A 120,255-nucleotide genomic window follows, 5' to 3' on the forward strand; every position below is an offset into this window, starting at 1 on the left:
ATACTTAGTGTTCCGATTATGACTGCTTGTGCTAACTCATAACTGAGTCATAAACTGTGATTACTTTTATTTTCCTCCACAACTTACTTTTCCCCTTAAAGTCAATGTTTTGATTTTTCATTTGTTGCCTGTGGCTTCTGACCTGGTCCGGGCTGGACTGGCTGCCCTTTCTGCCTGGCACACAGCTGCCTGCCTTGGATCTCCCTTCACCGGTATTGTGGAGATCCTCTTTCCCACTCACTGTCTGTGTTACAGCTGGCCTGGGTCCTATGTCTTCCTCTTTCTTGATTTATTTCCATATCTTAGTAGAGCATATCCTCCAATACATCCTGCAAAAGTGTGGGGTGGTAAATTTTTTGAGACCAGTGTCTTTATTTAACCTTCACACTTAACTGATGGCTGAGTACAGAATTCTGCTTTGGGAATCATTTCCCTTCAGTATTTTGAAGGCAGTGCCTCACTGGTTCTAGATTCCAGTGTGGATGCAGAGAACTCTGAGCCATTTTTCATTGGGAGTCTTCGTTTTCCTAATTCTTCATATGCAATCTTTTTCTCTCTGGAGGCTCATAGAATATTCTCTGTCCTCAGTGCGCTGTAATTTTACAATATGTCTTGGTGTGTGCCTATTTTCAATCACCATGTTAGGCATTCAAACTGAATTCATGCCCTACAGATTTGGGTCAGCAAAAAAGTAGAGGGTCAGTAAAAAAGAGAAAGACCCTTGACAAGATGGATTGACACAGTGGCTGTAAAACGGGCTCAAACGTAGCAACGATTGTGAGGATGGTACAGGACCGGACAGTGTTTCATTCTGTTGTACCTAGGGTAGCTATGAGCCGGGACCAACTCGACAGCACATAACTAAAAAACAGTTTTGGGAAATTGTCTTACTTCATTATTTTCTCAACTCCACTTTTTCTGTTCTTTTTGGTGCACCTGTTACTTAGTGCACCTACTGGTTTGAGCCTATAGTTGTCTAGTTATAACTTGTCTTTGTGCTTTACTCTGGGCTGTCTTTATTTTCCAGTTCTTCTGTTGTTTCATGTCTGCTACAATGTTTTTAATTTTCAAGAGCTCTCTTTTGTTCTCTAAATATTTTTTATGTAACAACCTGTTCTATTTACTAGATAAAGTAACCTTTTTTCTATTTTAATTTTTGTCTTTCACATTAGAAGTTTCCTCAAATGTCTAATAATTCTTAGTTGTCTGTTCATATTTGAGAGGGAGGCACTTGGACTTCTGGTTTTCAAAGAATATTGGCAGCTAACCTAAATCTGAATCTCTTTCAAATCTGAAAACCATACAGAAAGTACATGAAATTGATGGTGGCTGTTTGGGGAAGGTATCATTTCTGGGAGAGAGGGAGATGTCTCAGGCTTGATAGTGAAGTGAAAGAAGGATTCTGGGTGGCGGGGGGGTGGGGTGGGAGGTATGAGACTCCAACCCCTGCCACATCACAAAAGAAAAAGTCATCTCTGAGAAGTGCTGTGCTTCACTGTGCCAGCAAAAGAGAGCATCCTGGATTCAAGAAACTGAGCTAGTAGCCACACAAGGCTCTCACCCCTGCCTATGTAGAAGCAACTGTTCTTGCAAGTCAAGAAAAAGAAGACACTTCAAAAGGAGCACCAAAAGGCAGGCAACATACATAAAAGCTACTTTACGAAGAAAACAAAGTAACAGTCTATTATAGCGGATCAAAATTCGCCCCTCAACTGTAAGGCAAAAGAAAACATCTGAGCCTGAATTTATCCTTAAATAGGCCTTTGCAGATAAGAAAAAATGAACACCCGAAGTTAGAACCTCAATCTCTGAACAGAAATGGACCAAAACAAGAGTTTATGCAAGTCAGCAAAGAGTTGAAAAAGACAAAATTATCTCAAGATTAAACTACAAGGTGGTCAAGGAAGAAGAGATTCAGCTGAAAATACAATGAAGGGCATTGAAAAAAGTAGGAAAGTAGCCAAGAGAAGAAAACAAAAAATTAAAAAGGATTAGTGAGTAGAATGGCCACACACGTACCTGTATGAATTGGGGTACAACTTACACAATGAAATTCTGTACAGCATTGAGAATGAGCGATCTACAAATGCACAAGCAGCACGGGGGACTTGGGCATGATGGGCAGGGGCTGGGCTCTGTCTTCCCCTCGTGGATCCTGTAGAGGTAGCTGTTTGAATAGCTGGTGTTACGAATGCAACTGAACAGGAAGTGTGAGTTCATCTTAGAGTTACTGGAGATCATTTATGTGTGTGTGCATATATATGTGTCTATATATATACACAATCCATAATTTATGGATAATTTATATTTACTGAATTTTTTTCAATGTATACAAATACATAAAAGATCCCTTGAGGAATCTTTGAAAAGTAAATGCCCTCCTGTTTCTTCCATGTAAATCGAATTTTTCATACATTTAGTTTCCAAGGAATGCCTATAACCTGGAAATGACTTGGGTCAAAGGGTATTCTAGCTTGAAAATACACTGAAACTTTGATTCTTCAGAGAAGTCAGCGTTCAACAGTGTTTTTTTGCAAAGGCAAAAAAGAATGGAATTTGAGAAATGCCTAGCCATTTCACTCAACACCAACAATCTAAAAGGTGTACGATCACTGATGTAGGACAAAGGATGTAATTATTATTCATGTCCTAGGAAGCTTTCAGACTAGACAAGGTAGAGCAAAAGGAAGAGTACTGTAATTTAAAAATACTGTAGTAGGAAAGTACAGGTCTTGCTTTGTCTGGAAGACTTCCTGTTGGGCATTATCATTGCTTTGACAGATCTGGGTACTGGTTTCTTACAGTAGAAAACCAACTATCATTTTAGTGTTCATAGTGAAAGGTGAAATGAAAACAATTTCAGGGAGATTAAGTGACTTGTGTATCAGTCCCTTGTTTGAACAAGCACACATTCTTGGCCTGCTCTGTCCCCTCACAGGGCTTGGAGCATAACCTTTCCTATGAATCAGAACTGCCAATTATTGTTCCAGGAGTTGGCAAGTTTCTCTTGTTCATTTGACTTTGCTTTGTCTTCAGTGTTTCAGAAAAATTTAACTATGCAGAGCACCACCTAGTGTTGAGTAGACAAGAGGGTAAATCTTTTGGCAGGTTTCACACCAGTGCTCAGGAAAGCAAATGGCAGCTTTCTGTACAAAACACAACATTGGAAATTTTACTAATGATGTGATTCCAGAGTCACTAAAGATCTTCAAATATTTTACTTATTTTAAAAGATATATGAGGATGAAGTGTTCATCATATAACTTCTTCCAGCATTCTAACGGAATGTAAGAAAAAAAAAAAGGCCAGAGGCAATCTCTACATCTCATCCTTTTCTGCTAATTTCAACTCCCTAGTCAACTTAAATTTTAATGATTATCATATGGGTGTTTTATCATATTAAAGTTTCACTTTATTTGGTGGATATGCTGCTAACCACCACCACATTGGTAAAAAGCAAGAAGAGCCTGAGCGACAAAAACTGAGACAAAGAATAAAAGGAAACCATTAGCCCCCTTGAGTAACAGGATTAACAAATGACAACAAATGCTTAGCGTTTTTTTCTGGAACAGCTCAATGAAACAATGTATTGCCACCGGCAAAGGATCCCAGCTAGGAACCAGTTTTGCTTTAAGATACCTCAGCTGTTTTACACTGACATTCTGTGTAAAAACCCTATCAGCTTTGAAAGAACAAATCTCAGAGCTTTGGGACAACGAGACGGTATGGTAAGTTTTTCTGGTCCTAGTATTTTCTCACCCACCTTAGAATGTCCAGTTAATACATGCATTTGTAGTCTACAAAAGCAAACCAAAAAATTCTAAACTTAGTTTTGCTGGTAACAGTGCTTTATAAAACACCAAGTTTTTACAAAAATAAAGTCTAGTTTCCTTCTCCCTCATTCCCTTCTCCCCCAAATGGGGGAGGAGGGCGACAGTATTGAAAGGTTTTAAAGGCTGAACTGGAATTACCAGCTCTGCTATTAAGGTAGGGATCTGCTTTACTTTAAAGGAGAAAAGAAAAGCCTAAAACAAAGAGAAAAAAAAAAAAATCTTTCATATGAATAACTCAGACTGGGTGAGTAACAATTCTTAGCATGCAAGTTTTCTCCAACGCTTTTACACAAATGAAGTAACCTGAAAAAAACCTGTTGCCATGGAGCTGATTCCAACTCATAGCAACCCTATAGGACACAGAGGAACTGTCCCACTGGGTTTCCAAGGAGCAGCTGGTGGAAGTCAAGTCTTACTTAATTCCGTATTTAAAATTAATTTCAATTTTGCCAGCCAGCATACTTCCCAGCACTTGACAATTCCTGCCTTTACTGCCTGAGTATTTCTCACCCTTCTCTCCATCCCTGCCACTGCCCTTCTCCCTCCCATCTATACTGCCCCAAGAGAATCCATCAGAACACAGCTGAACGTGTTCACGGGCTTAAACATTTTCCCAAGGCCCGCTGCACCACCCTCACCTCAATTCTGCTTAGCTAGATCTGTCCTCTCTGCAGTCTTTCTCCTTCTGCCATTTTATTTCTCACATTTTACACTGTATTCATTTGCAACAGCTTATAGTTCCTCCAGAAACCCTGGTGGCATCGTTTGTTAAGAGCTACGGCTGCTAACCAAAAGGTCAGCAGTTCAAATCCACCAGGGGCTCCTTGGAAACCGTATGGGGCAGTTCTACTCTGTCCTATAGAATTGTTACGAGTCAGAATCAACTCACCAGCAACAGGTTCTGGTATATAGTTCCTCCAGTAGAACGTTTTATCTACCTGTGCCATTTCTGGTGTTACTCCTTGCAATGCCCTTTCTATCCATCTTTACCAGGCTAATAACCCTACTCACCCTTGAAGACTCTACTTAGATGCTGTCTCTTTCAAGAAACATCCCCCCAAATCCTTGGGCTCTGCTAATTGTCCTTCCTGCCCTGGTGGCACAGTGGTAAGAGCTCTGCTGCTAACCAAAAGGTCAGCAGTTCAAATCCATCAGCCACTCCCTGGAAACCCTATGGGGCAGTTCTACTTTGTCCTATAGGGTTGCTATGAGTTGGAATGGACCGGACGGCAATGGTTTTTTTAGTCCCTACAGCATCTAGTATGATAAGGATATCATAGCACTTACCAAACTATAGTGAAATTAATCTGTTTTTGTCTCACTCCCCAAATAGGTTATAAAGCTCCTTTAGGACATGGACTGTCTTATTTCCTTCAAAACCCCTGAACATTGTATGGTTTTGGCCAGTTATGTGCTTAAAAAAAAGTTTAAATGCACTTAATTTGTTAAATTGTAATGAGAGAAAACGATTCCTCCATGAAAGTATAACTGCATACATTCAACATAACACACAAATTGTAATAGCCATTTCTATTTATTAAATACTACTTTAAATACCAAGACTTGTAAATGCCTAACCAGACTAAAATGAACTGACAACAGTGTTAAGAATGTGGAACCACTGGAACTCGCAGACATTGCCAGCAAGAGTGAACTGACAGTATTTCCTGAAGCTAAACATAAATCCACCCTGCGGCCCGGGAGCTCCACTCCTGGGTAGATTCCCAACAGAAATAAGGACCTATGGCCACCAAGCAACATTACAAGCGTTCTTAGCAGCGTTACACATAGAAAGCCCCAAATGGGAACAATTCTAAAATATCAGAATGAATTCTTGTACATTCATACAAATACTACAGAGTAATGAAAAAATAAACTTTTGCTGATGAAGATACTGCTTTATGAAGTTCAAAAACAGGCAAACTACCCTGTGGTGACAGAGGTCCAAGTAAGTAGTTACCTTTGTGGTAGAGGGTACTGTGAGGAAGCCTCTATGGTAACAGAAACATCCTATAACGAGACCTGCGTGGTAGTCACATTGGTGAACACTATGTAAAAGTTTACCTACCAAACTGTATACTTAAGATTAGTGCATTTTACAGTACATAGAAGTTACTTTACTAAAATAAAGATAAGAAAAACTTGTGAACTAAGGTCTTGGAAATATGCCAACATGCTGGAAGTAAACCCATGAAACAAAAGGTAAACTGCTATTTTTTTTCCCTTTGCTATAACATGGAAAAGAACATTTTTTAAAAGAAACATTTTAAAATGCCAAAACAGTATTTCATTTATTATAATGTTTTCAAATTTGGTTTAAAATTCGTAATACTATTTTCAGATAATTTTCTACTGCTACACGAACCAGGCAACTTCATTATTTTATCAATTTATTCTGAATTTTAACCATCAAATGTGCTAGATTTTGAGAAAACAGCTGAATTCAATATAAGATCTGGGCTACAGAATTATTTGTTAGTAGAAATATTCCAAAAGAAATTTGCTTATTTTACTATACTCCTTATCTACTTAAAATCTGCCACCTTTCCAGTAAAGGTGAAATAAAATTCTTTAAAATATAAGAAATATATTTCCTGTTAAGATTTTGCAAAAAATATACTTCAGTACCCTAAAACAACTAGTATACTTTGTAGTCTAGATTGTGCTTTTGGTAAACATGTCTGATACTGTGAAGATTAACACCAGTCTGGGAATGAATTTTAATAACGCAAAAAGAAATACTCAATTTAACCCAAATACCTGACAGGATCCCTTACGTTAATATTTTGAGGAGAGGATACAAATGAAAAGATTAATAGATTTAAATACCTTTAAGTGCAAGAAATAATGGCTAAAAATTATCCATGTATACACACAGAACAAACCCTGGGCTATAGTATATGTAAGGCAGAGTGAATGCAGCACCTCGAGACATATTTTTAATTACAGTGATACACACACACTTAGGGGTGTGTGTGTGTACATGTATGTATAGAAATCACAACGTTCTGTACTGGCTGCATAAACTAAATTCTAACCCACAAATCTCAGTATTAACCAGAACTTCCTGACTGGCTGACACAGCACATTAGTGAGGTAATACAGGTGGCACAGGTGGTACGTGCGATCCCTGAGTTTTTCAAAGATGTTTTAGCTTTTGATTTTAATGCTATCACCTTCAAGGCACCAGTCCAAGTGCTCATTAATTTGAGACTCCAAAACTTCCTTCTGACAAACAGGACAATTAACCATCTGGTTCTGACCAGATAAACTACTAGAATTCTGAGCTGAAGTTGTAGGATGTGAATTACACTTTGGATCACTACCACCACTTTGTAGTTGCTCTTTCTTAATAAAAAAACTGTCAAAAAGAGTCTTGTCTTCTAGCCTGGGTCGTTTATTTGGGAATTCATCATCGGAACCACTAACATCCTGGAATGCAGTCAGAGATGTTGATTCCAGTGTTTTTAAAGAATTTCTTAGGAATGTCTTGGAAGATGTAACCCTTCTCTGAGAACCAGAAGAGACTGAGTTTTTATGGATGTCACCAACTGCTGAGCTTTTTGGAGAAGATCCATTCACACTTCTGAAAGCCTTCTGGTTGGCAACTGACACTCTAGGAAAATAGTTGCTTAAAACATTTTGGTGACTGTTATTAAGAACAGTGGAGACTAGAGGAGTTCTTTTACTTGAGCCATTTTGTTCAAATTTCACCTCAATTTTAGAATTAGGTCTTAAAGCATTTGCCGAATGGTCTTGACTTAAAAGATCTTGCGTTTTATTAACGGCATGTGTGGTGATTAATTTCTCAGATGACAACGAATTGCTTGTTTCTCCTAGAACATATCCTTTTCCAGTAAAGGGAATTAACAGCTGTGTCTCACCTCTCGTTGGTTTATCTGCAAAATAAACAAGATTTTCCCGACTCAAAATTAATACAGGAAAAAAAAACAACTTTTGAAAAGATCACAGTGAATTGTGAAAAAAATTTTTTTTCTTTATAAGCATGAAACATGGTAACGTATAAATATAAGGATGAAATGTCACAGTTAATTCCAAAATATACACATTACCACAAAAAACCTGTCATAAACTAAGACACACATGTAGAGAACCAGCAAAACTAACGAATAACCTAGAATTATCATAATATGAATACCCTAAAAGCCTCAGAAGCTAAAATGATAAAAAATTAGGATAAAGGCAAGATTCTGTATAACACCATCAGTTGTAACCATCAATCAGGTGAAGAAACAGAACTTTGGCAGTCATTCCAGAAGATTCTTCCATGTACTTCATTGCATTCATACATACAAATAAGTAAACACTACCTTGTGGTGGTCGTGGTTTTATAATTACCAACTATAAAGCCACAATACTTTCTTGTGTTTATTATTCCAAGTGTGCATGCCTACACGCTATAGGTTAGTTTTGCCCATCAAAAAAATATTCAGATGAAAAAAAAATATGGTAATAAATACTAAGCTAATGGATAGTCCCCCCGCCATGAATATTATGTTATTCTAACTTAGATCCATACAATGATTACCTATTAATGGAAGAAGAACAATCTTCAGAAGTCAGAGTTTTGGTATTGAGAGAACATAAAGGATATAAAAAATTCTCTCATATTGACCTAAGGACTCCCACGATGCCAAAGACCAGTTAGCAGAGTTAACTTTTACTGCTTAGTTTTCTTTAAGTTTAGTTCCAAAAGGGAAAAATCTACTATCATATTCTAATCTTTCCTCCTACTCACAAAATAAATTCTCTCCTCACATAAATTCTTCTATAGCTCCTTGACTTATTTCCAATTTGGGAAATACAGCATACGTTCCTGGGTCCTATCACATCAAAGCCACAGCTTCCCAAGGGAAAAAGCATCAACCTCACTAACCTGGTTACCTCAAAAAGGCAGTAGCTCTGAACTTCACAGGAAAGGGTGAAATCTTGAAGATGAAGTACTGGCAAAGCCTTTTCCCAATGAAAATACATACATCAATAGCAGACAGAAGTCACTGGGATAGAATCCAACTGATAGGAAGGGGTGTAGTTAAGACTTACATTCCAGGCATTGTTATTTAATTACTGTTTTTATTTTGGCAATCTTTTTGCTTTCTGTTTCCTCATAACTCAGTGAAAGTCAAGGAAAGAGACTTTACCTCAAATATTATCAATGGAAACTATTTCTACTTTTATTCATTTCTGTGTGGAGCAAAGTCTATTTTCCTGCCATCATTTGGTGGACAATGGGGTTTTCTTCTAAGTACACTTGAAAACTTCTACACTAAAAACAATCCATAAGCATATCTTAATACCAGTTCTCTGAAGGCCTGTACTGTCTTTACATTGTAGCTATGGCTGTGGAAAAGTTGGAAGAATACACAACAAGGTACCTTTATTCTCTGCTGCTGATACTGGGTGCTCTCCTAGTTTTGTCTTTCCTTTCCCTTTTTTTGAGTAGTTCTCTGGCTCCTTGATTTTTATGTAAGTGCCTCCGCAAGTTCTCTGGTGCTCGGCCCACCAATAGTCATGAGCAGAGGGGGCCCGGTTAGTAGCACGTTTTACATAGCCGTAATACGGTTTTTTATTTTGACAGGGGCCATTGCAGCGCCACCAATGTCGACGATACTCATCCACCTCATCATGAAAAGTATGGTACACCTGGGTTGAGAGAGAATTTTTGGCATTCAGTAAGACAGTTAACAACTTAAGAAAAGACTTCATATAAACAGCCTTTTTTTTTTTTTTTTTCAAACTATGTAGTTTCCCAGAACTTCCTGAAAGTTGTATTTTGGGAAAGACAGCAAATAAATTTACTTCTGTTCAAAGGTTCACTTTAACAGGAAACAGCAGCAGTCAATTCAATATTCCCTAAACTGTAAAAATAGAAAATGTGAGATTTGAAGACAAAAAAACAAAAACTCTCTATGCATACTAAAAGCTTCAGAAGCTAAAATGATAAAAAATCAGGATAAAGGCAAGATTTTGTATAACACCGTAATACAATACACAGCTAAACTGAAATTTTCCCTGTAACAATTCCAAAGGGTTCTGACGAACTAAACTATTTCCTATAAGTGTTTGACCCTAACAGCACAAATGTCTTATCTTGAAGCCTTTGCTAAACTCCTAGACAGAAAGCTTTTCTGGTCCTCTGCATTCTCGCAGCTCTTTGTTCATGTCTCTATAACAAGCCTTATGGGGTAACACTTTATCTCTTTATGGGTGTTTCTATTACCAGATTAAAAAATTCTCCAGGATTCCAATATTTTCATCTTTGTATCCTTAGTGGCTAATAAGTGCTTGGCACAGTGAAGCTGTTCAATAAGTATTTGTTAATTAAGTGAATGAAAAGTTTCATTTGTTGAGTCAAAATTCTTTTTAATCTTTAAGTAGGATCCCTTTTTCCACCCTCTTAAGAGCCCTGGTGGCGCAGCAGTTAAAGCAATTGACTGCTAACCAAAAGGTCAGTGCTTTGAAACCACCAGTGGCTCCACGGGAGAAAGATGTGGCAGTCTGCTTCCATAGAGGTTTACAGCCTTGGAAACCCTATGGGGTTGCTGAGTCAAATCCACTCGGCGGCAGTGGGTTTTTTTTTTTTGTACCCAGAAACTAAGCAGAAGATAAAGAAACAGTTCTTCTGACTACAAAGCAGTGTGGCCCTGCCACCATGGTGGGACTAAGGACTGCAGAGCTCCTCCTAGATAACTAGGCACAACTTTTTCTTCTGTCCTCAGTGGAACATTACTGTTTGGGTAAGATAAAGAACACCTTTTATATATATATATATATATACATATATACATATATACATATATACATATATACATATATATATACACACACACGTATTTTGTTTTTAGCAAAGACATGTAATTGTTTAATAAATCTCCCTTGCTGTGAGGAAGAAAGTTTTTCCTAACTCTACAGACAGACAGTTCTATGCTAACCACCATCATAAGCAAAAAAACTTCCATTACTTGGCAAGCATGTAAATAACGCACATTGTATTAGATGCAGAAGAGACTGAATAACAAAGCTTTTGGGGTAAAGAGGTACGTGACATCCTGCGCTGTTATGTTCAGATTGTTCACTTAAAAATTCGCTGACAAAAAAGACAGGGAACTGGAGCTGTTCTCCTTCCAATTCCTGTAAGACTTAAAGCCTGGGAGCGGGCCCTTTACCCATGCAGTCAGTAAAATGAAATTGCCCTGCAGTGTGAAATGAGATACCCTCTGGAGTTGATTATAACAGGATGTAACCTGTAAAAGCAAAAGGTGCGCACCCTATAAAACGTCTCCTAAAGAAAACACGCAGGTATCCACGATAAGAACACATCTTCTTCCAAATGCACAATAGGACATACACCAGCATTTTAAGTGTAAATTCCAATGAAGAAACCAGAAGGTTTTTGTACCAGCAACTCCATAATTCTCTTGTGAATCCATTTTAAGTCGGATTGCTTTCAAAACAAGCCATTTTCCTGACATTAAACTAACTGCATCCAGTAATTAAATGAGCTCTCTAGAAAATTAAGACTGATCGCTGGGAAAGAATACTACACAGAGGGTGATGTAAGCATTTTTCATTTTCCATCACACTAGTCCTTACTGCCTTTTAAAGAAGCAAACACTCAGACTACCGAATTTAATTTATGGAGGAATTAATATTCTATTCCGTTCAGTCCAATTCAGTATTACTTGTTAAGATGCTGTAAGGGTACTATATTATTCATCTTGGCACAAAATAGGATGGTTAAGGGCCAACCTGTCTTCAGAGATATGAAAGTAGAACAAAACATTATAAAAGGCTACCTCCTGAGGAGATTCAAAGAGGGGAGAAGTCATATCCCACTGGAAAGATGAAGAACATGTTTTAGGGAGGGGAAATATGAGGAAATAGCATGGAGGTGAAAAGTTCTGTTAGAGAGAGACAGAGGACACGAGCAGGAGAGCTGTGGGAGGAGGTAAGAAAAAAGGAACAATAAGATTTTACAAAACGAATAATGACAAAAGCTAGTATTTAATTAGCGCTCCCACTTGCTAAAATGCTTTGCACGTGTCTTCTCTTTTGGTCCTCACAGGGATCCAGCAGGTAGGTATTGCTAATATCTGCATTTTACACGTGAGTAAAATGAGGCATAGAAGAGTTAAGAAGGTCACACAGTCAACAATGGGTAGAGCCAGGATTTGAACCCAAGCAATCTGACTCTTCATGCTTTGACAACCCTAGACAATGCCACCTCCTAAAATAGTGTGCTGAATGTTTTATTCTTAATTCCATGATCAGTGTAAATCAAACACGACTTCCAAGGAAGGTACTGACAAAGAAAATGGTAGCAAAATACAGGACAGGTTGAAGGACACACAGTTAGGAGGTCATTGTAATAATCCAGAAGACAGGCATCACAGGACTCAATTAACTAAGCAAAAATGCTAACCTAGACGATGCCAGAGACCTTAGATGTATTTCTGGCTCTGCTACCATTCTAGTATGTGGTCTCAGACAAGCCAATGAGCTTCTCTCGGCCTGGAGTTCCCTGGTGAAAATCCTCAAAGTTAGTATTTGTTTCCACTCACGTCTCTATTTTTAATGAATTCCCAGGAGTTACTGAGTAAAAATCATAACTATCATGGCTTTACATACTGTTATGTTGGCTCCAGTCAGACGGTTGATGCGATGCATATGCTTACAAAACTCTGGACCATGCCCTTCCCGGTCTTTATCATTATTAGTGACAAATAAATAAGCATGGATCATTTCATGCAAGAGAGTCTGAAACAGAAAACAATTAATGTGTTATGGCACGTCTGAAAATAAATGTAGCCAGGAACACTTTCTTGCTCTACCTAGGGCTCTTAATGTTCTTTGGATCACAGGCTCCTTTCAGAAACTAATAAAAGTCATGAACCCTCTTTTTAGAAAAATTATATATCCACACATTCACAAAACTTTGCATATAATATTCAAAACTCTGTAGATCCCAGGTTAGGAACTCTCTGCTCCAAAAAGGCCTTTTAACTATGAATCGAAATCCAGGAGAAAGGATTGGTGAATTCAACTACAGAAACACTCAAACATTCCGTATGGGGAAAAAAACAGACATCACAAGTAAAATAAAAAGACAAGCTCAGAAAAATACACGGCAACTCACATCACAGACTATTAATCTCCTAATATATAAAGAGCTCCTAAAGTCAACAGAAAAATTACCAACCACTCAACTTTTAAATGGGCAAAGATTGTCTACAGTTCACAGAAGTATAAATGACCCATAAAATATGAAAAGATGCTCAACCTCATTTATAAACAGAAATGCATATTAATACTATATTAAGATGTCATTTCTTACTTACCAAGATTGTTCAAACTAAATTTTGACAGAGTTAGTAAAGCTATGGGAAAATAAATAAGAGTGGATATAAATATTTTAAAAAAATAACAATGGAAAAATAACCAAGAAACTAATAAAAACAGTTTCCTGTAGTGGGCGGAGAGTTCAGAATAAAGAGGGGTAGGGGCAGAAAGAAGACTTCTCCGTGTATAACTTTCTATAGTTTTGGGTTTCAAATAAGGTAAGTTTTAAAACAAACAAAAATAAACCTACTCCTCATTCCACACTAAGGATGTGGGAAGTTTACAAACAAAATTAACAAAAACATATAGAGCTGCTGTTTCATAATTTGCTTTAAAAAATATGAGCACTTTTTTAGCCAAAAAAAAAAAAAAAAACCTTCGAAAACATACTTTTTAAAATAATCACCCACAATTTTCTTAGTAATATTTTACTGTATGTTCAGAAAAGTTTACACAGCAGTTTAGGTTCCCATTGAATAGTTTCTACACAAATTTTTCAGGGACATTGGTTACGTTCTTCACAATGTGTGAACATTCTCGTTATTTCTGTTCTGGTTGATCCATTCCCATTAATCTAGTTTCTCTGCCCCCTTACTCTCTTATCTTTAAGGTAACTGTTGACCATGTAGTATCTTATAGGTGATTCCTTAAAGGAGCACAGTACTTTCAGGTGGTATTTTTTATTTTTTGAGCCAATTTGTTATTTAGCTACAAGATGACCTCAGGACTTAGTTTTGGTTTAAGGTCTGAAGGGTTTCTCAGGGCAACAGTCTCACGGGGTCCTCCAGTCTCAACCAGTCGGGTAGGTACGGTTTTTTATTTTTTATTTAGGAATTTGAGGTTCTGGTCCACATTATTCTCCCATTCTATCAGGATCTATCTATCGTGGCCCTGATTAGAACAGTCGGTAGTGGAGCTGGTCACCATCGAGTTCTGGCCTCAGGGTAGATGATCTGTCCTACAGACTAGTTCCTTCTTGGAGTCTTTGGCTTCCTTCTTTCTCCTTTGCTCTGGACAAGTAGAGACCAAGAGTTGTATCTTAGATGGCCACTCACAAGCTTTAAGTCCCCAGACACTACTCACCAAACTAGGATGTAGAACATAACTTTAGAACTGTATTATGCCAAGGGACCATGCTATCCCAAGAGACTGTGGTCCCAATTCCTTAAACCGACAACCCGACCCCTCGAGGTGTTTGGCTATGTCTCAGAAGCATCCATAACTATGCCACCTATGTGCTTTATTATATAAATGAATACATGTGCACAGTCACACAGATGCGTATGCACAGACATAAGCGTATGTGTGTACACACACATACGTATCTAGATACATTATATGCCTACATACACACTCACACATATACTTTGGTTGCTTCTGTTATCGTTTCAAAACTATACAGCCATGATAATTACCAACAGGTCCTTTTTTCTTGTGGATATTTTAGTGACATCGTTTACCTTCATCATGCTGTGTGTATTTCACCCTCATTCAGTGTTTCCATAATTTTTTAAAGTAATTTCCATCAAAGAACTAGGCTGACAATCATGAATTTTAGTTTTATAAAATTATGCTGAACAGAAAAACAGGAGAATCAAACATTTTAACTTGGTCATTAGGAAAATATCCCTTTTAAAATTATCAACTATCTCTCTCAAAAGGAACTTTGTTTTTCAAATAAACGCCACTCAATTAAGACTCACATTCAAATGCCAATCTACCTTTTCAAAGTTTTCTCAACACTCCAAAATAATGATAAATAACTACTCTGATAAAGGAGAAAAAAGTTTAGGTCCTTTATTTTTGGTTCCCCCCACGTGTCTGTCAGTTTGTTGTACTGTGGGGGCTTGTTTGTTGCTGTGATGCTGGAAGCTATGCCATCGGTATTAAAAAACCAGCAGGGTCACTCATGGCGGACAGGTTTCAGCTGAGCTTCCAGACTAAGACGGCATAGGAAGAAGGACCCAGCAGTCTACTTCTGAAAAGAATTAGGCAGTGAAAACCTTATGAATAGCAGCGGAACACTGTCTGATACAGTGCTAGAATATGCACCCCCCAAGTTGGAAGGCACTCAAAAGGTGACTGGGGAGGAGGTGCCTCCTCAAAGCAGAGTTGGCCTTAATGATGTCGATGGAGTCAGGCATTCAGGACCTTCACTTCCTGATGTGGCACCACTCAAAATGAGAAGAAACAGCTGCAAACATCCATTAATAATCGGAATGTGAAAAGTAAGAAGTATGGATCTAGGAAAATTGGAAATCCGCAAAAATGAAATGGAACAGATAAACATCGATATTCTAGGCATCAGTGAGCTGAAATGGACTGGTATCAGTCATTCTGAATCAACAATCATATGGCCCACTATGCCGGGAATGACATCCTGAAGAGGAATGGCACTGCATTCATCCTCAAAAAGAATGTTTCGATACCTATCCTGAAGTACAAGGCTGTCAACAATAGGATAATATCCATACGCCTACAAGAAAGACCAGTTAATATGACTATTATTCAAATTTACGCACCAACCACTAAGGCCAAAGGTGAAGAAACTGCAGATTTTTACCAGCTTCTGCAGTATGAAATTGATTGAACACGCAATCAAGATGCACTGATAATTACTGGTGACTGGAATGCGAAAGTTGGAAACAAAGAAGGATCGGTAGTTGGAAAATGTGGCCTTAGTGACAGAAACGATGCTGGAGATCACATAGTAGAATTTTGCAAGACCAACGACTTCTTCATTGCAAATATCTTTTTTCACCTACGTAAACGGTGACTATACACATGGACCTCACCTGGATATGCGGGAAATCAGATCGACTACATCTGTGGAGAGAGACGATGGGAAAGCTCAGTATCATCAGTAAGAAGGAGGCCAGGGCCCGACTACAGAACAGATCATCAATTGCTCATATGCAAGTTCAGGTTGAAAATGATGAAAATTAGAACTCATACGACCTTGAGTATAACCCCCCGAACTTGGAGAACACCTCACAAATAGATTTGACGTGTTGAACCAGTAACCACTGAAGACCAGACAAGTTGTGGAATGACATCAAGGACATCACACATGAAGAAAGCGAGATGGTTAAAAAGACAGGAAATAAAGACAAGACCAAAATGGATGCCAGAAGACTCTGAAACTTGCTCTTGAGCATCAAGCAGCTAAAGCAAAAGGAAGAATTGATGAAGTAAAAGAAAGGAAGATTTCAAAGGGCAGCTTGAGAAGACAAAGTATAGTATTATATCAACACGTGCAAAGAGCTGGTGATAGAAAACCAAAAGGGGAGAACACGCTCAGCATTTCTCAAGCTGAAAAAACGGAAGAAAAAATTCAAGCCTCGAGTTGCAACAGTGAAGGATTCTATAGGGAAAATATTAAACAACGCAAGAAGCATCAAAAGAAGATGGAAAGAATATACAGAGTCATTATACTAAAAAAAACAAAAAACTGGTTGACATTCAACCATTTCAAGAGGTAGCATATGATCAGGAACCGATGGGACTGAAGAAAGAAGTCCAAGCTGCTCTGAAGGAAGGTACTGGCAAAAAACAAGGCTCCAGAAATTGACAGAAAGTCAGCTGAGATGTTTCAACAAATGAATGCAGCGCTGGAAGTGCTCACTTGTTTATGCCAAGAAATTTGGAAGACAGCTACCTTGCCAACTGACTGGAAGAGATCCATACTTATGCCTAGTCCCAAGAAAGGTGATCCAAATGAATGCAGAAATTATCAAACAATATCATTAATATCACATGCAAACAAAATTTTGCTGAAGATCATTCAGAAGTGGCTGCAGCAGAATATCAACAGGAAGTGCCAGAAATTCAGGCCGGATTCAGAAGAGGATGTGGAACCAGGCATATCATTGCTGATGTCAGATGGATCCTGGCTGAAAGCAGAGAATACCAGAAGGATGTTTACCTGTGTTTTATTGACTATGCAAAGGCACTTGACTGTGTGGATCATAACAAATTACGGATAACACTGCGAAGAATGGGAATTCCAGGACACTTAATTGTGCTCACGAGGAACCTGTGCACAGATCAAGAGGCATTTGTTCAAAAAGAACAAGCAGACGCTACATGGTTTAAAGTCAGGAAAGGCGTACGTCAGGGTTGTATCCTTTCACCATACCTATCAATCTATATGCTAGGCAAATCATCCGAGATGCTGGACTATATGAAGAATGCGGCATCAGAACTGGAGGAAGACCCATTAACAACCTGCATTACACAGATGACACAACCTTGCCTGCTGAAAGTGAGAAGCACTTACTAATGAAGATCAAAGACCACAGCCTTCAGTATGGATTATACCTCAACCTAAAGAAAACAAAAATCCTCACAACTGGACCAATAAGCCATATCATGGTAAATGGAAAAAAAGACTGAAGTTGTTAAGAATTTCATTTCACGTGTTTCCACAAGCAACAACCACGGAAGCAGCTGTCAAGAAATCAAGACACGCTGCAGTGGGCAAATCTGCTGCAAAGGACCTCTTTAAAGTGTTGAAAAGCAAAGACGTCACCTTGAAGACTAAGGCGCGCCTGACCAAAGCCATGGTATTTTCAATTGCATCATATGCATGGGAAACTTGGACAATGAATAAGGAAGACCAAAGAAGAACTGCCTTTGAATTGTGGTGCTGGCGAAGAATATTGAATATACCATGGACTGCCAGTAGAATGAATAAATCTGTCTTGGAAGAAGTACAACCCAAATGCTCCTTAGAAACAAGGATGGCAGGATTACGTCTTACATACTTTGGAAGTGTTAGCAAGAGGGATTGGTCCCTGGAGAAGGACATCATGCTTGGTAAAGTGTAGGGTCAGCAAAAAACAGGAAGACCCTCAACGAGATGGACTGACGTGGTGGCTATAACAATAGGCTCAAACTTAACAATGATTATGGGCGCAGTGCAGGACCAGGCAGTCTTTCATTCTATAGTACATAGGATCGCTATGAGTCGGAACTGACTCAATAGCACCTAACCACAACATTTTTGTTTCAATTTAACCCATCTTGAAAATGGTACATGGCACTATATTGGACGTCTGTTTTTTATATATGTACCATTTTCCACATTTAAGCCAGATGCAAGACTCTACACAACACATTGCCAATACACCTCTTTTTTTCACTACTACTCTGTATCTGGCCAAAAGCAACTACTCAGCACATAAAATAAGACTAAATGAGCATACCAACCCAGGGGTAAGGATGAGAAAGCAGGAGGGGACAGGAAAACTAGTAATGGGGAACTCAAGGTCAAGAACGGAAGAGTGTTGATATGTCATGAGGTTGGCAACCAATGTCACACACTGATATTGTGCATTGTTTAATGAGAAACTAATTTGCTCTGCAAACCTTCATCTAAAGTGCTATAACAAAAAAGCAACTACTCCTGGTAGGGAAGAAGTCACAAGTTCTGCGCATGAAGTGTGCCCTCAAGCTGGTTTTTGCTGCCAGCTCAGCTAGGTGCCCTGGAAGGGAAGCAGTGTGGAAGTAGGATAGAGGAGAAACAAAATTTGCATGGGAAAACTTGGATCCTAAGTTCTTCTCTGCTTCTAAATTATATATCTTAAACCACTTACTGATCCTCTATGAACCATAATTTTCTCGTTTATAGAAATGAGGATCACAGCACACACTGAACATCAACAGGGTCGTGGTAAAAATCAAATGCAATAATATACCTTAAAGTCATTCATCTATGATGCACTATAAAAATAAAAGGTAATCATTAATTGTCCCACACTCAAAATTTGTACAGAGGAAAAACAATTTTAAAAAAAATGTACAGATTAATTCACAGAAGTCTAAACCAATGGTAAGCGTTTCTAAATTACTGAGCTAAAAATCAGGTTTGTGCAAAAAATACCTCTACGAGATCCTTTCTTGGTCTTAACTTTAAAAGGGGTTCACTGAGTCGGATGGAACACATTCCACCCCTCCCTTCATAGCTGCATATCCCAGCACACCTGCAAAACAAAAACCACAAAAATGTGTGACCATTACCAGTTATACATTAAGAGAGAAATACAGATAACTCAGCAAATCCTGATACACTCTTGGGCGGTTCACACTAAGAGAACTCTCTTGATAGATGGTTTTCTTGAAAGTTATCTCCTCTGAGTTATATTTGCCTTTCACCCCAGTTAGGGAGATAAGCGAGCAGTAGCGGCTTCCCTTACCCATCAGGCTGCAACAGCTCAAAGCTAACCCTGTTCTCCTACTCCTAGTCTCTGCACAAGCTATAATCAGTTTGTGGCACTAACAGGCAGGTACGTGTTCTAGCAGCACATCTCCAAAATTATAACAGAAGCTTATATGAGGGAGATTTGCACTTTAAAAACACTTTTAATGTATCTTAACTTGTCTGACACTAGGTTGTTTCGTAATTCAGAAACAAGCATGATGGTATACAACTGCACCCTAAACTTGATAAGCCCTCTCATGTCTGAGAGTAGGTTATTATTTCAAATCCGAATTTCTTAAACTTAAAGAGTGTAGAAAAGAAATCTTTAATAAGTATCATTAAAGATCCCTTGGGTCCAGAAATATGGAAAAGTCCTCCTTCCACAGTCCAACACACTAAGTGGTGCCATGTCAATGAGTATAGAGGAAGACAACACATTCTTTGGCGATTTCTTCCCGGCATTTTTCTTAGGGGCAGACGCTGGTGCTCCTCCTTCTTGGGTCCTAAAGCACTAAACTGAAAAACCATCAAATCCGTTGCCGTCGAGGGGATTCTGACTCACAGAGACCCTATAGAACAGGACAGAACTGTCCCCACTGGGTTTCCAAGACCTTAATCTTTATGGGAGCAGACTGCCACATCTTTCTCCCGCGGAGCACCCGGTGGGTTTGAACCAAAGACCTATCGGTTAGCGGTGGTGTCCTTTTACCACTTCGCCACCAGGGCTCTTTTAGCATAAGATTAGTTAAGCTTTATCTATCCATTCTCTAACGACCTAATGTGTAGCAAAAAAAAAAAAAAGGCACCACCACAGGACAAATCGGAAATGTGTCCATTTCTTCTCAACTGAGTTGAGAGTCAAGGTCCTGTGCTCTCACTGTGTCCCTATCCCTCAAGCGTGTGGGCCCCGCAGCTTTCCTAAAGCTGTCAGGGCAGGTGGAAGAGGAGGCCCACCCGGCCGGGACTCACAGGGTCATTCGCACGCTCCATTTCACCTCCACAGCCTCCAGCTGGCCCCAAAAGAACCGGTCGTTGAACTGCACGAAGAGGGCCTGCAGGTCCGGGGTGGGGTCCACCAGCTCCCAGGACGCGTCCACCAGCGACAGGGGTTCCTGGGCGCGGTCGAATCGCGCGGCCTCCAAGTCCCACTCCTCCTGCAGCTGCAAGGCCAAAACCAGGTCTTCGTCCATGGCGCCGGGTTGTGTGGCCCCCCAGCTGCTCCCCGGCGGCTCCTAGGAGATACCGGCTTCCAGCAGCTATCGCGAGAAGGCGGAATACCGGCTTCAGAACGAGCACGAAAGCTGACCTTCCCCAAGACGCCGAAGCCAAGATTCGAGGGCTAACGAAAATCCGCACCTCTTAGTTGGCGCAGAATTCAGTTCCCCAGGTTTGGCCGAGAAGTCGCCGGGAGCTGATACCGCCCCTACAGTTTCAAACACCAGACACCAGCCTCCATCCATGCGCAGAGCCTGCACGACTGCCTCCACCCTCACTCACTTCCGCGAAAGCGCTTAGGGGCGCATGCGCCCTAAGCAGCTGACGCTTCGGCGCAGGCGTACTCGCTAGCGCGGCTCCTTGCGCAAGCGCAGTGCCCGACTCTCAGACCCGAGCGCAGGCGCGTTCACCTCGCTTCGTCCTGCTTCTTCAGCCTGGAACTCATTCCGGCTGGGTGGGTCTCGGCAGCGGCAGCTGTACTGACAGTGACTGCCCGCGAGCCGGACGGAAATGGCGATGTCGATGTCGGACAGCGGGGCGAGCCGTCTGAGGCGGCAGCTGGAGTCGGGCGGCTTCGAGGCTCGGCTGTACGTGAAACAGCTCTCTCAGCAGTCGGACGGGGATCGGGACCTCCAGGAGCACCGGCAGCGCATCCAGGCGCTGGCGGAGGAGACGGCGCAGAACCTGAAGCGCAACGTGTACCAGAACTACCGGCAGTTCATAGAGACGGCCCGCGAGATCTCCTATTTGGAGAGCGAGATGTATCAGCTCAGCCATCTGCTTACCGAACAGAAGAGCAGCCTGGAGAGCATCCCACTCACCCTGCTTCCTGCCGCCGCCGCCGCCGGAGCCGCCGCGGCCTCTGGTGGGGAGGAGGGGGGAGGTGGGGCGGGGGGCCGAGACCACCTCAGAGGCCAGGTCGGCTTTTTCCCCACCCCTGGGGGCGCCTCCCGCGACAGTTCAGGTCCGGGTGAGGAGGGAAAGCAGCGCACCCTCACCACCCTTCTTGAGAAGGTGGAAGGCTGCCGGCACCTGCTAGAGACGCCGGGACAGTACCTGGTGTACAACGGGGACCTGGTGGAGTACGAGGCGGACCACATGGCCCAGCTACAGCGGGTGCATGGTTTTCTTATGAACGACTGTTTGCTGGTGGCCACCTGGCTGCCACAGCGGCGGGGAATGTATCGCTACAACGCTCTCTACCCCCTAGATGGCTTGGCCGTGGTCAATGTCAAGGACAACCCACCCATGAAGGACATGTTCAAGCTGCTCATGTTCCCGGAGAGCCGCATTTTTCAGGCGGAAAATGCAAAAATCAAACGGGAGTGGCTGGAAGTGCTGGAAGAAACCAAGAGGGCCCTTAGTGAGAAAAGACGAAGGGAGCAGGAGGAGGCAGCAGCCCCCCGAGGGCCGCCCCAAGTGCCTTCCAAGGCCAGTAACCCATTCGAGGATGAAGAAGAAGAAGAAGAGGTTGTTCCTGAGGTGGAGGAAGAGAAAGTGGACCTCTCAATGGAATGGATCCAGGAGTTACCAGAAGACCTGGATGTCTGTATTGCTCAGAGGGATTTTGAAGGGGCCGTGGACCTGCTGGATAAGTTGAACCATTATCTAGAAAATAAGCCCAGTCCACCTCCTGTGAAAGAATTAAGGGCCAAAGTGGATGAGCGTGTTCGCCAGCTCACTGAGGTATTAGTTTTTGAACTCTCTCCAGATCGTTCCCTGAGAGGCGGTCCCAAGGCTACTCGCAGAGCAGTTTCTCAGCTCATCCGATTGGGCCAGTGCACTAAGGCTTGTGAGCTGTTTTTGAGAAACAGGGCAGCCGCTGTGCATACTGCAATAAGACAGCTTCGCATTGAGGGTGCCACCTTACTGTATATTCATAAGCTGTGTCATGTCTTCTTTACCAGTCTTCTAGAGACTGCAAGGGAATTTGAGACAGATTTCGCAGGCACTGACAGTGGCTGCTATTCTGCCTTTGTGGTCTGGGCGCGATCAGCCATGGGCATGTTTGTGAATGCTTTTAGCAAGCAGGTGTTTGATAGTAAAGAGAGCCTCTCTACAGCAGCAGAGTGTGTAAAGGTGGCCAAGGAGCATTGTCAGCAGCTGGGAGATATTGGATTGGATCTCACCTTCATCATCCATGCCCTTCTGGTGAAAGACATCCAGGGGGCCTTGCACAGTTACAAGGAAATCATAATTGAAGCCACTAAGCATCGCAATTCTGAGGAGATGTGGAGGAGGATGAACTTGATGACTCCAGAGGCTCTGGGTAAACTCAAAGAAGAGATGAAGAGTTGCGGGGTGAGTAATTTTGAGCAGTACACAGGGGATGACTGCTGGGTGAACCTCAGCTACACTGTGGTTGCTTTCACCAAACAGACCATGGGCTTCTTGGAAGAGGCCCTGAAGCTGTATTTCCCAGAGCTGCACATGGTGCTTTTGGAGAGCCTGATGGAGATCATTTTGGTTGCTGTCCAGCATGTGGATTATAGTCTGAGGTGTGAGCAGGACCCAGAGAAGAAGGCCTTTATTAGACAGAATGCATCCTTTCTCTATGAAACAGTCCTCCCTGTGGTGGAGAACAGGTTTGAAGAAGGTGTGGGGAAACCTGCCAAGCAACTCCAAGACCTGAGGAACGCATCCAGGCTCATTCGTGTGAATCCCGAGAGTACAACATCAGTGGTCTGATGCATGGATCAATTTATATATAGATACATATATATTGCTTATATATTATTTATATTAAGTTACATTAGCGTGTTTTTTATAGTCTCAAACACAGCTTAAAATTAAATGATGCCCTCACAGGTGGAAATGCAAAATCAAAAGGAGAAAGAAAAAATACTAAATTAAGCCAAAATAACAAAAATGATGGAATTATTAAAATACACTTTCCTTTTAAATGATGTTAATTCTCTAATGAATATGTGGTCACATTATAGTATTTCAGCTTATCCTTTGAGTCAAAGCACACTTTCTCGCAGTATATATTATACAGCACAGAGAAATAATGTCTATAAATGCAGAGAGTATAAATATGTGGTGAAAAATGTCCCAGTTCACTAAAATGTTAGTTTTCTTCAAGTACTTAAAGGGTATGATACTGTATAAAACGCCCTGTCTCATATATTTCACCACCTTAAAATGTGGTGGGACAATTTGGGGAAAAGAAAGGTGTTGGAAAATTGGTTTTAGGGTATATTATAGTCAAAAGAATTCTTTCTTTAAACTAGTGTGTGGACTCAGATACTCTGGTCTTTATAGAATACAAGAGAAAGCTTTCATAAACATATTTTTAAAACATAATTTGATTATTTTCAGCTGCTGATTAAAGAGCAGCTCTATAATCTCAAGGACTGTGATAAAGCAATTTTTTCAGTGTATTCCTGAATTGTGTAAATTTTCAGCTGGAGTTTTTGTCGTATTAAAAAATAATAAAAAACAAGACACATTGAGGAACCTGGCAGGAGTGATTGTAGCCGCCCCTGTTTCAGTGTAGGTTGTGTAGTGGCTCAGACTTCATGCAAATGGGACGAAAAGTTCCTTGAAATGTTAATTGAGGTTTCAGAGTTTGTGTGCATGGGAAATTAGAAAAAATATATGCAAATGCCATAGTGTTCTCAAGTGTGACTACTTGGAGCAGAGATTTGTTTCTGTTTTTGGTAACAAAGTAGAGAACAGAGGTGAGACAGTGTTCCCAAAGCAAAGGGATGCTCCCTGCTGCGTTTTCGTTGTTTTTTATTTTCCTTGCTTTGTTTTTTAAAAATATAATGCTTCAGGTTGTTTAGTAAAACAAAAATAAAAACAAAAGTAACTAAAGAAATGTGAGCTTCCAAACTGTTGGTTATATAACATTCGTCTTACTTAGAAGAAACTGCTTGCTGAGATCCATTTCCTCTTGTTGTTTTTGTCCATAAGTGTCATTTTCGATGCTAATGATTTTGAAAGGTCATTTCTTTTATCTGAATAAAAACGGTGGTATTAAGACTGTGGGAATTATGTAAAACCTGACACAGATTCAAATAGTGGGTTAGGGTTGTAAAACTTGAAATTACTCATATCCCAGACAAGCCCTTTTATTTTTAGCTATGCATATTTAAAAGGTTGAAAATTATCAAAGTTACAAATTTTTTTTGACTACTTTTCTCACATAACTTTAGAATTTTCTAAATAGTCAGACTAACTGGATATCTCAGTTGAACAAACAGTTATAATTTGTGTGTTTTAAGATCACTGGAAACTTGAATTTGATAAAATTTTGTGATGATTAGGATTATTTTGTGCCATTTAAGGTTTCTAAAATTATATTGTATGAAACACATATTGTGTAAATATTTGATGGTGAGTTCATGAAATTATACTTCTAAATCAAACTTCTCTTAAGGCGGCATGAAGTTGTAAAAACTTAAATGTATATACTCAGATATTTAAATGGTTGCTTCTTCATAGAACTGGCTGCTTTTTAAAACTGGAAGTGCAGAATTTTCTTCTGTTAAATGTATGTGTTCCTTAATCAGAGTTGTTGCTGAAGGAAGTATGTTTTTGGTGAATCAATTAGTGTGGGAAGTTGATTAAAGACCACCAATGTCATGATATACCTTTGTGCCAAGACAGAACAAGTATGTTGCATTCCTTTTCTGATTATTTCATTTGATTCCAAAACAAATTCTAAAAATTGAATGCAAAATTATAGTACGTAGTGAAATATACCACTTAAGAATTGATTGCCTTTTCTCGCTTACTTCAAGTGTAACACTGTCACTTGAACTTGGAATCACAGACTAGATTGAATTAATTGCTGTTGAAAAAAAATCCTGTGGAATTAAGTCTCTCTTTGATTAAAGCGTCATTTCACTTATGTGCTGAAAACGCACTTTTGTTTGTTTAAGTTACTACCTACAGTTTAATTATAAGCACTTGTATTTTACAACTTGATTTTATACCTAGGACTGGGAATTTGGGACTTAATATGTAGTATAAAATCAGTATATGTAAATTTTGCTTACTGATATGATACTGTGGTATGAGGGAATCTGAAATGTGTTATAAAATAAAGCTTAATTTTTTTCTTACACTGGATAAAATTGATATTGCAATGTTATATCTATTTCTCCTCTTTAATTAGGATTTATTATTCTTCAGTTCCCATTAAGAAAATATTCTTTGAAGAGCCAAGGTGGTTTTTCTGTTGTTTGTTTGGTGTGGGGAGGATAAGTAGGAAGCTGTTAGCTAAGTTAAGTAACTTCTGCATACTGTCAGAATTGCGAGTAAATCAGAGATTTAAGATTCCCTTGAACGGGAAATTTCAGATGTACACAATGTGAATTTACACTAAACTGGATTTGGAGCCCTGGTGGCATAGTGGTTAACTACTAACCACATTGTCGGATGCCTTTCGAATCCACCAGCTGTTCCTTGGAAACCCTGTGGGACTGTTCTACTCTCTCCTATAGGGTCGCTATGAGTCAGAAATGACTTGAAGGCTACGGGTTTGGTTTTTTGGTTTGGTGCAAATGAATAAATGAAGAAAATACAATGTAAACCACAAGACCTAGGAACTAAATGACAAGGTTCTATTTGTTTTGTTTTAATAAAAAAAGTAATAGATACTGAGGGAACTGTCACATAGAATTGATTTAAATATATTTATTGAATTCTTAGGTCTGATGTGGGGTAGGGTGCAAAATAGATTTAGGCTTGCTTTCTCCTACGATGCTTAAAATTTTGAAAAACCAACAAATATAAATTAGAAATATAAAAATCAACAAATATAAATGCTAAATGTATGTTGCAGTTTAAGTTCACTGGGAAAACAGATGAAAGAGCCGTTAATTTTGAGGAGCTGGGAAAGTGCTTGTGGGATTGGTGGCATTGGAGCTGATCCCTGAAGAATGGGCAAGATTTAGATCTGCAAAGAAAAAGGAAGAACATGGCACGAGCAGAGACACACAAGTGCAGGCGTGTGTGGCACACATGAAGAGACCAGCTTGAATGGATCGCAGTGTTAGTTGGACAGCTTTGTGAAATAATGTTGGGTAGAGGGGCGAACCCTGTTTTGAAGAGCTTTGAAAGTCAATCATCAGGGTTTAGACTTGATGTATTGACTATTGCAGAACCATTGCAGGTTTTTAGCTTTTCAATTACAAGAAAGGAAAATTACGAAAATAATATATATTTATCAAGAAAGCTTCAATCCATACAGAAAGGCGGAAAGTGCAAAGTACAAAGTCTTTATCCCCACACAACCTCCTAAGCTATCCCACTCTTGCCGAGGTAACCACTGGTAAGAGTTGTTTGTATATTTTTTTGCCCTAGAAATTGGATCATACTATGCATACTTTTTGCCTCTTAGTTCTTTTCACTTAACAATTCATTATATTTAAGATACCTTTTCACGTCAATACCTATAGCTGTACCTGACTGGGTTTTTTTCTGAGTGAATAATAGTCAATCACGTTGAATGGACACATCATACTTTGGGGTTTCTCAATTGCTTCGCAGTTTCCAGGTTTTCTTGATTACAAAAAATCCTGCAAAAAAGTTCCCTGAACATATATATGTATATACTTATTTGTATGGCTTTATAAGTCACATTTCTAGAAACTGCTCTGCCAAACTGTATGTTTTAAATTTAGGTAACATTGCTCCCAAGGAAAGTTGTACCATTTTGCGTTCTCCCCCAACAGTGTAGGAAAAGGCCTACTTCCCTAAATGGCTCATAAGCATTTATTGATTCATTCATTTTTTACTAATAAGATTTTTCTGTTTAGTAATATTTATTCATTCTTACTAATCTTATCTGTTAAAAAATAGTATCTAGTTTTATTTGTAGTTTTATGGGGTTGAGCAACTTCATATTTCTTTTTCTATTAAACTACCTGTTTATGTCCTTTGCCTGCTTTTCTCATATAGTATCTTTGTATTATGATTTTTAGGAGTTTATTGTGTATTTAGGAAATTAACCCATAATATGGAATCTATGTTTTAGATTTTTTTGTCATTTCTTATTTATTTTTGTAGGAGAGCTGGTGGCATAGTGGTTAAGAGCTACAGCTGCTAACCAAAAGGTGGACAGTTTGAATCTACTAGCTGCTCCCTGGAAACCTGTGGGATGGTTCTACTCTGTCCTATAGGGTCTCTATGAGTCAGAATTGACTCGACAGCATTGGGTTTGGGTTTGGTTTGGTTTGTTGGCAAAGAATACTGAATATACCATGGAGTGCCAGAAAACAAATCAGTCTTCAAAGAAATACAGCCGGAATGCTCCGTAGAAGGGAGAATGGTGAGACTTTGGCTCACTTACTTTGGACACGTCATCAGAAAAGACCAATTGCTAGAAAAGGACATCATAGTTGATAAAACAGAGGGTCAGCAAAAAAGAGGGAAACCCTCACCAAGATGGATTGACAAAATAGCCAAAGCAGTAGACTCAAACGTAGCAGTAATCGTGAAGATGGCACAGGACTGGGCAGCGGTTCATTCTGTTATCCTTAAGATCACCGAAGCTGGAACCGACTCAATGACATCTAACAATGAGAAGGTTTACAATCACAGGTAGGACTGGTCTCATTTTTCTACTGTTGCAGGATTTTTCTAAATATTGTCATGTTTTTCATTCAAGTTATATTTTGAATTACTTCATGACATTCTCTACCATCTTTCATTTTTATTGAAATCATGTTTGGTTTATAGATTAATTTAGGGAGAATGAACATTTTTATAATTTTGAATCTTCCTACTCATTTATCATGTGTTCTTTTGTATTTCAATGGCATTTTAAAATTTCCCTCACTTAGGTCTTGCACATTTTTTTTTAATAATTTTTATTGTGCTTTACCTGAAAGTTTACAGATCATGTCAGTCTATCACATATAAGCTTATATACACCTTACTACATACTCCCACTTACTCTCCCCCTAATGAGTCAGTCGGCTCCCTCCTTCCAGTCTCACCTTTCGTGACCGTTTTGCCAGTTTCTAACCCTCTCTACCCTCCCATCTCACCTCCAGACAGGAGATGCCAACACAGTCTCAAGTGTCCACCTGATACAAGTAGCTCACTCTTCATCAGCATCTCCCTCCAACCCATTGTCCAGTCCCTTCCATGTTTGATGAGTTGTCTTCGGGAATGGTTCCTGTCCTGGGCCAACAGAAGGTTTGGGGACCACGACTGCCGGGATTCTTCTAGTCTCAGTCAGACCATTAAGTCTGGTCTTTTTATGAGAATTTGGGGTCTGCATCCCACTGTTCTGCTCCCTCAGGAGTTCTCTGTTATGCTCCCTGACAGGGCAGTCATTGGTTGTGGCTGGGCACTGTCTAGTTCTTCTGGTCTCAAGATGATGTAAGTCTCTAGTTCAGGTGTCTTGCACATTTCTTGATGAATTTATTCCTAGGTATTTTATTGGTTAATGCTATTATGAATGAAATCTTCACCTTTATTATGTTTTTTGATTGTTCATTTGCAGGAAATATACAGATATTAATTACAAATATGGTAACAAGTACCTTATTTAATTTTTTAAATGGATTTTAATAGTTTTCTGGTTGTTTCTTGAGAATTTTCACATACATGATCATATCACCTACCAATAAAGATATACATCTTATGTAGTTCTCTTATCTATATATATATATCAAGTTAAACATCTAAAACTATGTTATTTATTTATTTTTTTGACTTGATGTAATGGGAATATATTTCCTATTTCTCCTTGAAGCATTAATACTGGCTTTTGATCATTATGTTAAGAGAGAATTTATCTATTCCAGTTACTAACAGTTGTGGTTAAGTCAGTAATACATATTGAATTTTCGTCAAATGACTCAGCATCTTCTGAGCTAACCATGATTTCTCTCCTTTGTCATATTAATTTGGTAAGTTTTCAAAATAGATTTCCTAACACGATACCATGTTTATACTCTTTGACTTAATTCTATTTGGTTGTAATATATTCTCGATATACTACTTGATTCTAATAAATATCCATTAGGATTTTTGCACTGGAATTTATTAGCAATAAATCCCTTGCTATCAAGTTGATTCCGACTTATAGTGACCCTATAGGTCAGAGTAGAACTGCCCCATAGCGTTTCCAAGGAGTGCCTGGTGGATTTGAACTGCCAACCTTTTGGTTAGCAGCTGTAGCTCTTAACCACTATACCACCGGGGTTTCTAAAAGCCAAACCCGTTGCGATCAAGTCCGTTCTGATTCACAGCGACCTATTGGTCTGTATTTTGTGTGTTATTTTTGTCATGCTTTTGTATCAGTTTTGGCTAACTTTATGAGAAGAATTTAGAAGGTTTTTAGTTTATATTTTTTAAAAACTTGTCCAAATCAATTTATTATGTATACTCCTTAAAATTTGTAAGCAAACTTGTTTAATGGTGGGTGTCTTGAGCATAATAATGGTGATGAAATGACATGGCACATCCCCATTTCTTTTAATTCTTTAACAATCAGAATGGAAAAGATCATACAATGTGATACAGATGACATATCACTTCAAATCATATTTGCCCACTCTAAGCTTATGGGTCACGTTAAGCCCTGCCAAAAAAGAGGTAAGGGGGCATTCTGTTGATCTCATCCCATTTCAAACCTCATGAGAGTTATTCCATTAAATATACATATATACACATACATACATATATATAATGGAATACACATATAATCTTACACATTCCATTTTGTATATATATATATATATATATATACATACGTACACATATAAAATATACGGAATGTATATATTATGTCATATATATATAAAACGATATATACATTCTGCATATATTGAGTAAAACATATATGTTTTATACACACACACATAGCTGCATTTCAATTTTTTCCCATCAGCCAGCTTCCTTAGAGCAGTATTGGGAATAACAGACAATTGATAAATGCTTCTTAAATGAATACTATGAAATGTATCACTCTAAATAATTAATGACAATTCTCTTTTATTAAGTGTACTTTACAGAGATTACCTCATTTAATCCTCACAATAACCCTGGAAGTAGGCATTTTTTATGCTCATTTTAAAGATAAGGAAAGAGAATCAGAGAGATTGTTTGTTGTCCAAGGTGTCTTACAGCTAAAAGGCAGAGCCAGTACTCAAGACCAGGTCTGTGAAACTCCAAAAGCCCATGCTTTTTCTACCATCTTTAACCATACTGCTATTTATATCCAGAGTCATTCCAAGTTAGTGTTTCTAAGTGTAAATTTACAGAAGATAAAAAATTTCTTGACACACATCTCAGTAAGTAGATTTGTCATGAAAAACACCCAAGTGTGACAATGTGTGCACTTTCATTTGCAAGACTACTTATCAATGATCACTATGTTCCAAGTACTGTGATAAAGGTGCTTATCACAGTACTTGAAACATAGTAATCATTGTTATTTAATCCTCACATCAATCCTATGAAGGAAATGAGGTTTTTTTGAAGTTAAATAAATTGCAAGTTATCCAGCTTGCAAAGGGTGCCACAAGCAAGTGACCTGGGTTGGCTTTCAACTCAGAGAGCCTTTTCCTAGAGCTCTTAGCCACTGAGTTATATTATTGATGTTGACGATTAGTATAGACTGCTCTTTATTTCAAAGGCTTATCCACCCATAATTTTAGATTGTTGTTAGGCACCGTCCTGACTCACAGTGACCCTATGGACAATAAAATGAAACACTGCCCAGTCCGGTGCCATACTCACAATCGTAATGCTTGAGCCCACTGTTGCAGCCACTGTGTCAATCCATCTCACTGAGGGTCTGCCTCTTTTTTGCTGGCTCTCTGCCAAGCATGACGTCCTCCAGGGATTGGTCCCTCCTGATAACGTGCCCAAAGTACGTGAGACGCAGCCTTGTCATTCTTGCTTCCGAGGGGCATCCCGGCTGTACTTCTCCCAAGACAGGTTTGTTCATTCTTCTGGTATATTCAATATTCTTCGCCAACGCCATAACTTAAAGGCGTCAATTTTTCATCGGTTGTCCTTATTCAGTGTCCAGCGTTCGCATGCATATGAGGTGATTGAAAATACCGTGGGTTGGGTCAGGTGCACCTTGGTCCTCAAAGTGACATCTTTCCTTTTGAACACTTTAAAGAGGTCTTTTGCCCCAGATTTCCCCGATGCAATGTGTTGTTTGATTTCTTGACTGCTTCTCCGTGGACATTGTGGATACAAGTAAAATGAAGTTCCTGACAACCTCAATATTTTCTCCATTTATCATGATATTGCTTATTGGTCCAATCGTGAGCATTTTTATTGTATTTATGTTGAGGTGCAATCCATACTGAAGGCTGTAATCTTTGATTTTCATCAGTAAGTGCTTCAAGTCCTCTTCACTTTCAGCAAGCAAGGTTGTGTCATCTGTGTATGGTAAGTTTGTCATAGATTGAATTATATCCCCCCCAAAACGTGTGTATCAACTTGGTTAGGCCATGCTTCCCAGTATTGAGAGGTGGTCCTCCATTTTGTGATTCTAATTTTATCTTAAAAGGGTTAGGGGGAAAAAGATAGTCTTTTTGACAAATGGTGCTCCCATAACTGGATATCCATCTGCAAAAAGATGAAACGGGACCCATACCTCACACCATGAACAAAAACTAACTCCAAATGGATCAAAGACTTCAACATAAAGGCTAAAACAATAAAGATCATGGAAGAAAAAATAGGGACAACATTAGGAGCCCTAACACAAGGCAAAAACAGAATACAAAACACTAAAAATGACAAAGAGAAACCAGATAACTGGGAGCTCCTAAAAATCAAACACCTATGCTCATCTAAGGACTTCACCAAAAGAGTAAAAAGACCACCTACAGACTGGGAAAAAATTTTCAGCTATGACATCTCCGACCAGCACCTGCTCTCTAAAATCTATATGATTCTGTTAAAACTCAACCACAAAAAACAAACAACCCAATTAAAAATTGGACAAAGGATATGAACAGGCTCTTCACTAAAGAAGATATTCAGGCAGCTAACAGATACATGAGGAAATGCTCTCAGTCGTTAACCATTAGAGAAATGCAAATTAAAACTACAATGAGATTCCATCTCACTCCAACAAGGCTGGCACTAATCCAAAAAACACAAAATAATAAATGTTGGAGAGGCTGTGGAGAGATTGGAACACTTCTACACTACAACCACTTTGGGAATCTATATGGCATTTCCTTAAAAAGCTAGAAATAGAACTACCATACGACCCAGAAATCCCACTCCTTGGAATATATCCTAGAGAAATAAGAGCCTTTACATGAACAGATATATGCACGCCCATGTTTATTGCAGCACTGTTTACAATAGCAAAGAGCTGGAAGCAACCAAGGTGTCCATCAATGGGTGAATGGATAAATAAATTATGGTATATTCACGCAATGGAATACTACGCATCGATAAAGAACAGTGATGAATCTGTGAAACATTTCATAACATGGAGGAACCTGGAAGGCATTATGCTGAGTGAAATTAGTCAGATGCAAAAGGACAAATATTGTATAAGACCACTATTATAAGATCTTCAGAAATAGTTTAAACTGAGAAGAACACATTCTTTTATGGTTACGAGAGGGGGGAGGGAGGGAGAGTGGGAGAGGGGTATTTACTGATTAGATAGTAGATAAGAACTACTTTAGGTGAAGGGAAGGACAACACTCAATACAGGGGAGGTCAGCACAACTGGACTGGACCAAAAGCAAAGAAGTTTCCTGAATAAACTGAAAGCTTCGAAGGTCAGCAGAGAAAGGGCAGGGGTTTGGGGACTATGGCTTCAGGGGACATCTAAGTCAACTGGAAAAATAAATTCTATTAAGAAAACATTCTGCATCCCACTTTGAAGAGTGGCATCTGGGGTCTTAAACGCTAACAAGTGGCCATCTAAGATGCATCAATTGGTCTCAACCCACCTGGATCAAAGGAGAATGAAGAACACCAAGGTCACACAATAACTATGAGCCCAAGAGACAGAAAGGGCTACATGAACTAGAGACTACATCATCCTGAGACCACAAGAAATAGATGGTGTCCAGCTACAACCAATGACTGCTATGACAGGGAGCACAACAGAAAATCCATAAAGGACCAGGACAGCAGTGGGATGCAGACCCCAAATTCTCATAAAAAGACCAGACTTAATGCTCTGACTGAGACTAGAAGAATCCCGGCGGTCATGGTCCCCAAACCGTCTGTTGGCCCAGGACAGGAACCATTCCCGAAGCCAACTCGTCAGACATGGATTGGACTGGACAATGGGTTGGAGAGAGATGCTGATGAGGAGTGAGCTACTTGTATCAGGTGGACACTTGAGACTGTGTTGGCATCTCCTGTCTGGAGGTGAGATGGGAGGGTAGAGAGGGTTAGAAACTGGCAAAAAGGTCATGAAAGGAGAGACTGGAAGAAGGGAGCGGGCTGACTTATTAGGGGGAGAGTAAGTGGGAGTATGTAGTAAGGTGTATATAAGTTTATATGTGAGAGACTGACTTGTAAACTTTCACTTAAAGCACAATAAAAATTATTTTTAAAAAAAAAGGGTTAGGGTGGGATTGTAACATAACCCTTACTCAGGTCACCTCCCTGATCCAAGGTAAAGGGAGTTTCCCTGGGGTGTGGCCTGCACCACCTTTTATCTCTCAAGAGATAAAAGGAAAAGGAAGCAAGCAGAGAGTTGGGGGCCTCATACTACCAAGAAACCAGCACCAGGAGTAGAGCTTGTCCTTTGGACCTGGGGTCCCTGTGCCTGAGAAACTCCTCGACCATGGGAAGATTGAGGACAAGGACCTTCTTCCAGAGCCAGCTGAAAGAGAAAGCCTATCCCTGGAGCTGACGCCTTGAATTTGGACTTTTAGCCTACTTTACTGTTAAAAAAAAAAAAAAAAAAAAAACCAAACCAAACCCACTGCCGTCGAGTTGATTCCGACCCACAGCGATCCTATAGGACAGAGTAGAACTGCCCCATAGAGTTTCCAAGGAGGGCCTGGCGGATTTGAACTGCCAACCCCTTGGTTAGCAGCAGTAGCACTTAACCACTACTCCACCAGGTTTTCCAACTTTACTGTTAGGAAATAAATTTCTCTTTGTTAAAGCCATCTGCTTGTGGTATTTCTGTTATGGCAGCACTAGATGACTAAGACAAAGTTGTTAATGAGTCCTCCTCCAATCCTGATGCCACATTCTTCTTCGTGTAGTCCAGCCTCTCAGATTATTTACTCAGCATACAGGTTGAATAAGTATGGTGAAAGGATACAACCTTGATGCACACCTTTCCTGACTTTAAACCACACAGTATCCCCTTGTTCTGTTGAAACAACTGCCTTTTGGTCTATGTGCAGGTTCCTCATGAGCACAATTAAGTGTCTTGGAATTCCCATTCTTCGCCATGTTATCCATAATTTGTTATGATCCACACAGTTGAATGCCTTTGCATAGTCAATAAAACACAGGTAAACATCTTTCTGATATTTTCTGTTTCAGCCAGGATCCATCTGACATCAACAATGATATTCCTTGTTCCACGTCCTCTTCTTAATCTGGCTTGAATTTTTGGCAGTTCCATGTCGATATGCGGCTGCAACTGCTTTTGAATGATATTCAGCATTATATTGCTTGTGAGTGATGTTAATGATATTGTTCAATAATACCTGAATTCTGTTGGATCACCTCTGTTTGAAATGGGCACAAATATGGATCTCTTCCAGTTGGTTGGCCTGGTAGTTGTCCTCCAAATTTCTTGGCATAGAAGTCCAGCACTGCATCCGTTTGTTGAAACTTCTCACTTAGTATTTCATCAATTCCTGGAGCCTTGTTTTTTTGCCAATGCCTTCACTGCAGCTTGGATTTCTTCCTTCTGTACCATTGGTTCTTGATCATATGCTACCTATCTCCTGAAATGGTTGAAATGGTACAGTGGCTGTGTATTTCTTCCATCTTCTTTTAAGGCTACCTGCGTCATTCAATTGATACGCCTCCATCTAGCAAGGTCCACATGTATAGTCGCCGTTTACATTGGTGAAGAAAGGTATTTGCGATGAAGAAGTCATTGGTCTTGCAAGAATCTACTATGCAATCTCTGGTGTTGTTTCTGTCACCAAAGCCATATTTTCCAAATACTGATCCTTCTTTGCTTCCAATTTTCGAATTCCAATCACCAGTAATTATCAATGAATCTTGATTGAATGTTTGATCAATTTCAGACTGCAGAAGTTGGTAAAGACCTTCAATTTCTTCATCTTTGGCTTTAGTGGTTAGTGAGTAAATTCGAATAATAGTATTAACTGGTCTTCCTTGTAGTTGTGTGGATATTATCCTATCACTGACAGCATTGTACTTCAAGATAGATCTTGAAATTTTAGGTGCTCTGTTAGAATTAAAGGTGCTATATTCTCATATGTCAGAACAGCTTTCTATGATTTCCTTTTTTAAAAAAGTACTAGATTTGAGCTTATGAGCTACAACCATACTATTTCCATTAACACCAATATTTACACCATTGAATTCAGAGCAATTGACAATATTAGACTCTCAACCTTGCAGAAACTTCCTTGAGCATGAGATAGGTATAATAGGTGGATGAGGGCTCTAAACAGTAGGGTGGGTGTCATTTCAATAGGAAAAGGGCATGTTTTTCTCATGTCACATTTGATTACTTTCGTGTAATAAATTGACTTACTTTCAAATTTATTAGTTTACTTAAATTCATAAGCACATTAAACAAAGTTGTATAAGCTACCCAGAATTGATAAGTCTCTTTAAAATATTTGTATATGTACTCTCATACATTGCTGGTGGGAATTACTGAAAACTAGTATGCCTCTGCGAATGGCAAGTTGGCAACATTTATTAAACTTAAAAAATGTAAAAACTTGTACAGTTGCTTTGACCCAGCCATCCATTTCTATTACTTTATCCTACAAATATATTTGTATACTTCCTAAATGAAATTTATCCGTTGAATAAACTTGTATCTGATTTATTAACAAAATGTTTTATTACAGCACTTTTTGTAACAGCAAAAGATTGGAAACTACTCGGAGCCACATGGGATTGATTTAATAAACTTTGGTGCATGCGTACAACGTAATGCCATTCTACTGAAAGATGAATGCCCTCCTTTATGTGCTGATGTGGAAAGATCTCCAAAATATAATGTTAAATATAAAGCAAGGTGCAGAACAGTGGCATAATGTGCTATTTTAAAAGTGAAAAAGGAGAAAATAAGTTTATAAATTCATATTTGCTTATATCTGCCTAGACATTCGGAAAGCATGTTGGTATGTGAAATTGAGTTGCTGGTGACAGGAATAGAAACACAGTATAGATTTTCATATATTCTTTAATATTCGAACATACTGCCTTTTCAAAACATTAAATAAGAAAAAAATTAAAAATGCATGATCTTAAAAAAAAGAGCCACTATTTTTGGGGGTTATTTCCACTTTGTGGTATATCTTCCCAGTACTTTTTTTTCCCTATATGTATATGTAAAGATATATGTGTAAGACTTAAATTTTTTTTTTTAACCTGTTGCCTTTGAGTAGATTCTGACTTCAGTAACCCCATGTGTTACAGAGTAGAGGTGATCTCCATAGGGTTATTTTGGCTGGAATCTTTACGGAAGCCAATCATTACATGGTGCCACAGGGTGGGTCGAAACCATCAACCTTTTCATCAGTAGTTGAGTGAAAACTGCTTGCACCACCCACCCAGCAACTTCTTTTTAAGAAATAGACTATTTTTTTTTAGAGCAGCTTTAATTTTACAGAAAAATTGTGCAGAAAGTACAGTGTGCTTATATCCATTCCCCCCCTTCCCCTACACACTGTTTCTCTTACTGTTAAATCTTGCATTCCTGTGATACATTTGTTACAACTGATGAATAAATATTGATACATTGTATTTGTCTGGGCATAAGTTTTCAATTCATTTGAGTAAGTACCTAGGAGCGTGGTTGCTGGGTCCTATGGTGAGCCTATGTTGAGCTTTGTAAGAAACAGCCGGCTGTCTTCCAACGTGGCTGTACCATTTTGTATTCCTACCAGTAATGGATGAGTGCTCCTGCTGCTTCATATCTTTACCAGCATCTGGTGTTGTCAGTGTTTCAGGTTTTAGTCATTCTAATAGGTGTGTAATGGTATTTTATTGTTTAAATTTGTAATTCTCTAATGTCATATGATGTCGAGCATCTTTTCATATGCTTATTTGCTATCTGAATATCTTTTTCAATGGGATGTCTGTTGAGATCATTTGCCCATTTCTTATTGTTGAGTTTTAAGAGTTCTTGTATATCTTGGCTACAAGTCCTTTATCAGATATATGTTTTAAATATTTTCTCCAAGTCTGTGGCTTATCTTTTCATTCTCTTAACAGCATCTTATGTAAAGTAAAAATTTTTTGATATTTTTTCTTATATGGATTGTGCTTTTGGGGTTGTATTTAAAAACTCATTGCCATACCCAAGGACACCTAGATTTCCTTCTGTGTTACCTTCTAGATGTTGCATAGTTTTGCATTTAACGTTTAAGTCTGTGATCTGTTTTGAGTTCATTCTTGTGAAAGGTATAAGGTCTGGGTCTAAGTTCAATTTTTGCATGTGGATGTCCAGTTGTTCTAGCACCATTTGTTAAAAAGACTAGTCTTTATTGGATTGCCTTTGCTCCTTTGTCAAAGATCACTTGATAATATTTGTGTGAACCTATTTCCGTTGATCTGATTGTCTATTCTTTCACCAATATCTCACTGACTTTATCACTGTAGCTTTATAGTAAGTCTTGAAGTTGGGTAGCACCAATCTTTTGACTTTGTTCTTCTTCAGTATTGTGTTAGATATTCTGGGTCTTTTTACTTTTCCATATAAACTTTAGGATCAGTTTGTTGTTATCCACAAATAGCATGTTGAGATTTTTATTGGGACTAAATTGAATCTACAGATCAAGTTGAGAAGAATCGACATCTTGATAATATTGAGTCTTCCTATTACTAATGTAAATAGTGTTGTGTTTTTAATTTTGAATCCCACTTGTTTATTGCTGGTATATAGGAAAGAATTGACTTTTGTAGATTAACCTAGCATCCTGTAACTTTGCTATAATTGCTTATTAGTCCCAAGAGTTTTTTGTTGATTCTTTGGAATTTTCTACAGACAATTATCATCTGTGAACAAAGTCAGTTTTATTTCTTCTTTCCCAATCTGTATACCTTTTATTTCCTTTTCTTGTCTTATTGCATTAGTTAGAGCTTCTAGCATTATGTTGAATAGTAGTAGTGAAAGGAGATCAGGAGCCCTGGTGGTGCAATGGCTAAGCGCTTGGCTACTAACAGAAATACTGGCAATGTGAATTCTGCAGTTGCTCCATGGATGAAAAAACACGGCGATCTGCTTTTGTAAAGATTACAGCCTAGGAAACCCTATGGGACAGTTTTACTCTGTCCTAATAGTATTGCCATGAGTTGGAATCAACTGACAACACAAAACAACAAGTGAAAGGGGACATCCTTGTCTTGTTCCCAATCACAGGCAGAAAGCATCTGGTTTCCCACTATTAAGTATGATGCTAACTGTAGTATTTTGTAGGTGTTCTTTATCAAGTTGAGGAAATTCTTGTCTATCCCTAGTTTGCTGAGAGTTTTTATGATGAATCGGTGTTGGATTTTGTCAAATGCTTTTTCTGCATCGAATGACATGATCGTATGATTTTTCTTCCACAACCTGTTGATGTGATGAGTTACATTAACTTTTGAATGTTGAACCAGTTTTGCACACTTGGAATAAATACCACTTGATCCTGGCGTATGATTTTTTTAATGCATTGTTGGATTTGATTTGCTAATACCTGCTGAGGGTTTTTGCATCCATGTTCTTGAGAGATATTGGTCTGTAATATTCCTTCTTAGTAATATCGTTTTCTGGTTTTGCTGTTGGGGTAATACTGGCCTCATAGATTGGGTTAGGAAGTGTTCCTCTGCTTCTATTTTCTGGAAGAGATTGTTGAGAATTGGTGTCACTTCTTTTTTAAATATTTGGTAGAGTTCACCAGTGAAACCATCTGAGCCTGGTGCTTTCTGTTTTGGAAGGTTATTAATTGTTGATTAAATAATAGATTTGTAGACATAGACCTATTGAGATTATTTATTTCTCATTGTGTGAGTTTTGGTACATTGTATCTTTCAAGGAACTGGTCCCTTTCATCTAAGTCATCAGATTTGTAGGCATAGAGTCGTTCATAATATTCCTTTATTACCCTTTTAATATCTGTGGGTTTAGTAGTGAGGGCCCTTCTTTCACATCTCATACTAGTAAACTGGGTTTTTTTTTTTTTTTTTTTTTTGGTTAGCCTAGCTGGAAGTTTATCAATTTTATTGATATTTTTCAAAGAACTAGCTTTTGGTTTCACTGATTTTTCTTATTAATTTCCTGTTTTCAATTTCATTGGTTTATGTTCTAGTTTTTATTATTTCTTTTCTTCCTACAAATCCTATTTCCTGCCTTGGGTTTAAATCGTTGAAAACAAAGGCCTGAGAGGGAAACATTTTGCTGGCAATTTTTGCTGCTGCCAGCTTCCTCCAAGATAACGAAAACAAAAATCATTTGCTTGAACTGTAAAAAAGGAATACAAGGATAAAAATAATAAAAACATCAAAAATATTATGCATGCACATATATAATGGGTATACATACTGGGTCTCATCAGGATGATGATTTTAAAGAAAGTCAAAGAGAGAAAGAGAGATTGGGACAAATATAGGTATCCCAAATACTTATATTAAGGAATCATTTACCTGAAATTCAAACTCAACTGGTTGTCCTATATTTTTATTTGCTATATCTGGCAAGACAGAAAGAAGAGAGAGAGGGAGGGTGGGAGGGAGGAAGAATGGAGGAAAGATGGTGGGTCATGATAATGATAGAACTATAGTCACAGCTTGCACCCCTTGCAGCCTCACCACGGGAATCTCAGTCCCCCGCTCCGCAGCTGCCCTCTCCCTAGATGGTCCCAGGTCAGCTCCAGTGACCCCTGTTACAGCTCTCAGTGGTATCCTCTACTGCTTGGGCCAGCAGCTTCCCTTCTTTCTTCCCCTCCCTCTCTGCAGACTTGGTTGCCCCAGGTACAGCCCTCAGCAGCTCCGGTTGTTTGTCTGGGCTCCTGCATCTCCAGGCACTAGCCCTGCAGGCAGGAGCCTCTAAACTTATATTTTTTGTGTTCTTGTTTATAAGGGAACAAGAATTGGGCTGTATAGCCTTGTTAGCCTGTGATATTTTCACAAAAAGCATTTGTGAAATGGAAACAGAAAATTCTTAAATTCCGTGCCCCTCAATTTCCTCTTGATAAAAGGAGGAGAATAATAGTATTTACCTCATTGATGTTATGAGGATTAAATGAGTTAATATTTGTAAAGCACTTAGAAAAGTCCCAGCACAGAATGAGTGCCCCTTGAGTGTTAGTTAAATAAAACCAGTCAGTCACAAGTTTTACTTCTGAGGGAAGCACAACGAAACCAGTGAGTGGCCCTAGATCCCCCACCTACTTCCCTTCTTACTTCCTTCCTTCAGTTCAGACACTATTGCTCATGACAAATATCACACTGGGTTAAAGTACTTTTCAATTTTTTGAGCAAAACATTACCTTCCGCTTTAATTCACTTATTGTATGCTTATAGGGTATAATTTCCATCACATAAATACATTTAATTTCTCTGAAGCTAAGGGCATCAGTAGTCAGTAGGGATTCCATAGCGATTTCCTAAAACCAGAAAACATGTTTAACTGCTTCATTGTGAAATGCATAGCTAGGCCAGAAGGGTGCAGTAGACAAGCCAGGGTAACAAGAGAGCTTGTATGGGTGCTGAGATGTGTGAGCACAGACCACCGGAAACCCTGAACTCTGTGTCATTATTTGCTGGTGTAATATGTCTACCCTTTATTGAATGCTTACTCTAGGTTAATATATTTAAACTTTTAACAGGTAGGAAACTGAGACACTGGGCAGGTAAGCAGCCTGTCCAAGGTTGCACAGCTTCAGCGTGGCAGACTTAAGCCTAGGTTTTCTGAAACCAGAGGCCGTGCTCTACTGCCTCCATTCTCATAATCACTCTGCAGACAAGGAAACTAAGGCACAGTGTAGCACTCAGCCACGCCCCACATGCTAGAGCAGCGATGCCAGGACACAGAGCTGGCAGTTAGGCCTGGCACACTCGCTTATACCTACCCCCTCAGGGTTGTCAGACAGGTGGCTCTGCTCAAGCCCCGTCCCCTAACGTCTTGTTCTTTTCCCACTTTTCTGCCTTGGTCCCAGCTTCCGCCCTGCTTTTTGCTTAGAAGTGGAGCCTGTCTCCCCTAGGCCCTTGGGTCATTACTGCTCTGTCCACAGTCAGCTCCCTCGGGGACAGCTTCATGGCAAAATGCCTGTTTGACATCTAGCTCCTTGACTTTCTAGCTGTGTGACTTTGGGTAAGTTATTTAGCCTTCCTCAGTTTGTTTGCTCAGCCATAAAATAGAATGATAGTAAAGTATCCTGACAACACAAGTATCTTGAAGCTTAAATGAGATAACGCATGTAAAGCATTGAGAATAGTCCCAGGCGCACAATAGGCACTTAATATATGTTAGCTGTTATAGTCGCCATTTGTCTTTAGCAGAGGGGCAGATCAGCTGCAGCCTGTGTGGGTGTCCAGCACACCTGGGCATAAACAGGTCAAATGTAAATTGGTTTTAAAAAAAAAGTTGCTCATAAGCATGAATCAGTATTTTTTACATGTAGCACCGGTAGTTGGCTGAAGACCTGAAACCAGAAAAATACACAAACACAATGACTAGGATTTATTTTCTAATTTTAAACTACAGGGTCAGCAAAGAAGAGGAAGAGGAAGACACTCAACATGATGGGTTGACACAGGGGCCGCAACAACAGGCTCAAGCATAACAACGATGGTGAGCATGGCGCACAACCAGGCAGTGTTTCGTTCAGCAGTACGTAGGGTCACTGTGACTTGACGGCACCTAACAACAACAATTTTAAACTAATATACTTCTGGAAGAGTCTAATCCCAACCCACAAAAGAAACATCAAAAAGGAAAAGAGATAAGGGATTGCGGGGGAGAAGACTAGGAGCAATGCTATTGAAACATTGGTTCTGCTTTGGTCAGTGAAAGTGAATTAAAAAATGCACCTGTTTCACAGTATAATCTTTATTAATTAAAAAATCCACTTCTGTTCCTACTACTCAATGCATGTTGGAAAAACAGCGATAACGTATCTGTTTGAAGGGATGCTAAATTACCAGCTTGGCTGAAGCATCTATGTATCTGTTCCCAGTTCTGAGTCAGACCCTCTGGGAACACTCATAACATCTTGAGAGCAAACAACTGTCTGGGTAAACTGTAGCCGGCTACTTTAGGCTCAGTGCTCCTCAGAAGGATAGTGAGCAAGCTGTCCAGGTGGTTCTCAGGCAGCAACTGTAAACCACTTACACAGACATAGACTGACAGCTTCCGTGGAGTCAAGTCTGACTCACGGGGACCTTATTGTGCACAAGAGTAAAGTGCTGCCTAGTCCTGCATCATTTTCACGATCACCAGCGTGTTCAAGTCCTTCATTGCAGTTATTGTGCCAGTCCACCTCACTGAGGGTCTCCTTTGCCCTTGCTGGCTTTCTACCACACTAAGCATGTGTTCCTCCAGTGACTGATCTCTGCCGATGACATGTCCAAAGCAAGCGAGTCGGACAATGTTCTGTTGTGAGGCACCGGGGTTTTGATTAATTTTTGGAAGTAGCTCACTGGCCTTTCTTCCCAGTCTTAGTCTGGAAGCTCCGCTGAAACCTGTCCACCATGGGTGACCCTGCTGGTGTTTGAAATACCAGTGGCATAGCTTCCAGTATCACAGGAACATGGAAACCACCACAGGATGACAAACTGACAGATGGGTGGTGGGTGCAAAGAAGATATCGCTAATTACAACTATACAGATGTGGTCTGGTTGAACCTAGAAGCTCTTGAGAAACTGGTAATTATTCTAATTATTCTACTGAAAGCTGAGCAAACTGCTTTCCTTCACTGAAGCAGTCAGAAAACCTTCTAACTGACATAGCCAAGGCAAGATCATACTTTCTAGGAAGAGTTTATTTTTGTGTTAACTATTTGCAGAATTGTTTCTTTTTTTGTTATCAGTATTTAATGAATCAGCCTCCAGAGAAAGCAGGGGTTCTGAACCCAAAGATTTGAGTGGAAACAGCGAAGACTTTACTGGGTCCCAAATCCATTTTTTTTTTTTCCTCCCTGAGAAAATTATAATCTTTCCACTCAGCTCCCTGCCTATTTTATGGTCGATGGCTTTTAACACATTTCTCATTTCTAGATTCCCAGGAGCTGTTCTTTATTTGGTTTTGTTCTAGACAATGCAAAAGCTATTAGTTCAAGCTTCCTGAACCTCCTGTGCAAGCGAGGCTTGGTCTCAGGCAGACGGCTGTTCAACAGCTGCTTTGTGGAACAATAGGAACGGGCAGATGGGGCGCCAGTGGCCTTCCAGGCTAATTCCAACCATTCTGGTGCAGTCTGTGAGGTACATTCTGATGAAACCCTTCCCTCCACAGGGAAGATGGGTTTTAAAGAAGACTACCTATTAAAAATCATAATTTAAGTAAAAAAAAAAAAAAAAACCCACAAAATTTGGAAGGGCCATTCTTTCACAAAGGGGTAACATGAATGCTTTAAATTACTGAACTTGTGGGTTTTTTTTTTTCCAAGTAGGCATTGTGAGAAGTCTGGCTAAACATTGCAGGCTGAGTGCTTGTAAACTGAAAGCCAAGAGGCGAATGGTAGCTGACTTAGTAGATCAATAGGGGATGAAGCTGAACAATTCACGCATTAGAACCTTAGAAAGGATCCAGACTTGGAGGCACCAGGAAGGCAGAAGTCTATGTAAGTAGTAGACCCCTAGGGAACCTGTCCACCTCACCTAACCAGGCAGCCACTGCTCCACCCCCAGGAGACTGGAGGCCTACTTTCTGGAGAGGTTAAATTAGAGCCACTTTGGTCTCAGAATCACTAAGCACACCTGGGTGCAGGGCACTGTGAAAGTCTCTATACTGGCTGAAACCTCAGCCCCCAAAATGCTGGCAGCGACTTATTTATCTCAGGCAGGAGACTGGAAGAACCCTCTCTGGAGAAACTCATTGGCCAAAGAGAAAACGACCAAAACATACTGAAGTTGGGGATCTCCCAGCAAAACTGCCAGGTTCAAGTGCCCACCTGTGCAGCCCACTAGGTGGGAAGCCCACCCATGCAGAGGGCTGCCAGAGAGCTTTTGAGTGTCCCACTTCTAAATATGAGTGGATAGACATCTGAGAAATCTCAAACAGGAAAGACAAAGCCAAAAAACTTGGAAAAAATAGAGCAACTGCGAGACAGGAAAATTCCCACAAAGCCATGTCTTATCAGAGAGAGAGGATATTGCACCCATGAAATGACAACAGGATGCCAGAAAATCAGAGGCCAAGGCAGGAGGTCCCAGCCTCCCACCTCCCCTTGGCCCCTACCCTGCCTCCCCGGAGGGCAGCAATTGTGCCCCAACTTTGCCAGCATGCTCGAAAGATCTCAGCCAGGAACACCGTTCAACCAACTCCTCAACCCTTGGTCAATCTCAAGACACGTGAGTTTTTCCTGGCTTCCCAGAGTACCAGCCTCAAGTGGAGCCACACAGAGGCTCCCTCTGTCGCCAAGGCATGGGCGAGACAATGGCTCTCTGATCTGAACGTGCAGCAGAAGCCGCGTGGCCTCTGGGGAATGAATGGACCTTCTGGGGCATTTGATACAGGGAGTCTGAGAGCCACATGCTGGGAAACCAAGATTTCGCACAGTACCTAGATTCCAATTCAAATTTTTAACATGTGCATTTACGTCCTTGTGCATCTTGATTCTGCCTTCCTCTTCAATCTTGATGATAGTCAATATTATAACCATCCATAATTCTTGTTTCAGTCACGCTGGTCTTCATTCAGGTGCTCCAGAACCATGACATTCTCTACCACTGGACATTCTGATCACTATTCTCTCTTTGCACCAACCCCACCCCAATGTCCCCTTCTTTGTCACCAATTGAGTGACTGGTTCCTGCTCTTCTTAATTCCCAGCTTAAATGTCACTTCCAGAGGTAGCCAGCTGTCAGTGCTTTCTGTGTTCACCTGTTTTGCTTCAACCTTCACCTAACATCTCTTTATTGCACATACTTTCTCTAATTCGGTTTGATTAATTCAGGCCCTTGACTAGCAACATAATAATAATAAGCTAGCTAATTTATTATATATACTAAAAAAACCAAACCTTTTGCCATTGAGTTGATTCCAAATAATAGTGACCCTACAGGACAGAGCAGAGCTGCCCCATAGGGTTTCCAAAGAGTGGCTGGTAGATTCGAACTGCCGGCCTTTTGTTTAGCAGCCGTAGCTCGCTGTAGCTTTTAATCACTTTGCCACCAGGGCTCCAATACCTCTTGTCAAACTTGTGCTTGTTTGAGGCAACTTAAATTATAGAAAGCCAGGAGAAATGTAAAGATATGCTATTTTCAGTGGTTTTCTTTTAATACCACAGCCTTTAGTGTTGATGTTGTACTTTCATTTGCAAATCTACATAAAAGTTTAATACATGTAATAAGTTGAAAAGTATTAGTGATATAGGAGTTGGGCTTTGATTTTCCAAACATGTTTCCAAAAGATTGTTTTATTTTAAAACACACAGGAGTTGGATACAAATGCCCATTTAACCGTTGTGCTGGGGAAGACTACACCGATTGCTTAACTTGATCATCTCTTCCTCTCTACTGAGTCCACTCTTCTCAAAGTCTTATGAAGAAGGAGAAGGTGTGGATTTTCCTTCACTTCTCTGTTTGTGATAACAGAGTCCTTTGATGATGGTAATTATGGGACCAAATTTTCCATAACTGGATATTATTAAAGTTTTGCAGTTACCAGTCTTCCTACTGGTATCTTACAACCTAAGATAAAAAAAAAAGTCAACTTAGAAATTATATTTATTTTATCATTCCTTATACAATTGTTTCTTAAGCCACTGGTGCCTGTCTTTTCTCCAGTGCTTTACAGGTTGACAAAATACCAATGTAGATATTATTCCCACTTCGCAGAAGAAGAAAACAGTTTCAAACAGGTGAATGGACTTGCCCAACACCAAACAGCCAGTAAAAGAGTCAGGATCTGAAGCCAGACATGTGTTCTCAACTTCAAGTCTAGTGTATTTATAGCTATATTACATTTGTTTCCTGTGATTAAGAAATCAATGCTCACAGAATGAGGGATTTTTTTTTTTTTTTTTTCTGCTTTGGTTATGCACCTCTTACCAAATCAGAAACTGGAAGTTTCAAGGTTACATGTTTTGAGATTTAGACATAATATAAACAGAAGACTGGGATTTCGACCTACATATTTTCTTCAACAAAGTACAGTACTCTCACTTTTCCTACCTATGTCAACTACTCTTTTCTTCAACAATTCCCCCTTGACCATATGCCCATCCTTGTTTGCCCTGATCCCAATATACATCAGTTTAAAGCTCTTCCCTGCCTAATACACAGGGGTGACAAATGTACTGAATTAAGGTTAGGTACAAAAATACTACTTATGATAATACATACTCAACGATACTGGGCTTACTCAATGTAATAAGTAGATTATTAATAATGTTAACTTCAACCCCATCTAAAAATTACTCCATCATTCCCACAAACCCAAACCAAACCCGTTGCCATCGAGTCGATCTCAACTCATTGTAACCCTATAGGACAGAGTAGAACTACCCCCACAGGGTTTCCAAGGAGCAGCTGGTGGATTCAAATTGCCAACCTTTTGGTTAGCATCCAAATGCTTAACCACTGTGACACCAGGGCCCCACCATTCCCATGAAACCATTTACATCTCTCTGTCAGTATCATCACTCTTGACCCTCACTGTGTACCATAAGGAAATGACCCTGCCTTTTTGGCTTGGGCTATTTCTTCTATAACCTGGTAGGACCTGAAGAAGAGTAAGGGTTAGATTCTTCTCCCTGATTTTGAGTTCAGAATGTCTGTGTGATGAGGACACTGACCCCAATCCCTCATCTGGGGAAGAAGGGATCCACAGGCGCAGCAGAGGAGAATGAGTCAGAGGACGACGACTGAGGCATTCTCTAGATGCTGCACCAAGACTACATGTGAAGGGTCTGGGTCTCTGGCCCAGATTAGTTACGTAACAGAACCTTCAGGCTTGGTAAGACTGGCTACTTTATGCTCTCTGTGCTTTTAGTTTCCTTGAGAAAGTTCTCGACTATATACTTTTCCGTATATATTAAAAGTCTCTACTGGCATTCATCTTCATAAAGTATTTGGAGCTGTAATGTACTCTCTCGTTCCAGGTTATTAATATATACTAATAAATACAATGTGAAAACTCATATTTTATTAAACTGCACTTACCAAGCATTTCTTCCAATTTAGTCGTGGCAGGTTCATTCACATTAAGTATACAGTCATTATTTCTAAGAGGAAAAAAATAACAAGCTTTGTTATTGCATAAACAGGAGGAAAAGACAACTTTTATTTATTTTTGTTCCTAGTTATATATGTCGCTATGAGTCGGAACTGACTCGATGGCACCGGGTTTTTTGTTGTTTTAGTTATATATATAGTAAGACTAACTTTAAATAGTCTTCCTCAAGGCCAGTCTTAAGTAGTTGAAAGGCCCCTTGCTCCCACCCTACTTCCTGATTTAGTCGTTCATTCTTTGGTCAAATAAGAGACACTACTTGGAGAGTCTACCCAGTAAGCTATATCAGTCTTAAGTTCATTCGCTCAAAAAAGTAAATTATCACATACTTTGAGAGCAGGTTCTCCTACTACAGGGGTGTGTATATGTAGGTATTATACACGTGTGGGTGTATGAAAGTGTGTATATGTATGTGTACACACACGTTATGCTCTCAAAAAAACTTTCTTATAATTGATCTACAGAATTTCAATATTAGATCAAAACCAAAATACTGTCCTAAAGTTTGTATTTCCTTTACTTCAATTTCATTTTATTTATTACCATATAAAATTTGCAATGTAACTTATATTGACTTAATTAATTAGGGGACAGATAAATAAAGTACAATATAATGTCTACTACATCAACACATTTCTGCGCCTTTCTCTGGATTTTATGCTTAATTGTTATTAGCTACTATGTTCCCTTCCACAGCTATGGGAATCTTGTACAGTACTTACACCTTCTTCTTTTCTACCACACCTAGTCTCACAAAAGCTGCTAAGGCATTTTTCTGCACATCAGAAGATAATACATCATAGCACTCAGAGGTACCTAAAGACAGGGGGAGGAGGAGTTAATGTTCTACTTTTTGTTCTCAGCTAAACGAAGTCACCTTTCTGTTAGCTGACTAACCTTGATCGAGAAGCTCACTTGTAAATTTTCTAACTCCAGCCAAGTACTGCTTCTCAGTGAAGTAGTCTTCTTCTTCTTTCAAGAGGTATTTGCAAATTATCTGGTTTTAAGAGGGAGGATAAGAGGAACAAAAAGGGAAAATGGGTAGCCAAATATAATGAACAGTAAATAAATTTATACTGTCCCTCTTAAGAGAATGAGACATCACATTAGAACAGAATAAAGACTCTCTGAGGTTTGAGCAAAGCTGAAGAATTTTTAGGAATACTCTCTTGAGCTTATATTACCTTTAGTTAGGAAAAAAATTTTGAAATAGCATTGACATTTATTAAAATATAATTTTTCACTTTAGTGGGTTGCAAGTTAAAGAAGTTATTATCAGCTTAACATATCTTATGCTGCTTGGAAAGAGAGGGGTCAGATTTTTTCGAACTTCGCTTTTTTCTTTAAAAAGCTAACACAGTGTTAGGCCCTAAAATACTTGATGATCTAGATTATAAAAAAGGTGTTAAAAGTTAAGAAGGAACATTTGTCCAGTACCTACTAAATGTTAGACTTTGTGCATGGATCTGACATTGGTCATTGCACATGACCGTAAGCGCTACTTCACAAGGCAACCAATCCCTGTTGCCTCTAACCTGTGCACGTATAACAGAGCTGAGAGCCAGGGAATCCCGTCTCTCTCTCTCCCTCTCTGGAGTGTGCGCTGGGCCACTCCTACAGCTCGCCTTCAATCTCCCTCTTTCCCTCTGAATCCTGGCACAATTCCTGCTGGGCATATATACCATCTGCTCTCTCCAATCACTTCTACGAGTGCTGTAACCTTTCAGATGCTTGCATTTTATCTTTTTCTTCTCATTAGTACTTAGTAATATAAATAAGTGACTTAAAGTATCACCCAAGTCTTGCCTTTGAGTGTCTACTCTGTATCAAACACTTTGCTACAAGCTATAAACAAAAGATGTAAGCTAGTAGGACAAACAACACACGCAAGGGCAAGGTGACTATATGAACACCAGGCTCGGGGTGTCATTTAGCTGTCATACTCATGGGCCTGGAATGGAACAAGCCTCCTCCTACATGGGGGGAGCAAGGTCTCACCTGAAAGATGAAATCGCTCACTGTATTAATCAATGAATATACAGTTCTATGTAAACAGTGAATATATAGTTCTATATATACAATGGGTATACAGTTCTATAGTTCTACCATTCACTTGAGGAAGATACTGGCCTTTTATAGCAGAAGTAAGTACAGGGTGGGAAGGTCCTTTTTATATTTGATACGGGGGGGATGAAGGAGAACTTGCTAAATATTTACATACCTGATAACATGCCACGAAAGGTTTGAAGAGTCCTATCAAAAATTCTAGCACAGTATTTCCTTTTTCTGTAACCAGGATGTCCTTTGTAGTCACTTGTATGGTCTCACTCTTACAAAGTAGATAACAGCCTTCTTCGAAGTCCTGGAAGGAGGGGAAGGAAAGTCTTAACATATCCACTAACTTAGGTGAATGGGTACAGTGACAATCTCAATACATGCAGCCACTTGCCCTTAGAGCCACCCAACACCAGCTATTATACAGCCCTTCCAAGAACTCTCTAGGTTGTTAGAGAAGAGCCAGGAAAGCAGTTGTTCTAGTACTTAAAATGGTGAACCTGAAACACAGCACACGTAAAAATTTTATGAGCCTTAAGAATCACATACTGTGTGATGCATTTTCTTTCACTTTGCACTGTCATATCCCTTACATTTAAATGGGAAATGCATACACCAATTCTTAAAAATAACTCATAAAAAGTCATAATTTACATTTTCCAAGACTTTCAATTATTTTATCAACTCTTCTAAGGAGAGTACAAAGCAACTCTGCTATAAGCATTAGGGCTGCAGAGTCAGATTTTAGAGATGAACTCCTGAAAAGAGTTTTCAAACCAGGAGAGTTTAAAATACAGCTTTGGCCAAAAATGTGGTTTTGAGAAATGCTAGGCAGAAATTATATGTAAATACTTAATTCAAAAATATTACCGTGACTTGTTGAGTTGACATTGTTACTGACTGAGGGACGAGATGGGAAGGATCTTTCAGAAAGGAAGAATGAGCAAGGGTTCATATTCTCGGTTATATAGTTAGTTACAAAACAGTGAAAAGTTAACTTTTGTTCCTCCATTCAAGAAGCCTTTTAGCATAGATTTAAACAAGAATATTAAATACTAGTAAACTTTTTTTTAACTTTTCCTTCTTTAGATCACTTAGCAACCCAAATACACACATGCACACACACAAAGGTTTATACACATATACACATGTACACTCCTCTCAATAAAGCAAGGGCATGGCCTCGGAACAATAGTGACCTCTTCTCTAACTCAGAACGATGACCTTTCAAAAGCTTGTTGTCTTTTCTGTATGCAGTTCTTTTCTACTATCCCACTCTGCTTCCTCATGTTAAGGGACCTGAGATTTCCAGGTAATTGTATATCTGGTTTATAATTACACTCTGACATCCTGACAAGAAGTACATGGAACTGCTGGAGTTAAATCAACAGTGTGATTAGCTATCTGTGGCCTAGATGAAGAACTTGTCTGAACATGCACGAATGAAGAGCTGTAGAACAAACCCAAATCCAATCAAGGCAATAGGTTTAATCTTAAGGAGCATAATTTGAATGCAATTGACATCCAGTAAGCAAAAGCCTAAATGAATTGTATCTTGTTTGGAAATGGCTATGTGAGCCTAGAGCACCAGAAGGGGGCGATGACCTTCTAAGTAACACACTCAGACTGCGGCTTGGCAGTGGGCATATTCACACTGTGGCTCGTCCAACAGATACCCTCGGCCTCCTGATGTTTTCTTATATGTTCATCCAAGTTTAGGTTCCACAAAAAGCTTGCCTAAAGAAGAGGATTAAGTTACCTGTCAACATGATCTCTTTTGTGTATTAGACAAGTTCTTTCTTTTTAAACTAATAAACTGGCACTCGGGGAGCTTGATTTACATACAGCAGGCCCTTGAGATGAACACAGTGTGCTGAGGAAACCCACACTCTGAGCCTGCAGAACTCAGTGAGGATCACACTGTGGCCAGGCAGGAGAGTATGACCCAACGTAGACTTTTGAGATGCAATGATAACCCTCTGTATCACTAATGCCACTGAGCAATTTAAACTCCAAGAGGAATTTACTAATTTTTAAAAGCCGTTTGACACCTATAGCTCACTTGAGTCTCATGACCTTGATTTAGACAAGGCAATTATGATGAAGAAACAGAGGCTCAGAAGAGTAAAATGATTAACAAATGTCACATGGCCAGTATGTGTGGCAAAACTGGAATTCGAGGCTAGGTTTTGTCTTACAGCTTACTACCCTTTTCATTAAACCTTTTAGCTCATCAGTGATACAAGACCACACATGAGATAAGAGGATGAGCAGTTACCCAGTCCCTGGACTCTAGGGAAAAAGTTCATTACAAAATGTCAAATTAGTTTTGCAAATCAGCCAACAAGGTAAGTAAATACCATCTAAGTAAGGTGGGAAATCTCCAAGAGCAGCATTTCCAAGCTATGCTGTTACTAACATACCAGGAATTACAGGTAAGAGCCAGACACAACAAACTCCCAAGTCCTGGTTGATTCAACAGGTTTGTCAAGTAATTCACTAGGGGAGAGCCTGGGGTAAGAGTCAGGACACCTGGGGTTGAATTCTGCCTACGATCTTATATAAGACATAATCCTGCCACCCAGTTTTTCTTTTCTTTTGGGACTGCCAAATTCTGCTTGAGAACACTATTTCCATGGTAAGGTCAGGGTTTCTCGCTTTCTCTCTACACTCAGTGTTTCTTGTCTCATCTTTTTCCTCCCTTCTTGTTCCATCCTTCTCCAGCTCCACGCCCTCTCTCCCTTCACCATCACGGCAGGCTGCCTTCTCTTCTATTCCACTGAGAAGGGCCTGAAGAAGTGAAGTTCTCCAACTTCCTTCTTTTCCTCAAAGCCTCATCATTTTATCTGTGCTTCCAGTTTCCTTCCAGAATCTGCTACATCACATGAATATTCATTCCCTTTCTCTTTTGTCTTTAGTCTCTTCCTTTTACTCATTCCTACAGACTACTGCTCAAGACTTCCTTTCCTCTAACAAGACACCTCTCAATAATTTCCTCTTGAGAAGCTGCCTCCCATCACTTTTCCTCCCCTGACTTTTTAAAGCTGTACAGTATACACTCATTTTTTAATATTCCAGTGGTCTCACTGCCATTTGACTGCCATGTCTTTCTCCCGCAGAGCAGCTGGTGGGTTCAAACCACTGACCTTTTGTTTAGCAGCCAAGCACTTAACCATGGTGCCATTGGGGCTCCCATTTGACTTCTACTATCCCCAATGCCCTGAAGCAACGTTCTTTTAAAAAGGTCAGTAACCTCATTAGCAAATACAGTATTTTCTCATTCTTATCCTCCTTAGCCTTCCTGTAACATCTGATGCTGTTCAGCACCTTCCTCGTTGCAACTCTCTTCCCTTAGCTTCAGCCACATGACTTTCTCTGCTGCTTGCTCACCTCTCTGTAGTTCTTCTGGTGGTGGCTTTTCTGCCGTCAATCCTCTCCTCCGCTCTCAGTACACACTCCTTCCCCGGTCAAGCAAATCAGTTCTCACGGAGTCATCTTCAATTCCTTCCTCTTCCTCACACTTTCCCTATCTTCTATTATTGTCAAATCCTGGGAATTCTACCTTTACAAAGTCTCTCAAATTCTCTCCTCTTGGGCCCCCAGGCTCAACCCTCATCATTTCATACCTGGACGATTATATAAGCCTCTGAATTGGCTTTCCTGCATTTAGGCACTCACCCTGGCCCCCTGACTACTGCTCTCTTAAAAAATACAGACCTGACAATGTCACCTTTATGCCACCCAAAAACCTCTGGCATGCTCCACCCCCGTTCCCTATGGAATAAGACCTGTTCTCCCGACCAGAGCACACAAGCTCATCCCACCCCCACAGACCAGCAGCCTCGTTCCAGAAGCCTGACTACTCATCAGTGGACACGCTCCCGGGCAAGACCACCACACTGTGCTTTCGCAGGAAAGGCACCTGCCTGGCTGGTTCACTGACAAGTTGTTAACAGAAAAAACTGTGTGCTGATTTTAATTTTTTTCCTGAAATAGAGGTGGTTTATTTACTGCCTTATCGTTCAAAGGCTGACCTTCCTCTCACCACATAATCCCTACATTACTAACCTAAATTTGACCAAGAATCAAGCCAGGCATCTGCTGAAGTGTGAGTGCCCATTTCTCTTCAGGTCGGCCCCACTTACCCTTGAAGAAAGGGAAGAGGCACTGCCTGAGACTGGCCTGTCAGTCTGTGCCCAACCCTTCTGGAACTCACGCTGCAAGCACACGCACCCTGTGGCTGGGGGACTTTACCTTCAGTACATTTCCCGGAAGGAAGGTGAACTCATCTGAAAAAACATCACGCAGGAAGCAAAAGCAACTGTAGACATCCTCTGGAAATAAATTCATTACATAAAATTACAACACTGCTTTCTAAACATTCAGGGGCCACCCAAAGTCCATGATACCCCCAAATCCAGTATTTCAAAGGTGTATTTTTATTCATATCATAGGGACAAGAATTAAGCCCCTAAAGGAAACTATAATCAATCCAAATTTTACCTACACAGCAAACTATGGCCTAGCATAGTTTTAATGGCTGAGTCTGAATGACACCCAGTCCTCGAATCATCTAATCAGTCAGTCTGGTAATGAGCAAGGCACCAGATTCCTTAGAAAGCAGGTACCTCCCTTCCCTCTATCCCAATGGCTCCCTAGTAGACAAAGAAAGGAAATGGCTTCTTAACTTCCCTTTATATTCCTATTTCCTGATATTTTTACTCTATCTTCAGCAGTAGAACATGCCAGTATACAATGATACACAATACGGTCCTACTGTCCAGAGACGTTGGTTGGCCTTGCCCATCTGACTAGAGGCAGCACTGCAGGACTCTTCATCTCTCTGACATACACCATGAGCTTTCTCACCAGAAAAGTGTGCATGCATACGGATGCAAAACGCTGCCTCCAACTCCAGGCAGTTCACAAGAACCTAAAAGTCCATTCATGGGCCTCTTAGGTACTCATGAATTCTAGTTTAAGAAACCTTAGAGAGAACGAAATTTGAGATCTGAGTTTTCTAAGCCCTGAACCAAATCACCCTAACCTCTCTGGGTATCAGTGTCATCATCTAAAGAATGAGAACAATGGACCACAGGACTTCTAGGGTTCCTTCCAAGGCTAAAGTCTATGGTTGAGACTAGCGCCTCTCAGCTCTGGCTTAGTCTTAGAACCACCAGAGAAGCTCTTGGAAAAAAACAAAACACCAATGTCTGGCTCATACTTCAGGCCAATTAAATGAGACTCTTTGGGAGGTAGGGCTCACTCCTTCAGGAATTCTAATGTGTAGCCTGGGTGGAGAACGCTGACCTTGACTATAGGCTCCTTATGATCAAGAACTGTGCTTTACTCATGTACATACTACTCACTGCAACCAGGGGGCCACTGTGCATACAGTAAACATGCATACACTTTCTGTTTACCCACCCTGCCTGCCTTTGTCAGGTGAGGGCACTGTTACTGTAAAAAGAGCATCAGACCAGGAAATGAGAGCTGTGTTCCAATCCCAGATCCCTCCTTAAGAAATTACACAGCTTGATAAGCCTAATTTTTCTTACATATAAAAAGGAGAGGCTTAGATTAGATGATTTCTTAGGTCCCTTCTAATTTCAAAATTGTAAGGAGATGGTCATGGATTTAGGGAAAAAATGTTAGGTCTTCTAGGTACTAAGGGCCCCATTTCACAATGTTGTGCATGTTGTGTGTATGCAGCTAAGCATTAAAAAAAAGGCTTCATGTGTTGCTGCCTACATTAAGCTGAACAGCCAATTCTCTTCCAAAATTCAAGATCACATTCCTCAAGGTTACCTTTCCTGAACCCAGGTGTCATCTGCAGGGCTAGAGCTACTAAGGATGGACGGACAAAAATGTTGAGCAACTGGTTCCGATAAGCTGAGCACGTGAGGAGAGTGATATGCTGGAAAATAAGTCCATCGACCACTTCTGATTCTCCCGAGTCCACTTTCAGAACCACCCGATCTTTGACAAGGCTGGCAATGTTGGAATGCAGAAGAATGTTGGACTGGACAACTTCTTCAGCAGGCTCATTGTCTATACACAAAGACAATTCATTCAGGCAAATGGCAAAGACATGAGATGAATCACTGCTGGGACTCTTAGGCCTTGTCTGGATTCACCCTAGTAGCTTGACAGATGTTTATTTTCTAGTGCCAGGTACTGGTACTAGGCTATACCAACTAAGCTAATGATACCATATGTGAAGGATATTTTAAAGTACTATTTTATAAATCAAATCTCTCTCGAAAGACATGTAACATAATCTCTTATCCACTCCCAAATTTATCAGCCATTCTGAAATGCACACCAATTCCCACTTTAAAAATCAACACTTTGTCTACCTCAGGAACTAAGAGCATCCAAAGTTTTATAATAGTAAGTTAAAACCAAAAAAACCCAAACCCGTTGCTGTCGAGTTGATTCCGACTCATAGCAACCCTACAAGACAGGGTAGAACTGTCCCTTACGGTTTCCAAAGAGAGCCTGGTGGATTCAAACTGCCAGCCTTTTGGTTAGCAGCCATAGTTCTCAACCACTATGCCACCAGGGTTTCCAAATAGCAAGTTAAAGGACTAGAAAAACCACACGTATGTGAATTTAACATAGACAAGAAGGTCCATGATTAGTGTATGAATGTATTTAAACTATATCTCACACACACACACAGCCTACTCAGACCAATACTACTTTGTAGGTGGCTCAAAGGGTAATCCAAAGAGGCACCGTCCTAGCATTAGGCCTCCGTGGGCGCAGAGGGAGGCTGAGGAGGTCTGTTCTTCCACACTAAAGAGAACACAAGCAGCACAGCAGACCGCTAATGGTGTCTAGTAACTTGTTACCTGACACTACACTGACCTGGAGACAGGGAGTTAGAATTAAAAAAAAAAGCTTAATGAAGAGTTGGTAATAGATTACAATTTACAAACATTCTCTGCAAGGGAAATAATTCTACCGTTAACCCAAGCCAAAGAGAGGGCTGACAGACGTATGTAAGTAGGCCAACTATTCACGCAGGGCAACAAGTTCCGTGAGTGCTTTACGGAAGGGACAAATGAGAGGTACGGTTTTCCCTCTGGACTTGATCACATTTGTTTTTGAACTTAGCTTGCTCAAGTTAATGATATATGAAATGATCATAAAAAGCTCTATACATGAGAATGCTTAGGAATGTGGGATAATCTGAGTAAAAAAAGAAACAATGTTACAAATTAGGAATTTTACTTAATCACCTTAAATATTACTGTAACTTAAACACCAACCAACTTTCACTTTTTGGTATCTGGAGTTACTGCAACAGCTGAACAGATACTCTTAGCTTTGGACTGGCCACATACTTATCCCATCTTGAAAAAGCAAACACTTCAGAAAAAGGGTGCTGTGTTTTCCTATGTTCCTGGGCCAATCAGTTTTGAGTTTAGCATCTCACCTATTCTCTCATGACATTCAACATTTTCTACCCTGTATTATAGTTAATGGAGCCCTGATGGCAAAGCGGTTAACAGCTCAAGCTGCTAACCAAAAGGTCGGCAGTTTGAATCCACCAGCCGCTCCTTGGAAGCCCTATGGGGCAGTTCTACTCCGTTGTATAGGGTCACTATGAGTCGCAATCAACTCAATGGCATACAACAACAACAACAACAACAACAACAATTATAGTTAACATACCCTTTACCGTCCACCTGACCCCCGAACACTGAGAACGGATGTCTGATTTGTCTTTATTTCCCTGTCGGTGACTGACATTCAACTGACTGCCAATTCTGTTAGCAGTTGCTCCTACTCATCTCTTAGCTCTGCCGCTGTCAAGGGTCAGTCTTCTCATCCAAGCAGAGCAGCCTTCTCACTTGTCTCCCTGCCTCCCTTCTCTCTCAACCCAGGTCATCTCTGAAAATGATACCAGTTTGTTCTCTAAATCTCTACCTGGCACACATCCCTGCTTAAACTCCTGCATTCCTTCCTATCACCTATAGATTTCAGGCCAGATCCTTGAGTATGTAGCCTATATGATCTAGCCACTATCCACATCCTTATCTTCTGTTACTCCCTAACTCATGACCAACATTCTAACATCACCAAACTGCTTGTAAGTCCACGCATACCCAGTGCTAGCTCGTATTTCCTAATCCCTATGCTAGCAACGCTTCTCTCTCTCTTGTCTTCCTGAAGAGCTCCTATTTTTCTATCAAGATTGGTTCAAAGCCCCTCTTACCTGGCTGTGGGTCCTTTCCTACACACTATTCTCAGTAACCCTCTGCAGTTTGTCTACAGCTCTTTGTCTTTATTTCACTGAGACCTCATTACCAGTTCACACAAGACCCACCCACTCCTACCCTCTATAAACCAGGAAGGCTTAAGGACAGTGACTGCATCTTAGTCATCTTTGTATCCCTGGTAGTGCCTAGCATCACACAGGTACTCAACACAGACTTGATGAATGAACACTAGGTGCCTAAATAAATAATTATATGATTTTAAAAGGATTACATTTCCAACTGTGGTCTCTACAGTTTCAAATCAAAGTGAATGAAAACAATTTAAGCTAACTATCGCCATATATATATATATCCCAAACTCTCAGCATAGTATTCAAGGAGATTTTTACAAAGCAGTTATTATCAGAGAATTGTATAAAGTTCTATAAGAGCAGCCCTTTATTCCTTACAACCCAGTGATGCAAATAATTCCATAGTTGCAAATTAATAAATATATAAAGAGAGGTGGGTATGGAGGGAAGAATATGCAGAACACAAAGCATTCATGTATTTATTCTCAACTCCACTAGGCGCAAGGAGATGATAACTGAACACTTAAGCTATTTGAGATCTAGTAAGAGCAAATGACATATAATCAATTATTCTCAAATAATCAACATGTTCTAAATGTCCTATAGTCACAAAAAAAAAACAGATTAGGTTTTCTTTCTCCTGAGCAATGCTTTGCTCAAAGTCTAATATCAGTTTTTCATGTCTAGGTTACAACTTTTCCAAATAAAGAAAAAAAAAAAGCAAGCATCCATCATGTATATCACACGTATGTACCAGGCCAGGTGAGAAATCCTCCAAACACCTGTGTTAAACCTTTCAGCCACAAAGTCTTTGCAACCAGAGCATCAAAGTTCATGGATGGCAGATTTTGGAGCAAAACGGTAACTGTTAGGGCCCATGGGCTTACAACCATGTTTTCAATTTGCAGAAGCTGTATTTTGTAGGCAACTTCAGTGACAAAGGCATGCATGTCCTCTGACTGTTTCTGGGGAATATATCTAAAAGAAATAGTACAAAACAACAAATTACAGTTCTGCTACCTAGAAAAATGTGAATGAAGAGGGGGAACAGGAGAAGACAGATCCTTTAAGGTTTCTCATACTTTCTGCCAACCAGATTCTCCCAGGTCCCACGCTTTACTACGGTGTAAACTGTCCATACTTCTCCAGCCTATGCTCTTGAGAGGTGATAAAAATTACTTAAGATGGCCCTACTATTCCTGGTTCCAGGCAAAAAAAATCTGTTGTTTTATAAACAGGTTCCATCACTTCTGTGAAAAATGATGCCTCCCCCAGTAGAATAACTACTTGGTCTTCTCAGAATCCACAGTACATTGAACATACCTCTGCAGAAAAACATACTTATCATACTTATCAATAACTGTTTATGCCTGCACTGGACAGGCTGCAGGGGTTGCCTGACTGTTACACAGCCCTCTTCTGAGAAGTTGCAGAGCACTTGCCAAGTGTTCCCACACTCCTCATCCACGAGCTTCTTCGTGCATGGATCCCCAAACCTTGAACTGTTTGATACTGGCAGCTTATAGAGGGCTGGCTGGAGCAGGGATACGCACTTGACCTAAAAGTAGCCAGATGATAAGCTGGCTTATTATGAAAGCGGTAGCCAGGTATGGTGCCTTGTACTTGATAATAACTGGGCAACTCAATTTGAGATCTACAGAGAAAAAGCCTATGGCCCTAAAACCGAATACTACTTATGAGATGACTAATGAAACTGCTGTTGAGGCGCCATAGCTGCTTTGGGATGGTGAGAGCTACAGACAACTCCTGAATGCTGCTGCAGTCCTGGGAGGCCTGGCTGGGTCAATGGTTTCTGTTTTCCTTTCTTCCCGTGTGTATTTCTCTAAATTCAGAAAACCCACGTGTGCATCTGTACCCTGCATCCTGAAGAGAACCTAATACATTTACTTGCCCATAAAACCTTCTTAAGAATAGGGACTCACTCCCACTCATTGTTATTCTTTATTCTTATTCAATCCTTTCTAGGATCAAAAATAATACTTAGTACATACTTTGCTGGTCTACCAATAGTACTCAACAATTCCTATACAAACACTGTTTGAGAATGAATCTTACCACTTTTAAGTTAGTAGGGAACCAGTTCCCTGAGAAGAATGACCTTTGTTTGACTCTGCATATTTGACACTGCATATATATACTGCAGCTAAACATTTCTTGGGCAAACATACAATAATTCTTCTTTAACTGAAGCTTTCCACTGGAGAAAATGTAAATGATAGAGCTTCCCCAATAATTTGCTGTGCGACCTCAGGTAAACCAAGTTTCAATCCTAGGAGTGGTCAACTCAAGAATCACAACTCATACTTCTAGATTTTAATCCTTATTCCTATATAAGTTCATAAAACCACAGCGCCTTATTGGCAAATGTTTCGCTATATATCCCTTTACAACAATAAAAACAAACAAAACACAGACCCTTGTACCTTGGAACCAAGTTATATGGGCTCCGATCCATCCTCCCAGCTGCCAGAGAACGAAGTGATACAGGGTCTCCAAAGTACACATGGATGTTTCCAAAATTTTCAGAGAGAATCTTCCTGGCTTTCAGCAATCCCTAACAGTGGCACAACAGAGGAAAAGAACACAAAAAGGAATACATTTAGGAATTAGAGAACGTGTAAATTAGAATATTCTCGAAAGGCAAATCAGATCAAATCTGGCTGTTCTTTACATACAGTGGTAGATTCTTTAGGCTTAGGAACCCCTAGAAGTTCATATACATAAAGAGTTTCTTCCAATATCTTATCATAACTGATGCTAATTGGAACAAGGTATGTATCGAAAACTTCTCTTTTAAAAAATGGTTCCATCACAATATTCAGAAGACCTGTAAACACAGGGAAAAACGTTTTATTACACCCACCGAAGAGCACACAAGGGGCACAAAAACAGGAATACACTGAAGGTGTACATTATACACCAAGCCCATAAATATAAACACTTGAAGAAATAGTTGTAAAGTAATATCTTGTCAAAAAGTATCAAGTTCTATTCTGCAGTTACGATGAGGCCCTGTTTAAAGCTTTTGTTTTTGTTTTTCCTGAAAGCGACAGTCTTCTCATCTGTAAGTGACCTACCAAATTTAGGAGTCAATGTCTTGGCAGAGCGGCTTCTTGTCCCTTCGAGGAAAAATTCAACAGGAGCATAACCATTCTTTAAAGAGAAAACACAAACAAACAAAACAAAACACAAAGCCCATTGCCTACTCTCAAAGTGATGAACGCTTCTGTTGATTCCTCTTCCCGAGCTCCCTCCCCAGCCCTCTGAGCAAACACTGCTTACAGTGTGACTGAAACAAAAGAGCCGCCAGTTAACTCGCTTATGAGCATTCCTTGAAGGGGGAAAAAATAACTCAGCAGCTCCTCCCAGAAGTTAAATATTTAAATAAGATCTCGTAGCAAATGTCAGTGAAAATAAAACATAGCTTGAAAGTAGCTGGTAATTATTTGCATTTACCCGTAACATGGTTTTTACATATTCAGAGAACACGGCCCAGTAGAGTTTATTGCCGCCAAAGGTGCGCCGCATAAAAAAGGCACCTGACATCCGTAGCAGCTCACCAACCATTTTCATTCCCAGGAAGTCTAAAAATTAAAGGAGGGATAAGATTTCTTTACAGATCTTGACACGTTCCATAAAGATCTAAACTCAAACACTTGTAAAGCAAGATTTCATGTATGTGAGATACACCTAAGATATTACTGTATTTTTACACAATAATAGTACCCTCCTCCCACGAGGCATTTTCGTAAGCACCGCTATGCCCATTTTTTTTTTACATGTTGCTTAAAAAAAAAAAAATTAGCACAGTGTACTTGCAAATACCTCCTGGGGGGGGGGGAGACATGGTTGTAGAAGGTATATATTACTTGTGTAAAAATACTGTAATAATTACGCTTTCTGAGATTAAGATCCATGAGGAATGATAATGGAAAAGTAGGGACTCTGTGGGCCAGGCAGTCGCTGAGAGGTTACCTCATGCCAACCCAAGCACCACCGCACAGACAGCCAGACCGGCTAGAGACAAGGGGCAACACCAGCAAATGTGACAACCTCGACGATGTCATGATGCTAATTTCATTAGACAGTGGCTGAACTTGATGACAGGCCAACATATGTCCTTCATGCTCTGATCACCCAGGCCAAACCAGTTCTCTCTCACCTTTCTTTTACCACGTAAATATACCAACCTCCTTTTAGTGGAACAGATTTAACAAAGTAGAAGTCCAGAATGAGAAGAATGGTTCTACCAACAGTTTTAAAACAAGCATTCTTCTCATTATCTCTTAATTTTCAAATAACTTCCTCACATGTCTACAAAGATGAAAATGCCTTTAAAGTGCTTAAGTCCACGGCGGTTTTCGCCTTACTGTTTACTGCATTTATCAACAAAGGTATATACATTACAACTTTCCCGGCTACTTTGAAAGTGAGCTGGTGAAGAATTTATTTGCCTCAGCAAGCCTACTTGTAGAAATCAATCCTTCAGTAAGAAAAGCACAAATATAAAAATGTACTGCAGAATTGCTGAGGCTGCATATATACCAAACACCTCATAGGATTTAGTTCCTTGGTTTGGATATTTAGGGTCATGGTTTCATGGGATATCCCAGTTAATTGGCCTAAAAACGTGTTTAGTGCTTCTGTTCTACCTCCTAGTTCATTGCGTAGTGCCAGGAGTCTTAAAAGTTTGCAAGTGGCCATCCAAGGCATAACAATTGGTCTCTACTTGCCTGGAGCAAAAGAGGAAGAAGGAGAGTCAGGAATAGGAGGAGGAAATGGAATGTGTGGCTAATTGCCTCCATGAACAACTACCTCCTTTGCCAAGATATCAGAAGAACTGGATGGTGCCTGGCTACTATTACTGAACATTTTGATCAAAGATTCTATAGGAGAATCTTTGATCAAAAGGGGGAAAAAGCAGAACAGAATTTCAAATTCTCATGGGCTCCAGACTTTCTGGAGCCAAGGAGGCTGGATGAGCCCCTGAAACTATTACCCTATGATAATCTTTAAACTTCACACCAAAAATATCCCTTGAACTAAGGGAACCCTCTGGGACTTATTGCCTACATATAAAATTACTTTACAGACAGAAATAGAGACTGTATTATAAAGTGGGAGGAATTCAAAGTTCGTTTTCACTAGAATACACATTGATATGTGAAGGTGCTTTTAATTAGATAATTAAAATAATAGTCTATGTTTAAAATAATTACATACTAAAAGATATCTCCAAATTGATGGAAACTTAGATATAAAATTTTAACATACGCAATATCAAAGTACAATAATACTTTATCTAAATTTTTACTAATCTCTCTTCTCACCTCCCACCCTTCTGCCTAGAAAAAAACAAAACAAAAACCTCATACACACATACAAATATCCCCTGAAGTCTTCTTAAAACCAAACAATAGTTCGGCTTAACTAGTAAAGAACGTTTGCCTGGAGCACCATGCTCTTTTAAGACCTATCTATATGGGATCAAACTGACAACAGCAACTCAAAAGACTAGGAAACTTAGGGGCAATAAGTTGATATTAACGGGGGAGAATAACTCAGGAAAGGAGGGTAAGAATAGTTGTACAACTTGAAGAATGTAATCAATGTCACTGAATTGTACACGTAGCAACTTGAACTGGTATATGTTTTTGGTGTGTATATTTTCAACAACAAAATATAAAATTATATATATATATTTTTAGATTTTGCACTCAGATTTATTTACAAGTACATGGCTTTGTCTTTGAGTTTTGAAAAAATGATATTGCACCAAATGTAATTTTCTGAGACTTTTTTTTTTTTTAATTATTGTACTTTAGATGAAGGTTTGTAGAACAAATTAGCTTCTCATCAAATAGTTAGTACACATATTTTGTGACACTGGTTACCAACCCCACGACATGTCAACACTCTCCTTTCCCAACCGTGGGTTCCCTATTACCAGCTTTCCTGTCCCCTCCTGCCTTCTAGTCCTTGCCCCAGGGCTGGTGTGTCCCTTTAGTCACGTTTTCTTTTATGGGCCTGTCTCATCTCTGGCTGAAGGGTGAACCTCAGAAGTGGCTTCATTACTGAGATAAATTATTAAAAAAATATATTGCAGCATTGTTTTAGTAGCAAAACTACTAAATTATGCTCCACACACACTGCTGAATATTATACAGCTGTTAAAAATAATGTTAGAACTATTTATTGACCTAGAAATCTAGCCATTGATATTATATTAAATTAAAAAAAAAAAAAAGGCAAGTAATATATATAGGTAATACGGTCTCATTTTTGCGCACCAAAACCAAAAACCCTGTGTGCATACATGCTTGTAGATGTATATTTAAGCATAGTAAAACACACTATGAAAGGACATAATCCAAACTGTTAGGCACTAAGAGGGAACAGTAGTTCTTCCAATACCCCGGCATTGTTAAAATCATTACAGTGAACATTTTGATTTTTATAATAAACAAAAAGTAGGAAAAAAAAAAAAAACAAACACTTACCCATTCCTGCTGCTATGACTGGCACAGGTAAATCATAGTTGTATAAAAGAAAAGACAACATCAGAAAGTCAATGTAACTGCGATGACTAGGCAGCAGAACAACTGGATGCTCCTGGATGGCTCGTTGTAGCTTTAAAATAAATTTTAAGTTTTGAATAATTTTAGTCATCATATTATTAAAATCAGATCTCAAGCCAGAGAATGGAAGAGGGTACATATATAATATCTACATACATTTATGTATATATAATTACTACATACACACTTGTATGCATGCATATCTGTATATGTATCTATGTGTATAATATAAAAAAAATCATGTATATATTCTGCCTTCCCACCATACACATAAAGCAATTTAGTCTAAGGTAAAAATATTATTTCAGAGTTCTAGTTAAACAATGTCACATAACGCAAGAATATTAAAAATGTAAATTTTGGGGAGCAGTGGTAGTTCAGTGGTAGAATTCTTCCCTTCCATACGAGAAACCCTGGGTTCAATTCCCTGAGCTGACAACAACAATTCACTGGGGCAGTAAGTAATGCTACAGGCCTTCACACTCCTCCTCTAAGGAGTCTTCTCTGACCACCCTACCTGAAAAATGCAAGCTTTTATGGATCAGAATAATAATAATGATGATCACTAACATATATCAGTTGGGCACCATATTAAAACATTTTACACAGTAAGGATTTTATATATAGTTTTTTTTCTTTTAAATTGTGCTGTAGGTGCAAGTTCACAGCTTTACATGCATTGTTTAATATCACATATTTATAACTAAGGTCTGAGCCTCAGCTACCTTGTTTGCAAAATAGTCATGCATCTAATACAATCTAAATATAAGCAACCTAGCCAAGGTAATATGTAATCAGTCAAGACATGGCCAGCCTAAACACTGCACCATATGTTGTTTGACAGAGATCCAGAGAGTAAGTCAGCAGTCTAGAAAATAGTCAGAGGAGGAAAAAGAAGAAATATCTTGGAAGGAAAGTAAATGACTGAATAAAAACAAAATGTTAAAAGGCATGAGGAGGAAAGCAAATGAAGGTTCATGCAAGAACCATCAGTGGCTGGTAAAACTAGTAGGGGCAACTATGAGCAAACAGAGGACACTTACACAGTCTCAAAATATCTCCCTAGAAGAGACTTACTAATTACAAAAGGTCAAACAGTAGCTTTACAGTAAAGAATCTAGCAGACAGCTCCTTCTGCCACGTGATGGAAGTTAATATCCCCAGAATCTAATATGGAGAAACCACTGATCAAACTCAAATCAAGGGACACTATAAAACAATTGGCCTGTTCTTTTTAAAAACAATACTACGAAACACAAATAAAGATTGTCCTAAATTAGAGTCTAAAGAGAAAGGGAAACTGAATGCAACATATGACTGGGGATTTTCTTTTTCAATACGGGACAGAACTGGTACAACTGGTGAAATATGAATAAGGTCTATATTATGAGTATTGAATTAAGGCTCATTTCCTTAGTTTGATAGCTGTGCTATAGGAGAATGTCCTTGTTTCGAGGAAATAAACCCCAGAGTATTGAGAAAAGGATAAAGCCAAATGTTGGAACATCTAATTCATTGTATAATTTTTGTAACTTTTATGTACATCAGACAATAAGTGAATTTGTAAGTCTCTAAGTCTTACTTGACTAAGTAAGTTAGCCTGAAGTCTGTAGGTCTGAAATTAAACAGAAAAAAACCCTTAAGAGACATAGATCCTCTTCTACCCAGACTGGATGTCTGATGACTAACTAAACCAAACCCAGTGCCATCGAGTTGATTATGACTCATAGCGACCCTATAGGACAGAGTACAGTTTCCAGGGAGCACCTGGAGGATTTGAACTGCCAACCCTTTGGCTAGCAGCTGTAGCACTTAACCACTACGCCACCAGGGTTTCCAATGACTAATTAGACCTTAGTTATTCTGTGACAAAATGAGGTTTCCTTAAGTTGACTAAATTGCAAGGGGCTATAAAAGAGACTTTTTTTAAAACAAATCAACACTCACTTTCTGAATACCTTCTTCATTTACACACACTTTCGAGAAAATCTGTTTAAATACTTTGCTCAGGGTGAAGGCAAAAAAACGGATAGCTCCCAGACGCAGTTTGTGACTCATTTCATCCAAGATTTCACAAGCTTCTTCTCGGAGGACATCAATGGATTGAAGAGACTCCTTGGAAAGCTAAAAGGAAATGGAACACAGGAATAAATTTCTGGGAAAAAAAAAAAGCCAGAACTTTTTTAGTCAAACCAGTATGACTGGTTACAAATGGACTGATATTGTAACTCAAAGATTGTATGTTTTCTTAATTTAAAATGACATAATTTATTTTTCAACATAGTAAAAGTAGATAAATGATCCTATTTAGAAAAGTTTAAAGACTAGAAATTCAAAGAGACTGGTTTTCTAGGATGGCATTTTAGACTAAGAAAACATCTCACCTTTCCACTTGATTTGTTAATAAGCTTACAGCCAAGCTCTCTAAAATAAGTTGCTGCCCATGATCAAGTATCCTGAATATACATTTCGCAGTCTCTCCTAGTAAATTGTTACAGTACTTCATCTGCTTGTTCAATGCTATTACAAGATAACATACAAGGTAAAAATATAAGATTATTTTGAAATAACCAATTCAGATTATATCAGATATATGGGTCACTGGTACAAAAATTGCCAAACTATCAAAGGATAATTAGTGAAATCAATGATCTCAAAATGAAACTTTCTTTAGCCACATGGCATACTTTATTCTTTTGTAAAGAAAACAGAAATGTTTACTGTGTGCTAGGATTGTCAAGGGCCTAGAGATGAGCAAGTCACATCTCTGTCCTCAAGGAAATCTGATTTGACCCTTTTACCTTTCCCCTAAATAAGCACTTTGGAAAGTATTTAAGTCTATAAGTGATACATAATATTTATCCTCCCCAAAAGAGAACGCTCTGCTTTAGGACGAGGCACATAAGAGTTAGGATGGCATATAGGAGCCCCCAACTTCCTCGATTACATGCAGTGAATATAATTTTTTTTTTCATTGAGGTGTGTCTTAGTCATCTAGTGCTGCTATAACAGAAATACTACAAGTGGATAGCTTTAACAAAGTTTATTCCCTCACAGTCCAGCAGGCTACAAGTCTGAATTCAGGGCATCAGCTCCAGGGGAAGGCTTTCTCTCTCGCATCTGGAGGAGGGTCCTGGCGCTGCATCAGTCTTCCCTTGGTCTGAGAGCATCTGAGCACCGGAACCTCAGGTCCAAAGGATGCGCTCTGCTCTTGGCACTACTTTCTTGGTGGTAGGAGGTTCCCAACTCTCTGAGAGTTCCCTTTCATCTCTTGAGAGATAAAAGGTGGTGCAGGCTGCACCCCAGGGAAACTCCTTTTATACTGGATCAGGGATGTGACCTGGTAAGGGTGTTAACAATCCCACCCTAATCCTCTTTAACATAAAATTACAATCACAAAATGGAGGTCAACCACAGAATACTGGGAATCATGGCCTAACCAAGTTAATACACACATTTTTGGGGGGACATAATTCAATCCATGACAAGGTGAGATTCATAAGACATAATTTTAACTATTTAAAGTGAGCAATTCAGTGTAGTTAGTACACTCACACTGTTCTACAACCACCATTCTGTCTAGTTCCATGTCTTATCTTTATTTTAACTAAGAATTTATTTGAAACAGTGACCTTAGCTAGAAAATATTTAGTGATATGGTCAGGACAGAACCCATACTGAATAGAAACGGACTAAAGACTGAATGAACAGGAAGTGGGAAGTAAAGACAGTAGGCATAGAATAACTGAAAAATTTGAACGAGAAAAGGAGAAAAGAGTATCCAGTTAAAGCAAAAATGTTTCTCCAAGATGGAAAAGCCTTGGACTTGTTTATAGGCTAGTAGGAAGAAGCCAGCTGAGAGAGAAAGGCTGACGATAGAGAAAAGAGAAGAGTACCTGTTAGAAGGTCTTAAAAGAGGCTGGAAGGGAGGGCATCAAGACCAGACATGGGAGGTTAGACTTGACAGGGAGAACAGATGCCTTGTCTCTGAGATTAGACTAAAAAGCTGATGTGGGGATGGGTGTTGTTACAGACACATTTGAAGATAAGAACCAGGAATTTGAGGAAGATAACCTCTCATGTTTTCCTTTATCTGAAAGAATAAGAGCTGAAGGCAGCATCAAGGTTTGGTCAAGTCGAGGAAAAGGGAATGAAGTGGAACGAGAAAAGGGACTGATGTCACAAGGGATCATGTGTTTGTAAAGAACTGATCTGTGCAATTCTGCCAACACTCTCAGCAGCAGCAGTAGTCGTCTGGTTACGTGAACAGAGCAGGTGGATGGGCAGAGGTCCTAGGCTGCTTTCTTTTCTTGGCAGTCTGCAAGGAAGATCAGGGTACAGAAGAGTTAAGAGTTAAGAATGTTGGTGAAATATGAGATCATCCAAACAAAGGCTGGACAGGAAGTGCAGACAGAAGGGCAGAATAAGACAAAGGAGAAATGGAAGAATCAAGGGACTGGTAGGAAGGGTGATTTCAGGAAATAAGCCTAGGAAGGAGAATTCAGTTAGAAAACTACTGCAATAGTTCAAGCCAGAGATAGTAAAGGCCCAAACAAGGGTAGTAATAGGTGCTGAGGAGAAGGGAAAGGGCAGGGTGATAATTAGTCTTCTGTTTTAGGCAACTGAATAGATAGTGGGATCGTCCTTTGAAATAGCGTATTCAGACCAGGAACAGAAGGCAATATAGTGTAAGGGTTAAGAAGGCAGGTATCCCAACAAAGGGAAATTCAGGGAGAAGAACAAGGGCTAGTAATAAGGTCTTCATGCCCGATAATCCTGTTTTGTCCTTCACGCTTTTTAATGAAAAATGTATAAAGAGCAAGGATAAAATTATGTTACAGGGCACATGAAAGACTAATTAGTGATAACAACAACAAAATGGGGATGGGTGGGGAGCAACGGTACAAGTAAAGAATTTCTTATATATTACTGAAGTTGGTACAAACTCACCTTTGTTGTTGTCAGGTGCTGTCAAGTTGGCTCCAACTCTCAGCGACCCTATGCACAACAGAACGAAACACTGCCCAGTCCTGCGCCATCCTTACAATCGTTGTTATGCTTGAGCTCATTGTTGCAGCCACTGTGTCAATCCACCTCGTTGAAGGTCTTCCTCTTTTCCGCTGACCCTGTACTCTGCCAAGCATGATGCCCTTCTCCAGAGACTGATCCCTCCTGACAACATGTCCAAAGTATGTAAGATGCGGTCTCATCATCCTTGCTTCTAAGGAGCATTCGGGTTGTACTTCTTCCAAGACAGATTTATTCGTTCTTCTGGCAGACCATGGTATATTCAATATTCTTCACCAATACCACAATTCAAAGGCATCAATTCTTCTTTGGTCTTCCTTATTCATTGTCCAGCTTTCACATGCATATGACGCCATTGAAAATACCATGGCTTGGGTCAGGCACACCTTATTGTTCAAGGTGACGTCTTTGCTCTTCAACACTTTAAAGAGTTTCTTTGCAGCAGATTTACCCAATGCAACGCGTCTTGATTTCTTGACTGCTGCTTCCATGGCTGTTGATTGTGGATCCAAGTAAAATGAAATCCTTGACAACTTCAGTCTTTTCTCCGTTTATCATGATGTTGCTCATTGGTCCAGTTGTGAAGACGTTTTTTTATTTATGTTGAGGTGCAATCCATACCGAAGGCTGTGGTCTTTGATCTTCATTAGTAAGTGCTTCAAGTCCTCTTCACTTTCAGCAAGCGAGGTTGTGTCATCTGTATGACGCAGGTTGCTAATGAGTCTTCCTCCAATCTTGATGCCCCGTTCTTCTTTATATAGTCCAGCTTCTCGGATTATTTGCTCAGCATACAGGTTGAATAGGTATGGTGAAAAAATATAACCCTGACACACACCTTTCCTGACTTTAAACCAATCAGTATCCCCTTGTTTTGTCAAACTCACCTTGGGAATTTATAAATACAAGCTATTAAAAGTAATATTTATGGTAACGACTAAGAAAATATCTAAAAAACAAATGTAAAAGCAAAGGAAAAGGGAACCAAAAAGGCTCACTAAGATAAACCAACAAAACACAAAAGCAAGTGGTAGTAAATGACAGAAAGCTATTTGGCCTTGGTTCCTGAGAACTGGACCACCTGGGGTCCCGATACTGAATAAGCCTCGCAAAACATGGTGTAATTTATCATGGCCATGTTGTGAAGCAAGCCTATAATAGCCTTGAGTTCTGAGACTCAGGTGAGGCTTCCTGGTTGTTAAGAGGGAACATTTGAGTAATGCGTCTCCTGGGCAGAAGCTCCACTCTGAGGCCCCTGTTGGACCTTGCTTTATGCATCTCTTTGTTTGTATCTTTTTTTGTTGTTGTTACCGTTACATTAAAGCTGTTATTGAAGGTATGATATTTTCTGTGAGCTCTGTGGTTGTTCCAGTGAATTATAGGACCCAACAGAGTAGTAGGGGCTGGCTGGTCTAAAGTGGGCGGAGTCATGTGGACACCTGAGCTTGTGGCTGATATTCTAAGTGGGTAAAGGAAAATCCCAAGTTTGGAGCCAGCTGGCCTGAAGTAGAGGGAGTCAAGTGGACTTCCAAGCCTGCAGCTGATACCTGCTGACCCAGCCTCAGAAGGCTGGGGATGAGAGAGAGAAAGACTGCATGGGCAGATAAGTCTGAACTGAACAGAAAAGAGAAGCTGAGATTTCCACAGAACACAGTTGGCATGTGGAGCAGGATTTGTTATCCATCACACAATTTGGCATCAGAAAGTGGGTGATCTTAGTCTTCCTGGGTTGGTTTCACATAATTGGTGATGAGGATGGGATTCACTAGAGTGAACCCTGACAGAGCAAATGCAACTGATGAATGATTAAAAAAATATGGTAGGTGAGGCAAAAAGTATGGTATGAAAACAAAGGAGAGCACGGAGTCTATGGTGCAAAAGGCTATCACAGATTTGAATGAGGTTGATTCTAGCCATAAGGAAGTCACTCACAGTCTTGGAAAGAACTATTACAGTAGATTGGAAACCAGATTCCAGTGACTTGAGTAGTAAACAAAGGGCAAAAAGTGTGGCAACATAGCCAGCTTCTTCAAAGAGGAGGAGAAAAACAGAGGTGTGGAAAAAATGGGTAATAAGTAGAGACGACATGGAGTTAGAGGAGGTCTATTTAAACTAGAAGAGACGTAAGCATATTAAATGCCAGTGGTAAAAAGGTAACAACAAAGAGGAAGGTATTGAAGAAAGGATAGTCAATAGAAGCTGGCGAAATGGACATGAAAAGAGAGAGTAGAGGCAGAGAGTGGGCTATCTAACTAGGGGGGAGAGTAATTGGGAGTGTGTAGCAAGGTGTATATGGGTTTTTGTGTGAGAGACTGACTTGATTTGTAAACTTTCACTTAAAGCACAATAAAAATTATAAAAAAAAGAAGCGGGGGAAACCATTTACATTCTTTCATTACCAGAGAGAGATAAGACTGCTGCAATTCTGAAAGAGTTCTATCTTTACAAAAACACAGGACTAGTTGCATGTGTGCTTTCCTTTCAGATGTTTATAGGGACCAAAAAAAAAAAAGAGCATGTTCCTTAGAGGGTTGTTAGGAAAGAAGAACAGGTTCTTTTCTGACTAGAAAGAGAAGGGTCATGGAGCAACAGGAAGCAGCTGTTAGGAAAAAAAAAGTCACTCCAAGCTATACTCCAGAGTTATAAACCTGATGATGCGGAAGTGATCAAGCCCAGGACAGCAACAGTTGCCATGCGTCACTTATCACCGAAAGACCTCTGACCATGTGAGCAACATGGAAGACCAGCCATCACGAACTCTAATTGTGCCTACTGAATACCTCCATTTTGATGTCTTGCAGGTACTCTCTCTTCACATGCTCAAAACAAAGCTAAGCTTCCCTCCCAAACTTGTTTCTTCTTCTAAGTTCAGGACCTCAGTGAATAGCTTTATCACCCTTGATTCTTTCCTTTCCTTTACTTCCTAAACCCAACTGGTCACTAAATAACCTGTTGATAAACCAAAAAACCAAATATGCTGCTGTTGAGTCCATTTTTACTCATGGTAACCCCACATGTTTCAGAGTAGAACTGTGCTCCATAGCGTTTTCAATGGCTGTAATCTTACAGAAGTAGGTCGCCAGGAGATGAAGTTGATCCTACCTGTGAAATCTCTTAAATCTATCCATTTCTCTGTTTCTACAACTGCTCCTCAGTCCAGGCAACTAAGATCTCAGAAAGGGATTATTTCAAAAGCATCAAAAACAGACTTTCAGTCTCTATTTTTAAGAGAATGGTTTTATTAAAACATAAAATGATCCTGTCACACCCAACTTGAAAATTTTCAATGGCTTTGCATTGTACTTAGGATAAAACCCAATTCGTTTATGTGGTTTACAAAGCCCTTCACAACTTGGCCCCTGCTTACTTCTCCAGTTTCATTTTTTATCATTATCCCTTCTTTCTCTCTTTGATCTGGTCATAATGAATTACTTTTAGTACTATGACCATGCATGTTTTCTCTTAGCTCCAGTCCTTAAAATAAGCCAGTGGTTCCCAAACTTTGTTATACTTTGGAATCACCCAGGCTTCTTCAAAAAATACTGATGCCTGGCTCCCCCCACCTGACACTCTGATTTAATGGTATGGGGGCAGACCTAGGCATTGTTGTTGTTATGTGACATTGGACTTGGTTCCGACTCATAGCGACCCTATAGGACAGAGCAGAACTGCCCCATAGGGTTTCCAAGGAGCGGCTGGTGGATTCGAACTGCTGACCTTTTGGTTAGCAGCCAAGCTCTTAGCCACTGTGCTACCAGGGCTCCTGACCTAGTTACAGGGATTTTTAAAAGCTCCCCAGTGATTTTAAAGTGCAACAAAATTTGAAAACCACTGGAATTAGTTATTTCCTCTGCTAGGAACAATTTTCTTCACTTAGAAAATTCCTAATCATCTTTCAGGTCTCATTAAAATCACGTCGCTGACTGCCTACACCAAATCAGTTGCCTCTTTAATGGCCTCCCACTAGCATGTCTCATATCATTTTATTCAACTGACCATACAAGTGTCATCATTCCCCACTAGACTACAAACTTAAGAGGTCAGAAACTGTTGAACTTGCCTGTTCACTGTTACACACCCAGTGCCTGGCGAAGAAGCTAACACAGTATGGGTACGATAAGTATTTGACGAACATGCTGAACATAACTAAATTTTAAAAGATACATTAAAGATAAGATAAATTCATAGAATCAAGAAGAGAAAGAACTTGTTGATAATGAACAACTCTAAGTGGGGAATCACTTACCTGTTTAATGGTATAACGAATCTCTTCAGAATTGAGAACACTATATTTAATATCACTTGGTTTGCATGGAATAATACCCTTATAGACAAGAGGTGTGTAGCATTTCATTGCAAATTTCAAGTCACTGACATGCCTTCTCTCCTCTAAAATATCTTCAAACTCATCCCGCTTTTTGAGCTCCTTCTGTGGGTGAGGCAAATAAGAGAAAATAAGCACATACTGTAAGATAAAACACGACACATTAGAGACCACATTGGCAGGATTTCATCTTAGTCAAAATTTTTAATTTGCAAAATATGAACAAGAGCAGTGTTCTGATGTTAGATTTACATATAGGAAGAAAAAGAAATGTAATGATAATTAGGGTCAATAAAACTGATATTGAATTATCATAATCATTTTTATTATTACCATATTTCTGATTGCTATCCTTGCAAGCTCAATACCCCTTTGAGAAACTTAAAGACAGCAAAGATGAGACATTAAGCTCTAGAGTATTCAGACCAATTTTACAAGGTTTCACCTACCACAATGATAAACTTGTTTTGTCTTCCTCTTTGACTTAGATTTAAACACTAAGTCAAAGCATACTTTAGAAACCCAAAATTATATACAATAAAATAAACCCACATAGGTGCAAAGAAAAGGAAAATTCTCTCAATAAATAAAGTACTCCCATATAAGCCATCATTAAGTAGTTGTCTTACATACTTTGGACATGTTATGAAGAGGGACTAGTCCCTGGAGAGGGCGTCATGCTTGGTAAAGCGGAGGGTCAGAGAAAAAGCAGAAGACCTTTGATGAGATGGACTGACACAGTGGCCGCAACAATGGGCTCAAACACAGCAACAACTGTGAGGATAGTGCAGGACCGGGCAGTGTTTCGTTCTGTTGTACACAGGGTTGCTATGAGTTGGAGCCAACTCAACGGTAACTAACAATAACAACATTTTCCTATCTCCCGCTCAAGCCACTGCAATTCAGCTTCTATCCAAGGGACCCTTGAAACTGCTGTATATCAGGCTATCAATGACCTTTGTAATATTAAAAGTTTATTTTTCTGATTATAAAAGCAATGGTACAGTGGTTAAGCACCAAGTGCTAATCGAAACGTTGACAGTTTGAACCTACCAGTGGCTCTATGCGAGAAAGATGTGGCAGTCTGCTTCCGTGAAGGTTACAGCTTAGGAAACCCTATGGGGCAGTTGTACTGTCCTACGAGTCGGAATCAACTCAGTTTTTGGGGGTAGTAATGTTAATAATAATTATAGCTAAAATATACATTTCGGTTAGAAGCCAAGCACTTTAACCACTGCACCACCAGGGTTCCTTAAGTATACCTTAGTTAGGCAATAGGGAGTGATTTGCATGTCTCCAGCACACGTCATAGGTGGCATCCCTCTTTGCTTTGCACATGCTCATCTCTCTGTTGGAGTGCCTTTCTGTTCCTGTCATCCTATCTCAGGTATCCCTCTTCTGTAAATGTGCTCCTAGAGTTCTCCAGAGAGAATTATTTGCTTTCTTCAGTTGGAGTTCTTTTCCTACTGTAAACATCTATGTATCTCATAAGATGTAATTGTTTGCATGTCTGTCTTCCCTACTGAAATGCAATTATCTCCAGGATAGGTCAGTTTGTTTCCTCTTTGTATTCTCAACATCTAGCTGTGACTGGAATATGGTAGATGCTCAATAATTGTTCAATAATTGAATGACTAAATGTCGAGGTAACAGAAAAAATACAGAATGTTAAACTGAGACCACAATTAGGCATAATAAGGATATAAATTGAAGTAAACAACATTTCTGAAGAGTTTAAATATAAACAGGCAACATGTAAAACATGTTACATATACAACCCACCCAGTGCCAACAAACATGAAAATATTTACGCCCCCATATATACAGAGAACACATGAGGGGAAAATCTTTTAAATTCTGGAATTCTGGTATAAAATTGCAGTTGTTGTAATATATTGATATACTCTTGGTAAGAAGGCTGGAGAACTTTTTCAAATTTCACATTAATAAAGTAATAGACAGTTGCATAGGCTCCGACTCGGTAGAATGCAACAAACTGCCATTACGTAATTTTAGAGCTAAAAGGGATCTTAAGGACTTTCTGTTTAGTGGTCCTGGAGTGGGAGAGAGAAGGATCTAAATCACATAGGGTCATATACAGACAAAGGGGGTGAAGGGGGGAGAGGGAGGCACACACATACCCCTCAGGACAAGCAAGGACCTAAGGGGGAACAGCAGGCATGTGTACTTTGAAAAAGCTTGCCAAATATATTATCTAAAATCCTTCTACGGTTCTCTGTTACTCCCAGGATCATGTCTCATGCTTCTTAGCAACTGACCCAAGACTCTGTGTAAGTACTCAAAGGTAGAGAGGTAGGCGGGTACCTCTCTACAATTCCCCTTCTTAAAATAGTCCAGCTATGCAAAAGACCTGCACTTCCCTAAAGAAGCTATGATTTCACGGTTCCCCACACTTTTGTTCAAGTTGCTAGCTCTACAGAATATAACATTCATTATTAAATATTTGAGCACCTACTATATGCTTGGCACCATGGTATGGGTTGGGTATGCAGATGCACTGCTGATCAAGACAGGCAAATTCTTGGTGTATGGTGGCACCAGTTTTTTTTTTTTTTACTGTGCTTTAAGTGAAAGTTTACAAATTGAGTCAGTCTCTCATACGAAAATTCATATGCACCTTGCTATGTACACCTAGTTGCTCTTCCCCTAATGAGACTTCTCTCCACCCTGTATTCCCCGTGTCCATTCAGCCAGCTTCTGTCCTCTCTGTCTTCTCATCTCCCCTCCAGACAGGAGCTGCCCCACATAGTGTCCTGTGTCTACTTGAGCCAAGAAGCTCACTCCTCACCGGTACCATTTTCTATTCCATAGTCCAGTCCAATCCCTGTCTGAAGAGTTGGCTTTGGGAGTGGTTCAAGTCTTGGGCTAACAAAAGGTCTGGGGACCATGACCTCCAGAGTCCTTCTAGTCTCAGTCAGACCATTAAGTCTGGACTTTTTACTAGAATTTGAGGTCTGCACCCCACTGCTCTCCTGTTCCATCAGGGATTCTCTGTTGTGTTCCCTGTCAGGCAGTCATTGGTGGTAGCTGGGCACCATCTAGTTTTTCTGTTCTCAGGCTGATGTAGTCTGATTTATGTGGCCCTTTCTGGGTCTTGGGCTGATAATTGCTGCATGTCTTTGGTGTTCTTCATTCTCCTTTGCTCCAGGTAGGTTCAGACCAATTAATCTATCTTAGATGGCCGCTTGCTAGTGTTTAAGACCCCAGACGCCACTCACCAAAGTGGGATGCAAAATGTTTTCTTAACAGATTTTATTATGCCAATTGACCTAGATGTCCCCTGCAACCATGGTCCCCAGACCCCTGCCCTGCTACTCAGTTTATTCAGGAAACTTCTTTGCTTTTGGTTTAGTCCAGTTGTGCTGACTTCTCCTGTAGTGTGTGTTGTCTTTCCCTTCACCTAAAACAGTTCTTGTCTACTACCCAATTAGTGAATACCCCGTCCCTCCTTCCCTCCGGACCCTCGTAACCATCAAAGAATATTTTCTTCTGTGTTTAAACTATTTCTTGAGTTCTTATAATAGCGGTCTCACCAATATTTGTCCTTTTGCAACTAATTTCACTCCGCATAATGCCTTCCAGATTCCTCTGCGTTATGAAATGTTTCACAGATTGGTCATTGTTCTTTATCGATACTTAGTATTCCACTGTGTGAATATTGTTGTTGTTGTTAGGTGCCGTCGAGTCAGTTCTGACTCATAGGACCCTATGCACAACAGAACAAAACACTGTCCGGTCCTGTGCCATCCTTACAATCGTTGTTATGCTTAAGCTCATTGTTGCAGCCACTGTGTCAATCCACCTCGTTGAAGTCTTCCTCTTTTCCGCTGACCCTGTACTCTGCCAAGCATGATGTCCTTCTCCAGAGACTGATCCCTCCTGACAACATGTCCAAAGTATGTAAGACACAGTCTCACCATCCTTGCCTCTAAGGAGCATTCTGGCTGCACTCCTTCCAAGACAGATTTGTTTGTTCTTTGGGCAGTCCATGGTATATTCAATATTCTTCACCAATACCACAATTCAAAGGCGTCAACTCTTCTTCGGTCTTCCTTATTCATTGTCCAGCTTTCACATGCATATGATGTGATTGAAAATACCATGGCTTGGGTCAGGCGCACCTTAGTCTTCAGGGTGACATCTTTGCTCTTCAACACTTTGAAGAGGTCCTTTGCAGCAGATTTGCCCAATGCACTGCGTCTTTTGATTTCTTAACTGCTGCTTCCATGGCTGTTGATTGTGGATCCAAGTAAAATGAAATCCTTGACAACTTCAATCTTTTCTCCGTTTATCATGATGTTGCTCATTGGTCCAGTTGTGAGGATTTTTGTTTTTTTATGTTGAGGTGTAATCCATACCGAAGGCTGTGGTCTTTGATCTTCATTAGTGAGGGCTTCAAGTCCTCTTCACTTTGAGCAAGCAAGGTTGTGTCATCTGCATAACACAGGTTGTTAATGAGTCTTCCTCCAATCCTGATGCCCCATTCTTCTTCATATAGCCCAGCTTCTCGTATTATTTGTTCAGCATACAGATTAAATAGGTATGGTGAAAGAATACAACCCTGACGCATATCTTTCCTGACTTTAAGCCTATCAGTATCCGCTGTGTGAATATACCATAATTTATCCATTCACCCGTTGATGGGCACCTTAGTTGCTCCCATCTTTTTGCTATTGTAAACAGTGCTGCAAAGAACATGGGTATGTACATTTCTATTAGTGTAAAGGCTCTTATTTCTCTAGGATATGTTACAAGGAGTGAGATTGGTGGATCATACGGTAGTTCTATTTCTAGCTTTTTAAGGAAACTCCAAATAGATTTCCAAAGTGGTTGTACCATTTTACATTCCCACTAGTAGGGTATAAGTGCTCCAGTCTCTCCATAACCTCTCCAACATTTATTATTTCGTGTTTTTTGGATTAATGCCAGCCTTGTTGGAATAAGATGGTATCTCATTGTAGTTTCGATTTGCATCTCTCTAATAGCTAATGACCGTGAGCATTTCCTCACTTATTTGTCAGCTGCCTGAATGTCTTCTTTGGTGAAGTGCCTATTCATATCCTTTGCCCATTATTTAATTTGGCACCAGTTATTGAAAGAGGGCATTTGCAAATGTCCTCTTCCGCACCTGTTTACCTGGAAAACACTCATCCATCAACCACTGCTAATGTTCATTTCCTTGATGTATGTCTCCTCATTCTCCCCTTAACCTAGACTGAGCTGGTCATCCTATCCTTTGGGTTTTTACTGAACCCTCAGTACATTTTAATGAGAGTATCTAACACACTTGAGGAGCTCTAGTGGTATAGTGGTTAAGAGCTTGGCTGCTAACCAAAAGGTCAACAATTCAAATCCACCAGCTGCTCCTTGGAAACCCTATAGGGCAGTTCTACTCCGTCCTGCAGGGTCGCTGAGTCGGAACTGACTTGACAGCACCTAACAACAACATCTAAAACACTTTATTAAACTTTGGGTGTCTCCCCTACCAAACTGTGAACTTCCTATGAGTAGGGTGATATATTAAAAAAAAAAAAACCATTGCCGTTGAGTCGATTCTGACTCATAGTGACCCTATAGGATGGAGCAGAACTGCCCCATAGTTTCCAAGGAGCGCCTCATGGATTCGAACTGCTGACCTTTTGATTAGCAGCTATAGCTCTTAACCACTACACCACCAGGGTTTCCATGTAATGTGTTGTACACATTATTGTATTCCCAGTTCTAGGAGGAGCTCAATAATTGTTATTAGAATGAAAAAAAAATTACTGAATGAAAGCATTTCCTGAACTCTGTTGATGATAGTGCCCCAAAAGTCACAGAATAAAGCTCATACTTCTAAACTTATCATTCAAGTCCTTCCCCAGTCTGGTCCTGACTCAATGTCTAACCCAGTGGTTTTGTAACCAAGGCTGCACATTAAAATCACTGGGGCAGTATTAAAAATGCACATCCAGAGATTCTGATTAGTTTGGTCTGTGAGTGGTGCCCAAGAACCAGAGTTATTTTTAAAAGTACTCCAAGTGATTCCTATGAGCAGCCACGGTTCAGTGTTACTGCTCACTAACTGGCCTTCCGTATACCATGCTGGAGAACTATCTACCATTACCAAATAAATATATTTACATGGCTAGTTGACATAAGGATGATAAGAGCATAATACAAACAGGGGACCAAGTAAGAAGATTTAGCTGAAGTATCTCTTCTCTGCAAGAGCCCTAGTGGTGCAGTGGTTAAGCACTCGGCTGCTAACCAAAAGGTAGGCAGTTCAAACCCACCAGCCCAATCCACGGGAAAAAGATATGGCAGTCTGCTTCTGTGAAGATTTATAGCCTTGGAAACCCTATGGGGCAGTTCCACTCTGTCCTATGGGTTTTGCTATGAGTCAGAATAGTTTGGGCCATGGCTTTGGTTTTGGATCTCTTCCCCATTGTTTGCTTTCCCTATCTTAATTTGTATAGCAGGCCTCTCCCTATTGATAGCTAAACGGGCCTCTCCTTGTACCTCCTTTTCAACTGCTCTGGAAGATCCACTCATTCAGCAGACATTTACTGAGAGCCCACAAGGTACCAGGCACTGTTTTAAACGCTGAGAATACACATAAAGAAGGGAGACAAGGAACCTGCACTGATGGAGCTTACATTCCCTTAAAGAAAGACAGACAACAACAAATAAATGATGTAAATTCACTTAGTGATATCACCAGTAGCCAGTGCCCGTAAATGTTCAATCACTTAAAAACTGGCATGGGAGAGCCCTGATTTATAGCATTGGCAAATTTCTATGGTTTACATGGAGCCCTGGTGGTGCAACGGTTAAGTGTATGGCTGCTAACCCAAAGGTTGGCAGTTTGAATTCACCAGCTGCTCCTTGGAAACCCTGTGGGGCAGTTCTATTCTGTCCTATAGGGTCGCAGTGAGTCAGAATCGACTCGACAACAACTGGTTTGGTTTGGTTTTAGTAGTATATATACTCCCACCATGGCAGATTTCAAGCTACCAATATGACTTCATTGAACAAGGTGTTGGCGAGAGATGTGCGACAGCACACTGTTACGTAGTATTTCCAATATACAGCCCAACAGACATAAATAATCTCAAGAGCACAGGAAATAGTAAAAGAACTAGGAAGAGCTGAGTTTTGAGTATTTATTACATCTTTAACAGAATTTATTTATTTGCAAGTTATCTAATGTATTTTTATTCTTAAGATAGTGGCTGTTTTAACAATGGGCTCACAATCGTCATGAAAATTTAACAGCTCTTGTGAGCCAGTACAAGCCTGCTGCACACAACTGGAAAAAGAATATAAAGAACATTAAATGAGGAACAGCAATTGGAGAACTACCTTCTAAAAGCTGGGAAAGCCTCTCTGAGGAGGTGATATTTGAGTTGGGACCTCAATGATAAAAAGAACCAGTAATGCAAAGTTCTGTAAAAGTACAGCATTCCAAAAAGAGGGAGCTACAGCTATTCCAAGGAGAGAGCATGATTACCATTTGAGAAACAGAAGGCTGGTGTGGCTAATGCCCAGTGAGCACGATTATTCATAAAGTCAGAGAGGCAGCAGTTACCATATTATGTCATGCCTAATAGGCCACTTTAAGGTGTCCGGATTTTTCATTCAGATTATAACAAGCCATCTGGCTGTTGGATAGATAACAGATTATCACAGTGCCAAGACTAACAGCAATGGGCAGCTCTGGTAGGTGAAAGTTAATGACTTGGAATAGATAATAGTACTATAGAGATGGAGAGGACAGATTTGGAACACATTGTGGAGACAGATCTGTTAGGACTTGTTGAAAGGACAACGTAGGTGATGAAGCAAGAAAGGGATTAAGGACGACTCTTGGTTTCTGCCTTCGGCATTTAGGTACATGGTGGTACCATTCATTAAGATAAAAGAGTTGCAGACCAGACAATTTAGGGATAGGGACCGACACCAAGAATTCTACCTTGGACATGTTATGTTTGAGATAACTACCAGTCAAGTAGAGCTTGGCTGAATCTAGAAGTTTGGGGAGGGGACAAGGCTAAATAAATATTTGAGAATCAATGCCACATAACCCAAAAAACCAAACCCAGTGCTGTCGAGTTGATTCTGAATCATAGCGACCCTATAGGACAGAGTAGAACTGCCCCATAGAGTTTCCAAGGAGCGCCTGGAGGATTCAAACTGCCGACTCTTTGGTTAGCAGCCATAGCACTTAACCACTACACCACCAGGGTTTATCGGGAAAGATGAGATCAAAGAGGAGTAGCATAAATGAAGAATAAAAGAGGGCTCAGGACAAACCCTAAGTATTTCAAGTTTTAGTGGCTGAAAAGGAGCTAGCAAAGGACTGGCAAGAACAGTAGGAAGAAAGCCAGGTGTTACGGAAGCCAAAAGGAGAGAATGGTCAAATGTGTTAAATGCTGCTGTGTGATCAAGATAAGGGCAGAGAAGGGCGTCACCATTTGGGAACATGAAGGTTACTGGCAGCCTCAGTAAGAGTAGTTTTAATGGAGGGCTGGTAGTTAAAGGTAGATTAGATGAACTGATGGAGAAAAATGGACGATAACTGCCTCTGTCTTACAGGTGTTTCTCCAGACCCCTGTTAAGTGAATTTCATATATACCCCATAGCCTATATTTTAAGTCAAACTACCCAGTTTTGGTGAAAATCTGCCCAGCATTTGTATTCAGTAATAATACACAGAAACTTGTAAACAAATTACTTCCCTGGGAGTTCCCTCACTGTCCCAGACCAAGACTTGTGCTTTCTTGCCTCTAAGTCTTTGCCCTCATCATTCAACAACTTAATCCAAGAAGGTGCAACCGATCCTTTCTACTCCTACTCTCTTACCTCTGAATATCATTCATTTGGCATTCAGCCTCAGCTTCCTATTTTTGTTTGGTTCCATTTAGTTAATGTATCCTAGCTCTCCAACTTCCACACTAGTTCTTCACTTCCAATTCTAGCCTCCATAAGAGCCAATTTTTTTTTTCTGCCTCCATAGCACTTAGTGCATACAGTTAGTATGTATGTTAAGAATTTTATAGATTTATTAATTGATAGAGCACAAGTCTAACTCAAAGAATCAGACATCCTTACTCCGATAAATTATTCCAACTGCAGCTATTGGTTTTATAATACTAGTCTAGATTTGGCCAGAAAGTCTCTTTCAAATGTTAGCATTAAGCTTTCAAACAATGGAGACTAAATACAGAAGATTTCCCCCTCCCCTCAATACCTGTTTAAAAAGTTCCGTTGAGGCATTTCATTTTTAATTACTATAAGTAGAAAAATACCACGATGTTCCATATTCTTATTTTATTTACTTTCCCTTACAGCATTTACATTCGAGGATGGTTTATTTGTTTATAAACCTCAAAGTTAAAAAAAAAAATTATTAGGAACCCCACATTGAATGATTCAAAAACATAACTTGAGTACTGCAATTATTTAAAAAATTACCAAATCATAATTTATTTCAATATGTGAGGGCTTAGAGATGTGAACACATATGGGTCTCCTAAGGGTTTCAAACCACTTTTAAATGAACTTGTGTTCTTCTCAATTTATGTTTCAAATTTCCACTTGGATCATGGGTATACCCGTGGTTATCTATCCCCAGTCTTCTTTTCATTTTATGGTCTCACTGAAAGATTTCAAGCACATCTATGGCTTCAGATACAACCTACTCGCTGACAACTGCCAAATCTATATATTTAGCCCTGATCTTCCTCTTTTGCTCTGCTACCATATTTCGTAGTAGTTAAGTGCTATGGCTGCTAACCAAAGGGTCAGCAGTTCGAATCTGCCAGGTGCTCCTTGGAAACTCTATGGGGCAGTTCTACTCTGTCCTACAGGGTCGCTATGAGTTGGAATCGACTCGACGGCACTGGGTGTTGTTTTTACCATATTTTTAACTGTACCTGGATGTCACTCAAACACTTGGTGGTGTATCTGGTCCATAACGTGGTAATCCACAAGTAAGAAATAGTTAATTTGCCTCTGGTAGCTCAAATTCAACAGATTCCAAACTCAAATTACTATTTTACCCTCACTAAACCTGCTCTTCTTCCCATAGTTCCTAACAGTGAAAGGCATCATCACTCGCCCAGTTGCCAAATTGCAGAAACCCGGGAGTCAACTTCAGGCTGCCTCCCTTTTCCTTAGCCACCACATTCAAGAGCTGCTGAGTTAGGACAGTAACTAGCCTCACTGCCACTGTCTTATTTCAGGCCTTCACCACTTCAGGCCCTTGTGGTGTAGTAGAAACCCTAGGGGGCAGCTCTACTCTGTCCTATAGAGTTGCTATGAGTCAGAGCCGACTCGACTGCACCTAACAATATCACTTCTCTGGATTACTTCATCCTAACTGATCTCCATGCTTATGGCATCAGATTCCTTCCCCAGCCTGATTTTCTTCCTACAGTCTCTACTTAAGTAAAGCAGTTAGCTACTCAGACAATTATCCATGTCAGAAACCTAGTAGTTCTGTTGCGTTGTTGCGGTTGTGTGTTGTCTAGTCAATTCTGATTGCAACCCTATAGCAGACAGAGTAGAACTGCCCCATAGGACTTCCTAGGCCGGCAACAAGTTTGGTTCAATCTTTATGGGAGCAAATTGCCAGGTCTCTTCTCCCAGGAACTGCTGGTGGGTTCAAACTGCTGACCTTTTGGTTAGCAGCCAAGAGCTTAAACATTGTGCCACGAGGACTCCTTGTAGTTCTCATAGACTTAAAAAAAAAAATGTAAATCTGATTACCCTTAATGGTCTCTTATAAAGTTAAGATTTTATCCTTAAGTATGTAAACATGATATATAAAATTGCCTCAGGGGCTATCATCTGCTCACTTCCTCAGTTTCACTTCTCATGCTCCCTTTATTCTAGCCTTACTTAACTACTAGGTTCCCCCATGCATGTAGGGAAATGTTTCCTTACATCACTGCCTAGGTTACTCTTCCCTCCATCATCTCCTACTCACCCCTCAAAAACTCAGCTCAGGTATCATCTCTTAGAAGCCTTCCCTGAGTGGGCAAGCAGGCTCAGATGCCCCTTCTCATTATTCCCACAATATACTATGCATGCTTCAACTATTGCCCTTAACCCACTTAATTGTAACTGTTTACTTGTATGACTCCCCTTGAAAGCAAGGGCTGGATTTTTAATTTCTGTACCTTGGATATTGAGAATAATGACTACAACACTGTAGGTACCCCTAATGTTTGCTGCAATCAGCAGTACTTTAAATATCTCTGAAATACTACTTTCGGATTAGACAGATTGTAACTGTGTAGCAGAGGAAATAAACAAGGATGGCCTGAAATCATAAGGATAAATTCAGGTAATTATGAAAGTCAAAGCTGGGCAGTCACAAGGGAGGAGGGGGAACTACTGCTAGAGAGGGTTGCTGTCCAGCGATCAGAAGTAGAAAAGCTCACATAAAAAACCTTAATCTCTTACATGAAAAAGTTGGCAAGAGTCATGCCATTAAAAAACCAGCAGTGAAGAAATAAAAAACCCCAAACCTGTTGTTGATGAGTCGATTCCGACTGATAGCAACCCTAAAAGACAGAACAGAACTACCCCATAGGGTTTCCAAAGAGCGCCCAATGGATTCGAACTGCTGACCTTTTTGTTTAGCAGCTGTAGCTTTCCAGTGGTGAAGGGGAAAGGAAAAAAAGGACTCCTTCCTTTAATACATACAAGGAAAATTCCAGTCAATTCACAAACCAGTTTAGCCAGAAAAAGCTACCTATAGTAAGTCAAATCTGCACAGCAACCCTCTTCCTTACATGCACCTGCTTGCACTATTTCCCTCACAGAACTGTAGAGTAAGAAGGTCAATGCTGAGAGCCAAGTGATAAGCCTGGGAGAAATGGACAGTTAACAGCAATTATAAACCTAAAATCCTTGACACCAAGAGAACAGAAGTTTCCCCGATGTTCCCAAACCACATACTAGTAACACAGCTGAGACAAAGAACAGTGGTGTTCCAATTTGAAGAAAGCCATATATATTCCCTTTTGAAACTCGGTTTTTTTTTTCAACCTTGCTCTTTTGTGTTTTCTCTGTTTTGACCTTCCTGCACAAATTAACACTATGTTTAAGCCAGAAATAAAACTGACACTAACCGCCAGGGCATAATAACATGCCTTTAAAGTGCATTCTTTTACTTCCTCCTAAAGTAGTTAAAGGAAACCCTGTGGCGTAGTGGTTAAGAGCCTCAGCTGCTAACCATAAAGGCAGTTCCAACGCACCAGGCGCTCCTTGGAAATTCTATGGGGCAGTTCTACTCTGTCCTATAGGATCGCTATGAGGCGGAACCGACTTGATGACAACGGGTTTGTTCTTTTTTTTTTTAGTAGTTAAACTTTAATTTGGTGATAAAACAGATTACTTGTCCCAGGATTGAGCAAGTCTGAGGGCTAACGCTTCCACCTCATGATTTCTTCATGAAAATTTGAGAAGGTTGGTGGTGAAAATGCAAGTTGTAGAGAGACTGGACATCCTCCAAAATGACTTTAGGAAAAAAATACAACGATGGATAGAAGACAATAACAGGCAATAAAACTTTCTATAAGTTCCAAATTTTCCTAGAGTCTTAAAATCTCTGTCGCTACATACAGGCTAACTGTTTTCCTCCCAGGAATACCAGAGCAGCTCCAGAGCGAGGTCGGGAGCCACATGCTATCTCGGGCTGGGTCAGACCCGCAGGTTTCTCAGGTTCGCCCAGAAGGCAGTCCGACACGACCTCGCTAGAGATGCGGAGACTCCAATTTTCAACCCGCATGCCTATGTCCTGAGGCTTTCTGAAGGCCCAGGGCCCGATGGCGGGAAAGACAAGGAATAAGCGGAAAGGAACCTGAAGAACCAATCACCAGGTAGAAACTTCTAAATGCACGAACACTTTTACACAGCGGTACACCGTTGCCGTGGAAACCAAGCCAACCACTTAACCCCTCCTCCGGGACCTAGGGACCTGCTGTTTTGGACCACGGGTCGTGAGCTGAAGGAAGCTGGGATCGGGAAAGGAGGGGGTCTTCTCTCGCGCCACCACACCCCGGGCCTCTTTCCCCTAAATGCCTACCGAATAGAGGAGCACGAAAGCGCTGGGACTGGTGGAGCCGACGGATAAACAAGAGTTAGATGAACTGGAAGAATCCATGCTGCGGCTGCCGTCCCAGGCGGGCCTGGGATTCCTTGCTAAGCGATGGTGGTGCTGCAGCCGCTGGGGGCGGTTCTTCCGCGCAGGGCGGCCCGACCTCGCCTAGGGCGGTGGCACCCTCCGCAGCCGCTCCAGAGGACCCCGGGCGCCGCCATCTTAAGCAGGACGGAAGCCGCGTGGGGACGTGCCGCGAGCGCGCAGTCCCGCCGGGAACCCGGAAGCAGAGGCGTGGACCAGTCCGGGTTTGGGTTCCCCAGCCGAAGACCCCACGATGGCGCGGGAGGAGGAGCTGACATCTCGCGCGCCTGCCAGCTCTCAGACGCTGCTGGACACTCTGCTCCAGAACCTCTACGACCTTGGTGAGTATGGAGCCTCGGGAGTCCACGTGGAGAGCGGAGTTGAGAAGCTAGGGTCTACTGTGCATCAGAAACTGATAGGAAGGGTTTTCCAACTCGTCCGACCTAGTTCCGACCTGCTCCTGGGTCTGAGGTTCCCTTTCTCCCGCCCCCTCGATCGGCTCTGTTGAGTTATTCTCATGAATCAAGCCTCCAACTCTTCCCTGAGTGTGCAGGACCAACTTGGTTACTTTTCAGAAATACCAGGATTTTCATAGTTCACTGGGGTGGTTTACGGACAACCCTGGACTCTCGAAATAGCCCACTTTTTCACTTCTTTTGGATCTCGCGGGAACCCTCTCCCCATCTCCTGGTTCCCTGCCTGTTGCTGACGAGACCTGCCTGACCCCAGTGCCTTGGTCTACCTGGTTACGTTGGGGCCTCAGGCCAGTCATCAGTAGCCTCATCATTCAGGTGTCCCTGGGTGCAAGGACTCCAGAGACGTTTTTCACAACCTTTTTTAGGTAAGTTGGCCGGCCTATGCCCTCCTTCCTTTATTTTAATGGGAACAGGAAAATTAAAAAAAAAAAAATTATTGTTAAAGATTAGCAATGCATCGTACTCTTCAGTAGGAAGATGGTCCCTCACACTCAGAAGAGCTTGCCCAAGGAAAGTGCAAATCCCTTGTATATGCACCAGAGATAATCATAACGCATTAATATGTTTGGAGCCCTGGTGGCGCAGCGGTTAAGAGCTCGGCTGCTAATCAAAAGGTTGACAGTTCCAATCCACCAGGCACTCCTTGGAAACCCTATGGGGCACTTCTACTCTGTCCTATGAGTCAGAGTCCACTTGTTAGCAACAGGTTTTAGGTTAGCATCTTTTAGGAATGAACATATTTCTTAAATTTATAAGGTGGTGTTTCAAAAGCTACTTTTAGAGAAGGTGCTCAAAATTCTAAGCTCACCTAAACAATATGAATAACAGCTTGAAAGTATTGAGAATTTACCATATACTACTTGCTTCTTACGCGTTTACTCATTTAATTTTCACAACAACTGTTTGAAATAGATTCTTTCTTTATCGATTTACTGTCTATGCTGTCATTAGCCCTTGTTCTGTCAAATGTAGAAACAAGCAGTAGAGGTTAAAAAATTTGCTGAAGGTTACCTAGCTAGTAATTTGCAGAGCATAATGCCAGTTTTCACATAACAACCTGGTCTTTGGAACCTAACCATGTCACTAAGTGATGAGTGGGTGTACTTGTAACCTTGGAAAATGTTAAAAAGGAGCATGGGCTGCTATGGCAGTTGTTTTTGGTACAAAGCATGAGCCAACTGGGATTACTAGTCCCCAGGACTGTTGCCATGATGACACTTTGAGTAAAAACCAAGGTGAGGACTAAAATAATTGTGCTAATGAAAGTCAATGACATGAATGTAGTTACCAAGGAAAGGATTACTGTGTACTTCGGAGTCTATACATTGTGCAAATACCATGCTGTTTGGAGGAAAACAGTAGTTTATTTCTTTGTGTGTACTTCTGGGTGCTTATAGCTGTGGCATATGCACACGTGCATCCATTTGGTTTAATATTGGTTACAGCTAAAACCAAAAATATTTATTTTTCCTTTTGATGTTTGAACAAACAGGGGAGAGGAAAGATGAAACAAAACAGAGACGGATCAAAAACAAAAGGGAAAGCAAGAAGAGAGATTTGAGCACCACACCAGTGTTGGCAGCGGGACCAGCTCTTCCACTCGATTCTCTTGGAAGAGGCCAAAGGAAAAGTGCTTCCAGCTTCTTCAAGGAACTCAGAGAAGAGCTGCATTGTTCTTCTGCTGTGACTCCCACACCTTTCCCTTCAGAACCAGAAGTCCTTGCTGCAAAATCTCCGTCTCCCCTGAAGAACAACAGGGAGCTAGTAGAAGTGATAGAATTTCACAGCAGACACCAAAAAAGAAAACTGAAGCCTGCCCAAGATGAGAACCCAAAGGTAATGAGGTGGTTTGTTTATATACGTGTACAGTGAAACTCGATATTGGGGTATTAGGCGAATAACTTTAGATTCCACATGACCATCCTCAAACTTGTAGACTTGCTGCAGAGACTTATAGGACTCAGAAGTTGTACGCACAGTTACAATTTATTACAGAAAAAGGATACAGACGAAAAAAGGGAAAGAGCGCATGGGGTAAAGTCTAGAGGAAACCAGGCATAAGCTTCCAAGTCTTTCCTTCTAGTAGAGTCGCAAAGCATGTGCTTAAGCCCTCCGGAAACAACATGTGACAACACGTGCAAAGGTGTTGTCAACCAGGGATGCTCTCCTGAGCCTGATGCCCAGGGTCTTTACTGGGGGTCAGTCACATAGGGATGCAGTGCTTGCGTGACTGGCGTCAGTTACTAATACTCCAGATACCCAGAGGAGAAGTATGTGTTAACCATAAACCACAGTGTTAGTATGAACTATCTGAACAAACTAGTACAGTGTGACCCAAGGCCTCAGTTGGGCAAAAACACTTTTATCGCATGGAATATTTTAAGCTTAGTTCCCAGGAGCCAGTCAAGGGCTAATCTCGAAAACACAACTGACTTGTGAATGTGTAGGGTTTGATAAACCTAGACCTTTGAGTTAACCCTTTCCCACTCGCAGGTCCTTCTGCTTGAATAGTGCTAGGGAAAATTCAGTCATTCGACTACTGTTTTTGGTGCTCCTACTATGTGCCAGCCACTGTTCTAGACACTGGGGATAAAGCAGTAAACAAGAATATACAAAAACCTCACCCCAGTGGAGCTTGCATTCTGGTGGGGAAGTGGTTTGATTTCACTGAGCACAAGGGAGGTGTGGTTACCCATCAAAACTGTCTCTTTTCTGCAAAAAATCAAACCCGTTGCCATCAAGTCGATTCTGACTCATAGCAACCCTACAGGACAGAGTAGAACTGCCTGGATATCATAATGGCTTTGTCAAATCCATTTACTAAAATTGAGATATTCCGTTTGTGTAGCATTCCTCATGTCCTATAAAAACTTTGTCAAAAAAGAAAATTAGAGTTAATTTCCTGTGACTGCCGTAACAAATTTCAACAAACTAGGTGGCTTAAAAACAACGGAACTTTATTCTCTCCCAGTCCTGGAGATCAGAAGCCCAAAATCCCATGTTGGCAGAACTGTACTCTAAAGGCTCTAGGGAAGAATCTGTTACTTGCTTCTTCCAACTTCTGGTGACTGCAGGCGTTCCTTAGCTTGTGGCCACACCACTCCAATCCCTGCCACATCTTCATGTGTGTGCTGAGTCTCAAAGTCTCCCTTTCTTTCTTTCTCTTGTAAGGACATCTGTCATTGGATTTAGAAAAAAAAAAAAAAGCCCACCCTAAATCCAGGATGATCTCCTCTTAAGAACATGTCATGGATTGCATTGTGTCCTCCAAAAAATATATGTCAACTTGTCCAGGCCATGATTCCCTGTATTGTGTGATTGTCCACCATTTTGTCATCTAATGTGATTATCCTATGTGTTGTAAGTCCTACCTCTGTGACGATACCGAGGTGGGATTATTGGCCGTTCTGTTTTAACGAGGCAGGACTCAATCTACAAGATTAGGTTTTTAAATCAATCTCTTTTGAGATATAAAAGAGAGAAGCGATCAGAGAGACAGGGGGACCTCATACCACCAAGAAAGTAGCGCTAGGAACAGGTGTGTCCTTTGGATCTGGGGTCCTTGCACTGAGAAGCTCCTAGTCCAGGGGAGCCCTGAGAGCTGACAGAAAGAGAAAGCCTTCCCCTGGAACGGATGCCCTGAATTTAGACTTCTAGCCTACTAGACTATGAAAAAAATAAGTTTCTGTTTGTTAAAGCCTTCTACTTGTGGTATTTCTGTTATAGCAGCACTAGATAACTAAGACAGATCCTTAATTACACTACAAAGATCATTTTCCCAAATATGGCCTCATTCCCAAGTGTCAGAGATTAGGACATGGACAGATCTTTTTGGTGGCCACGATTCAACCCACTACAGGCTTAGTTTGGCTTGTGTTGTTGTTTATGGAGGCATGCTGGCGCCCAGGGTTTACTACATCTTTTATGTGGTTTTAAAAACAATCTGTGTAATCTCTTATAGAATTCATTTAGAACTGCATATCAAACTCAAAAGCATCTCTTCCTCAAATGTTACTAGTATATTCTGTAATCCCATCTACCAATTTAGGATTCTAGGTCAGCTTCCCAACCCTTACGTATGCTTCAACATACTGAGGCCCTGGGAATTGACACAGGTGGATCAAGAAACGGATCCCCTTGGCCCATGGGACAGCCAGAGACCCCATGCTGATCGTCCCTGGTTACCCCAGTGTACCATACAAATATTAGTATTTTCTGTGTGTGTCATGAAGTAGAAAAGGTTGGGAAATCCTGCTTTGCAATATAATGCCATGTTTGGAGAATTAAACTGATAGAGCAGTTAGGCATCCCCCCTTGGTTTCCCCAAGTGTCTTAGACTTCAGCTTCTTCTTATACTCATTCACATTCCTGTTTATAAAATGGAGAGTTTTCTGAATAGAGAGGACAAAAGAATCGGCATTGAATGAGTCTACATTCCATGTCTTTTATAATAGAACACTTGGAGCAGGCTGTCCAATTGTCTTTTTCTTCCTGCTCCAAATGAGCCCTTTTTCATTCCTGGTGGCTTTTTTCCCCCAAGAACCTCAGTTCATTCTTAGTTTTGCACTTCTTGACCTTTATTATACCTTAATGAATCTTTTTCAGTTGCCCTTGGTGCTGTGTCCTTTCCTCATTTTTTACTTTATCTTCTGACACATGGGTACGTCTCAGTGGCGGAGCCAGAATGTGCTGTCAGTAAAAAAAAAAACAAAAACAAAAAACTTCAGAATGTTGATGTTGCGACGTGTAAATAAATGCAAATTAGTATAATACTAGTTATTATGACACATTTTGGGTATAGGGAATGCCAGGTAAAAGGATAGTAAGTCAGTTGGGGCTAATTATGCTAAGAATTTGTATGTAATGTATTAAAATACGTTTGTAGTCCCTGCTCTCACTACAAGCTTATAAGCCATTTTAGAGCAATTCGGACAGACATGGAATCAGCAAAAATATATCATAAAATCATGATAGCTTCCATTTGTCAATCACGGAATCACCTGATCATCTTTGAAGAGCACTTGAGGAAGGAAGAGGTGCTGGCGAGTTGGACAACAACCAGCAGGCCATGCCTGATGCCCAGAAATGCCCTTTTTTCCCCAGATCTTGGGCTTCTGCCGTCAATACTGTGGTTAAGCTGCAGTATTTGTTAAAATAGGTTTTCATGAGTTTACCTGAGAGCTTAACCACCATTTATATAACATTTTACCTATTCCAAATGTCTAACCTACAAATGAACTTTATGATAATTTGTTCTTGTTGTTAGGTGCCGTCGACTCGGTTCTGACTCATAGCGACCCTATGCACAACAGAACGAAATGCTGCCTTGTCCTGAGCCATCCTTAAATCGTTGTTATGCTTGAGCTCATTGTTGCAGCCACTGTGTCAATCCACCTCGTTGAGGGTCTTCCTCTTTTCCGCTGACCCTGTACTCTGCCAAGCATGATGCCCTTCTCCAGGGACTGATCCCTCCTGACAACATGTCCGAAGTATGCAAGACACAGTCTCGCCATCCTTGCTTCTGAGGAGCATTTGGGTTGTACTTCTTTCAAGACAGATTTATTTGTTCTTCTGGCAGACCATGGTATATTCAATATTCTTCACCAATACCACAATTCAAAGGCATCAATTCTTCTTTGGTCTTCCTTATTCATTGTCCAGCTTTCACATGCATATGATGCCATTGAAAATACCATGGCTTAGGTCAGGCACACCTTAGTCTTCAAGGTGACATCTTTGCTCTTGAACACTTTGAAGAGGTCCTTTGCAGCAGATTTGCCCAATATAATGGATCTTTCGATTTCTTAACTGCCACTTCCGTGGCTGTTGATTGTGGATCCAAGTAAAATGAAATCCTTGACAACTTCAGTCTTTTCTCCGTTTATCATGATGTTGCTCATTGGTCCAGTTGTGAGGATTTTTGTTTTCTTTAGGTTGAGGTATAATCCATACTGAAGGCTGTGGTCTTTGATCTTCATTAGTGAGGGCTTCAAGTCCTCTTCACTTTCAGCAAGCAAGGTTGTGTCATCTGAATAATGCAGGTTGTTAATGAGTCTTCCTCCAATCCTGATGCCCCATTCTTCTTCATATAGCCCAGCTTCTCGAATTATTTGTTCAGCATACAGGTTAAATAGGTATGGTGAAAGAATACAACCCTGACGCACACCTTTCCTGACTTTAAACCAATCAGTATCCACTTGTTCTGTCCGAACAACTGCCTCTTGATGTATGTAAAGGTTCCTCATGAGCACAATTAAGTGTTCTGGAATTCCCATTCTTTACAGTGTTCTCCATAGTTTGTTATGATCCACACAGTCGAATGCCTTTGCATAGTCAATAAAACACAGGTAAACATCCTTCTGGTATTCTCTGCTTTCTACCAGGATCCATCTGACATCAGCAATGATATCCCTGGTTCCACGTCCTCCTCTAAAACTGGCCTGAATTTCTGGCAGTTCCCTGTCAATATACTGCTGCAGCCGTTTTTGAATGATCTTCAGCAAAATTTTACTTGCATGTGGTATTAATGATATTGTTCTATAATTTCCACATTCGGTTGGATCACCTTTCTTGGGAATAGGCATAAATTTGGATCTCTTCCAGTCAGTTGGCCAGGACGCTGTCTTCCATATATCTTGGCATAGATGAGTGAGCACCTCCAGCGCTGCATCTGTTTGTTGAAACATCTCAATTGATATTCCATCAATTCCTGGAACCTTGTTTTTCACCAATGCCTTCAGAGCAGCTTGGACTTCTTTCTTCAGTACCATCGGTTCCTGATCATATGCCACCTCTTGAAATGGTTGAATATCGACTAATTCTTTTTGGTATAACGACTCTGTGTATTCCTTCCAACTTCTTTTGATGCTTCCTGCGTCGTTTAATGGAATCCTTCACTATTGCAACTCGAGGCTTGAATTTTTTCTTCAGTTCTTTCAGCTTGAGAAATGCCGAGCGTGTTCTTCCCTTTTGGTTTTCCAACTCCAGCTCTTTGCACATGTCATTATAATACTTTGTCTTCTCGAGAGGCCCTTTGAAATCTTCTGTTCAGTTCTTTTACTTCATCAATTCTTCCTTTTGCTTTAGCTGCTCAATGCTCAAGAGCAAGTTTCAGAGTCTCCTCTGACATCCATCTTGGTCTTTTCTTTCTTTCCTGTCTTTTCAGTGACCTCTTGCTTTCTTCATAGATGATGTCCTTGATGTCATTCTACAACTTGTCTGGTCTGCGGTCATTAGTGTTCAATGTGTCAAATCTATTCTTCAGATGGTCTCTAAATTCAGGTGGGATATACACAAGGTCGTATTTTGGCTCTCGTGGACTTGCTCTGATTTTCTTCAGTTTCAGCTTGAACTTGCCTATGAGGAATTGATGGTCTGTCCCACAGTCGACCCCTGGCCTTGTTTTGACTGATGATATTGAGCTTTTCCATCGTCTCTTTCCACAGATGTAGTCAATTTGATTTCTGTGTGATCCATCTGGCGAGGTCCATGTGTATAGTCACCGTTTATGTTGGTGAAAGAAGCTATCTGCAGTGAAGAAGTCATTGGTCTTGCAAAATTCTATCATTCGATCTCCAGCATTGTTTTTGTCACCAAGGCCATATTTTCCAACTACTGATCCTTCTTCTTTCTTTCCGACTTTCACACTCCAATCACCAGTAATTATCAGTGCATCTTGATTGCAAGTTCGATCATTTTCAGACTGTAGCAACTGATAAAAATCTTGTGTTTCTTCATCTTTGACCCTAGTGGTTGGTGTGTAAATTTGAATAATAGTCGTATTAACTGGTCTTCCTTGTAGGCGTATGGATATTATCCTATCACTGACAGCGTTGTACTTCAGGATAGATCTTGAAACGTTCTTTTTCACGATGAATGCAACACCATTCCTTTTTGAGTTGTCATTCCCAGCATAGTAGACTATATGATTGTCCAATTCAAAATGGCCAATACCAGTCCATTTCAGCTCACTAATGCCTAGGATATCGATGTGTATGTGTTCCATTTCATTTTTGACGATTTCCAATTTTCCTAGATTCATACTTGGTACATTCCAGGTTCTGATTACTAATGGATGTTTGCAGCTGTTTCTTCTCATTTTGAGTCATGCCACATCAGCAGATGAACTTCCCAAAAGCTTTACTCCATCCACATCATTAAGGTTGACTCTACTTTGAGGAGGCAGCTCTTCCCCAGTCATCTTTCGAGTGCCTTCCAACCTGGGGGGCTCCTCTTCCAGCACTGTATCAGACAATGTTCTGCTGCTATTCATAAGGTTTTCACTGGCTAATGCTTTTCAGAAGTAGACTGCTGGGTCCTTCTTCCTAGTCTGTCTTTATGATAATATCCCATGTATAATGCAGTAGCTATAAAAATAGTTTGACAGGAGATTGTAGGTAAGAGATCATTCATTTATTTACAAGTAATTACTGAGTGCTTCCTAAGTCCTAAAGAGTATACTATTTAGCAGTGGAGGCAGGCAAGGATCCAGGTAAATTCATAACTGAAAGGACAACCCTGAGAATAAGAATCAGCACAAAGCTGGTTCCTATGATACGGACGTCCGATATACCTCCATTCTCAAACTTCACCACCATTTCTGATACCAGCCTTTCTCTCCATGGCACTCGTCCTCCGTTGGGCTCCGTAATTCATTGCAGCAGCCACAAAGAACTCATGGAAACACCATAACTACAATAACAACTTTAATGACAGGAAAGATATAAACAAGGAAGTGTATAAGGCAAGGTCAGAGAGTGGTCCCCAGAACCTCAAAGTCTCAAGGAGACCTGCTTACTCTTGTCAACCAGGAACTCTCCAGTGATGTCACTGTATGGGCTCTGCTGTTGGCTGCTCCTCTCAGTGGGCTCCTGGCTTTCAGCTGGGTGGGATTCAGACTTTACACTCTGGTGCCACTATTTGTGTTCACTTGTCTCCGCCCTTTCTGGTACTATCGCAGCCGCAGACTTTGTCACCATTTCAGATTTATCTAATCTAGGAGGGTCATAGTGCCAGGTCCCCGTGTCCAAAGGACGCACTCCTCTGCTGGCTCTTGTCGATCGAGAGACCCCACCCAAGCCTGTGTTTTAGGGTTTTTATCTGTTACCAAGCAGGCCCCCAGCCAATCCATGTAGAGGTCAACTACTGGTTGGCCCCCACTGCCAATCTGTGTAAAGCTCAGCACAGGCAGTGCTCAGAAACCAGGAACAAAAGGCCGAATTGTTTTCTGGTAAGCTATTCCCCACAATGCAATAACAACTAAAAAGAGTTTTAAGTTCTCTAAAGGAAACAGATAGGGTCCCGAGAGTAACATGCAGAACCTACTTTAGATGCATGGTTGGGGAAGGCTCTAGAGGAGGTGGCATTTGGACTGGGGCTTTATTAAAGGGTGCTAGTGGGGCAACGGATTTGGTTTTAGTGGGGCAAGAGGAGCCCTTTTGCACAATGGTTAAGCACTCAGCTGCTAATTGAAAACCGACCAGCACCTCCATGGGAGAAAGAACATGTCGATCTGCTCCTGTAAAGACTGCAGCCTAGGAGACCTTGTAGGGCAGTTCTGTCCTGTCGTATAAGGTCGCTATGAGTTTACTCGTGGGCAAGTGACAACAATGGAGCAAGGAAGAGCAGCCTGGGCAGAGAGAAAAGAGCATTGTAAAGGCCCTTGGGTCTGAAAGCTTGCCATGTTCAAGGAGCTGAAAGAAGATTGATGTGGGCAGGACATGGTACAGAGTGGTGTGAGCTGATAGGAGAGAGTGGCTGTGGCCTGGTCTTGCTTGGTCTTGTAGGCAGTGGTGAGGCATTTGGATTTTAGTTTTAAGTACATAGGAAGCCACCAAAGAACTTTAAGCAGGGGCATGTGATGATCTGATTTATGTTTTAAAAAGATCACTCTGGCCCCTAAGTGGGGAGCAGTAGCAGAGGCCTGAGGGGACTGGGTTAGGGGTTTGTTGCAGTGGTCCAAGTTCAGAATAGGGTGGCCTGGACTTGTGATTTGAGGAGCAAGTGGGGTTCTGTAATGGGTGCAAGGCTGCCTGTGAGGACAAGAATTTTTTTTTTTTTTATTGTGCTTTAAGTGAAAGTTTATGAATCAAGTCAGTCTCTCACACAAAAACTTATATACACCTTGCTACATACTCCAAATTGCTCTCTCCCTAATGAGACAGCCCGCTCCCTCCCTCCGCTCTCTTTGTGCCCATTTCTCCAGCTTCTAACCCCCTCTACCTGCTCATCTCCCCTCCAGGCAGGAGATGCCAACATAGTCTCAAGTGTCCACCTGATCCAAGAAGCTCACTTCTCACCAGCACCCATCTCCATCCCATTGTCCAGTCCAATCCCTGTCTGAAGAGTTGCCTTTGGGAATGGTTCCTGTCCCTGGGTCAACAGAAGATCTGGGGGCCATGACCACCGGGGTCCTTCTAGTCTCAGTCAGACCGTTAAGTCTGGTCTTTTTTACGAGAATTTGGGGTCTGCATCCCACTGCTCTCCTGCTCCCTCAGGGGTTCTCTGTTGTGTTCCCTTTCAGGGCAGTCACTGGTTGTAGCTGGGTACCATCTAGTTTTCTGGTCTCAGGCTGATGTCTCTGGTGTATGTGGCCCTTTCTGTCTCTTGGGCTTGTAACTACCTTGTGTGCTTTGTGTTTTTCATTCTCCCTTGGTCCAGGTGAGTTGAGACCAATTGATGCATCTTAGATGGCCACTTGCTAGCATTTAAGACCGCAGAAGCCACTCTCCAAAGTGGAATGCAGAATGTTAATAGATTTTATTATGCCAATTGACTTAGAAATCCCCTGAAACCATGGTCCCCAAACCCCTGCTGCTGCTACGCTGGCCTTCGAAGCATTCAGTTTATTCAGGAAACTTCTTTGCTTTTGGTTTAGTCCAGTTGTGCTGACCTTGCCTGTATGTGTGTTGTCTTTCCCGGCACCTAAAGTAGTTCTTATCTACTATCTAATTAGTGAATACCCCTCTTCCACCCTTCCTCCCTCCCCTCTCTCATAACCATCAAAGAATATTTCCTTCTCATTTTAAATCATTTCTTGAGTTCTTTTAATAGTGGTGTTATACAAAATTTGTCCTTTTGCAACTGACTAATTTCACTCAGCATAATGGCCTTCTAGATTCCTCCATGTTATGAAATGTTTCACAGATTCATCACTGTTCTTTATCGATGTGTAGTATTCCATTGTGTGAATATACCATAATTTATCCATTCATCCGTTGATGGGCACCTTGGTTGCTTCCATCTTTTTGCTATCGTAAACAGTGCTGCAGTGAACAAGGGTATGCGAATATCTGTTCGTGTAAAAGTTCTTATTTCTCTAGGATATATTCCAAGGAATGGGATTGCTGGATCGTATGGTAGTTTTATTTCTAGCTTTTTAAGGAAGCGCCAAATCGATTTCCAAAGCGGTTGTACCATTTGACATTCCCACCAGCAGTGTAGAAGTGTTCCAATCTCTCCACAGCTTCTCCAACATTCATTGTTTCGTGTTTTTTGGATTAGCGCCAGCCTCGTTGGAGTAGAATGGAATCTTGTTGTAGTTTTGATTTGCATTTCTCTAATGGCAGTGGGTTTTTAATGGCTAATGGTCGTGAGCATTTCCTCATGTATTTATTAGCTACCTGAATGTCTTCTTTAGTGAAGTGTCTGTTTATATTTTTTGCCCATTTTTTAATTGGGTTATTTGTCTTTTTGCAGTTGAGTTTTTGCAGTATCATATAGATTTTAGAGATCAGGTGCTGATGGGAAATGTCATAGCTAAAAACTTTTTCCCAGTCTGTAGGTAATCTTTTTATTCTTTTGGTGAAGTCTTTGGATGAGCACAGGTGTTTGATTTTTAGGACTCCCAATTATCTAGTTTTTCTTCTGCGTTGTCTGTAATGTTTTGTACACTGTTTATGCCATGTGTTAGGGCTCCTAACGTTGTCCCTATTTTTTCTCCCGTGATCTTTATCGTTTTAGATTTTATATTTAGGTCTTTGATCCATTTTGAGTTGGTTTTTGTGCATGGTGTGAGGTATGGGTCTTGTTTCATTTTTTTGCAGATGGATATCCAGTTATGCCAGCACCATTTGTTAAAAAAAACTGCCTTTTCCCCATTTAACTGCTTTGGGGCCTTAGGACAAAAATTCTTAAGAAATAAAAGTCATATGTGGTTTAATATGAACCCTGGTGGCATAGTAGCTAAGCGCTACAGCTGCTAACCAAAAGGTTGGCAGTTCGAATCCACCATATGCTCCTTGGAAACTGTATGGGGTAGTTCTGCTCTCTCCTGTAGGGTCGCCATGAGTCAGAATTGACTCGATGGTGACGGGCTTCGTTTTTTTTGTTTGGTTACTTGGCCCCTAGAGGTAATGTTTATCAGTGCTATTTCTCCACCCTTAGTATTGGTCCATCTCCACATTCACTGTCCTTGCTTGATGAGTTTGAGTCCCCTTCTTGGCCTAGGTAAAGAAGAGATAAGAAAGATACGATAAAAATAATACAACACTGTCCTGTAGATCCGAAGTGACCCTTGTATTCTATAGCCTGGACTGAGGTATACGTAGGCTGCTTCTGAGCTATGTAACTAAGAGTGCTGATTATTTATATTCATTAAAACTCATTCATCATCTCACTTAACCCTCAAAGTTCCTGTTACCTGCCTTCATGTTACAGAGAAGATTGATGCCTGGAGAGGTTAAGTAGCTTGCCTGCAGTTACACAGCGACCCACACCCCTAATTCTAAAACCTCTGTAGCCCTGGGAAGCAAAAGTTGATTGGTTGGTTGTTTTCTTTCTTTTTACGTTTGGTACACAGTTATTTTGCAGCAAAACCTGACCTAAACTGATGTAATGCTTTTTAAAAATCATTTTTGTTTATCTGATTTTGGCATGAATATTCATAGATGTTGCTGCAGAAGTATTAATGTGCTTAGTTATGTGTTTCTGCCTTGGATTCTACTGGAAGTAGTTTGTAATGTATTTAATACTCAGTATATTCATAGTATTACCTTTATAAAATGTAAAGGCTTCTGAATTTTTAAGATGGAATCTGACCCTAAGGCTTCCAAGTAAAGGATTGTACATCTAAAATAAGTGCCAGAGCTCAGATTCAAGCCCCAGGCTTTTTGACTTACAAGCCTGCGAACTTTACTGCACTGTTGTCGTTAGGTGCTATCGAGTTGATTCTAACTCAGAGAACCTGCGTACAACAGAACTAAACACTGCTCAGTCCTGTGCCATTCTCACAGTCATGGCTATGTTTGAGCCCATTGTTGTAGCCACTGTGTCAGTCTCTCTCATTAAGGGTCTTCTTTTTTGCTGCTTCTCTACTTTACCAGGCATGATGCCCTTCTCCAGGGACTGGTCCCTCCTGATTAACATGTCCAAAGTACATGATATGAAATCTCACCATCCTTGCTTCTAAGGAGCATTCTGGCTGTATTTATTCCAAAACAGATTTATTCATTCTTCTGGCAGTCCATGATATATTCAATATTCTTTACCAGCAACATAATTCCAATGCATCAATTCTTCTTCAACCTTCCTTATTCACATGCATATGAAAAAAAAAAAAAAATGAGGTGCTTGAAAATACCATGGCTTGCTTGGGTCAGGCACACCTTAGTCCTCAAAGTGATATATTTGCTTTTTAAACACTTTTGCAGCATTTTTGCCCGATGCAATACATTGTTTGATTTCTTGACTGTTGCTTCCATGGGTAGTGATTGTGGATCCAAGTAAAAAGAAACCCTTGGCAACTTCAGTGCTTTCTCCATTTATCATGATGTTGCTTATTGGTCCAGTTGTGAGGATTTTGTTTTCTTTATGTTGAGGTGCAGTTAATACAGAAGGCTGTACTCTTTGACCTTTGTCAGTAAGTGTGTCAAGTCCCCTTCACTTTCAGCAAACACAGTTGTGTCATCTGCAGGTTGTTAATGAATCTTCCTCCAATCCTGATGCCGGGTTCTTCATACAGTCCAGCTTCTCGGATTATTTGCTCAGCATACAGGTTGAACAAGTGTGGTGAAGGGATACAACTCTGATGCACATCTTTCCTGACTTTAAACCACGCAGTATCCCCTTGTTCTGTTCAAATGACTGCCTCTTGGTCAATGTACAGGTTCTTCATGAGCACAATTAAGTGTTCTGGAATCCCCGTTCTTTGCAGCGTTATTCATAATTTGTTATGATCCATACAGTCGAGTACTTTTGCACAGTCAATAAAATGCAGGTAAACATCCTAGGTATTCTCTGCTTTCAGTCAAGATCCATCTGACATCAGCAATGATATTCCTGTTTCCATGTCTTCTTCTGAATCTGGCTTTAATTTCTGGCAATTCCCAGTCAAAAAGTTGCAACCTCTTTTTGAATGATCTTCAGCAGAATTTTAATTGTGTGTGATAGTAATGATATTGTTCGATAATTTCTGCATTCTGTTGGATCACCTTTCTTTGGAATGGGCACAGATATGGATCTCTTTCAGTCATTGGCCAGGTAGTTGTCTTCCAGATTCCTTGGCATGCACAAGTGAGCACTTCCAGCGCTGCATCTGTTTGTTGAAACATCTTAGCTGGTTTTCTGTTAATTCGTGGAGCCTTGTTTTTCGCCATTCCCTGCAGCACAACTTGGATTTCTTCCTTCAGTACCATCAGTTCTTGATCACATGCTACCACCTAAAATGGTTGAACATCAGCCAATTCTTTTTGGTATCCATATGCTCTGTGTATTTCTTCCATCTTTTGATTCTTCCTGCATCATTCAGTATTTTCCCCGTAGAATTCTTCAGTATTGCACCTCGAGGATTGAATTTTTTCTCCAGTTCTTTTAGTCTGAGAAATGTTGAGTGTGCTCTTCTCTTTTAGTGTTCTAACTCCAGACCTTTGCACATTTAATTATAATACTTCGTCTTCTCAGGCCACCCTTTGAATCTTCAGCTCTTGTACTTGATCATTTCTTCTGTTCACTTTAGCACCTGATGTTCAAGAGCAAGTTTCAGAGTCTCTTTTGACATCCTTTTTGGTCTTTTCTTTCTTTCCTGTCTTTTTAGTGACCTTTTGCCTTCTTTATGTTTGATTTCCTTGATGTCATTCCACAACTTGTCTGGTCTTCAGTCATTAATGTTCAGTGCTCTTAAAAAAATTCAGGTGGGATATACTCAAGGTCATACTTCGGCTCTCGTGGGCTTGTTTTAATTTTCTTCAGCTTCAGGTTGAACTTACATATGAGCAATTGATGGTCTGTTCCGCAGTCTACCCCTGACCATGTCCTGACTGATGGTATTCAGCTTCTCCATCCTCTCTTTCCACAGATATAGTCAGTTTAATTCCATCCGTTTTCCGTCCGTGAGGTCCATGTGTATAGTCACAATTTATGTTGTTGAAAAAAGGTATTTGCAATGAAGAAGTCATTGGTCTTGCAAAGTTTTATCATGCAGTCTCTGGTATTGTTGCTATCACCAAGGCCATGTTTTCCAGTCCTTCTTTTTTTCCACCTTTTGCATTCCAAACACCAGTAATTATCAGTGCACCTTGATTGCATGTTTGATCAATTTCAGACTGCAGAAGTTGGTAAAAATCTTCAATTTCCTCATCTTTGGCATTAGTGGTCAGTGTATAAATTTCAGTAATAGTTTATTAACTGGTCTTATTACACTGCAGAGCTAGAATATAGATACTGAGTTAGGGTCTTTGTCCTTTGATTAACTCATATGCACTGTCATGGATTGAATTGTGTCCCCCCAAAAATGTGTGTATCAATTTGTTTAGGCCATGATTCCCAGTATTCTGTGGTTGTCCTCTATTTTGTGATTGTAGTTTTATGTTAAAGAGGATTAGAGTGGGTTGTAACACCCTTACCAGGTCACATCCCTGATCTAATGTAAAAGGAGTTCCCCTGGGGTGTGGCCTGCATCACCTTTTATCTCTCAAGAGATGAAAGGAAAGGGAAGCTAGCAGAGAAGGGGGGACCTCATACCACCAAGAAAGAAGCACTGGGAGCAGAGCGTGTCCTTTAGACTTGGGGCTACTGCACAGAGAAGCTCCTAGTCCAGGAAGATTGATAAGAAAGACCTTCCACCAGAGTCAACAGAGAGAGAAAGCCTTTCCCTGGGGCTGACATCCTGAATTTGGACTTTCAGCCTACTTTAGTGTGAGAAAATAAACTTCTCTTTGTTAAAGCCACCCACTTGTGGTATTTCTGTTATAGCAGCACTGGATGACTAAGACTTGCACTGACCTAGAATTTTGCCATCACTAGACATACAGACATCCTCTCACGCTGTTGCCAGAGAGCTTGCTCTTCACCCCATTCCGCAGGTTCTTAGTGCCTTCATATTGCTCTGCAGTGTTTAGATCACTCCACAATGCTCTACCCAGAAATGCTTCACTCTCCAGTGTTACCCCTTAGCTTTATACCTTATCACACTCCTGTTCTTTTTAGATCCAGTATTAAATAGGTGTTAAGAGGAAGGTAATCTAATTGAGGTAATTTACATTCACTGAGGTATGAATAAGGAGCCCCGGTGATGCAGTGGTTAAGCACTTGGTTGCTAACTGAAAGGTTGGCGGTTTGAACCCCCCAGCTGCTCTACAGTAGAAGGATGTGGCAGTCTGCTTACATAAAGATTTACAGCTTTGTAAACCGTATGGGGCACTTCTACTCTGTCCTGTAGGGTCACTATGAGTCAGAATCAACTTGATGGCAAGGGGTTGTAAGGTATGAATACACTTCTCAATTTTCCTAAAAATGTTTGCATTTTGAAAAGAAAGTACTTCTTTATCCAGCTAATCTCTAATTGGAGAAAAGTTGTACTATGTAATTAATGGGCTAAAAAAAAAAAATCAGAGTAGTGAAGGAGAAACAATTTTTGGTCACAGACAAGTTCGTTGAGTCTCGCGGGCTGCTTGTTGTCATTGTCACCCCACACATTTTCCCACACCGTTCTCTTTTTATATCTTCCTTCCTTCTTTCTTGCCTAACGTACAGATTCTTAAAAGCTCCACACATTTCTTCCTCCCATGGGTGGGACAGTAAGGCTATATAGTCAGGATAGGTTAGGCTACAGTTTGATAACAAATAATTCCTACATCTCAGTGACTTAAGGAATCCCAGGTTGCACAGATAGTTAAGTGCTCCACTACTAACTGAAAAGTTGGGGATTTGAACCCACCCTTAAGGTGCCTTGGAATAAAGGCCTGGTGAACTGCTTCCAAAAAGCCACAGCTTAGAAAAACCGTATGGAGCACAGTTCTACTCTGTAGCAATGGGGTCGCCATGAGTTGGAATTCACTCAGTGGCAGCTGGTTTGATGTTTTGGTTTCTCAGTGATTTGAAAAGCAAAAGTTAATTTTTTTCTCATGACACGTGTCAGTCAAGGATTGGCAGGGTTAAGGTACTCTGCTGCACACTGTTTTCATCCAGGGACCCAGGATAGTAGGTGTTCTACTTTCTGGAAGGCCAGTAATTACTTTGGTGAAGGGAAGCGGAGTTGATAAATGGCTCTTAAAGAGCCCATGTGGAAGTAGCATACATGTTCTCGATTCACATTTCTTTGGCCAAAGAAGGCCATGTAGCCATGCCTAACTTCAAGCAGACAGGGAAGCACAGTTCGCCTGAGTGCTGAAGTAGAGGAGGACCCAGTATTGTCTGCAGGAAGTAATGCCTCCTACCAGCCACAGTGAGTACGAGGAGAAAGAAAACAGAGGAACCCACTGACAGTTTCTAAATCAGGGAACGCATTATCAATAGCATACTGAAGTGATTTTAAATCTGTGAATAAAGTAAAACGTATTGATGGGTCATGCTAATAGACTCAGAGTCTATGAAATAATTAGTTAAGAACTGCCCCCCAAATGTTTGTGTTTATTATAAACAAGGGTGCAGACCCCAGACCAGTTCTCAGAAACATATCAACAGATACAAAAAGCTAAGACATATCTAGTGAAATGTTGACAGATGGTTGGGGAACACCGAGTCCTCTGTGACCAGGCCAGAGCTGCCACCTGCGGACCCAGCTCTTCCCTTGGTGTGGATGGATCCCAAGCCCAGGTGTCTCCACAGCCAGGATGAACGGGAGCCTGAGTGTGAGGAGCTGGATATTTGGTGTGGCCAGTGTTGGACAAGCAGGGATGAGCAGAGGCTAGACTGCCCTCCTCTGTGTGTCAGAGGTGTCAGCCTCACAATAACTATCACAATTAGTCAAGAATTATTACAGGGCTTAGGTCCTCTAGATTGTCTGTCCTCATGCTGATCTAGTAGTAAGTCACCCTAGCACATGTCACCTCTCCAGATGGCTAGAAATCTGGTGTGCCTGAAAGAATTGCCCGGCTTAAAAGAGGCTAGTTAGCCGTTACTTCACTGGGTGAGTGAGAGGGAAGAAAAGAGAAAATTATTTAAATATTCAGAAAAGGTAATAAATATTTTGTGGGATTTTGGAGTTCTGTGAACTGTATGTACATATTGTTTGTATACACAGTTTTTTTTTTTTTTTTATTGTGGTTGCCTTAGTCATCTAGTGCTGCTATAACCGAAATATTACAAATGAATGGCTCTAACAAAGAGAAGTTTATTCTCTCACAGTCCAGTAGACTAGAAGTCCAAATTCAGGGCATCAGCTCCAGGGGAAGGCTTTCTGTCTCTGTCGGCTCTGGAGGAAGATCCTTGTCATCAGTCTTCCCTTGGTCTGGGAGCATCTCAGCACAGGAACCTCAGGTCCAAAGGACGCGCTCTGCTCCTGGTGCTGCTTTCTTGGTGGTGTGATGCCCCCCTGTCTGTCTGCTCGCATCTCCCTTTTATATCTCAAAAGAGATTGGCTTAAGGTGCTATCTAATCTTGTAGACCTCATCAGTATAACTGCCACTAATCCATCTTATTACATCATAGTGATAGGATTTACAACACATGGGGAAATCGCATCAGGTGACAAAATGGTAGAAAATCATGCAGTCATACAAGGGAATCATGACCTAGCCAAGTTGGCAGATATTTTGGGGGAACACAATTCAATCCGTGACAGTGGTAAATACATATATAACAAAATATTTTCCATTTCAACATTTTTTACATGTCTAATTCAGTGACATTAATCAATTCATGTTCAACCATCACCACACAATTTGTATTTGAGGGTCTAGATGTGTCCCTGAAATCATCAAGATTTAATCCATTGTTTTCAGAAGTAGTATTACTTTTTTCACACTAAATGGATTAGATGTGTATGCCAATGGAAAAGATACTCTAACTTCAAAGTAAATGTAACTTTTTTCTAGTCGTGGAATAATGGCTAACTCTGTGGGGCAGTTCTACTACGTCCTGTAGGGTCACTATGAGTCGGAATCGACTCGACAGCAACAGGCTTGGTTTTTGGGTTTTATACCTTCTACAATCCCTGCCCAGTTATCCTTTCCTAAATCTTCTTTAATCCCTCCCCTCGAGTTTTCTGTGTGTGGTTCATGAGCTACAAACATTGCCTTCTGTTCTTTACTTTTTTCTTAGTTTATCATCAATGCTTTCTTAAGCTTTGGGACCTTAAAAATTTTTTTGTCCATTTTTCTTCTCCTAGCTATTAATTAGGCTTTTGTGTAGCATGCTTATATTATCGTGTATGGTATTTAGGCATCAGGGCCAGTTTCAAGGCTTCTTAAGACATGTCTGGTCTGTTGGTAATAGATGCTTTCATGATAGAGGAACAGATAATCTTAATAAGAATTTTTTTTTCCAGACTAAAACCAGTGTCCTTGAGAAAGATGTGGATATACAAGAATTTAACTTAGAAAAGGTACGTTCTTTGAAATTGTTAATCTGCAGCTTTTTTTAAAATAATACCAAAAAAAAAAAAGAAGAAAGAATATGTTCAAATATCTAACAGATGCAGAAATGGTTAAGTAAATTACACTGTATTCTCTTGATTGAATATTATGCAACCATTTAAAAAAGGGTGGTTCTGTAGACTATGGGACTGCACTGCCAATGACGCAATGGTAAGTAAAAAAAGCAGAAATGTGTATAGTGTGTGATTGTAGCTAGGTTTTTTAAAATGCACAAGAAAAAAGACTAGGAGGAAGTTATTCAACTGCTAAAAGTGAATGTTGGTGATTTTTCCTTAAAAAGAAAAAACAAGGGTCTGTGTTTGAAGCTGCTATGATAAATGGTTTCTAAGTATGAGGAGGTCCATTTGGAGGGGTGCTGTTAAGTTGAAATGACTGCCTTTATGGGTAATAGCCTGTTTCACAGATCATCCTAAAGTCCTGCAGGTTTCTCTTACTGATTTATACAGAGATAATTCTTTGCTTCAGCTTTCCAAATTAAACACGGGAGGAAGAAGCTGTGAGATGATGGTAACATTGCAGGAGAAGCTCCATGGAGCTCCTTAAACCACAACAGGACTATTGCTAATCGTAGTCATTGCAGGCCATGAGGGTACATAAAAATACTTAACGTACAGCGCCTATCTAAAATGCTGCATTCCTAGAGATGTGTTCCTTCTGTGGAATGGTTGGAATGTACTTGGGTCTCCTCCTGTTTTGTGTCCACAGGCTCGTTTGGAAGTGCACCGATTTGGAATCACGGGTTATGGAAAAGGAAAGGAAAGGATTCTGGAACAGGAGCGTGCTATTATGCTGGGTGCTAAGGTGAGGGTCTGTTTCTGCCTTCCGTCACTAGACAGGACTATGGACAGGGACGAGCCATGGGCAAGTCAGGGTAAGGGACGCTGAGAAGTTTCTGCAAAGTAAAAAATGATATGTGTCTTTTTTCTTTCATTTCAGCCTCCCAAAAATAGTTACGTTAATTACAAGGTTTTGCAGGAGCAAATCAAAGAAAAAAAGGCAGCAAAGGAAGAAGAAAAGAGAATGGTAGGTATAATATCCTTTTCTTTATTGTATTAAACTGAAACAGGAAGATAGGTGCAATTTACCACCATCTGCCCATCTAACTCTGTAAGAAATCTCGGGAATGGTGGGGTATAATGAGCAAACTCTCACCGCTTCTTTCAATCAGCTACACTTTGGTATTCTGGCGTATTTAAATGAAAGGTTTGCTTTGAAAGTAACAACTTCCTGTTCCAATAATGCAAGTTACTTTGTCCTTTTCCCTATCCTCAATCATCTTTTATGTTTTGTGTTGTATAGAACACAAGGGCCTGTAAAAATCCACAAGGGGAATAGCTGTTACGCTCCCCTCCCTTGACCCAACTTGGGAGACTTGACATCTCTACTGTCAGTCTTATCTGGAATGGCCTTTCACATTCTTGAAAGGGTTTCAGCGTGAAACTTTGAGTCTATTATGTTGAATATGCCCACTAGAAAAATATTAAAAATAAATAATGGTATGTCAGTGGCTTTTGATCACAAACATCTTGCCTGTTTTCTAATCTGTTACCCACTACTGACACATGTATTAATCTAAAATTCTGAAATCAGGCCCAGGACACAGATATTTTCAAGAAAAAGAAGAGGAAAGGTCAGGAAGACAGGTGAGTGACACTGTTAGGTACTAGAATCGGATGATGTGGGTGAGCCTGTTGATGAGTTCTGAAGATACTGCCTTGAGGTTGTGCAGTGTTTCTAGCCTGTTACAATGCTTCACTGCCTAATTTTATCAAATCAAGCCCTTTAATGGGGATATAGGATCAATAAGTCACCCGAGATTAAATAACTACCCCAGAACAGAATCAGGGCCCCTCTCCCGTCCCCCAGTTCACTAGTGGGAAAGCTGAGACTGACATTCCCAACAGCAGTCTCCGTTTCCTGCTAGGAGGACCTCCAGATCGGACAGCCCGGTCTCAGGCTGCATCGCCCATTCTTTGACATACCACGTAAGGGGGAACACTGTAATTTTAACTAATGAAACACTGATTTTGTTGTTTTATGCGTGTTTCTTAGCTTTTCATCAAGTGCCTTTTTCCTCTCTCCTTGAATGAATGTTTCAAAATTGACTTATTGTAACCTTTTTTGTTGGACTTCTGGTGAACTCGTACATGCCATAGGTGGTCATTTGTTCTGGCCGCATATATCTACCTAGTGAGTGCCTCCTATGTGCCAGATACATAGGTGTGTGAGGCATTAGGGAGACAGCTGTGATCAAAGTGATGATATCCCTACCCTCATGGAGCTTACATTTTAGTGAAGGGAGATGAACCAGAACATGCGAATAAATCAAATCTTGGCAGGTACTAGCAAGAACCATGAAGGTGTTGAAATAGAGCATTGTGAGAGAAAATAACTGAGGGTGACCTGGGAAGTCACTCTAAGGAGGTGACACCTGAGCTCAGAACTGAGGAGGAGGCAGCCTGGGAAGATCTGGTAGAAAGTTCCACACAGAAGAAACACGTGCAGAGGCCCTGGGACAGGCAGGCTCTTGGCATGTTTAAAGGACTGCAGGAGGCCAGTGAGGCTACATGTGGGGAGAGGCCCGGGGGAGAGACCTGGGTGCAGGCAGGGCTGAGAGCGTGGTGGCCTTGGTGGTGCTGTGATTCTTCTTCTGAAGTTTGACTGTCTTACCCGCCTCCTACTTTCAATACAGGAAATCCCAAAAGAAGAAATCGGCACCCAGTATTTTGTCAAGTGGACGGGTTGGACAGGTTGGCAAATTCAAAAATGGCACATTGATTCTGAGTCCAGTTGATATCAAGAAAATAAATTCTTCCAGAGTGGCTAAATGAAATACTTTATACACTAAAAAGAGGAGTGGAAATGTGCCATCTGGCTGAGACTGGGCGACTACAAGACTTGAAGATGACTCTTACTTACTTCACATTTCACAGACTACTTTTTTATATTAGAAACAAAAATAGAAATAATACATTTCAAGTCACTCAAGCGTCTGTTTTTTGGTGTTGAACATGTTGGGCCAACTGTAGTGTAGTATAAAGCAAGTCTACTGAAGATAATGTTTAGTATTTCCCAGCAAGGCTCACTCTTGTTTTGTTTTCACTATGTTTTTTGCATTTGCATGTAACATAGTTTTTCAAAATTTTACTGTTTTGTAACTGCTAATAATTGACATTAAATTCTGTTTTAAATTCTTTAACGATTTAATATTGTTACATCATGAAAGAACTAAGAATATGGTAATTTATCAACTGTTTTGTAGAAAAGGCAGTTTTAATTTTCAGTCTACCAAGTATATAAAATCTACTTTGTAAGAAGTTATTTAAATAAAAAGTAACTTTTGTCATATATATGCCTGTGACTATTAAGTAACACAGCTAATGATTTTCGCTCATATCCTAGGACTTTATTCAAGTGAGTGTTGTCTCCTTCAAAGCAGTCACCTTGGGAAGCTGTATGTAGATTTTTAATGGTATTGCTTTTGCCCAAAGCTTATGGCACATTAAAAAAAAAATTTCAATGATGATTATCAATTTTGTCTTTTTTTTTTTTTTTTAATTGCCAAAAAACTTAAATCCAAGCCTAGTAAATAAAGTTTTGGGCAAAAAAAAATCAGGAGGATATAAATAACTGACTTTCTTATATGACTTCTAAATTGACTCTAAGGGCATTGCCAAATGAGGAACTCAAAAATGTTTTGAAGAGTGTAAGCAAAACTGGAATGAGTGTTTTGTTTTCCTGGTTTATTTTGAAAGGCAGCATTCACTAGGATGTATTTTGGTAATTTTTAAGAATAGTTTTTTTTATTTTAAAGTCTAGCTCTCAAGCACAACCAAGAAAAAAAATCTCAGGAGCTAGAAGTGATCTATTTGAGTAGAGGAACTCTGAGCTGGGTCTTGAATGTTTAACCGATTTGTTGATTTTTATCGATGCAACCACTGTTTACACTGTGTTCAGGGCCTGTGCTGGGCACTGTCCTTCACAGTGAGGAAGACTGCACGTGTCCTGCTGTATAGAGCTGAGTAGTTATAAAGAAAATGTTCTACATTCTACTTTGGTGAGTAGTATCTGTGGTCCTAAAAGCTTGTGAGCAGCTATCTAAGATACTCCATTGGTTTTACCCTGTCTGGAGCAAGGGAGAATGAAGAAAACCAAAGATACAAGGGAAAGATTAGTCCTAAGGACTACTGGACCACAAGTACCACAGCCTTCACCAAAATGAGTCCAGCACAACTAGATGGCTACCACCACCGACCACTCTGACGGGGATCACAATAGAGAGTCCTGGACAGAGTGGAGAAAAAATGCAGAACAAAATTCTAACTAAAAAAAAAAAAAAGACTCACTGGTCTGACAGAGACTGGAGAAACCTTGATAGTATGGCCCCCGGATACCCTTTTAGCTCAGTAATGAAGTAACTCCCGAGGTTCACCCTTCGGCCAAAAATTAGGCCCATAAAACAAAGTGAGACTAAATAAGCACACCAGCCCAGGGGCAAGGATGAGAAGGTTGGAGGGGACAAAAAAGCTGGTAATGGGGAATTTAAGGTCGAGAAAGGGCGAGTGTTGACGTGTGGGGTTGAAAATGTCACAAAACAATATGTATATTAATTGTTTAATGAGAAGCTAGCTTGCTCTGTAAGCCTTCATCTAAAGTACAATATAAAAAATTAAGATGTTTTCCCCCAAATATCAGTTGCCATTGTAGCCCATTAGCAATTTTTAATTCATGAGTTTGTCTTAACCATTTAAAAAACTTACAGATTTCCAGCCTTACTATCTCGCAAAAATGAATTTCATGAACACCCCACTGTTTGAGGTAGTGCCCTGTAATTTAGAGTAACAATGTAATCACCTCAAGATTTCCTGGGCAGGAAACAGCCTAAATGTCCATCAGTAGATTAATGAATAAGCCAAATCTGGTACATACATATATGATGAAATCTTAGTGTGGAGAAATGAGTTCCATTATGTGGCCTTTTGGCTTGGCTGTTCGGAAAAGCAGCTTGGGAGATTTTCTCCCTAAGCCCTGAAAAATTACCTTTGCCCTAGTTTTCTTCCCCAAAGTGTTTGTTACTTTTGTCCAGGTTGGTTGACATTTCCTGGGTAGGCTATAAACAAGGATGGTTTGATACTTTTTGCCTGGCCCTAGGCTGCAGCCTGCCCTGTGATTGGTATGCTCGTTGCAGAGGCTGATCGATAGACCCTGCAGATGAAGTGACTACGGACTATGAAAATGAAGTGTCTGTGGCCTAAGGAGAGGGGGTTGGTCAATTTGTGGCCCCTGCTGGGAGGGGCCATGCCTTGAAATAGTCAAGGAGTTAGGTATATAGGCAGCCAACCCCACAGAAGCTTTTCGTACAGGAGGAAGCAGGCAGGCAGAAGCAGAAGGAAGAGAGAAGAAACAGAGGAGGCAAGGAACCTCCTAAATGAGCTGTAACATGGGTAGAAGGCTGTAACACTGAAGACAGGCCTGGAAGGGGCCCGGTGGCAGAGCTGGTGGCAACAGACTTGGAAGGGGCTCTTGTGGCATAGTCAGTGATGACAGACGACAGGGCTGAAAGAAGCCTGTCCTCGAGGTCAGGAGGAGCCGGTCTTCAGGGGTCTAGTGGAGGCCTTTATCGCCAAGAGGAACTTTCTGCACTGAGAAAGGGAGACTGTCTACATGCTTCCTGATCCTGATTCCAAGCTGTACCCTGTTATTTCCTTAATAAATCATTTAACTGTAAGCGGTCTGTGAATTCTGTGTGAAAACTGCAATGTATTATCAAACCCAGAAAAGAGTGCCGTGGGAGGGACAGCTGGTGTCAGAATTGGTGAAAAAGGTTGGGAGGGCGAAGGTATGTCTGACCTCCACCTCAGAGGAGTCAGTTTTGTACTGATGGTAATTCTCATTATCCTCTCTAAGTTAGATAGGCTCTGATGCCACTACAACTACTACTACTGACACGACCATTTCACACTCAGCCCTAAAGAGAAGTTAAGCTACAACGTGGCTGAACCTTGAAAACATGCTGAGTGAGATGTCAGTCACAAAAGGAAAAATATTGTGTAACCCCACTTATATGAAATAGGCCAATGTATAGAGACCAAAGTTTATTGGCAGGTTACCAGGGATGGGAGGGAGAAGGAAAAGGATAGTTTTTGCTTAGGGAGCACTGAGTTTCTGTTAATGGTGGTAGAATAATTTTGGAATGAATAACGGTGATAGTTGCACAATACGATGAACGTAATCAGTGTCATTGAATTGTACATATAAAAAATGTTGAATTGGCAAATGTACATATTTTTGCCACACACACACAAAAAAATCCTGGGCACCCAGAAAAGTACAACGTTGTCCCTGATACTGGGTGAGAGAACAGAGAGGCATCGCTGTCCTGCACCCTTGGCCCGACTCTGCTCAGTCAAGGGCCAGTGTGGGGAAGTCAGAACTCGAAGCTGAGCGGTAATTACAGACCAGACCTTGCCCTTCACTTGTTGGCGGTGTCAAAAGAATTTATTTCAAATCTGCTTAAGACTGTGGTAAAACTCAGGTTTTTCAAAAGGTAATACACAAAGTTCAACCAACCCCCAAAGACCAGAAAACACTGTTTCCAATTCAAAAAATACAAACGTTTGTGGATACCAATACAAAAATTAGAAAAAAGTTGCTTTCCTTCCCCCCCATTTCCAGTTTCCAGTGAAACATGAACACCAACAAGACCAAGAACTGCCACTAGATACTAACAACTAGTGACAGGAGATGGCTGTGATGGGGGAAAACAAGGGTAAAGGAAGGCAAGGAGATGGAAGTGTTGCCAAGGGTCAAAACAGGGACACTAAGGTTTTTGTTACTTGTTAAATTCCTTTGCCAACATTTAAACAAATATCTTTCATGCTTAATACAACAGCTTAGGGCAAAAGTGGCAATTCTACATCATGCATTTAACATTTTCTGGTTTGCCCAGTTCCTTTTGGTGCTGAGAAAGTCTGGGAGTTGGGATGTCCAGTCACTAGGTGTGGGAGGAGGTGGAAAGGCCTTCCCCGCTCAAGGGTCTCACCAGGGAAGTGCCTGCCATGTTCCTGCTTCCACAGCTGTGCACACTTTCCCAACCCTGACATCTGTTTTCACACTCAGGGCCTTACTGGAAGGCCTGGCCTGGTCAGCAGTGCCCACATTGCTTTCCCATGAGTCCCCTGAGCCCTTCCTCAGGACTAGGTTAGGCACTCCGCCCCCTCAATGAGCTGCACCCTTTGAGAAAACAGCGACATCTCCAAAAGAGACTTCTCTGTGTGTTTCAGCTCCCAATTCCTTCTTCTGACCCAAATAACTTTATTCATCTAAAGAGCCAGGAAACCCTTCTAATAGGCTGTACAAATGAAGTCCCAGAATGTATCAGTATCCAAAAGCAACATGGAAACCAACCAGCCTTCCAGACTCCAGCTTAGTTGCATCTCATCCTACTCTCAGACGCTGGGTTTCTAAAGCTCCTCCCTCTGTGGGAGGCCTTTGGAAACAAGACAAACTATTGGCTGAGCAATTTGTTGGTCACCAGAACTTAGTGTAAACTAGGAGGCAGAAAGCCGGACTAGCCTCTCTTCCAGGGCTTAAGGGGACTTCTGCATACAGATGCCTTTAGGACTAACAAAGAGAAGGCTGATCTGTGACATGTCCACAGCGCTTTGTACAAAGAGTACCATTACAACAGGCCACACTGGAAATGGGGACATTTGGGGCATTGCTTTCTATGATCATAAGAAGCCCATTTGAAGTGTCTGTTTTTACCCCCTCAAAGTCAGGCAGCTGTATAATAGATAGATGTCCCCAGTCACAAGGAGGCTTAAATGGAAGACGCTGTGCTCCAAGCTTCAAGAAGCCTTGATTGATTGAATGTGAACCATTAGCATAAACTTAATAGATGAAAGACTGCACTAAAAAGTGTTAAAGATTCCTTCAAAAAGTGTTATTCCATGATCCTCACAATACACCAGAGGAGGTAGGTTGGTATGACTAGCCCCATTTGCAGACGGGGATACTGAGGCACAGAAAGATTAAGGGATTTGCCCCCACTCACGTTGCGAGCCAATATCAAGGCCTGCTTCAAAGAGACAAGTTTCTGAAGCCTGAACTGGGTGTCTGATCGATACATCCTGTCCGTTTACATACAGTCAAAATCACTATGATCCTTTTATCTCCAAGGAATGTGATCAATGAAAATAGCTACTGGCTTGGTTCACTTGTAAGGGAAAGGCCTGAGAATTCCCTGGCTCAGCAGATACCTTGAATATCTTCTAACTATATCTGATGAGTTGTTCTGCTTTTTAAGCCAGGTGAAGGCCACATTAAGAAATTCCTGTGGCTTCCAATAAAAAGTAGCCCCGTAAGATTTTCCTTCTAAGAATGGGGGTTAGGGTGGGGGCATCTTCAGTGAGTTAAATGTGAGACCTGACAGGGTGACTTCTGTTTACAGCTCACTCTGCAGCTGGCAGAGTACTCAGGTTCAGAAGAACTCTGGGAAACACTGGTCTTGGAGCGTTGTGACTTCAGCTCATACTTCACATGTATTAAGCTGTGATATCCATCAGAATAATCCAGTGGTTTGCAACCTGGGGAGGTTCTGCTCCCCGCCCCCCACCCTGGGGGTCATTAGGCAATGTCTGCAGACACTTTTGATTGCCACAGCTTGGAAGTTGCTATTGGCACGTAGTGGCTTGTGAAACCCTGGCATAACCCCATAGCTCTGTCATAGTATTTCAGCATTTACATATTGAGTCCCCAGAAGGACTCAACCATCCTTACTATTTCACAGCCAGCAGATGGCCCTGTGACCAGCAGCAGCCTTATCTATGGGGATGCCACCTGCCACTGAAAAGTGCCTTCACGGGATAAAACCTTTCACTTCCAGTTAGAATTACAGTATCAATGCACATATCTGTGGATGATTAGTACGCACACAGATCCTGCCTTCTGTTCCTCTCCTGGGTGTGCTCTGCTAGGGCGGAGGGCAGGGTGCCACAGGATAGGGATGTAATAGGGTCACCAAGAACCAGAGCAGTGGGAAGGGCCTGCTTCCACCTCTTTCCATGAACTCCTCAGTTTTGCCCAGGCTCACCCTGGAAAGCATGACCCTTCCTGACCTTGGTGAGCCCATGGGTGCTTTTGCAACTACAAAGTACACGTAGGGCTGAGAGATTCCGCCTAGGACTATATACAGTTTTATGGTTTCAGGTCAGTTGCCTTGTGGGTCAGTTACTACTGATGTCCTCTTTAATAGTAATAAGAATCATTTTCCCAAACAGGACAAAGAAGGAGAGAAAGCAGGGCTGTGTGTAATGCCTTCCTTGCTTTGCATTAGGAGCTGGGATGTTTGCAATGGGGTGCTATTGTGTATTTTAAAAAGAGACTCGCTTTTGAAGGAAAGGCATACACTTTGACCAAACTTGCTCACTAACAAAGAACAGACTGCAGAACTACTGTACAAAGGCATTATTTACAATGCAATGGAACTTGACATTTTAAACCACTTTGACTTCCTTTCTCACCAAAACTGCTTGATAGATTTGCCCAAAGTTATCCTCAGCCTGCTCAACAAAAGCATCTTGATATAATTTCCATGTACAACAATGCCACCACGTTGTAAAGTAGCAGAGAATTCAATGGCAGGTGAGAATCCCATGACCTGGATCCCAGGAGCTTCCCGGGAGGGCTACATGAAGTCATGGGAAGTCAATGGGCTTCTTCTGTTTCTCTGATCCTTCAAAACCAGAGTGGGTGGTAGAGACCTGCCCTTCCCTTTTAGGTCTGATCTTGTCCCTGAAAGGTGTGTTGTGCTGAGGACAGGAGAGGTGGCTGGAGGATGGCCTGAGACTGTTCCTGGTACAAGTAGTATTGCTTCTGGGCTCTTGTAGGGGTAAGAGAAAGCAAAATTGCACCCTGCTCCCAACATTCACAGGGCCTCCAGGAATTTCTGCAAGGGAGGGAGGTAGTCCTGGCAGCTTCTCTCTGAGCTGCAGGACATCCTCTTCGTAAAGAGGTCACCTGAAATTGTGAGGCTTTCCTTTCTCCCTATTCCACATCTCCCAACCCAGATGGTGGTTCTTGGAAGGGGGTTAAGAAGTCCAGGCTGGTCCCAAGCCACCTTGCTCTCCAAAGATAGGTGATCCCTTCAGAGCCAGGGTGGCCTGTGATCCTTGCCTTGATGATTCTGGAGCTGCACCACCTTTTCACTCTGGGCTCTACTATAGAGAGCCGCCCCTGCTGCCAGCCCTGCGGCCCAGCCTCCCAGCCCTGCTCTCACTCTCCAGGAACTGGCCTCTTCTTTTCCAAAAGAGAATGAAACATTTCCCCCAAACTGATGGCTTCTGGACCTGCTGGCCTTGGCTTCCTCATCCCCAGGAAGAGTGGGCTTCCCTGGGCTGCCTCCAGTGTTTAGGAATCTTCTCCACACTCCAAACTGAGTCCACCCAGAGCTCTGGCTAAGGAGCAAAGCCAAAGGGAAATGGGAGCAGAGAGAGGCAGTCACACAGAGCAGGATACCAGCAGCCAGATTTGTGCATTGCTTCACAGGCTCAGGAGGCACTCCGGCACAGAAAGAAGCACTTCCTGTGTGTCCCAGAAAGTTCTTGGTGGGACGAGAATGAAGAGTTGAGGCCTTAACTTCCATTGAGCAGAGGGTTCCAGGACCTTGCTGGCAATGCCTTAAGCACGGTTCCAAGCAGCTCTTGAAGCTACTGGGCAGCTAGTCTTGCTTGTTACGTCTATGGAGAAAGCTGGACAAGGCAGCTTTGCAATCCAAGAGCATGAGCTTTGAGGTAGGATTGTTGGGTCCGCTGCATAAAGGGGTAAATATCTGCACAGCATTGGCCGGTGGTTACTCAGAAAGCAAGTACAGTATCTAAATAAGAATATAGAACCTAGCAGACACAGTTGGTTTCGGTTTACAGATCAAATTTATATAAAAAAAAATTAACCTAGTAAATAGACAAGTTACTCCTCAATCTCAAAATGCTTGATAAAATATATTCTTTAAAAAGGAGAGAGAGAGTAAAGTTTTACTACCAGATGGAGATGGAGGTGATGAAGTAGGTAGGAGAGAAGAGAGGAGGGAGGAGAAGGAAAATACTCTGGGAGTAGGGACATGGCAGATCCTGGGGTGAGATTTGTTTCCGAGAGGTGGAAATGACTCAGTACTGATCTCAAGGGAGAAGGTTAGTCCTCCCACCACAGGAGGGGAGGATTCGGCCCAGACCCTCCCCCTGGCCACATGTTACTCTCTAATCCAGGCTCTTTGGGCACTTTTCCAGGGACTTCCAACCCATCACCATCCAAGTTTATTAGTCCATGATACTGCCTATCTTATTGCCTGCCTTCTTCAGAGCTTCTGCCCACCCCTATCCCTGCAGAACTACCCCTGCTTCGGGGCCGCTTCTTTCTTTCATGATGATCCAAACCAAACCAAAGCCATTGCCATAGAGTTTATTCTGACTCACAGCAACACAACAGGACACAGCAGAACTCCCCATGGGGTTTCCAAGGAGTGGCTGGTGGATTTGAACTGTTGACCTTTAGATTAGCAGCCAAGCTCTTAACCACTGATCCACCAGGGCACCTTCATGATGATATTAGGGCTGATCTCAAAGCAAAGGGTGGAGCGACTATAAGAGGCTTTCCCAGGGTCTCTGTCTTATATGTTTATGAGTCTGAGAGTAGCACTGCTCAAAAAAGCAACTCAAACGCCAACAAACCAAAACCAAGCCCACTGCCATTGAGCCGATTCCGACTCATAGCGACCCTATAGGACAGAGTAGAACTGCCAGAAAGAGTTGCCAAGGAGTGCCTGGTGGATTCGAACTGCTGACCTCTTGGTTAGCAGCCATAGCACTTAACCACTCCGCCAGCAGGGTTCCCAACTCAAATACATTTTCAGTTAATTTCTTGGGGAGCCAGTTCCAGAAAAGAGCCACCACTAAGTGAAGACTCATCATATAGTCATTAAAATCCCAGTGTTTCATTTGTGTTTAAGAACTAAGAACTGAGTGAATGAATTTTAGCAGACTGTCATGTGTTTTGGAAACCCTGGTAGCATAGTGGTTAAGTGCTATGGCTGCTAACAAAAGGGTCGGCAGTTCAAATCCGCCAGGTACTCCTTGGAAACTCTATGGAGCAGCTCTACCCTGTCCTATAGGGTCGCTATGAGTCGGAATCGACTCGACGGTACTGGATTGGTTCTGGGTTTGGTCATGTGTTTGTGTATGTGTGTGAGTGTGAATGAGTGAGAGAAAGAAAGAGATTAGTTGATTAACAAAGGATCTAAGGAAGCCACTTTAAAGGGTTCCCAACAGTTCAACGAGAGGCA

The 120,255-nt window shown here is 40.8% G+C and overlaps 4 protein-coding genes across 7 annotated transcripts; 2 read left to right on the forward strand and 2 right to left on the reverse strand.

Moving 5' to 3' along the window:
- Nucleotides 1-5,346: 5,346 nt before the first annotated feature.
- SPRTN (SprT-like N-terminal domain) lies at nt 5,347-20,888 on the reverse strand. Of its 2 annotated transcripts, XM_049868658.1 has the most exons (5): nt 20,365-20,888; nt 19,078-19,177; nt 12,483-12,611; nt 9,230-9,497; nt 5,347-7,732 (listed from the first exon to the last, which is right to left on the reverse strand). In XM_049868658.1, the coding sequence occupies exons 1-5, from the start codon at nt 20,583-20,585 to the stop codon at nt 6,984-6,986; spliced, it is 1,467 nt and encodes a 488-aa protein (XP_049724615.1). In that variant the 5' UTR covers nt 20,586-20,888; the 3' UTR covers nt 5,347-6,983. The 2 variants fall into 2 exon arrangements, with proteins under 2 accessions (XP_049724615.1, XP_049724616.1); XM_049868659.1 differs by lacking the exon at nt 12,483-12,611.
- A 106-nt stretch (nt 20,889-20,994) lies between these two features.
- Nucleotides 20,995-25,684, forward strand: EXOC8 (exocyst complex component 8). Its single transcript, XM_049868649.1, has one exon. It carries the CDS (start codon nt 21,121-21,123, stop codon nt 23,296-23,298), a length of 2,178 nt encoding a protein of 725 aa, XP_049724606.1. The 5' UTR covers nt 20,995-21,120; the 3' UTR covers nt 23,299-25,684.
- A 20,582-nt stretch (nt 25,685-46,266) lies between these two features.
- Nucleotides 46,267-87,793, reverse strand: GNPAT (glyceronephosphate O-acyltransferase). Of its 3 annotated transcripts, XM_049868650.1 has the most exons (16): nt 87,536-87,793; nt 74,359-74,541; nt 67,035-67,211; nt 65,010-65,139; nt 61,966-62,093; nt 61,587-61,662; nt 61,185-61,336; nt 60,933-61,063; nt 59,243-59,466; nt 55,995-56,237; nt 54,441-54,520; nt 50,353-50,493; nt 49,029-49,128; nt 48,854-48,947; nt 48,062-48,123; nt 46,267-46,588 (listed from the first exon to the last, which is right to left on the reverse strand). In XM_049868650.1, exons 1-16 carry the CDS (start codon nt 87,611-87,613, stop codon nt 46,545-46,547), a joined length of 2,043 nt encoding a protein of 680 aa, XP_049724607.1. In that variant the 5' UTR covers nt 87,614-87,793; the 3' UTR covers nt 46,267-46,544. The 3 variants fall into 3 exon arrangements, 2 of the variants coding, with proteins under 2 accessions (XP_049724607.1, XP_049724608.1); XM_049868651.1 differs by lacking the exons at nt 74,359-74,541; nt 87,536-87,793 and adding an exon at nt 70,038-74,332 and having other exon boundaries at nt 46,268-46,588; XR_007515317.1 differs by lacking the exons at nt 46,267-46,588; nt 48,062-48,123; nt 48,854-48,947; nt 49,029-49,128 and having other exon boundaries at nt 50,405-50,493; nt 53,577-54,520.
- C24H1orf131 (chromosome 24 C1orf131 homolog) lies at nt 87,659-111,429 on the forward strand. Its single transcript, XM_049867934.1, has 8 exons — nt 87,659-87,695; nt 87,778-87,972; nt 89,600-89,943; nt 107,810-107,866; nt 108,624-108,719; nt 108,855-108,941; nt 109,509-109,561; nt 110,611-111,429. The coding sequence occupies exons 1-8, from the start codon at nt 87,659-87,661 to the stop codon at nt 110,747-110,749; spliced, it is 1,008 nt and encodes a 335-aa protein (XP_049723891.1). The 3' UTR covers nt 110,750-111,429.
- Nucleotides 111,430-120,255: the final 8,826 nt, after the last annotated feature.

The sequence above is a fragment of the Elephas maximus genome, chromosome 24 (assembly GCF_024166365.1).
Source record: "Elephas maximus indicus isolate mEleMax1 chromosome 24, mEleMax1 primary haplotype, whole genome shotgun sequence".
Classification (NCBI taxonomy): domain Eukaryota; kingdom Metazoa; phylum Chordata; class Mammalia; order Proboscidea; family Elephantidae; genus Elephas; species Elephas maximus.

What these genes read in the sequence shown, in the direction of transcription:
- SPRTN (XM_049868658.1), bottom strand. Translation starts at nt 20,585, where the DNA reads ATGGACGAAGACCTGGTTTTGGCCTTGCAGCTGCAGGAGGAGTGGGAC. An exon ending in TGGAGCGTGCGAATGACCCT is followed by an intron (nt 19,178 to 20,364) that starts GTGAGTCCCGGC and finishes TTTGTTTTGCAG; the next exon opens with GTGTGCTGGGATATGCAGCT. An exon ending in TGACTGGAGCCAACATAACA is followed by an intron (nt 9,498 to 12,482) that starts GTATGTAAAGCC and finishes CTCTCAACCCAG; the next exon opens with GTGTACCATACTTTTCATGA.
- EXOC8 (XM_049868649.1), top strand. Translation starts at nt 21,121, where the DNA reads ATGGCGATGTCGATGTCGGACAGCGGGGCGAGCCGTCTGAGGCGGCAG.
- GNPAT (XM_049868650.1), bottom strand. Translation starts at nt 87,613, where the DNA reads ATGGATTCTTCCAGTTCATCTAACTCTTGTTTATCCGTCGGCTCCACC. An exon ending in CTTTCGTGCTCCTCTATTCG is followed by an intron (nt 74,542 to 87,535) that starts GTAGGCATTTAG and finishes CCTCACCCACAG; the next exon opens with AAGGAGCTCAAAAAGCGGGA. An exon ending in GACACCTGGGTTCAGGAAAG is followed by an intron (nt 54,521 to 55,994) that starts GTAACCTTGAGG and finishes ATTTATTTCCAG; the next exon opens with AGGATGTCTACAGTTGCTTT.
- C24H1orf131 (XM_049867934.1), top strand. Translation starts at nt 87,659, where the DNA reads ATGGTGGTGCTGCAGCCGCTGGGGGCGGTTCTTCCGC. An exon ending in AAGAATTTAACTTAGAAAAG is followed by an intron (nt 107,867 to 108,623) that starts GTACGTTCTTTG and finishes TTGTGTCCACAG; the next exon opens with GCTCGTTTGGAAGTGCACCG. An exon ending in AGGAAAGGTCAGGAAGACAG is followed by an intron (nt 109,562 to 110,610) that starts GTGAGTGACACT and finishes CTTTCAATACAG; the next exon opens with GAAATCCCAAAAGAAGAAAT.